General features: G+C 40.3%; 3 protein-coding genes and 1 long non-coding RNA gene across 11 annotated transcripts in view; 2 read left to right on the plus strand and 2 right to left on the minus strand.

Moving 5' to 3' along the window:
* Window positions 1-2,223: 2,223 nt before the first annotated feature.
* RDX (radixin) lies at window positions 2,224-39,170 on the minus strand. Of its 4 annotated transcripts, none has more exons than XM_029961013.1 (14): window positions 39,134-39,170; window positions 30,879-30,950; window positions 22,131-22,214; window positions 17,212-17,307; window positions 15,835-16,109; window positions 13,863-13,946; window positions 13,241-13,387; window positions 11,654-11,750; window positions 10,855-11,018; window positions 10,105-10,235; window positions 7,815-7,975; window positions 6,770-6,862; window positions 5,682-5,924; window positions 2,224-4,678 (listed from the first exon to the last, which is right to left on the minus strand). In XM_029961013.1, exons 2-14 carry the CDS (start codon window positions 30,888-30,890, stop codon window positions 4,514-4,516), a joined length of 1,752 nt encoding a protein of 583 aa, XP_029816873.1. In that variant the 5' UTR covers window positions 30,891-30,950; window positions 39,134-39,170; the 3' UTR covers window positions 2,224-4,513. The 4 variants fall into 4 exon arrangements, with proteins under 4 accessions (XP_029816873.1, XP_029816874.1, XP_017926638.1 ...); XM_029961014.1 differs by having other exon boundaries at window positions 15,835-16,103; window positions 17,206-17,307; XM_018071149.2 differs by lacking the exons at window positions 22,131-22,214; window positions 30,879-30,950; window positions 39,134-39,170 and adding an exon at window positions 18,630-18,982.
* Window positions 39,171-39,983: 813 nt separating this feature from the next.
* Window positions 39,984-52,280, plus strand: LOC108639370. 2 transcript variants are annotated; one of them, XR_001920423.1, is made up of 3 exons: window positions 39,984-40,096; window positions 40,883-40,935; window positions 51,180-52,280. It is a non-coding gene; the product is annotated as an uncharacterized LOC108639370 (long non-coding RNA). The 2 variants fall into 2 exon arrangements; XR_003915917.1 differs by lacking the exon at window positions 51,180-52,280 and adding an exon at window positions 50,877-51,173.
* A 2,745-nt stretch (window positions 52,281-55,025) lies between these two features.
* On the plus strand, window positions 55,026-74,366 carry FDX1 (ferredoxin 1). 2 transcript variants are annotated; one of them, XM_029960848.1, is made up of 4 exons: window positions 55,026-55,087; window positions 64,368-64,492; window positions 67,361-67,490; window positions 71,265-74,366. In XM_029960848.1, the coding sequence occupies exons 1-4, from the start codon at window positions 55,041-55,043 to the stop codon at window positions 71,377-71,379; spliced, it is 417 nt and encodes a 138-aa protein (XP_029816708.1). In that variant the 5' UTR covers window positions 55,026-55,040; the 3' UTR covers window positions 71,380-74,366. The 2 variants fall into 2 exon arrangements, with proteins under 2 accessions (XP_029816708.1, XP_029816709.1); XM_029960849.1 differs by lacking the exon at window positions 55,026-55,087 and adding an exon at window positions 59,358-59,405.
* A 25,271-nt stretch (window positions 74,367-99,637) lies between these two features.
* Window positions 99,638-144,179, minus strand: part of ARHGAP20 (Rho GTPase activating protein 20) — a 51,811-nt gene continuing 7,269 nt past the window's right edge. For all 3 annotated transcript variants that reach the window (XM_008922741.2, XM_018071539.2, XM_018071540.1), the window contains exons 2-14: window positions 130,827-130,997; window positions 125,596-125,745; window positions 123,687-123,728; window positions 122,652-122,736; window positions 119,763-119,840; window positions 115,796-115,862; window positions 113,709-113,891; window positions 109,145-109,323; window positions 106,078-106,239; window positions 104,931-105,040; window positions 103,781-103,970; window positions 103,217-103,328; window positions 99,638-101,705 (exon numbers count right to left, since the gene is read on the minus strand). In XM_008922741.2, coding sequence (XP_008920989.2) covers window positions 100,609-101,705; window positions 103,217-103,328; window positions 103,781-103,970; window positions 104,931-105,040; window positions 106,078-106,239; window positions 109,145-109,323; window positions 113,709-113,891; window positions 115,796-115,862; window positions 119,763-119,840; window positions 122,652-122,736; window positions 123,687-123,728; window positions 125,596-125,745; window positions 130,827-130,997 — 2,626 coding nt within the window. In that variant the 3' untranslated portion in view covers window positions 99,638-100,608. The remainder of the gene's footprint in view (window positions 101,706-103,216; window positions 103,329-103,780; window positions 103,971-104,930; window positions 105,041-106,077; window positions 106,240-109,144; window positions 109,324-113,708; window positions 113,892-115,795; window positions 115,863-119,762; window positions 119,841-122,651; window positions 122,737-123,686; window positions 123,729-125,595; window positions 125,746-130,826; window positions 130,998-144,179) is intronic.

Here is a 144,179-nt window from a genome sequence, read left to right on the forward strand (position 1 = left end):
GGAAGAAAAAGCAAAAAAAGCCAAAGTTTCTCTAAATGCACTCCGAAGCAGCAGTTTATCAACTCAAACAGTAAAATGAACACAAGTGACAAACACCACTAATCAAAACAAAACCAAAAAACTGGCCTATGTCTTTAGATCTAAACTCAGCCCAGTGAAGTGAAAAGTGAAACTCACTCCAGCAAATTGGCTGCTGAATTTGCTAAACAAATTATTGATCACACAGATACTGCAGTAGTACACTGAAAATGAGTCTTTAACACAAGTGAATAAGTGGGCCAGTAAGGGATTATAGCACATAACATTTGTGTTTGTTTCCCTCAGAGCTCTCTACCATTAATGCTGCCCCTTCCAGACCTAAGTTGCTCCTTGCTGCTGACTGGGTCCTCAAACTGGGAAAAGGACCAGTCATATAGAACTCACATGCCTGCAGACCAACTGGCTGGGGAGGAAAGACACTGCTCCATGCTGCTTGGGAATGGAGCAGAGGGACACACTGACTGGCAGGTGTCCACGACAGCCAGCCAGAACCACCTCCTGAGCCACCTGCCCAGCTGGCAGCCAGCACAGCATCTCGGCTGGGAGGCCAGTGCTCTCCATCTCCAAGCACAAACAGCAGAATGTGCTCTGAGGGGGTCAAAGAAATCACCACAGTTTGCATGCTGATCCATTGACACTTACTACATTTTCCAGGAAAATCCTATCACCTAGCCAAGACAAATTATGTGTATGAGAAAACTTCTATTAATAAGGGAACTTTGCTGTTTTGTAAGGAAGCTTTCAATTTTCTTATGGTGATATTTTTACTCAGAAAGTACATTTACGAACTTTAGGATCAACTACACCACTGGGATACCTCACTTTGGTTAAAATCCCTGATTCTTGAAACTAACCTGATGTCTTGGGCAGAACAACTTTTTAGATTATCCACATGTGAACAGACATGGTAAATGCTTGCATAAAAGTTCCTTTTCAAGAGCAAAAGGTTTTAACTAATCATTTTAATCTCTATATTTCCTTTAAAAACTTAGAAAACATATTTGAGGTACTTTGCTCTCAGAGGTTTGAAATATTTCATTTAGAACAAACCTCCTTTATCCCCAGTGGTGCTTAAGGCAGTTAACATGAACAGCCCTAGAGAACATGTTTTCAGAAGCAAAAGCACAATCATGCTTTTCAAACTGGTACAGGCAACAGAAAATACAGGTTTTGATGTGAAGAGGGGACTACTTCAAGAAGACAGAATATCTTCTTTCACAATGAGGTGCTCTGCTCAGTTGTATTAGTCTGGCCTGTAAACAGGAGCACTATTTTGCATCCTTTTCTCTCCACCTCAAGAGCATATTTTTAAAAATATAATCCCTTAAAGCACTTACCTTCCCTTTCAAGCACAATATTCTGAAGCTACATACCTATGCAGAAGTTCTCTAACTAAAGTCACAAACCTCAAATCTAATGCTTCAGCAAGAGAGGCTCCAAGAAGAGAGAAATATCAAACTAGAAATACGCACAGTTAAAAGTATGAAGTAAACATTTTAATTCCTCATAGCAATTCTGCCCTATGGAGTAACAAAAAGGGTCATGTGCTTGTACTGAGTACAAGGCCAAACAAATATAAGAGAGAATAGAATGTCACCTGAGAGGAGGTCTAATTTATGCAAGAACTGCTTAGCAGATAATTTGTACACCTACTTACATGGGACTCTTCCATGTGTATTAGAGAGATGAGAAAGCCCATTAACTTGCTCTTATCTGAAACATACGGCCATACATGTATTTGACAGCACTGTCCACTGTAACGTGCAGTTATCAAAAAAACACTTCAAGGTTTCTCAGTGCTTAAGATATTGACCCATTAAACTAAATTTCACTTATCCTGGGCTAAGCATTACATAGGCAGTGATTGAAAGTTCTTACATTTCCCACAGAGCTCTTATATGGTCAAATTACCCTCTGTTCTCAAGAGAGCAAATTTGCTCTGATGATTCACATCCTATTTTGAATCGACAAACACCAGTGCTTCCTCCCAACTGTATGTGATAATTTCTTAAGCAAAACACCATTCTCTAGGGATACAATAAGATTTTTTTTCCATTCTGACCAGAGTGACAAACAAAAGATAATCAAAATTTGTACACTTCTCTAGAAAACACCACTGGAGTGTGCTCAGTAAAGCTGTCAGAAATAAAGGGCATTAAATAACAACAATGGACCTCAGAGAAATTAACTTTATCTCTTTATTGTTAACCAATGAATGTTATCCAAAATAGTAGATGTAATTGTAGCTTAATTGTACAACACAAAAACATGATGCTAAAGGAAAAAGCATGTGGAAAATTACTTCACCAAGTAATCATTAAATGTATTCTTAGTATTTCTGCACCAGTAAGTGTTCCCAACTGCTGGTGACAGCAGCTATTACCACTTTGTTCATTGTGAAAGTCTGTATTACAAATGGTTGTTCCTGGTTGTTTAGATTTTAAAAAACAAAACAAACAAAAAAAAAAAAACCAAAAAGAATCACACAGCTTTATAAATGGATCTAATTCATTTAGCCCTACCCTATATGTTGTAGATTTATGAACAATAAACTTTACTGGTGTTTCTTCCCAACACTGAAACTGATGTATCAGTGTTAGTGCACACTTTCCAGGGAAAAATGAAAACTCACTGGAAGCACAGTATTTCACCTGCTATGGCAAACTGTTTGAATACTTCAGAAATTTGCTTAAGCTTCGGTGTATGAAGCCTATGAAACAAAAACTGTTCTTACAATGCACTGCAAGTTGAAACACCAACTTCCACCAAGCAGCATTTTGAAGCATGTGCACAGCATCTGCACATCAGTCTTCAAGGTGAAGCAGATATGTTTAGCCCCACAAACCAAAAATATATTAATGTATCTTTATTTAATTTTCATGATGTCACCCCACATAGCCAAACTTTTACTCCACAAAATAAAAAAAACTTAGTTGGACTGTTTGTAAGAAATTTAAACCTATTGTGCATGAAAAAAAAGTTTAATAAAATGGCAAAATTTAATAGATAAGTGTAAATTTATGAGTGCATAATATCAAACAGGAATAAAAGCTGAACCATCCTCAGAGAAAGTTAGGTTCTTCCACTGTAGGTATTTAGTAGAGTTCTCTAACATAAGGGATAACTGCAGTCCACATTAACTGTAAAGTTGTTATTAAAGTTCAATTTATAAGCAAATTTCTCAAAAAAGCAGGTCTCCTTTTCAAGAGGGAAAGGACTTAATGATCTGACATCAGATATGACAATTACAATACTAGCTTCACTGAAAACTGAAGCTACAACACTTCTACTCCAATTCTGGGAACTTTCATTTTGTATTTGGAAACCCAAGCTGACTGACATGCACATTCTACACCCCTCCCAGAAGATAGTATACCAGTGACAGGTTACAGCTTTAAAATACATCAGATGTTTTCACAATTTAAACTCAACAGAAGGCAGTTAGACAGTATTTAGCACTATAAATCCATCCTAAAGTAAAATAAAATCCTAGGAGTAAAGGCTCCTAGCAATTGACTATTCACTGTGTAGCGATAGTCAATTTAAACAGTTTTTTCATGGTGTTTGAAGGACCGGTCATCATGTACATAGTAGTGAGGTAGGATACTGTCCCCTCCCTGGGACTGATGTTTTCATATGCTCCCTTGCCAGAAAGGTCCAGGTCTCCCTACTGCAAATAAAATAATTACAAGCAAATTGCACATTAAGTTTTGTTTATTTTTTTCCCTCTTTGCTGCATTAGAACACTTTACACATCTAAAAGAATTACCTAGGAAATCAATACTTACTCAAGTCTATCAGCAGCCATGTGCTGCCCACAGGTAGTGTTCCATTTAAAAACATTTCCTGGAACTACCACCTGCCATCCAGACCTTTGTGAACAGGTAGGCAAAGAAAACCATCAATGATGACAGGATATGAAACACCAAAGAATTTCACTTGGGAAAAAAAAAACAAAAAAAACAAAACACAAAAACAAAACAAAACAAAAACCAAAACAAGGAAAAAACAACCAAAACTGAAAGTCAGCAAATATCAAACTCTTAATGGTGTAGTTAACATTGAAAACTAATTTCAAAACTTCATACTGAAATAGTACCTATCCAGTTTAGGTTCAGTTCCATTCTTCTTTCTATTTCTTAAAGTTAAGCAATATACACACTTGTCAGTCATTATATGCTTCACATCTGTTTTCAAAGGGGAAAAAAACCAAAAAACAAGCAAAGAAACTGAAAACACAAAGAAGAAAAAAGTGCTATTAACCTCCGCACCCTCCCCCCCAAAACCTAGGGTTGATAGACTGCCTTACTGCGGAATAGCTTCCCTAAAAATTTGTCTTCTAGTCATTGTAGTCAACCTGGTATTAAGTGCTTTGGCAAAGTGGGGTGCAATCCATCAAATCTGCAAAGGCCTGCTTTTTTTTCTCAGTTGGTGGTTCAGCTTTACGAGGAACATATACGCAAAATAACAGCTCTCACATTGCTTCAAACTCATCAATACGCTGCTTTGTATTGCCTTGTCGGATTTGTCGGAGAGTCTTGTACTTATCGCGGCCTGCTTTAACATTCTCAGCATGAAGGACATCATTTTGTGTTTTCTTGGTTTCATCTCTGGCTTGAGCCAACTCAGAACTTAAAGCCTGTTGAATAAAATATTTACATTTAAGTGCTCTGACTAATCTTTTAATGATTCTGGAGTTTCTGGTAATAACTACTCTGCAATTTGGATAAGAATTTCTTGAATGTCAACCTATGAAATGCTTGTGCTGTTCAGTAACTCAAGCTGTGAGCTCTATCAGAAAGAATGCAGAAAGAAAGATAAGGAGAGCATAGGATTCTTTCCTTACTTAAGTGTGAGTATCAAACTAAAAAAAAAAAAAAAATAAAAAACCACCAAAGCCTCATACACCATAACATCCAAGAAGAAAGGGACCAGCAGGATAAAGCAGGGAAATCACCTTATTTTTAAATTTTTGCTTGACTAAAGACAGCTCTTCTATTTCTCCCTGATCCTATTCAGTGACAACCAAGCAGGAAGAACATTACACATACACACTACTAAGATACTGATACCAGAAAAAGTAGCAGCTTTCCATTTCCTCTGTTTTCTTCCCAAATAGACATTTCATAACCAGGAAAAGGGTTACCACTAACATAAAACATTATGCTTCGAGGGGTGTAAGACTTTTTAGGAGGAAACACTCCGTTTCAGGGAAATAAGATTAATCCAAAATGGGTATAATTGAGTTTTGGCATTTGTAACATCTGTGAATGACTGCAAATACACACACAAATAATATTAAGCAAGCTTCTGTTCATACCATTTAATGAGTTTTGGTAGTGAGAAAGGAAAGCATTATAACATTCAATGTCCTGGACATTATATAATTATTAGATACGTTTACTGGCCAATGCAACAACATACCAACACTTTTAAGCTATAAAGCACAACCTTACATACAACCTATCTATTCCACTTCTAGAACTCTATGAATGATATTTGTTGGTAAATTAGTAATAAACCTAGTAAATCTTAAAAAGCCTGTTTCCTTGGCACACCATAACTTCAACGAGACTTTTGACAAAAAAAGAATGAAAACCCAATGCCTGAATTATGTTGATACAACTATGAATCTTCATTACCTGGAGCTGTTTCTTAACACGTTCATTTTTCTGTGTTTCTGTTACCCGTTCTTCTTCACTCCTGTGATTCATAACACCATCAGAAGACAGTTCAGCACTGGCTTCAGCATTGTTCTCATCATGTTCATCATGTTCATTCTCTGTTGGAGGAATAACTGGAGGGGGAGGGGGCGGAGGAGGAGCAGACATCACAGATTTCAATTCTTCTTTGGTCTTTTCCAAGTCCTCTTGGGCTGCAAAAGCCTAAATACAGTAAACAGTACTGAGTATCTTTTAAAATTATTTGTCAATAGAAAAATAAATACTTGAGATGTTCTCAGACACATGGAAATTATTCTTTATAACTAAGATGACTAGCTTACACACTGGAAATTGTCAAATAGAGATACATGTTAAAAAAAAACATGACTCAAAATCAAGCTATTTCCAAAGTCAAGCTATTTCCAGCAGTAGACAAGAAAAGAGTGAAAGAATAGAGTAGTCATACTGATTGTTTTCTAACTTTCTTAGCGTCCTGAAATTTAAGGCTCAGAAATTTCCTAAATCAAAGATGATGTCTCCAAATTTCATACTCAACCAGAACTTAGGAAAATTTTTTTCAATCACTTTTTGAACCTGTGCACACAGTAAATATTCCCATTCCATAACTAACTGCAGATTTTGTGAAGAAATACAATTTTACTTTAAATTATTGTCCAGTTGCATTTCACGTGCCTTTATTATTGTTTTGGTTCATCCTTTCACCACAACTCATGATTTTATACACCTTCCTCCTGAGGTGTTTTCTTCTCTAATACAAAACTCCAATCTATTTCATCACCATACGAAAGAAAACCATTTCTGATCTTTGACCATGCCTTTGTGATGGGAATTACCCCTCCCTTCACAACTATGCAATATCAAGACATGAGTTAAATAGAAGCATAGGCTGTCTTCAGCAGACTGGAGAACAAAAACCTTTAAGAAAGACTTCTCTGAAGCCTAAGGGAAAGAGAGAGATTCAACCACATGAACTTCCAGTGGGACTTCCGCACTCATCTCCCTTAGTTTCTTTGAAGTTCTGACTTCACACAGCATGGGCTCATTACTTTGTGCTGCCATTCTGAAGCTTCCTCTTCTTTCTTTTTCTTGGCCTCCTCCAGAAGTGCAATCTTGGCTGTGAATTCAGCAATTTCTGCTGCCTGAAACAAACAAAAAAAACAAAGTAGAAGTTCACATTTGGTATCGTTTTGGCTTTGCAGTGGAAGAAAGCAGAGCCTTTGCTGTGATCTGGCTTGAAGAGAGTTAGTTACCATCCATCACTTCTCTGCTAAAAATAGAAATTTTAGGCATACATGAGAGAGGGAATGAATCAAGAGTACTCTTGCCTGATGGAAATAAGTCGAGAAAAAAATATTTATCTTCTGCACTTCCAAAGCTTTCCAGGAAACACCAGGCTGCAGTTACAAATTAGCATTTCAGGCTGTTTCAGTCTAATACAACTTAATGGTCCCACCATTAAGATTATGATTCTGGATCATAATCTCAGTACTACTAAACTAAATCTTCCCATCAGAATTGTGTGCTAAATTTGCAGAAGACAAAAAGCTGGTTTATAGTTGAGAAATCATTTCTTCTACTATTTGCATGACTTTCTCGATTATTATGCACAAATTACAAGTAGTCTAGCAAAGAATGTGAGAATATTCTACAAATGCTGGAAATGGGACAGAAAAAACAACAACAACAAACACCCCAACCACAACAAAACACAGGTCACCAACTCTCCACCACCACCAAGCTTCAGAACAGACCTGTCTTAGAGAACAGGCTTCCCAGTGGACTGCAGAAGGAACTACTCTTGTTCTCAGCTGGATAAGCCTGACACTATTAGAAAGAGAATGTAACGAGTGCTGTCAGTCTGAAAGGTCTTCTTCATTTAATCTCCTGCAGCTCCAGAGTTTTATTTTTGTCTTGCAAAGTAGTGGCAAATCTAATGCAGTTTTCTAAAGCAGTTCCCAACAACAATCTGTAATGCTATCTCACATACCTGTTTCAATGCACTTCTTCATTTGACATAAGCAAGAATAAAAGCTAAATTTTCAACTACTTTTTACAATTTTTTTTTTTAAAAATAGGGTTAAAGTCTCTTACTAGTTGCTCTTGGTTCTTCATTTGATCAGCTGCCTGCTTGGCTAGAGCAGCTTTAGCTACTTCAGCTGCTCGACGCTCTTTTTCCAGGCGCTCTGCTTCCTCTTTTGCACGCTTCCGTTCTTGATCCAGTTCTAGAGCTCTTCTAGTCTGTTCCTCTAGCTCTGTCAAGAGGAAAGTTTGCAGACAAAGTATCACTACCAAGCTCTTCCTCATATGTAACACAGATAACAGCTGTAACACGCTCAAAATAAAGTAACCTACAACACTAACAAAGATTTACAAAGCTGCCTCAAGCTAAGAAAAGCTGTTGAGCACATTACCTGGAGCTTTGTTACATGTCTGATTCCCCCCCCCCAACATATTTTGGATATATACTTCATCTCACCTGACATTTCTGACAGCCCAGTGTTTCGGAAAATTGTCACCTCACTGATAAAACTAAACACCAAAATATATGTACATATACATGAACATACACCCTCACTCTTACTAGTGAGGAGATTTTATGTACATTAAATCACACTCTCTTGTAGTAACAAAAATAAAAAACTCTTCCACTGTATTGAATTGCCTGACAGATTCCTTAATTGCAGCTGAATATTTAGGCATGTGCCTTCAGCAAAATGACCCAAGACCAATTGCAAGGGTCAGAAAAATTCTCTATACAAAAGAGGACAACAGTTTTAAATCAAGGGAAGGGTAATAGTTGTGTAGCTGCCTGGTTAGCAAAGTATTGAAATCTAAAGGGCAGAACCATTCATGAAACAGGAGGAAGTAATAATCTATGAGTACTGCAACGTAAGATTTAAACAGACAAATTACGCTCCTACTCTGATGTGAAAAATTAAGTGACTACAAAAAAAGTCTTTCTAAAGCTCTTTGCTGATTTTAATGATAAATTTTCCACTATGTTTTTGGCTAGCCATAGCTGCCATAGACTCCTTCACCAGAAAACCGTAACAATGACTCGTTTTTTGGAACAATCCATTTGCCCTTCACCATATGGTTTAATACTAGAAAAGCATCTTCCCAGGTATGCTGACACATGCTTCATCTTTGCACTTGTAGTTTTAAGTAGGTCTCATGTAACCATTATTCGTCCGTTGTTTTCCCAGTCTTCCTACTACTTCAGTTATAAAATTAAAATGAACAGCATAACAAGTATGTGGGGTTCTACAAATGCAGTACTTAGAAAATTAAATAAAACCTGTTACTATTTGAAAACACTGCTCAAACAAACCTTTCCATGAAGATGGAGAACACTAAACTACCATGTTAACTACAGAACAGACACCATTCATATAAAGACTTTTCCATACGTGAATAGAAGGTCACAAAGACCAGCAATATGTGAACATTATGTATTGCATCAGAAATTAGGCTATATCACTTACAAAAGTTATGAGAAAACATATACTGTCAAACCTCCAGAATCACCCTGACACTCTTGTCCTGGGCCAAACAGCTCTCCCTTAAAACAATTCCAGGGCACAGTTAGTGTGTTACCTGTCTGGATGTGTCTAACCTATGTTGCACTGAAAGACTGAAAAATGCAGCAGAAGAGCTAGAGAGTAGTGGCAGGCATATGTAACTTATTTGTATAGATTTAGTTAGTGATTCTCTCTATCGTGCGTGAAGCCAACAGTTAGGAAAAGAAAGGAGCAACAAAACTTTTATGAATGTGAGCCAAACCTGAAGCAAAAAACCCAAAACAACATGGAGAGGAGGGACTTGGAAGTCATGAAGGCAGGGACTCTACAGGGTGATTAAACACAAAAATTGTCACCGGTGAAACGTGTTTTGTCACTAAAGTCTGACAAGATTTTAATTTTCAATTTCTCAGATCTTACAAGGGAATAGAAAAATGAAGGAAAAAGGAATTTCCAAGTTAGAAGCTAAATTCAGCAAAACCCTAGAGGAAGTACTTTGAATCTTCGTCTCTAATTTCCCTGCTCCCTCCAACTCTAGGTTTTCAGCACTTTAAGCCTTACATAATCCTGAGCTGAAGTGTGTATGCAATTATTTTCTTTTCACTAAACTGGAATTTTTGTTATATTAGAAATTGATTTTATGTTAAAAAGATACACACGAACGTGTGCACACCGTCATCTGAACACTAAAAAAGAATATTTTTTACATCAAATATTGCTATTATTAGAAAAATAAACTTTAAAAAAACCCCATAAAATAATAACCCTCCAACAGACAAAGAGAATTGTGGAACTGAGCTACCCAACTAAACTAAACATCGTCATTAGATTTAAGAAATCCATGACCACCAAGAGCTCACCTTTCTGAGCTTTCATTGTTTGTTCCTCAATTTGTCTTAAGCGTTCCATTAGTTCTTCCTTTTCACGCTCTATTCTTTCCTTCTCCTTTTCTGCTATCTCCCTTTTCTTCTTCTCATTTTCTAATTGTGCCCTGAAAAAAATAGTAAAAAGGGTTTTTTGCTCTCAAGGATATTAAATTCTACTCTTCAGATGCTGGTAGCCTACTTTGCAGTTTACTCGGTTGGAAGAGAAGCATATGACTTTAAATGTTTCAAATTCAGTTTCTGTTTCAAACTACCATACAGAAAAACAATTTACTAACAGAACTGACCAGCAACTTTGGTTATGGTTCAAGCACATAAATCCACAATTATATCTGCATTTTAGGTATGATGTTTAATCTGGCTAGAAATGGCAACAGTATTTTTTAACTACACAAAAGGTAAGCCATGCCATTCTTCACTGAACTTGCTTTAAAGGCTCACCTGTAGAGTATAAAAGTCCCTAAGGATCAAGTAAAAGAGACGTAACACTGTTTCACAAAAAACATAATGAGAAACAACGGTACAGCTACTATTACTGTGCTGAAAGTTAAAAAAAGATACGGCTTTCTATTAGGACAGGTGAGCCATGCCAATCCACACACCCGCTTACACAGCGGTAAAGAAAAGCCGCTCTCTCTTTTCTAGAATTCTAAGATGCCTGATACTTCTGTAACTCCTTAAAAGGGTAGGAGAATTTTTTCTGTTTCATGGAAGTTTTTTAATTACCTTTCCAATTGTTTCTGATGTTTCTCTTCTCTAGCTTGGGCCTTCATCTGTTGCACTTCAATTGTATCAGGTTTCCTCCTCCTCATGTACAATTCATGATTTCCCATACAAAGTGCCAAAATTCGCTTGTTAATTCTCAGACGGGGTGCATAAAAAACAAAATCCTACCAAAAAAATTCCAGTATATCCATTAATCTAAATAAATACATGCATTACTGCATGCTTGCACTGGCTAAGTAAAAACTAGTATTTTGACATTTTGAGCAAGTGAAATCTATAAATCTAGCTACTTGTAAGATAAATTCAAGATTACATCTGGAATACTCTAAGTAGAAATTAGCTGGTTTATATAATTTATTTAAAATTCTAAAAACATTAAACTATTCTCTATTCTATTCTGAAGAGATTTGACCTAGAGACTCCTGAAACATGCTGCTGTAACACACACACACACAAAAAAGAAAAACAAAGGAGGGAGGGGGGCAGAGAATTTAGCATCTTACACTGTGTCTTTTCAACACATTATGAAGTGTAAGTTGACTTAACAAAAGACCAAAAACTTGAGTATCAACAAGAAAAGAGAGAAAATAAACACACCACAGTATCAAACAGAAAAGACATAAAATAAACACACTGTATTTCAAAATCAAAATTTCCTTGTGATTACTGACTATTCCACCAGTAAGAATAATAATTGTCACAAAATATTTACTCATGCCATAATGCCAGACCAAATCCCTGCAGGCTTAAATGTCATTGTATCCATATACAAAGGGATACTATTCTACACACTACTTACAGGGGCCTTTTTGTCAATTGGCTTTATGACAAATTTTTTGTCGTTAAAAGAGATGTTTCTTATTTCGCTCCAAGGAAAACCAATCTTGGGTGTCAGCCTTCAAAGAGAAGAAGCTCTCATTAGAAGCAGCAAGGCTGTGCACTTTATATATATATATCCAATAAGGTTTATTCCCATATCATTTTCACTATTACGCTTAGTTATGTTTAGAATGTTACATTTACAACATTATGTTTACATTAAAACATTAATGACAGTTCAAATATATTTTGGTAGACTTTTTTTTGTAAACACATTATTCCATCAGATTAATTTCATAATGAATAAACTACATGGCACTGTAACAAAAGGAATTTTAATTTGTGACTTCTACTTCTATCAGGTAGATGCTAAGCATCACAATCATGTACTGATTCTGCATAAGCTATTGATGGTTTTATTTTCAGCAAAGAGAGTACCTACTTAAATTTCAGAAATTGACATTTTAAATAGTGAAATGAAAGTAGCTTTCAGCAGTGCTGTACTTCAATTTAGCTCAGATTTAAGATATGTTCTTTTGTTTCCAAAATTTAAAGTTATATTTATTTCCTTCACATCTTAAGCAAAATAAATCATGTTCAGAAACTGTTACAATGTTATGCATTGACTTCAATACCTGTATATATTTTTCTCCTATCTGCACAGAAAGATTTTTCAATTCATGTTATCTTAATTACAAGCAAGAGAAAATATTTAAGTATTTGATTGCTAACTATCAGGAGCTAAAGAATACCGAAAACTGCCTCATCATTCAATCTGATCAGAACATTTTCTGAGCATTTCCTTCCTTCAGGAGTTACATTGCCATCTAATGGTAATTAAGGTTTACAGAATTTTGTTACAGAGTATATACATCAAAAATTGACAGCTGCTATCTGGAGTTTGACACATCACATTTCACTACAAATCACTGTGAATGGACTGTTGACACCAGATACTACTAACAACTTTTTACTTTGTAAAAAAAAGAAAAGAATTAAGTCTGTTGTTCTATTTCCAAATTCTTCAAATTTTGTACATTTCAGTTTTATACCTCTTCGGGTAGGATGGATTATTTGATCTCCTTATCGGGACACGAGATTGACCTATTTCCTTTAATGTCCAAAAGGTTTTACTTTTAGATACCAAAGTTTTTCATGCTCTAACATCTATAATTGTAGTCAGGGCTCTAACAAATGTTTCTCATTAAATATCTTGCTCAGCTTCAAAATGTACTTTTCATCCAGACTGAAGGGGAAGTTTTGAGTGAAAAGTATGGAAAGAAACCATACAAATACGGTCTAGTTGTCATAAATCCATATTAAGCAATGTAAATTTAAGTTTCCACAGAACTGCTCTTCCTTTCCCTTCTTTTGCATCCCTATTTATTCTTTAAAATTCAAATATTCTGGCAGTTAACATCTCTCTTTTTTTATTTTTTACATAGATTAGAAGGTCTTTGAGAGCCTGTTTTGCCAGATCTTATTGAACACACAGTAAGGTGGGGGTTGTATAATCTCAGATACTATCTCCTAGAACAGAACTAGAAAATGAGTATTAGGCACTTACTTATCATCATGCTCATAAATATTCAGACCCAAAGCATCAACTCCCAGCCACAATTCAGTTCCTTTTTTATTCTTTATTTCAAAATAGTTGACTCCATACATTTCCAAGTCTTGTGCTATCTTAAGGTATTCCATCATAGAATCTTCTCTGATGAAAGAAGAAAAATTGGTATAGTGTAGACAACAAATCACGAGTACATTGTATGAATAAGGGAACTGCAGAATAACCAGTTAGTGTAAAATTTACTTATGAACTAAATATCTCTTTGAAGTTCACATGTAGTTTGACTCAGATACTCATTAAGAGCTCTACACCCTAGTATCCATGTAGAGTCCAATCACTGCACTTTGTCTTTCCACCCCATGAGCTAAGGAAACCCTAGATGTATTTTAGAGGCAGGCAACTGTGGACAAAGGCAGTTGACAGCTTTACCAGTAATTATGTAAGTAAACCAATACCTTAACTGGAAATTCAGCTCTTATTGAACTTTCTATGCAAGTTTTTCATAGCCACCTACCCTGGTCAGAATAAAAGAAAGTAGTTTTCCAAACAAATATACCACCTCCTAAAATACATCCTAATAATAATAAAAGGTCTTGGGAACATTTTTTTACATTATTACCTTAACATTCCCCTGTGCTCTTCATGCCAGTTCTGTATTCTTTCTTCCCACTGTTCTTTTGTCAGTTTGTGCTGTTCTAACACCCTGTGAATACAAGTTGTTGTTATTAAATGACACTGACAAACAATTAAACCTTTTAAAGCTACAAAAATAAGTTTAGTTACAAAGCATAACATATGCTTTAATTGAATAAACTTAAAGATGACTTCCTATACACTGCTCATCTTTTTGACACAAACAAGACACAAACTTTGTATTTGAACAAATACACTTTTAAAATAGTGTGAAAGTCAGTTTTTTCCTGGTATTCTGTATTCTTTGCAATATAAAAGTCACACCATGGCATATCTCAGCTAGCAGTAAAGTTGTAAAATGTAACATCTGGAACACTTGAAAATGCAGACCTATAGAATCCTCACACAACAATGCTGCAAATTAATTTCCAGGTATGCAAAGACACTTTTTCTTTCAAACTACAACAGAATGGAAGCCTGAGTGTAACAAACTAGCAGACAAGTTAGCAGACAAGCTTTCTGGGGGTTTTGTGTGTTGGTTTCTTTTATTTAAAAAAAAAAAAAAAAAATCAATAGCAAAGCAGGCTCAGAAAGCTATTTGAGATTTGTCTACAAGACTTATGTAGACATAACTCTTGTAATACAACTCTTCCATAATATGGAATTATATTACCAATTATATACCAAAACTTTCAATGTAGTACTGTGGTAAAAAAATCTAATGCATATGATAACTCTATTATGTTTTTATTCCACACACTCAGCATTTCAAGCATTCCTGGAGAAACTATTTTAAAGGACAATTAAAAAAATCACCTGAACATTTGTCTACTGAAAAGAATCTTAAGTATTTGAATTTCCATTGTACCCAAGCACTCTTGTGTTCACAGACTGTCATCATAACTGAGCAAAAACCAAGATTTGTGAACATACTCAGCAATGACAGTTTTACTGGTTCTACATCTCCCTGCCTTCATAGCAAAAGGCATTTTTCTAGGAAAAGGTATAGACTTCACTGTCATAAGCTGGAAGCAAACAGCCAAACCCAAGGTTTTCATCAGCATTTTTTAAAAACATTTTCAGAAATATTTCTCTCAATACTTCACCACAATCTTTGAAATGCCTACTGGTTTGCTAGAAAATTCTCGAGCTTAGTTATGCTAATAAGTGAGTTTTTAGTTTAGAAAGCATATGACTTAAAGAAACCTCAAATTACTCCATGTCACTCATTTCTTTGACGATTTATGTTACATATTTAGTAACTACACATTTACCCACAATATATCACTATGTATCCATCTACACTAACAAAACTGTCTAACTTGGTACATTTGTGCTGCAATGCTTCTCTTCATGCCAAACACACCAAGAGCACGGTTTCAGCTGCATAAAGAAATAGGACTGTAATCTTGGTGCTTACTTTCCCAAACCAGTTAGGTAAGTGATTGCTACAAAAGAGTTTATATTCAACAGCAACAATTTAGTTTCTAAATTTTCTGTTCAGGCTAGCATTTTCCTGCAATGTATTTTATTTGCAGTACACTTTACAATAACTTTCAGGAAATAATTACCGTTTACATGTACAAAAACATTAAAATGAACAAAAGGAGAGAGTATCAAATGAATCTTAGTTGCTTCTATATTGGAGTATTTTGATTTTAGTTTAGAAGCAGGTCTCCAATAACAGTAACCCATTCTGGAGTATTTTGGGAGTGTGTTCAACTAAATCTCTGCAGGTGTTTGTGGACAGGACAGGAAATACGTCTCAAGAAATCTGTGGCTGTGACACTTCCTTGTTATTTAAAGTCTAAATTAGGATCTCCAAATTTTACTAGCAAAACATGAACTCCTAAGAAAGCCATCATTAAATGCACGTTATCACTTAATATTTTATTTCTAAAAAATGTGCAATAATTAAGTTTATATGCAGCAGGTGGTGCAAAATCAGTCTCACTCACCGCTGGGGGAGAAGTCTGTCACTGGCTAGGTAGCCTAGTTTATGGATCTCCTTACTGTAATCTGCATACTTGGACTGGACAGCATAAGAAGCCAGAAGAACTGCAGTTTCTGGTGGGCAGTATATTTCATCATTTAAGATCGATTCTTTGACTTGCAGGAAGAAAAGTCTCTGAGTTATTTCCTGAATTAATTCTTCAGATACATCCTCTGGAAAAAACTTGGCCCTGAACTTGAACTGCAAAGGATTTTCTTTTCGTACATCTTGCTGAGTTACCTGAGGGAGAGGAACACATAAAAAAATAAAAAGAGCACTAAAAGGTATATTAAATATTATTATGTAGTACTGAACTCTTCAGCTACTCTAAACTGAAACACAGTGCTTCCTAGCAAGCCCACTGTGGAACTCACTAAAGGTTCACATGGAACAATCAAGTACACCAATTTGGATAAACTAGACAGTCTTGAAATACTACTTAAAGGCTGTTTAACAGATTTTTTTTGTAGGCTTGTGTGAAAGCTGTATTTATCATAATAAAGATCTGGAAAAAAAGAAGCTGTAAAAGACATTAAAAAAATAAAAACTATATCCATGGACGATTTTCGGGAAGTAACAAATTGGGGTCTAACAACATTTCTTTAGGAAGAACTACAGCACATTTCATCGATGTCAGTGTAAAGTGGCATTCTTTTAAAAGTCTTTGAACTATCAAACTAAATACACGTGCTTTGTTCCTGTGGAAAAAACATAATTTCTTTAATCACATTATTTTTCTAGAATTGATAAGCTTTATAAATGTGATTTTTGTGAAGAGATGAGATGTGGTCTTTCAAAGATTCACAAATACAGCTTAAAGTAAAATGATCTGGTTCCCAATAGCTAAGAGATACAACGTGCTCAATGCTGTTTGGAAAAAACAAAACAAAACAAAACAAAACAAAAGTTATCCTACAATCTACCTATTAGATACCTGAAGTTTAGAAGCCTGCTGTTCGTGCTTTGTTTAAAAGATCTATACACATACAAATTCCTGGAGCCTAAATTGTTCTGGTACACATGCCCAAACTGTAAAACATTTATTCTGTTTTGCTAAATGAGAACAAGACAACCATATGAATCAGTTTTCCTAATGCATGCATCACCACAGTACTGTAAATACTGAAAACTATCTCCTTCTCAAATTAAATACTGATGCAGCTTTGCATATTCTTTTATAACTAATCAAATTTAACACTGTATTTTGTCATTTAAAGCAAATGAAAAGCAATTTTTTGACTAAATTTGAAGTCAGCTATATCTCACCTACAGCATTAAAGCAGCAAACCTTGTAAAGTATATTTCAAACTGTACACGAGGCTCAATATTAGGGTATTGTTACCTTTTTATTTAGTTTCAGCCAAGTTGAGTAGCCTTTGCTGTCCACATACTGTAGCCCAAAAAACCAGACTTCCCGAAGACCAACAGTTTTCACCACCTAAAGATAAATGAGTCATAATCATCAGTAACCATTACGAATTTTTAAATGGTAATTAACCTACATAAACAAATCTCAAACTGAAATGTAATCAAACCTTACAAGAAGAAAAAAAAAGATAAAATAGTAGCAAAACATCAGGTTGATGGTACCCCAGAGCTCTACATAAATGCAAACACTGTGTTTCAAAACTATCAAGTGGAACATGCAGCTTACTGCTTCCATCAGCACCTGAGGAACAGAAGTTAGTAAACAGGACCCTGAGATTGGAAAGCACGTCTGGGAAGTGATCTGCAGACCTATGGAAAAGTAAGTCCACTTACAGAAGATAACTGGAAAATTGACAATTAAGAATAACATTTGTGGACAAGTATGAGGTACAAAGACGAATCGGTTCCTTCAAATATTTTTACAACCTTCTAAGAGAGTTACTGATAAAAGGGATAAGGATGATCCAGCTAATAAACCATACATGACTTTCCTATAAGATTTCTGATCACGTTTATCACCCAAAGGTACTAAAGAAACAAAATTGTCCTTGAATTGAGGGAAGATTGTGCTATGGATACAATAGTTAAAAAGAAAGAAAAAAACCCTCTGTTTTCATAACAGACTTGTACTGTAACCACTACTGAAGTCCCACAGGACTTCTAAAAAGGATGAAACTGATGTGACAAAATCTGCTGTAGAAAACCTTCCTGTGAATGAACCGTAAAAACACAAGCCTCAATAAAAGATGGTATTTCATAAAAACAAAATACTGTACATAAAAGACAACAATTTAAATTATGTGAATAAAGCTCTAGTTGTAAAGTAAAAAGGCAATAAGGCTGTTACATGACTATACATGTGTATGGTATTCCCAAATCTCTAATGCTACATAAGTTGATGGTCACATCAACTTAAAAAAAGGATGCTGCAGCACTGGAAATGTTTCAGAAGTGTTGAAAAGAATGATCAGTGACTTGGAACATTTTCTGCATAGCTAAGATGAGAACTAGGGCTACTGACAGAGAAACAAGGAAAGGAAAAATATGATACAGATCTTGCATGGCATGTAGAAGGCAAATAGAGAATGATTATTCATTATTTCTCATAATATAAGAATTAAGAGAATCAACAGAAATCATGACATTGCGGGCTCAAAGTAAACAAAAAGAAGTACTTTTACTACAGTGCAATAAAACCGTGGAACTATTTTACAAGTCTTGCATAGCAAAAGCACATATGGATTCAATAAGCAATTAATCAGAAAGGTCCAGCAAAGATTATTAAATGACTGCAAACTCTGGCTCCAAAAGATCCCGCATGGCAGTACTTACGTATGTTCTCAGGTTGGACCATGCTGGCCAGCTGCTTTACTGAAGGCTGTTTTATGGAAGCATTCAGTTGCATGTGAAGTAAATAGAATTTTACACATAGATCCTCCTCCATTTTAAAGTAGTACTATCGGGTTGCAAAATTAAGATTTTGAAAATTAGAAAATGTCATGAGATAGCTGTGCAAACTTACTTCAGCTGCCTTGCATATTTGCATTATCACTTAACAATCATTCAACTGTGCACCTTTTTTCCTCCTCTACCCTTTCACCGTCAAGCTCCAAAGCACAAAGTGGACAATGTTCACGGATCCAACCTGATTGATGTCTTTAGTGAGCACAGTTATTTCCTTTACATCATTTACTTCAGAACATAAACATTAAGAATAAGTGTATGTTACTAGTAACATAGTAACTATGGGTCCTAGTAACATAGGTTAAATTTGGTGTCCCAACACCAAAATTTCAGACCTGCTGCTTCTTTCGACACAGATCTCCTACGTAATGTTGATCAAACTACTTATGGCTTTATCAGCTGACAGAGAATGCTCTTTACTTTGCAGCTGTCCAAGTTGAGCCTCTGTACCTTATCAGCTCTCTGAGCTGCAAAGAGCTGCAGATGCTCAACAGCTCTGCCCATAGGGCATAAGGAGACGTGCTTATGCTCACGTCAAAACATTTTGCTCTCACCCACTAACTACAGCCCTTCACTGAGATGCACTCTGCTTATTATTTATATAGAGGCAACCTGGATACAGCAGTGCAGAGTTACATGTGCTTGCAAATCAACACCAAAAACAGCTTACACATTAGCCTGTTTTACTTCAGACTCCACAAATAAGGGAAAAAGCATTGCCTACACTGCCTCTCAGGCCAAAGAAAAAAGAAAAACTTTCTGAAACTTTGTACCAAGCTAATATATGCACTTATGCACTGCAGTAGCATGATACAATAAGTACAGAATGAGCAACTTAGCAGTTTGATTCTCGCTCAAACATTTCATTAAGTAGCTGAAGATGCAAGTCTTCATCACATCTGTAAAACAGAAATCTACCATCACATCCTACAACCTGACTATTAATAGGCAAAAAAACTTACTGAAGAAAAGCAACCAGAATAATATACATTTTGGCAAATCAAAATATACACAAAAACAACCTAACAAGGATTTAATTCAGTCACCTTCCAAAAGGCTGTAAGGAAGGCTTCTGAGACATCTGGAAAGGACAGCAAGGTATAATTCAAAATAAAAGAGAAAACCCTCCCATTCTTTCTGAATGGCAACTACAGTAAACCAGAGTTACTAAAGCCCAGTGCTAACACAACACAACAACCCCAGTAATACCACCAGTGTCTGGAAACATACCCACCACAGGGTTCTTCCTCTCCTAGGAAAGCTACAGATGCTTAACTGGTTGACTATAGGAGGACAGATCCTCTCTTGCCTATTCTGACTGCTGACAGGACAGACAGAAAGACCAATGATAAAGATGTTAAAACACCTTCTGAAATGCAAGTAATAATAATAATAAAAAAGTTTGTGCAATAAATAAAAAGTATGCTGAGTTTGCAAATGGAAAAGAGAAAGCCACAGATGTTAAACGCTGCATTCTTGTCTGCTAGCAGATGATGCATGCACATGGAATGGGAAACAAATCAACAACTCCAGAAAATACCAATTAAAAGCTTAAAAGAACACTGACTGAAAAAAGGACAAATTGTTCACCAAAAACGTAGAGGAGCACTAAATAACAGCTAAATTCATGGAGAGGTTATTTTCTGCAATCAATAATCAACAATTCTGCTGTCATGTTCACCACTTCTGCATAAGCCAATCCTTTCAATAACAGTGCTATTAAATTCTCTTTCTCCAGAGAAACAGGATAACTTTTGTCTGAAAATTTCATGACAGTTTTGCAATACAGTTCAGGTCTTGATGTTACTCTGTAGAATTCATACATGAATTTAAGATCAAGCTGAAAATGCTTCTCTCTTCACACACAACTGTGGTGGTTGTTCTTTCTTGACCTGACATTTTTTCAATTTAAACTTCCATAGGTAAGAGCTGGTGAGACGTCAAACACCACATAATGAACTGAGGAACAAAGAAGAGAGCATGAAAACAAATTCAGAGCTGTATCTTTGTTCCCAATGCCCCAATTTGGATGAACCTGATTACCTGGACACAAGATTTTAAACAGCAGAATGTCACCCCACCCGATACTGCATGGCAGAAGATAGCAAAGGTTGGCAGAAGACAAGGAACAGCTTGAGCCTTCTACATCACAGAATACCATACTTTTATTTGATGGTGATGTTGGTTAGACAAAAAGCAAGACAACTCCTTTTTTTCCAAGAATTCTTGTAAGAATCATGAAGTCTATTCCTATGTAGAGGCTGAAGACATACTACCACTGACGTTAGAGAAAGGGACAGACAATATAAGAGTCAGACAGTCATTTCAAATGAAAATTGCAAATGAAATTTCATTCATCTAAAAGAAAAAGTTCAGTGTTACATATAATAAACATTCTCCTGTTTTTAAGTTATATACTTGGACATTCTATCGACTCTAAAAGGTCAACTAAAAGTTTAAATGTTCTTAAAGAACTCTTGCAATGTGTTACTTTCTCTTAGTACTCATCAGTACATACTTCAAGCATCAAAAGTGGAGTAGACAGAAACAACAGTTCTAAGAGACATAACTATTCATCTAGTTGAACTGGTTTTGAAGAGTAATTTCAGATATTTCTGCATTTTTTAAACAAAACATATTTATTGGTATATTGGGGAAACAAAACAACACACTGACAAGCTTCTATTCTTAATGTTTTCTACAACACTTCACAACCTAGATCAAAAAATTGTTTCAAGATTCTGATGGCTAGTGTCACATGAGCGCAAGAACAATTCTGTTTTAAGAAATCATTCATTCTGACTGATGTACAGAGACACTATCAAGTGAGAATGTGTAGTTCTGATAGGTCTGTAATCTATAAGCAAATTAATGTCATTATTTTGCCTTATTGGGTTTTTTCCCTTTTTTTTTTAACTTAAATTTCAGACTGGTTCATAGGACAGCATTATTTAGTTCTATCATTTGGGAAGTGAAAAACAATCTACAATTTCCATTGCTGGGGAAAAAAAGTTAGCTTTCATTAATGAACTTACTGTTACATTCAAATTTCTAATATATGTAATTCTAGCAACTATATTGCAGTCGCAACTATAATATTATTAAACATGAGAAATACTATTAATTTCAAAACAGTTCTATACATGATTCAGCTGAAGCCTCACTGGTAACCTATTTACAGAGTTGTCTTTGAATTCAATACATTTCACAAGAAGTAATGAGGAAATTCACACTAACTCAGAGCATAGCCTAGATAACATAAGAAAAACATAATCAGCACTTGGGAACACTTTCGCTTTTTCAAACTATGCCTTAACACACACAATACTTCTATGTGTTTGTACTCATATATACACACAGACAAGTTACCTGATCAAAGAGCTGTTTGCCTGTTGTATTAGGCTGGATGGCAAATTCCAACTCTGCATCCATTGTGGTTACTCTGACATTGACCTACAGAAAATAAGGAAACATTCAAATAATACTGTCACAGTGTAATGCTTCTATATCCTGTGATAAGCCTGTAAGAAACAGCATATGGTAAGTAAATTCAACAATTTTAATGGTCTTGTGAACACACAGAACACAGTAGCTAGAAAAACAGAAAATTTGAATCTGAAAAAATCTCATCTTTTATTTACTATAAAAGCATACTCAGGATAGTATTTACCACTAGGTTTGAAGGTCAAACGAGAGAACAAAGTTCAAAATTAATTTAATGGGACAGCTGACATTACTGAACACTTGAAGAATGTTGGGACATTCAGCTACTGGGCATTACCGTTCAGAGGGCTTCCCAAATGTGTGCAACAGTTTCTAGTAATATACCTATCATTTTAAGGTATGTATTCTTGGCAACATAAAAAGACAAGCAGCTTCCTGCTTGCCATTTCTAGAATCAAGCAGTTCGGCAGTGTTAAAGTATATAGGAGTAGAGCTTTCACACCTCATGACAGAGTAATAGCAAAGTTTTCACCTGTAGTCAAACTACAGAAGCTAACTCCTCTTAATATTGATCCCCTTCCTTTCCCTTAATACAAGACTGAAGAAATGCCACCATTCAATGAACTGCCTTCTTCTCCTGAATGGGAGGAACGTTTTCCAGATGACTCCTGACAACCACTGTTTTTATTTGCTATGAAACAAGAAGTCAAATATTGCAGGAGATATCTGGAAGCCTACCTTACTTGGAAGTACAACAGTCTGTTTCAATTTCTCTGCAACTGGCATACACAGAAGTGAGAATTTTCATGAAATAGAACAAAGTACTGAATACACAGTACTGTCTTATCAGTGTTAGAATGGTCCTCTGTGCCTACTGTCAGGGTATCACATTTTATTTATCTTTAGTGCATAGCAATATAAAGTGTCAGAGGTCAAATATACTTCACTATAAATGCAAAAAAAACAAACTTGAGAAACTTATTTAAGGCACACAGATATATTCTCATTTCTCACTACTGTAAAAAAGGGAACTGGAATAAATTAGGACTTGTATTACCAGTTCTTACAGTACTTGATCTATGCATATGTGAACCATTTCCATTAACTATTTCCCTAATTTTGCCACCAGGTGGAATACTTTGAGAAGTGAGTGTGGGGAAAAGAAGACAAAACAGAACATGAAAGGTGTGAAAAAGAAAACTGGATAACAGTTTGTATTCATGAAAGGATTAAGCTTGTTAACTCCTTCCTTTTACTGTCACGGTAAACAACTTTGGGCATGAGGGGGATACACAAGACAAGAGTAGCAGGAGTCTGGGGACCTCTAGGTTATAGACCTGCAAACAAAGACGATAAAAGGGGCTCAGCAAACTTTTTTGTGTGTGCAAACACGGATAAGGAGTAAGAGTTGAAGGCTTTGGAGTAACTGATAGTAAAGTTTTATTGCCAAAAAAAATTAGAGGGTGTATGTCAGGAAGAGGGAAAAAGAGATGTTTTTTGTAGATTGCCTCACTCTGCCCATTTCAAGAGCAGAAAAAAAAAATCCTCACAGAACAGAATAACTCATTTTAAGTGGCAAGTCTAACTCCCTGCCAGTTGCACTATTTTCAGTGTGAGGGACTGCCCCTTAATTACAAGAACTTAGTTTTTCTAAATCAGTTTTTCAATTTAAAAAATTAAGCCTGTTTCAGGGCAGCTACAAGTAAGCAAGTTACAAAGAATAAGGCCAAAAAGTAACTTTACTAAATGCCAAAGAGCCCTGTTATATAACAGCACCATTGCCAAAATAAGAAGCATCACAGGAGATCTACAAAGCACAGCAAGTTCAACTAATTGCAGCAGCAGGCAGCAGAAACTTCTTATATAAATATCCTTATAACAAGTGTCATCTTCTACAAATGCAGGAATTACTACCTGAGAGTTTATCCTTCACAAGAACTAAAATACTCAAACAATAAAATACTAGATGTAATACAGAGGCAAACTCTGTAGATTCTGTTCGCTTCTGGATGTTACTGCCTCAAAAAATCTGAGTGCTCTAAGAGTACACAGCTTCTGCACCTGCAATAGGTACAAACATACATTAGGATTACCTGGCCACTTACACACATTACAGTAACTGCTTAAGTCTTTAGCAATTCTGTTTTTCTTTGAACTTCCAATTAACAGATCACCTAATTAATATTTAATAATTTGATAATTAACAATAATTAACAATTAATTTAATAATTAATATTTACACTTTCGGTTCTAATAAGAAAGACACAAATTAAACGATGGCAACATTAAAATGTGATATGAATTATTTAAGAAGAGAGGAATTTAACACTACACTTGATTGTTTTCCTTCTGAAGGCATTTGGACCGACTTAGATTTCTGGCATACAAATACCACGGTTTTACAACCTTGTAACATTGTTTCACACTCTCAGTTATTTCTGGGCATGGAAAATAAGAAGGTTACTTTTGTCAAAACCTGTGACTGAGCCCCAAGGGTTTATTTATCTAATTCAAACCTTGATCACACAGCACCCTCTCAACAAAAATCAAATCTCTGGTCAGCTGCATGTCTGTAAAATGAAGCTAATGAACTGCATTAACAGCAGTCATGGGAGGAGTTTCCACATTAGAAATAAGGCAGGGAATTGAGAAAACACAGGTAAGAAGACCTAGGAAGCAATGGATTGTCACTCATATAACCTGCTGTTGGTACCCAGCTACTTGGAAGCAATTCTCTTTATGTGACATTGGTGTCAGGGGGAAATTATCTGAACCACAAATTACGAAGACGGGCACTAATCTGAACCAACTTTACCACAAACACAGGAACAGGAAGGAGCTCTTGTAATGGTGACAAGGGATATATGTAAAGGTTTCCTGTAGCAAGCATTGGGAGGCTACCACTACTCATACCACAAGATCCACTCAACTCCTGCTTTTCAAACTTGCTCTCACCAGGATTGCACATCTTTTTAACAGATTGTGACAGTTCTCTTCTTTACCCTACAGAATCACAGAATAGCTTGGGTTGGAAGGGACCTTTAAAGGCCATCTAGTTCAAACCCTCTGCAATGAGCAGCAACATCTTCAACTGCATCAGCTTGCTCAGAGCCCCATCCAACCTGATCTTTAATGTTTCCAGGGATGGCCTGGGCATCTGCCACCTCTCTGGGCAACTGTTCCAGTGTTTCACCTCCCCCATCATGAAAAATTTCTCCCTTATATCTAGTCTGAATATACATCCTTTAAGTTTAAAACCACTACCACCCTTGTCCTATTGCAACAGGCCCTGCTAAAAAGTTTGTCCCCACCTTTCTTATAAGCCCTCTTTAAGTACTGAAAGGCCACAATAAGGTCTCCATGGGCTTCTTTTCTCCAGGCTGAACAACCCTAACTCTCAGCCTTTCCTCATAGGAGAGATGCTCCATTACAACAACCATTTTTATGATCCTCCTCTGGACCTACTTCAACAGCACCATGTCCTTCTTGTGCTGGGAACCCCAGAGCTGCACACAGCATTCCAGATGGGGTCTCACCAGAGCAGAGTAGAGGAGCAAAATCCCCTCCCTTGACCTTCTGCCCACGCCTCTTTTGATGCAGCCCGGGATACAATTGGCTTTCTGGGTTGCAACCGCACATTGCTGGGTCATGTCCAGTCTCTGATCCACCAGTACCCCCAAGTGCTTCTCACCAGGGCTGCCCTCAATCCCTTCATCCTCCAGCCTGTATTCATACCAGGGGTTGCCCCAACCCAGGTACAGCACTTTGCACTTGGTCTTGTTGAACCTCAAAGTTCAACACTGGCCCACTTCTCAAGCTTGTTCAGGTCCTTGGCATCAGAACTACCAGTCTGAGTTTATCTGTATTTTACCAGACTTGCTTCAGAATGATTAAACACTGCTAAAGGAAAGGAAGAACATATACATAACTATGTACAGATGATTCTTTGGGAAGGGAACAACTGATGTTCTGACAACAAATGTTCCTAATGGGTTAGAAGGACATTTGCTATAGCTCATTAAATAGTATTCATAAAAAACCCAATCTACAGCAAATTATCTATTAAGTAATTTATCAAAACCAATAAAGAGTATAGTCAATGAACATATCTGGAACAACAAACATCCATGTACACTTGATAAAAGCATGCATTTCATGTGGGAATTATGGTTTTGTTATATTCTTTCACTTTTAAGGACTTGAAAAAATATTATTACTCTTCCTTGTACTAACCCTCTACAATGGGATTTTATACCATCACCACACTAACCTTTAAACCTCTCCTCAAACACAGACCCAGTCCGTGGAACATGCACAAAAACTGACTACTAGCTCAATAATCTAATACTTTCTATTACTGTACTTCAGCCCTAGATCGCAGATAGTAGTCATGGCACTTCAGCTTTTATCAGGAAGTCCAAAACTGAGTGGGTACCAATATTCAGTAAGAAAGCCACTTAAAATAACATAAAAAATGTTTCCAAGGCTTTTGCTTTGGTTTAATAAATGCAATATAAATTAGTCATATGTAAAAGCCACAGAAACCAGTCCAATTCATATTCATAAGAAAACCACATATAGCAAAAAAAATTTGTTCAAAGAGTTTCCTCTCACTAGTTCAGTCAATTACTATTTCCAGTTTGCATATTAAATTATTTGTGTTAAGGAGTAGCAGTATATTAGTCCCACTGCTTTACACACTGCACAAATATACACAGCACGCTCTCCATACCAACCTCAAAGCAGACTTAGGAGGAGATGAAAGAAAAAACTTTATGAAGATAAGGTAAGGATTAAACAACATTAGGAACAGAAGGCTACAGAATAATGACAAACAGATTTTACTAACAGACAAATCAAAAGCAAGCAGTCCTCCAAGCTGACATCAGTTGTCTATTTATGTTGCAGAAATAAATCATATATTCAAACCATAATTCAAATACTGCACTACATGGTCTCAAAGATTTTCCTGTAAAACACCACTGTTGTAAAAAAAATAATTTATATACTATTTCAACCATTTTACAAAAATCAACTTGATCTTGTAATTATTAATTCAAATTTTAAACCCCTATCTTATTCCAGATTCTGATATTTATGCCTTCTGAATACACAATATTGTAGAATGTTGAATAAGTCTAAAAAGGAATCCTTTTTAATCTTAGTAACTTTGACATCTGCCTCTGTTACTCCTCAGTGTAATGCTTTCTCTTTCATGCCTTGTATTCTTGTACAAAAGTGTTGCAAACTGCCACCAAAAACACAATAATTTAACTCCTCTTACGCCATATAAATGCAACTAATATTTCAGTCAATTAAACATAATCTTCTCAGCCTATGAAATGATTAACAGTTATGTAACCCATGATGTCTAATTTTAGCTTCTATGTTTCTATTTTCGGTGAAGATCTGTGAGAATGGCATACAGCCGAAAAACATTTTCTATCTCTTCTTTTAGGAAGAAAGCACTGAAAACAACAGTCAACAAATATTCTGTTCTTCAGCATGCAGAGAACTAAGCACACAGAGAACAGGCCTATAACAGCTCAAATTTTGATTACAGCTGCAAAGACCTAATTAAACAAAGAAGTCACCAATTTTTTTAAATGGATCACAACAGATGCTAAACGAAACAATTTCACACTGCTAGGTAGAACTGAGAATATTAAGTCTCAGAACTATTTGGTCTTAAAAGCAGAGGATATGCCGAGTTAAACAGCTTGAAAAGCTGGAAAGTCACTTTGTTACAAACACAGCCAAAGCGAACAAACAGACTTTTCTATGAAGCAGTCAAACAAGAAAATGTTTCAATAATGTATATTTTTCAGACACATTACCTAATAACTCAGGACAATATATTAAAGTCACTTTTACCCTTGCAAAACAGCCTTTTCACTCAAGCTATTTAACCTACTAGCCTCTGAGAGAGAAAATCCCAGACACATAAGAACAATGACCTTATACTACCATGTATAGTGTCATTCACAGTGGCATGAAACTTACTTCAGACTGAGACTTCTAGGAAAAATTAAAGATCTTTGCTATAAAATTCAAATGCATCAAGACCTTTTATTGGTCTTCATTTTCCTAATTTTGTTTGGAATACTACATAACTTTTCAACATGAAAGCAAAAAAAGTGAAACCAACATTTATTTTATTGGTGTGCACTGATTTCATTTAAACTGATCTATGGCTTAATTATTTGTTATTTGCATAACAAAAAAAAAATCATTCCAAAAAACACAGGGAGAATTTACACACAGGTTACAAGACTACTGGACTTGTCTGAAAACTATCAATTGGATCATCAGAACAGAATCTGAAAAAAGAAAATCTAAATAGGTCAAGTAATACAGAAAAAGAGATAAAATAACACTGTCAAAAATCTCATCAGTCATGTTAACTGGGTTTTCTTAGTTCTCACCCATGATTATTTCATTAGTTTTCAGGTTAAAAGATTTCCAACAATAAACCTACAGAACACTGACAGTCTTCTTGCAACAGCTCTCAAAAATAAACAACGAGGAGTTAAAGCAAAAATAGTTTCCTGACTAGAAGTACATTTGGTTATTGTGGATTGTCTGTAAAGACAACTCCCAAGAGCTACAGTAAAATATCCACAGCAGGAGACCTTCTACAGTCCAGTACTATCTAATCCAAGCAGAACAGCAAGAACTCTGCAAAGAACGTCGTCAGATTCCTTAAACATAACCCATGACTAGGCTCTTACAGTCTCCAAAGAAGGCAAAAAAAAAAACCAATAAAAAAAAGGGGAGAGAGCTCTAAAGCATCTACCATTTAAGATGCACTGAGACCAAAATCTGAGGTAAAATCACTTAACCTTTGGCATGTGTGCTACCTCTTCATTCACTGATTACCAATTGTAAGTACAGCAACCTGCAGTTTACAGAAAGACACTGAGAAATGCCATCAATTTATTTTCATTTTTAATGGCTCCTTTCACTTGGCTTCCTTCTGAGATCTCACATGCACCTACACGGTCAAAAGATATATGAGAACTCTTCATAAAAAGTCCCTCATAAAAGAAAAAAATCATCTTTGGCATGAGTCCAGCTTCTTTCCCAAGATCTGGTAATTTCCATTATTAGGGTGGATTGTGTGCTCTTTCAACACCCCTGCAATCTCAATTCTAAGGATACTACTTTCCTTGTGAACAACCCTAAAACTCTATTTCCTTCAATTTTCTCTGGTCCTTAAAATAGAGAGAACCCCGCCTGCCCAAATTTCACGGTTCTAGTCACAGAATTTAAAAAGAAGTTACCTCATTCAGGCTTTTTTTTTTCTAGTCATCACTTCTGTGACTTCATGGCTCTATAGCTGCACGGAGCTGAAGGCCTCAGAAATCACATGAGCTCACAGTGACTTTTTGTCTCATTCTTAAAACACAGTTTTCTAGCTGAGAATCTCCATCAAAGGCACTACTCAATTCTCATAGCCAGCACTCAAACAGATCAGAAAACAGTACGCTGCTAATTCATTTTCCTGCCCTTTATAGTGCAGCCTTCTGTATGAAGTAGGCAACTTCAGCAAGTGCTATGATATTGTCCCTCATCCATTGTGGGGAAAGGAAGAAATTACAGAAACAACAAAGTATGGCCAGCTGGTCAGCAGACCAACCACAAAGCTCAGAACAGAACTTCTAGCCCTTGGACAGTCTCATGTTCACGTTATCCATCAAGCTGGACCAGTTCCAAATAATGGCAAATAATGCAATACAGACTATTAACATAGGTAATTTCTGATTAATAGCAAAAATCTTTTATACATCTATGTATAAATATGTATGTGGTAAACACGTGCACATAGACACATTCATTCTAGTAAAAGATCTGCCTGCTCCCAATCTACTACCAGAATGGAACATCAGTAAACAAAGAAAGCCTGAAGGCTATTACATAAACTAACTGAGTTGAGTAGAAAACAATCTGACAATTCGGTTCCCTTCCTCAGTATTTTGCTCACTGCACAGAAGAGGAAGAGACAACCAAAACTCATTTAACACATGGCAGATGAAATCCTAAGCAACCAGTATTACACTGACAGAAAAAGAATCAAACTGCTCAATAATTATCTCTTCAAAGACTTCTAGAATTATTACGAAAACACAGGTTGGAGATTTTTTTCCCCCTGGATAAAAAGTTGATGAACCCTTATCTCAGCTGAACTGAGAGGAATAGGGGACCACAAACATTGCTTACTTTCTATGTGATCCCCTCTAACATGGTAAAACTACAATCTAACTTAGTGCAGACACTTCACACGTTCTGTCTTCCCTTACCAAATCCTGCAGCAAACCCTTTCACTGATTCTCACAGACACTGAGTCAGGTTTAAATTATGCCTCCATTAACCACTGTATGTTAGCTCATCTCAAAGTCAACAATTCCTGAAAAATCATTCCTCCTGCCAGCCAAATGGGTTCCAAGTACTGCTCCCATTTCCAGGTGTGTTCCCTGCAAACTTGCACCACAAAGCTCTCTTCACCTTTTTTCCACATGTTGGTACTAAACTATCTCAACTTCAATTGTGCATTATCAGATCTTATGAAATCTAGAAAGAGCAGAGTCAAAACAGAAAAAAACCTTATAAGATCACCACTCTGAAATGTGAAAACCCTCTTAGATTTTAGATGGGTAAAAAACAGCTACTTACTGGTTTCGGCATTTTTCTTGTTTTTTGTAGTCTCCTGTCCACTTAAATCTTCTACAAACTCTTTGTCCCCTTCTGCCAAAAACAAAATAAGGGGTACGTTTTTAAATTAATCAAAACTGAGTTCATATATATCACATTCCAAATAGTACACATTCCAAAACAAGTTAAGAAAGTGCTCTAGATGTACAAAATACACTTTTCAGAAGATGACAAATAAAAAGCTACTAAATTGGCCAGTACCAGAATCTACAGGTCTCCAAGCAGCAACATCCTTTTTATTTTCTGTAGAGCATTAATGCAGCAATGTGCAACAGTTCCTCAAGGGTTAGAAATTCTTTTTAAAACTTTCTTTATCAGACATCATCTACTATTAAAAACCTCTAACACTATTTACAAGGAAGTAAAAAGTTTGAAACATCTTGAAGGAAAAGAAAAAACCTAACAATTTTAAAGCATCAAAACTGTATTTCATAAATCACCCATTTTTCTAAGCGAAGGAATGATACAGTCATTTTTCCCGAAATGAAAAGAAATGCAAGTACACCAACACAGTAAAAAAAGGAAAAAAATCTGCTCTGCTTGAAATAGAGCCTTTTTCTTTCTTTTTTTTAAGCAGAAAGGCTGTAAGTTATGTCCACGTAGTAATGAAAGTATTCACTATTGTGTTCTGTTCCAAAAAGCTTCTATGCCTTGAAAAAATATGCTTGCAATACTATTGGTAGACAGCATTCTGCCTCCCTTTCAGTCCATTCTAACTCAAAGAACAAGCAGCTAGTCACCTCCTTGCATAAATTTAAGTAATAACACCTTCTTGCACATATTTACAGTAATGACTTCCATGAATCACACCTGTTGCTGGTTTGCAAAGAGTATCAAAGGCGGCACAGTGCCTTCAAAAATAATATAAACTGGAATTAAACTTATATTAAGAAAAATGAGTGAGACATATTACTCAGAATATATCTGAGATTTCATTATTATAACTCCATGGCTGCAACAGATGAATAAAATTTTCAGAATTGCTAAAAGAAAAAAAAAAAGGATAAAACCAGAACATTTAAGAGTAATCCAGTTATCAAAACCAAACTTTTGTATAAATGATCTTTCATTCATAAATAAAAATTAAAATAGGAAGTATTTTTATATATAAATTACCAAAAAAGTTAATTTTCCTTGTTTCTTGGCAATAAAAAAATTACAGGATTACAGTAAATATTAGAAACATTTGCACAGCAAAGTAAGGTGCCTCAGCACTTCATTTTTTATTTCTTTTTCTAATCTGTAGAGATATGTTTGAAAAAAGGGACTGAAAAGAGAGATAAAGGATAGAAAGAGAATTTAAGAAGCATCAATGCTGTTGGCTGATAAAAGAAAATGAATGTTAAGATTAAGGATTACAGAAAAAGAAATCTAATGGCATAATGCAGCTACAGAGCAAAATTTTGTTTAACAAGAAATCAGTTTGAAAAAAATAAAACAGTATCTTTAAGTTATATTAATTATGATATAACTAATGCAGCCCAACTATAAAGGTATAATACTACATTTGTTTACAATAAACACAATTACATTCCAGTAGCTTTTTTTTTTTGTTTAATTCCAGAAGATATTCTAAAGAACTGGACAGTGTCAGTAATGTCCCAAACGCAGGCTCTCTGCCCAACGTGCAGCACCAGTTTACACGCCGAGATGAGGTATCTCCACTTCTTTATTCTAGTCTGTGCAAAGCAGGGAGCTGGATGCTAACCCACAAAAGGCTGGCACCACAACCATCAAAACTTTACAACATTTATACATTGCAGCAGACAAAGGAATCAGGGTTTATTGGCTTCAAGCTACATAGGTCTTACTGATTAGCATTCTACCTTCTACTGGTTAAATGATTCTCTCTTCTCATGCCCATTAGTCCACATGCTCAGTCACTCTCTCCTGTTGAGTTTGTGACTTGGTGGGCCCCAAGTCCTGGTTGCAATCTCCGTCCTGCCAGAATTACCTTTTTCCCAGTTGGAGCTGATTCCTGCACAGTTGCTGAGTTGGTTTTGTTAAGTTTCTTCCTTATCTTGGGAGTTCTGCCAAATGTCCTTGTGGCTTGTGAATTCTGCATTCCCTGTGCCCACTATCAGTGGTACATCCTTCTCCCCAAGCTTTGTTAACCTTCCCCTGGATCTGAGACCATTGAAGCGTGTCAAGCCCTCAACCTTAACAAGGCAATTCTACCAAGTAATTTATCTTTCTAACACCGAGACATCAGCAGTAAGACTAATATTCCAAGATACTTTTAAATATATCCCTGAAAAATATGAATACACATTTTCCTCAATTCCTTGCCCTCTTTTTTTAAACCACAAAAGCTTTCAGGGAGGGTAAAAAAAAAAAAAAAAAAATCAGGTACTTACAACTCTGGCTTTTGATAAAAATTCAACAGCACGTTTCCATTTCACAGAATAGATTGCCTCCTCTTCTCCCCCCTTTTCCTAATGTACTCCTTGGAAAAATTCAAGGGAGTAATAAAAAGCAAAACAAGCCTAGCTCTTGTATCTGCTAAAGTTCGCTTGGAATCCTTCACCTTTTTGACAGCAGAGGTTCATTGCTTGAAAAACTGAAGGCAGATTGAAGCCCTAGAGTTATACTCAGTTAATTAACTATGCAAAAGCTAAATTAGATTCTCATCCACCATTTTGTAAGCGTGCCAACTCAACAGTACCAAAAGGAATAGAAAGTAGCACACTATTTGTATGCGTCTTTAGTTACACTAGCATTGAAAAGAAGGGGTATGGTAAGATGACTGATAAGGAAGTCCAGTCTCCAGGAGAGGAATGACAGCATATGGCACAAGACTGAGATCTCAAGAACATGTCTATCACTTTCTCCAATGGCTGTCATACCCTCATACATTTTTTTCATTACAAATTCTTCCATGAATATGTCCCAAATTTTTGCTTTGGGTTTTACCCAAAGCTGTTGTTATAATACTAGCAACAAACCATAAATTACTTATTTGAAAACATATTTTAAAACCTTAGGGTAATTTTTAAAATCAGAAACACAACTACAAAGTTTTATAGGTTAATTCTATGTCATCAAACCACAACTGGTAGACACGTTTGCATGCAAGACAACAAAGCTATCAGTAAAAAGCAAGAATCCTCTTGTGCAAAACTCAATACAAATAAAGTCTCACTGTGAGCCCCACAGATTCACAGATCTTATGGGCCTGAGAAATTATCACAGTATATGAGCAACAGGGAAAAAAAAAATCTGTGCAAAACAGATAGCAGCCCAGGTATTTTTGTTGAAATGCTTGCTGCAGCATCTTTCAGTACAGTAAAGAAAAAAAATCCCTATCATTTCTTTAAAAAAAACAAACAAACAAAAGAAAATTAATAAATTTATAGCCAACTATGCAGAACTTGTTTCCATTTTATATATAATGCAAAAAACAGCCTGTGTCTATATGCTTTCATACTCAAAATGTTGTGCAATTTCAAAACATTCCAATCACACAAACACATTGTAACTGTTATATGTATATAAAAATCAAGAAGTTTGCAGATCTGAAAACTGTGCAAAAATCAAAATCAAATAAGCACTGAATAAAACAAAAAGCACCCTATCTATCCCCGTTATTGGCACCAGCTAACATTAAAAACAAAACACATATAAGGAAAACATTTGGCCAAAAGAAACCAAAAATCACAGCCAGGCAAAATATTGTGCATCTCCACTGTTATTACTGGAGTGGGAGATCACTTTTGCTACTAATGCATTTCAGATAACTATATATTTAGCAGATGCAACCATATCAGTTTTACTTAATTTTTAACTTTGAAGCAACTAATTACCTGTAACGCTCATGTTAAATGGCATTGCAAATAGAGGGGAAAAAAATACCAATCAATTGGGATGAGAAATTATAATCCTTTCACCTGCAGGATTCCAAAACCAGCTTGTGACCTACTACACATCAAGGCTCATCTCACTTTGACATTTCAATTCCTAAAAGTGCCTCTTCCAAGTCAGGATTAGCAGGGTTGTGACTTCACAGACTTCCTACCGCTACAACACTGAAGACCTCCAACAACGTATGCACTATCTGGACTCTGGACCAAAAAAAAAACAAAGTATCAGCAGGCTCCACATCACAAATAGACCAAAAAAAAAAATCATCCAGAACATCAAGAATTCTCTTGAAATAAAGAACTGTGATGTCAATTCATTTCACTACAAGAGAGTTAGGATTTTTAAATCAGTATCATCCATGTTTCCAGTTATGCCACAGAAGCCAACAAAAAAAGCAATTGTTAAAGATGACAAAGAAAGCTTTCTTCAGAAAATGATGGTGCATAAAATGCTTGATGCCAAAATTCTGTCAAATAATTTATGCAGCAGCTGTTTTCAAAAGAAACATTCATACACACAGCTATGGGTCCGAGGTCAGGTGAGGATGGGATAGAAGGCTTGAGCAGGATGCTTGGCTGGTGGAGAACCAGCACTTAAAAGCAGAATCCCTATCTGACAGCTTAGGGCCTTCTCCCAGAAGCAGTTCTCCCAGCAGCATCTCTCCTAAACTCAAGCAAAAGGTTCATCATCTGTTTTCCTGAATAGAGATGGCAGAGACCACAGAACTTTAGCCACAGCAATATAACTCATTTATTTACAGGAACTTATTTAAAATTAATATACTTTCACTTTGCAAAGTCTTATACCATTCCATTTTTTGTGGTACCTAAAGGTTTTAGATCTTTCGGGAGGCAGCAATAGGTAACTTAGAGGCCACTGTACCTGACTAACTGGTCTCAGATTTCTACAGAAACACCTCTCCACTCCATAGGAGTCTGTGAATGCCTGCAAGGCAATCATCTTTCACACTAACAGCTCCCTAATGACACACTTGCTGCAGTCCCACAAAGCAGTTCATTTGCCACAGACTTTACTTCTGCATACATCTTTTTCAGACGGACACAGAGATCGCCCACACAGTTGTCTGCAATATAAGCAAACCATGGGGGAACTAAAATAAGACATTCATCTCACAGAGAAAAAAAAAAAGAGAAAAAAAACCCCAAGAAAAATAAAAAGCTGAATTCTATACCTAATATGTAATAATTGAGATTTGGCGAGTGCTAGATATCACATGCAGAGTTTTACATATCAACTTTTTTTTGAGTACTGTATCTTTCCCTTCCTAAAACCACTATTTTCCCCAATCCTCCCTTCCCTGAAATACCCAAGATAGGCTTGCTGTACCTGAAAAATAACTGCAGTATAACTAGTACAACTGTTACACATTCAGCGTATTTATAGGAAAACACATTTTGAAGAGTGAGGTATTTCTTCTAAACTGGAGTTCCTGAGAACCTCAGAAGCACACTTGGCAGTTGCCAACACAGCAGTTCAACTAAAAGCAACACAGACCAGTCAAAGAATATTCATGCAATTCTTGCAGTTTTGCCAGTTAGTAAACTGGTACATTTTAGACATGCCATACAGTTTACATACAGTTAATATTTATTAAGTTTAATCTTATTTATTAAGTATTTAATGTATTATATATTTTAATATATATGTATTATTTTATCATAATATTATATTATTTCGTTCATTTAACCTATTTATTAAGTATTAATCTTCACTTCAAGTACCCGCAACTGCACTATTTGAAACAACCCTAAGATTCTGAAGAGTCCTACAATGACGAGATGGTCAATCTTACCACGTATATCCCATCATGCACCAACAAAAATGGAAATTAAGAATGGAAACTGATGGAAGTACTGTTGTTTCTAAGCAAAATAAGCCTTTCTCTAAAAATACTGTTAGCAGAGAAATACAACATAACTGAAATGCAGGGTATAATGCCATCTCAAGCCATATTTTCTGAATGACACTGTTGAGTCTCTTAGAACTAGTTCCATAACATAAAGGAAACTTATCAATGTGAACTGACCCCTCACATCATTCTTCATATACAGTAACTAGAGTTATTAAACTGAAATGGTCTAGTATAAAGATTATTAACTCCCTTTTTGGGCCAATGTAATATTTCTTCTTCCTTGTACTACATGACTTGAATGTTTCATTTCACAGAGCGATTTATAAATGTCTAAAGCAGAAAGAAAAAAATTTAATTCAAACTACACCCAAAAATTAGCCTACTGCTACAGTTAGCCCACTAATGCAGCTCTTCCTTGTTGAAAGGAAAGAGTTCACCTAGGCCCCCCCTCAGCCCTGGAGTAAACTCGCTGAGCATGCAAGATACACTGAGTGCTGCTTTAATGGGTCAGTATCTTTCAACAATCAGTACTTTCTTCAGAAGTTTGTATAAAGCTTTGTTTACATATACAAACTTGAAAATCCTCCCTTTCCTCTACTCCCACAGACTCCTAATGCAATGCAAAGTGATAGGACAGCTTTGATGTACTTAGCACATCCAACAGAAAGACATAATGCCTTAAACAATTTTCCTCTTCACCTCGGTCAACAGAAGTGCCCCTTCTCAAAAAGCAGAGTGAGACTGTTGGAGAAGAAAGGCCATATACCTATCCTAGCAAAAGTTAAAGGAACTTTCTTTACAAGGAACTGCCTTCTAGTGTCATAACCTCTACACTTTTTACCCCCCCCAATTTTGTTCCTTGTAGGTGGATCCATATCCTCACCCTCTTTACAGCTTCACCCAATGTTCTGTGAAAGTTTTTTTCTGGCAGTTCTACCACCATCAAGCGCTGCAACGCTCTCTACTGCAACGGCAGAAATAGTCAGACCAGAACTCTTTCTATCAACTCTACAAACACTTTTATACTTTTTTTTTTTCAGTCAGCACTCAAGGAAAACTCTCTGGACAGCTCCTGACCTGTCACACCACGTCATTTTCCATGCATTTTCTAAAGCTGTTCGTTATACTTTTGTTCTCCAGTCTCCCAACCTAATAGAAGAGCCGTGCCGCTTCAGGACAAAGCTTGGAAATATGCCACTGCCTTGCAATTGCCATTTGCTGGGATGTTGCTTATCTGGGAACATTGCACTGACTTGCAGTTTATTTTTCTCACGGTCCCTCTCACGCTAAATCAATAGATCAATAGAGGTAAGTCTTACAGTCCAATAAACAGTTACTACTTGTCCCATCTTTAATGATTAAAAAAACTACTCGATCGCAGCAGCCATAACGCTGCTGCGCTCCATCCCCACGTCCTCCCTCGTGGCACACGTTGCCCGGCAGCGCGGAGCCAACGCGCTATCTCGGAGCTGACAGCAACAACGGCAGCTCCACAATCTTCCGAACGCGTCAGGGGCCGTGCACGCAGACGCATCCCCAAAGCACTCCTGTGGCACAAACACAACGGCAGGCACCTCTGATGAAAGCGAAACGAGAGCGAGATGCACGTCTGAAGCCTGACAGAAACCAGTCACAAAGGCAGAATTAATTAAAACTCAGAGCCGCCACTCCCATGACTCAGTTTAAAAAACTGAATCTTTCTAAAAGCCTGTACCAAAAAGAGGAACATGAAATACTTGTCTAGGGTGTTACATAGACTGGAAAAGACAGCTTAATAGCACCTTATAACTGAAGTGATTAGTTGTGTTGGCATAGAGTCCAAAGAGGTTTTCTTTTTCCACGTTCAAATTAAGAAAACTGACAAAAGAGAAGCAAATTCCACCAAGCTGAAACTAAAACCTCTTATCTGCGCTAAACTTTAAGAGACAAAGTTAATTACAAATGCCTACGACTCGTACAACACATTAATCCATTCAAAAAACAATGCACAAAGGCTCATTCAGGGCCGCTGCACCCATTACGTCGGTCAGTACTTAAGGACTCTTAAAAACGCGCATTTGTCGAAAACAATAGACAGCAACAGATGCTCCACAGCACTTGTTTATGAAGTAATTCCTTATTATTCCCCCGCACCGCCGCAGTCAGCCGACCCGACCCGGCTGCCACATGTCTCCTCCGGTGTAACCTCCGCGCCGCGCCGCGCCGCCCGGGGACATCAATAATGCACGGGGGCTGCGCGGGCCGCGGGCGCGCTCCCCGCACAGCCAAGCGAGCCGGGGGTCGCCGCCCGCGCCCCGCTCTCGGCGGAGGCGGCGGGCATCCGCACAACACGGTGCGAAGCCTGCGGAACACTGCCGCTGCAACAGTCGCGCCGGCTGCCCCTCCCCACCAAGAGCTCCTGGGGCGGGCTCCGCTCCCCGCGCCCGCGCTGCCGCCCGCCGCCCCGCCGGCAGCCGCCGCAGCCCTCGCTCCCCACGCTCACCTGGGGCTCCGCTCCTCCGCGGCGCCGGGCGGAGCGGGTGGACGAGCGCCCGCGGGCAGGGGTGCGCGTGGGGCGCGCGCTCCCGCACACGCGGGGGCAGTGTGTCCCGCCCGCCGCCCCCTCACAGCGGGGACAGGAGGCGCCTGCGGGGCCGCCGCCGCGCTGTTCGGCGGGCCGGGGCGCGGAGCGCGCGGGCATGTGGACAGCTCCGACAAATATGGCGTGCGAACCGCCGCCGTTCGGCATTTTACCCCCTATCAGATGTGCTCCTGCCGCCCGCATGCGCACAGCGTGGGCGCGGCCGGGCATGCCGCGGCGGGCGGCACGAAGCTGGCTGCCCGGAGGGGGCGGGGGTGGCGGCGATGAGGGGCTCGGTGCCGCGGACGGGGCCCGGGGCGCGGGCCGCGCTTCTGTGTCGGGGGAGCGGTGAGGGGGGGACAGGGAACTCCCGTGAGGAGACCTCAGCGAGGCGCCACTCTGTGAGGCGGCGTCCTCCGCACCGAAACCTGCGGCGCTCCGGTGGGAGCGGTGCTCGGGGACCCCGCAGAACCCGCCCGATCGCGGCCCTGGCCGTGTGATGTGTGTGCCTGTGCCCGCTGCTCCAGCGGCACAGCTGCCCTCTGGAAACTCCCTGCTCGCCTGAGTGAGGAGGGGGTGAGAAGAAGGGGCTCTCCCGTTAACGCAGGGCGGCGGGAAAGGAAACGTCGGTGAAGCCGAGTCAGGGAGGAGGCAGTCGGCGGCGTGGGTGTTTCCCGTCCGAAGCCCGCCAGAAATAGTGCCGCCTTTTTGGCAGCGTTCGCTCAGGGGGCGCGGTGGGAGGCGGGGTGTGTGGCCAGATGAGAAGGCACGGAGCTGGCGATGCCACCAGTCCCGGGTGCAGCGGGCAGGAGCGGGGCTCGGCGTGTGCTGAGCCAGGGCCTGGGAGGGGTCGAGCTGCGATGACTCGAGAGGGATACCTTCAGGGTAAGAGCATGCAATACAGTTTGAGTGGAGAGCACTGACCCTCTTCCCCTCCTCCATCTCATCGCAGTGATGGGACCCTCTCTCCTTTTTCCATCACTCCCTTGTGTGAAACAGTTGTACTGGGGGATGGGATCACACTTTTTTTTTTTTTCATGCACATATATTCAGTTTTTTTGTACGCAGTCCCAATGGGGATGGAGAAGAAAATAGTAGTAAGGAAAATCCTTCTGAAGGACAGAGAGGTTGAGGCAATCCCAGCCCTCACTGTGCTTTTTCAGTTTATTTTTGTTTTCAAGAAAGTGAAGGTGCTGCTTGAGCTCAGTGGCAACCCAACCAGGGAGGCCAAACAGCAAAGCTCAGTGCAAAGGGATCCACTTGAGCTACCAACTCTGAGTCATGCAGCTGCTATTAATACACCTTGCCCTCTGGCTGTCTGATAAAGAAAGGTTGGGGGAAGAACTATGAGGAATTTTCAATTAAAGACTGCTTCCGAATAAAAAAGAACATTCTAAGATGAATTTGCGGTGGGGGGAAGGGGAAGAAGAGGGGATCAGCCTGGCAAACAAGGAATAATCTCCCAGAGAATCTGTGGGAGCCTCACTGACAAAATTTTTTTAATTATTTGGACAAAACTTAAAGAACATTCCAATAAAGTAGATGACTACATAATACAAACTATGGTGAAATGAAATTGAGTTATATAACCTTGAATTTAATCACTTCTAGAGACATTTAATGAGTTTAATCTATGATGATTTTGTGCATTATATTGTATATTTGAAACAGGCATTTCTCTCACAGTCATCATCACAGAACTTGAACATCTCAGTCTATTAAAGGTATGTTCAATTTCCTGCCATGGACTAAAATTTCATTTCTAACTTTGTTTGTGTCATTTTGCTCCAAGGAAGACGTGACAATGACTAATTCCTCCTTCTTTCTGTTCTTCATTGTGAAGAACATCCTGGCATGAAATAGAATATTTTGCAGTATGTTACTCTTCTAAGTGTAACTTAAGTGTAACTTGCAGCCTCTGCAGTTACACAGTTTCACTGACCAGCCACTATTAGTATGCAACCTACAGTTCAGACGGCCTTTTCTGCAGGTCAGAATAAGGGAAACGAAAAAAACAAACAAATCCCCAGGAAAACAAACCCTGTTTCACTCAGCCACCTAAATAAATTAACTATGATTCACTGCAGTGCACAGATAAAATGTGTTTGCTTTAGTTGACCGAACTAAAGGCTTGCTTTTCTTCTAAAACAGTCTGTTCAAAACTAGCTCAGCTATAGGACTATTCCACTAGGGCCCAGTTTCTTTACTAGTGTTGATAGCATGAGGAATAAAGTTCCTTTCAGTTCCTGCATTATCACCGCAGGATATGCTTTATCTCTTATCCTATTACATGGAGAATATTATTGCTCAAAAATGTCAAGATAAATAATGGCCTTATCTTCCTTGTCAACAGTATAATGTGATTTCCTTCTCACCTTGCTTCCTTAACAAGGTGTAAAATTGCAGTTTGTGTGATAAAAACAGGGCAGTAAAAACAAAAGTGTAGTTAGAGATCGTGTTCTTTGTAGCCATGAAAATGAAACTAAAGAAAGAGCTACAGGCAATAAAAAGAGCTTTCAGATACCCATATCAACTTAAATTACACAGTTCTTTAAGAGGCAGGTTATAAAGATAAAGGTAATGATAAGAATGCCTTAACTGCAAGACATAAAAGTTTATCTTCCAGCAGTAATGCCAAAACACAGCTCTTCATTAAAAACCGAATTTTAAACTTTCATTGCCCAATCTGAGAAATCAATCCTAGAATCCCTTTTGAAAGTAAAGATTTCTGGGCAAATGCTTCTCCAGTGCATCGCAAAAGCATAAAGCAGTCAATAAAGACCTAGTCTTCACTGTGTGTTAGAATCTACTTTCAATAAAGCTAAATGTAGAGTTCAAGGGGCATTTACTAGACAAGGCATTTTGGAAAGGAGAACTAAGAAGAAAAATCACCATCAGGAATTTCTGATTATTTTTTTTTTTAACTTTAAATGGTATGAAAAACACCTTTACTTTATCCGCTAATTCAGTTAAGATTTATGCCATCAGCTAGGATAGAAGTATAGTTCTGCCCCTAACGTGGAAAGCTATATGTGGACTTAGTCTACCAGCCTGGAAGCTAGCCACTCTGGGAATATTTATGTGTATGACTCAACACACATGTACTCAGCTATTAATATGTTTACAGAAACAGACCTTACGTTGTCTAAAATTATTGCAGGGTAATTTTACTATTACTAATTGTATGGTGTAAAACCAAATTGTATTTTTGTTTGTTAATATTTGAATAACAATAAAAGGATATGTTGCCTTAATGGACATTAAGTGTATTTATTTTTCCAACAAGTATGTTACGTTTCCTTTTAAAGTCTGCAGTAGCAACAAAGGGAATTTAAAGAATTTTGCGGTCATTAGATGAATCCAATTCACAGATATTTTAAATATTTGGTGAAGTTAAAACAAATGTCTGAAGTCATAGTTTTATGTCTGTTGTTAAATTCGTCTGTCATTTAAAATTTAATGTATCTAATTCCAAAAATTATTTTTCATGCATGGTATTAAAAGACCAGATTTCAATAAAAATAAAAGGCTTCCAGTAGCAACACTGAGCATTCCAAATTGCCTTTATTGCATGTGTATATACAGTCTCAGCTTTGATCAAGTTCAAAAGGCAAAATATGGTATGACCATGGGGGAGTTGTCTTTTTCCTTTCTGAAAGACCATAGGTGTGGGAAGCTTACCTACGTGTCCTCCAGGGCCATGGTCCTGCACTTTGGCAGCACCTCAACAAGCCTCAGCTCCAGTGAAGAAGTCAGGGAGTCCAAGTCTAGCACTCCTTGGTTCGATAATTAGATAGCACGAGTGTTTTGATGGAGAACAGACCTAGTGTGCAAAAAGAAGGGGGATTCTGCCTCCTCAGTGGAAACATGCAGGAAACAGAAAACACCTGAAAGCCTGACCAAAACACCTGGCAAACAGGGGGCAGGAGAATCTACGGAAGCGCAGTGCTGGCAGCTGGCTCAGTGTCAGGCCATTCTACCTGCTCATTTAATAACCCAGCTGGAGAGGCTTAGGCTCTAACATCGACACTGTAACCTGGCTGGCCAGCAGACACCTTTACGCTTGAAAATATGAACCGTTGTTTGCAAAAGTCTTTTCCTGCTGCCCAATCAGTTCCTGCAGGTGGAAGATTAAAGGGGAACATTGTTTATCTTGATGACTGTGCCCACCAGAAGCCCAGCGTTGGGCTGAGTGAGAAGCCCAAAGGCTTTACCACTGATCATCTCTCACACAGGATGACTTCTTCCAGTGACACATTTTTGTTTTTCTCTTGGGTATTTAGTCTCTGGTACTACAGCAAAGATACCACAGTGGTGTCAGCCTCACTCAGGGCCAAATTTTAATACCTTTTCTGCTCAAGACAGGAAGTAACAGAATCACTTGTAGAAGAGTGTGGTTTTTTAAGTGCCAAATATGGATCTCAGCAGTTCATTCTAAGTGAATCAGTATTTGCATCTCTGTGGTAATAATTTGCTAATTTAATTTTTATACGCAAAGTGTGTGTTACACAGCCCTTATCTTCCATCTATTATTTCTCACAGAATATTCAGAGTTGGAAGGGATTCACAAGGATCATCAAGTCTAAATCTTAAATGAATGGCCCATACAGGGGATTGAACATGTGACCCTGGCATTATGAGCCCCAAGTTTTAACCAACTGAGCTAATCTCAATGACCATTATAATTTTATGATTTGTTTCTGTAACTTGGTAATTGCACAAGAGGCAGGTTAACAAATAAAGCTGCTTGCAATTAAGATTGGGGCAGGCTGTCTGATCACCTGTATCCGAGATGAGACAAATCAGCTCATGTCACCGCTCTTGTGTCATGTCACCCAAACATGCCTCTTCTGATACATAAGGTTGTCATCTAACAGCTGACATTTAGCTGCAGTTCCTGCTTCTGTCCACTTAATGTTTTTATCTTATCATAGTTATAATTATAATGACAAGTACAAGTTGTTCCACAGTGACAACATTGCTTTTTTAGTGACAGCGTTTATTTTGGTTATAATGTGGTAGCTGAGTCCTGCCCATAGCATTGGAAATCAAAGCAATGATGGAGGTATTCCCTTCAGCAATATAAAGTATTTACAACAAAATTCAATAGTATGTAAGATACTAAGCACAGTAAAAGGCACCAATCCAGACAACAACTTTTTTAATTAAACTATTTCTGGGGGAAAAAAAAGAAATATGGTTACCAAGGAATTGGATACAAGTGTTTGAAAACCTGAAAAGCATATACAACTTTTAGAACCAAAGCAAATGCTTTTCAGTGGTTTTGTTGTTGGTTTTGTGTTCTGGGGGGTTTTTTGTTTCTCCTAAGGTGCATGTACACTGTTCTGCAATACAGCCATACAACTTTGTGAATAAGTAAAATAATAATAAAAAGTAAAGCTTTTTACTAGGAATCCATCGCTGAAGTATTTTTAGGTCCTGAACCCTTCTAATTTTATTGCATTTACTTGCTTCTTTATCAACAAGCAGAAATAAGCAAAACTGTAGGAGTGTCTAGAACTTTTCAACTATATTCTTAAGTCTTTGTCATCTCCTAGTTTTACCAAAATGGACATGTCAAAATAGAAGTATATATTTCCCCACAATTCTAGCCTTTTTTTAAGATGTGAATTTCCTGGAATATTTATATATATGGAGGGGAAGGAAAAAAAGAGTGAAATTGATGTAGACCGTTCAGAACTGTGTTTTCTGGATATGGGAAATTTTTGGTGGTATGCCAGTAGCATCACAAAAGATGAAAAAATGCCTGCAGAACTAAAGGAAACACCTCATCACCTCTTTAAGGGGATATTCCAAAAACAGTCTGCCCAACCCATTTTTATGAAGAAAATGTTTTAGTTAGAAGAAAACGGATGGCAATTTTTACCAAAGTTGTTTTCAGCTAAACCTTAATCAGGAAGCTCTGCTTTAAAAAAACCAGCAAAAACTCCAAAATGTCTCATCATTAACCTTACATAAAGAGATAGAGACTAAATACAATTCCTCTCTTTTTTTTTAATGAAATCACTGCCTTATTTCAGAGTTAATCTGTTAGTACTGAGTACAAGTTCTTAAGTCCACAGACATTCTAAACTTCTGAAGGAATTCAGGAACAAAAAGACTGAGCTGATATTAGCGAAAGCATGTGTCATAAAACCCAGATACAGCTCTATTGCTGAAGTGGATACCCCCACAAGTTGATTTTTTTTCTCACCTCACAAGCATAGCAAGTGAGAAATGTATCAAGGCACTTCATTTGCTGAACTAGAATAATATCAAAGCTTTATCATCAGCACACCTACAGAGATGTAATTTGGAGTCTTGAAGGTAATTTAGCCCTAAGAGGGCACATACTCTTGCAGCAGCTATGTTGCAATCAAACCTTATCAGAATAAATCACCCTTAATTGAAGTTCATCAAAGAGAAACAAGGTAGGAAAAGGAGAAAGGCAAGATAATTCTAGGATGCTAAGATCTTCAGTGTGCTGTGTCTCCAAGTATATTTTTAAAAGCTGCTTCTTTTTCATTTTCACTGTGTATGAAGGAAGCCTGAAAGATTTAAGAGTATTTATTTGCTTTAGAAAAAACATTAAAAGACACAGTCTTTGGCTATCCTTAAGGATACCTCAAAGGCAGTTGAAGAACCAGGTGGGCTACAATATTACAAGTACCAAAACAATGACATATGATTAAATTGAAATGGGAAATTAGTCCCCTTAAGGATCTAAATTCTGCTAATGGTTTTCTATTACCTGGTGAACAGAGACTGAGAGGATGGTACATAAGGGCAGATATGATACTTCAGATGCTGCTGAAGTTGAAATTCCAAAATAGTTAAGTTGCTCCATGAAACTAAATTGGCTGAGGTTGTGCGTGCTTGGAAACAGAGCTCTGTGACTGACCAACTTGGTGTAGCTGTTATTCTTTCCTTTGGCTGAGGCAAACTTGAGAGCTCTGCCTGGTGTGGATTCCCCATGGACCAAGAAGTTACGAGATTGCTCAGTCAATCCTTCCCAGCTTCCTTCTCCATCGTCTTTTTCTTCTTCCACATGGCTATTTACATGAAATTTCTAGGACATTAATTTCTTCCAAGGCTCCTACCTTTGTTGTATTTGGTTGAAGTTGGCTAACAGATTTTAAAAGTTATCAAGTAAACTTGCAGAGGAACCTAGTTTGATGACAAAGTAGTTATAAAACTGAGATCCACTATGAAGGCAGAAGAAATACCAATCCCAGTCATTTATCTTGTCAAACAATGAACAAGTTTTTTCTTCTATCCTGAACTACTGTTCAGATTAGACTGTTGATAACACATTATTAATTAGGATATTTGGCATTAAACGCTACTCGCAGCCTATATTGAAACCAGTGGGTTTGTTTACTACCTTTTTCATCTGAAAGTTCAAAATTTTATTACATCTCAAACTTGAATTCTGGCAGTAGGTTGAATGTCTGTCTGCTGCATGCATCTCTATAGCTCAGGTGTTCATCTTTTGAGTTTAATTACATGAGATGAAGCATCCCTCCTGCAAAAACCTCTGATTTTCTCACTCTTTGCTTCTTTTAAACAAAATATGTTCCTTATGCCCACTTAACAGATCAAGAGGAGAGTTTCTCTGGTTGCCCTCTTGATTGCTATAAGGAATTTCTTCTACATGGAGCCAGTCAAAACCGTTGTGGCTTTACATGACAATGAAAGTTTGGTAGCTTGAAGATCTACCTTTTCTTGCTTCTGTACATAATTTCCTATCATTTAAGTACAGTTGAGATTTTTTTTTCCCTCATTGCTTTAGCTGTGCCCAGAAAACTTCTGTTGTCAATCTACAAAAGACTGGGGAAATTTCATCAGTGTTTGTGTACAGGGAGCACAATGGCAAAGTAAGTTTACACAAGGTAGAGAAGATAAAAAAATTAATCGTGCACATTATATGTTCACAATATTTTTACCAGGAAAAGACAGCTATCAATTACACAGTACAGTACGTGGCTATGATCAACAGAATGTTTAAGAAAAAAGCTCTGGTTCTTGCAGTCTAGAAGCCTATAGGATTAGGAGACATTTGGATACTGAGTTAGGAGATATTTGGAGAAAATAAAGGGGCATGGAAAAAGGGCCTCTAACTGAATTAGAACTTTTTGCCTTAGAAATTAAATAAATTAGAAGAGATTCAAATATGCAGGCCTGAGGCTTAGGAGAGGAAAAAAAAACAAACCACTGAACAAACCAAACCAAACCAAACCAAAACCAGCCCTTCTCTGAAGCACTGTAGAAGACTGGAAAACCAAGAGGGGTGTGAGTGCTCCATTGGCATGCTGTGCATAGAACAGGAGCTGAACAGAAATGAGCAGGCTGGAAACCTTCTTCTGAAAGGTTATGCTTTGTTAATAAGACACCGAGAAAAAACATGGTATAAAGTTGAAAATGTGATGTAATTGCATTAATGTGTGAAAAGCCTGGGCAAACTAACTCAGCGTAAATGTGCTCAAGGCTAGCTGTCAACCAAATCTAAAGCCTCTCTTTAAGCCTGGGGTTGCAGCAGCTCCTAGCAGGGAAAGCTCCATAAAAGACAATCTTCCTGGGGCAACAAGTATTATTTGTGTCTTTACATGTGATCTCCTATGAAAAAGCACAAAATCACTAACAAGTGACTAACAAAAATCAGCAGCCAGAAGGATGGTCAGTAGGAAAGGACAGCATAGGACTGGGATCAACTAACCCAAATTACATGGTAAAGCTTCAACATACAACAGCCTAAACTGAGGCAGATGGTCAATCCACTGGACTTGACATTAAGTGCCAATGAACAACATACTACCTAAGGAGGTAAGTAACTGTCACCTGCCCTAAGAAATCAGAGGACAACTCTTAAGTTATGACTACTGTCTTTTAGGGAAAGTGTAATTGCTGTCCCATTTCCCTTCTTTTACTTTCCTCCTTTCTAAGTTCTGTTTTATTAAGCTGTTTGTAGATGGGAGGTACAGTATTATTTAGGCCACTTTTTTGTAAATATTCCCTGTAAATTCTGCATCAAGTTCTAGCAAAAGGATTGTGAACATAAAAATAGCATAGAGAATGTGATTTGTGAGCTTTAATTTTCTTAATCTTGTAGTACAAGAGGAAGCAGACTCTGTAGCTGACAACTCATATATTTGAAACCAAGTGTTGTCTTTTTATCAAAGAACAAAATAGACTGTGAAACTCACTGCTGTAGGATGTTATTAAAGTCAAAATGCACAGCAGGAGTCTAAGAGGAAGAAAAATATTCTCTTGTCCCGAATTACTGTATTTCTGGGTACTCTCATTATTCATACAAGAAGATTTCAAAAAAAAAAAAAAAACAGCTTGAAACATAAAGTTTAAGCAAGTTAGTAATTAGGATGAAACCTCCATCACCCCAATTCTGTCAAAAATATGTTTGGGTTTGTTTGGGTTTTGCATCTTCTCAGAAGCTATGGGAATTGACAACAGTTACAGATACATAACTGGGCTAAATGAACCTAATGCTGTATGGCAAGTAATATGCTTCAGTGAGATCAACATTTTCTTAGAAATAAAACTAGGTTTAGCCTACAGAGAGAGCATGTCAGTGATCAAACTATACATGCCTTGAGGAAAAACAGAAAAAGGAATCTCTAAGGTTTAATTTTGTAAAGCAAAGTTTCAAAGAGACTGCTGAAAAGCAAGTAATTGCTCCAAACTACCTTCTTCTGAAAGGTCAATTTTTAGCTTCCTTTAGGAGAATGTATCCTTTAGGAGAATGAAAGAAATACATGTTACACAACTGTTCTGTTCAGAAAATCCTTAATTACCACAGGAAGTCTGTTCTTTTAGGCAACTTAGGCTTTTGGGAAATTCATGAAATTCACCATGAAAATGATGAATTGTATTCCTGTTTATGGCCCTGCTTAGCAATTAAAATCTCTAACTTAAAAATGCAATCACCAACTATTAAGATATCTTCGAAAGTGCTGACATTCCCTGTGGAAGGGTCTGTCACGGTTCCTCCCAAAATTCTCTATAGTTCACTGTATTTGCGAAGGCTCATTTTGATATTCAATCTCCCACATATCCAAAATTGGATGGCAATAGTCCTGCTATACAAATGAATGGAAGAGGAGAGTCCAGCTCTCACTGTAACCTGCTTATCTTTCAAAGAGTAGCATAGTCACAATAGTATTGCCAATAGTAGCAGAGCAGAACACATTTTTGCTTACGTGTCTTTTTCATTAGCAGTTCTATGATACCACTGAAACACCACATCCTGGAAAATATAGCAAGGGAGGCTATATTATTAAGGTGGTTTTACAAGAAAAATGAAGATACACCCGAAGTCTGCTTAAGGGCTTTTAATCCAGATATTGTGAATAAAACCAGCAGCAGCGCTGTCACCTGCACTGATGTATAGGTGCATTCCGTGCCCACTTCTTCACTTTGTCACATGAGAACAACTGCTGAAATTTCTTCATCAAGACTAAAGCCTTCAGAGCAATGCTTTATAGACGTTTCAGACCGCCTTCAAGATGTTAGGATAACCAGATGTCATTTGCTTCTCATTACATTTTCAAAATCCCCGGAAGAGATTTTTCATTGCTAACCTTTTTTCTTCATCAGTTTAAGATTCTCAACCTGATAATCTGTATCTTAATATATTCAGAAATTGGTTACAAAAATATTTGTGTAGCACCTAAAGTAATCTATTACTCAAAAGCTTACTACATTCTATTGCAGTAAGTTAAAATACAGAGTAAAGTTAATCTCACAAGGCCTATGAGCCTTATTAGTAGGACTGATCATTTTAGTCAAAGCACTGCTATGCATTTTGGTTTGCAGAACTGGTGATCTAAGTTTTTCCAGATTCAGGGAAACCTAAACCACTGGACTGGCATTTTTCCTATGCAGTAGCAAAGCCATAAAGAAATCTGTGGGACAAGAAAGATAATTCAGCAAATCAAGCAAAGATGGATTACGAGATACTTTTTACCCTAAATTAAGTTGTGACCGTTATATTTCTTTACACAAGATGTCAGAGCTCTAGCAAAAATCTGGGAAGAGAATACAGGATTTTCCCCAGATTTTTTTTGCTTGTGAAGCAGAGGCAGAGGCACTTGAGACATTGATACTGCAAAGAAGGATGTGGGTAATTCTGGTTCCATATTCGGTCTGAGTGGGTGTATGTCAGTTGTCTTTTGAGGGATGCTCCACACTCTTCCTGCAGAATAGATGCACCCTGTCAGGCATAAACCCAGCTGTGCAGCGTCAAGCCACCTGCTACAGCATGGGGATCTGAGAGCCTCAAAGAACCTCAGAGGCTGGTTTGCAGTAAGTCGGCTCAGCCTTGGGCACCACTCTGTATCGGTATAGAGACAGGATGCCCATGGGCTGCCCCTGAGCATTTCTGCAGGTGTCACGTGGGCTGACACCCGTGTGAGGGTCAAACACACCTCCATTGTGGTGCTGGAGGGTGGGTGCTGCTCTAACTGCTAACTTCTGTTGTACTTCTATTAAAATATGATACGCTTAAATAAAAGCATGGAACTCTGTGACCTTGTGTTTAAGTTGACTTATTTTTGTTTCAGTAAAATTTGCATGTTGTGTAATAATACAGATGTAAAAATCCAAGTATTTTTCCTTTAGCTGTTGTGTGACATCTTGGTCTTTCATGCAGTAAAACTACTCTTTTGAATACAACTATTCATATGTTCGCTGTGCCAGGAACATCTTTCATACACGCCCTCTAAACTATTAACCCAGGATGGGTAGCCACAAAAGGAAACAAGTTTGGTCTAATTAATTGGATGGCCCAGCTAACAAATGGCAAAGACACAAGGAGGCCTGCAATGACTGCAACAGTGGTGGCCCAGGGAACAGCCCACACATCCCTGCCCTCCCTTAACAAACAAATAGTAACTTCTGGTAAAGTATTTGCTTCTCCATTATATAACTGAAGAGTTCAAATTTCTCCCCCCAGAGCAAGATAGCAGTCTACAGATAAAAGCTGTCAAGTACAACAAACGCCAGTCCTGAAATCCCAACTGCAAGCAAGTCAGTGAGATCAAGATTTTACAAGGCAACTTTAAAAGACATTTGCTTTTAAGGCTACTAAAAGAAGTATTATGATTAATCACAGAGGGCATAAAAGCTGGAGATGGACTTTCATTTACTTGCCTTTGACAGGTCTCTGCATCACGACGGTAAGCCCAGCTCTGAGCCGGTGTAACACAGCAGGACTCAGCTAACTTCACAGCTGTGCTGGTTTAAATCACAGAATTTGGCCTGTTTTAAGACTTGAGAGCTGCGTGATTCTGTTACCCTTGTTTCTATGTAAAAAACAGGAGTATATAAAAGAGCAATAGGGTAGAGCACTACCTCAGCAATTTGGAACGACAGTGGAACCGCTATGGATTACTAACTCGAACCTTGTGCCCACAGCTTGGCTGAGAGTCCTCAGAGCAGAGCAAGAGAAACCTACTATGTGATACATGTACGCCAGCAGAGTGCTCTGCCTTGAAATGAGAGCCGACAGGCAAAGCCAGTGGAATACATTGGGAGCATTGTTTTATTGCTGCTTTACTGCTGAGATTGCTGAACGGTCACGAAAATGCCTGGCGCTGCTGCTGCACTGTTCCAGCAGGACATGACCTGCTGTGGGAGATGGCTGCACGCTGCATCTCTATGGTGTGCAGCAGCAGCTCATGAAAATGCTGAAGAACTGGAAATATCAGATGAGTTCTCTCTATGCAACTGAGTTTACAGCAGTTGGACTATTGCCAGCTAAACTAGCACAATTTAAAAGTAAACCAGAATTTCTACACCAGCAGAAGTGTGTCAGCTGCACTAAACCCACATGGAAGCTGGTCCCAGGGAAGCAGAGCAGGAGGCCATTGGCTCCTCACCCCAGCCCTGCTGGCCCACACTGTGAGCTGGGCCCCACAGCTTTGGGTCACTTTATTCATTTCCCGTGCTTAAAGGTTCTTGACTGCACAAAGCAATCTTGGATTACAAAGGAGCGTAGGCTACATCTCAACTGTTTCAAGTGCTGCCAAGAAAAAAGGGGACTTGGGTCAAGCCCAAGCTAGCCAAGCACAGAATTGTCAAACCAAGGTTTTCAACAAATCGCTTCCCAGAAAGTCATGAGACAAGCATTAAAAAACAAAATTCATGAGGACTTAATAATAGTTTGGTGTTGTCTTTATTTCCTTTCCTTGTTCTTGTATTCAGGTTTCTCTTCAAGCCTGAGAAAAGAAATTCTTCCTTGCTTAGGTTTAGATTTTCAATTGCTAGCTGATTGCCAGATTTTGAAATTACATAAAAGAAGGATTTAAGCACAATATTTTAAAAATTACAAAATGTATCAACTTTAAAAACTACTGTTCACATTCCTGGTGTGCTATACGTGCTCCTGCGGTGTCAGAGAGAAGGATCCTCATTTCTAACTCCAGTTATGCTGGAGAGCAGCATAACTGATAAGCTTACTACAGCCTGGATTCCCACGAAGTCTCAAATATGCAAGTACTTACTTGTAAGCTTCTAGCTGGTTTTGTAATCTCTTTTATATTGTTAAGATATAACAGAAATGATCCCTCACATGCATAAATGTTTGCGGCATCACACGGTATGACTCTTGGGGCGGTCCTGTGCAGGGCCAGAAGCTGGACTTTGATGATCCTTGTGGGTCCCTTCCAACTCAGGATATTCTATGGTTCTATGATTCTATGATTCTAACTTTGTCCTTCTCCACAAGTACACAGAAATATCTCATTTGGTCTCTTACAAAAACATCAGCATATACCTTAAGAAGCTGAGCCCCAGTATTGCTTTATACACTGATTAGTGTTTTTTATCTTTCAGTCATATCAGTTATGACTTCCAATGACTGTGGACAACAGCAACGAAAATTATTTGAAATTATAGCCTTTGACCAGAGAACATTTTGACTTATATGCATTTTATTCAGCCTCTTGCCCATTATCCACATTTTAATTTTTAATTCTAAATATCTCTCCATTTCCTACTTCTGGATGTAAAAATCTGATGAACATTTTTCTTCCCTTCACTGCTGGTATGTGCAGCATGTTCAGGGCTGTGAGCATAGCAAGACGGAAGCCGTGCTTGCTATGCCTCCTGGTGGGCATACAAACTTCCTGCCTCAGTACCTTTGTGTATCACGCATTCTCCAAGAATCTTATACTAAAGCCTTTCTCATGTGTAATTGAGCTGCTTCCCATTACAAACCAATAGTCTACCAGTAAGAGTAAACGCATTCCTTTGTAGACATCTATCCAAAATGTATTTTTCAAAGGTAGTAAAGACCAGCATGCAGGACCTCATACATCACTCGTCCACTCACTACTGACAGCACAGCATGTCTTGCAGCATCTACAGCAATCAACATCTTTGCTCAATGGAGAGATTTTTTTACACTTCATTGCATATGTTCTTACAAAACAACTGTATGGACTTCTGGGAAGAGAGCAAAAATGTGTTACTGATAGTTAATAACAGCATTATTCAGAGAAGAAAATTGGGCATCAGTAGACAAGAGGAATGGATATCAGGCTGTAATTCATTGGCAGCACCAATCTTGTGCAGTTGGAAATGCTTTTTTCTTTCATTGGAGACTCTAATTACTGTTCTTTTTTCTTTCCTTTTTTTTTTCCTGTTAGTTTTTGCGAAAATCACCTCTATGAATCTACACCACACCTGACTCATGAACACTAGAAAAGCAAAAGGGAGGGAGAGGCAGGGAGGAGAAGGACTGTGTCAGCTTCACCTCAGATTTCTATAAATTGTCATGGTACTACACGCTATGGCCTCAACGATTGCAGAATCATGGAATGGTTTGGGTTGGAAGGCACCTTAAAGTTCATGAAGTGCCAGCCTGCCTGCCCTGGGCAGGGACACCTTCTGCTAAACCTGATTTCCCAGGGCCCCATCCAACCTGGCCTTGAACATTCCCAGAGTTGGGGCATCCACAGCTTCTCTGGGAAACCTGTTCCAGTGTCTCACCACCCTCTGACTAAAGAACTTTCTTCCTGACATCCAATCTTAATCTCTCAGTTTGAAGCCATTCCCCCATGCCCTATCACTACATTCCCTTGTCAAAAGTCATTCTCCAGCTCTCTTGTAGCCCCCTTCAGTACTGGAAGGCTGCAATGAGGTCTCCCTGGAGCCTTCTCCAGGGTGAACAACCCCAACACTCAGTCTCTCTTCATAGGAGAGGTGCTCCAGCCTTCTGATCACCAGGCAACTATCAGCAAGACAAGAGGGCATGGTCTTAAGTTGTGCCAGGGGAGGTTTAGGTTAGATTTTAGAAAGAATTTCTTTACAGAGAGGGTAATCAGAAATTGGAATGGGCTGCCCAGGGAATTAGTGGATTCTCCGTCCCTGGAGATTTTTAAGATGAGACTGGATGTGGCACTCATTGCCGTGGTCTAGCAACAGCAGTGGTAGTGGATCAAGGGTTGGACTTGATGATCTCAGAGGTCCCTTCCAACCCAGCTGATTCTATGATTCTATGATCTTCATGGCCTTCCTCTGGACTCATTCCAACAGGTCCAGCTCATGAAGCTCGACAGAAACAGAATGATGAAGCTGAGGACAGAAGGCCATATGAATACCCACGCATTATCTTGCTGAAACTGTTCGCCATCTAGTGGTTTGTTGGCCTCCTACAAGTACAAACTTAAAAATAGTAAAGAATTGGTGGGTATAATTTGGGGGGGGGAGGGGGGAGAAATGTTTGTATTACATCTGTTCCCCAGTGTGCAAGAACCTATAAAAAAATATGAAAAAAGATGAAGTGCCTCCTGCAAAGTGCTCTACCATTAGGATGAACATCCCATGGAGACAAGCAACAAAAACCTGCACACAACCAAGGTGAGATTCAGAGAGAGGTTAGGTACACTGCGTTGGTAATTTTTCTCTCCTTTATTTCACTCTATTCCTCTTATTGTGTCAAGATGTCCCGATCTAGTTTGCTCCACCATTTTCTTCAAGCTTGCCCACCCAAAAACGTACATTATATACAAACTATGAGGGAATTAGGAGGGCCCTGTGTTTGGCGGTGGGAGGTTCCAGGGAGCAGCATGAGATGACTACTCTGCAACAGAAGGTGTGCCAGGAGCTAAGCACAATACTGAGGTGAGTAAAAGCAGTCACTTCACCAACAAGGAGCCAGGGCGCAGAACAGCAACCCCTGGCCAAGACTGGGTTGAGAGACAGTGGTCAGGGTCAGATACAGCCCAGTGGTCACCCAGCAGGGCTGCAGTGGCAAGGCAGGTCCGAGACCAAGCTAGGATGCCAAGTCAGCAAGTCTGGATCATGGCCAGACTCGTGGAGATGCGGGATGGCGCAAACAGAGCTGCTGGCACAGACACGGGCCAGCACAAAGCCTCAGTTTAAAAGTGGCTCTGAAGAGAAAGGAGAGGCAGGCCCTCGCTGTGGCTTTTCTCACAACTGCTCTTATCAGTGGAGGAGCTGACCTTGGATTCTGCCAAGTAAACTTTTGCAAAGGGGTAATGTGCTCAGGGCCATGGCAGTCAGAGGGCTGGAACAGAGCTATGGAACATATCCAACACAGGGGTAAAGCAAGTTGATGGCCTTCTTCATTAAAACAGTATATGGATGAAAATCCCACTTGAAAGCGGATCGAAGAGAAGTTCAAAGAGCTCACGTTGTTCAGTTTGGGCAAATCAAGAACTCTTGCTGTTAATGATGGCTTCATTAATGAGAAGCATCAAAGGACATCTAAATTATTAACTGATCACACTGATTTAAAGCTCACTGATTTGAGGCTACTAATTTAATTTGTACATGAAAAAAGATCAAATACAATCTTGGGATGTATCAGGGCCATACGCTTCTATTAGAGACACTGTACAAGACCTGAATTGAATGTACAAATTATCAGTTAACTTCAGAAAGAAGAAAAACTAAATTCATAAGCAGCCCTGGCCAGGAAAAAATCAGCATAAATAATCCTATACTAAGAACTAAACTAATAAAAGAAATTGCTTGAAAATTGATAAATAATTTGGCATTCTCCACTTCCAAGGAATGAAATTTTGTGACTGTTTTTCAGTGCAATTAATAGCAGCAAGAAAACTTAGGAAAAAGATAAATATTTAGTTAAAAAATTATTTATTTACTTGAGTTGCATGTGACAGCAAAGACGTCACATGCAACATTAGAAGGTACAGAGGGTCCCTTTTAGACTTATTTCCTGCATTAACCATTAATTTGTAACAAGCAGCCTTCTGGTTGAAGTCAAACTAGATTATCTGATGTGCTCTTTGGGCTTTACAATATTAGAAGTCCAGCTAGAGCTGTATGTATTTAGCTACAGGATTATGTATATATGACTCCATGCTGTAGTAAGAGCATTGAAATAAACTGTATTATTTATGGCCACATTCTCTTGTGTTGGAAAAGAAACCAATGAAAAAGAGCTCATTGTGAGAGGATACCAGTAAAGTAGCTGAGGAGCAAGCCCTCAGAGTATTTATTTTGGTGAATTCTCTATGAGATATTCACATATTTTAACTGCATTTATAATAACATATGATTTAATAAACATATTGAGTGCACTGATTTCACTTATATTTTTAAAATATTATTCTATGAGTGGTATATTGAACAAATGCAATTATTTTGCTAGTAATCAAAGAATAACTGAAAGCTATTCTTCCTGTATTGTACACAGTGGCAACCAGAGTAAAGTTACTACAGCCTCTGTGACAGATAAAATTTCTAAGGAAATTACGTAGAAAATGTGGTCAGCCTCATGTCAGCTGAAATGTAGAGATATACCGTGTATGTAGGTAATTGTAAAGCTTTTAAAATCCAATGCTAAATCTAGATGGGGAGAGCCATATATTTGCTTTTGTGGAAAGAATACTGTAAGGTAAAGGATAACGACATGAAACAAATTCGGTTTTACAGCATAGGTGTTGTAAAAGCTACTTTGACATAGCAATAACTGAAATAAAGTGTAAAAGACAAGATGCGGGCTATCTAAAATCTCACATTGGCTCTATCTGTAATGGGTAAAGGGAATCCCTCTAGCAACACTGAGTCTAGCTTCGAGGCTAGCAGCTATATACCTGAAGCAGAGAAAACTTACACATTCAAGTCAATTGGCCAGGCAGTTTGTAGGTTCTCGACATTTCCACTGGGACCTTCTCCTCTCCTTAAAGAAAATGTACTGGTTCAAGTTAGTACAATATCTCCCTCTTTGATCTTACCCCAATGCAACGAAATCATAAGGCATCAGGAACGATCTTAGCAACCTCAAGAGCATCAGAGGTAAACAACATTCCCTTTTCCCCCCCATTTATTTCCACTCCCGTTTGAATTAATTATTTCAAAGTACAGGCTCCATTTCTACTCATTCACCCAGAACTCCCCAGTCTGGGTGTGGTAGAGTGAAGGGTTTCTACATAACCATCTAATCAAAACTGTTAGAGAGACAAATTAAGCCTACATGTGCAGTCTGTAATTACTCAGGATATCTCAAAATTTCCTATTGCACACACTCATCTTTGAGCTATTCACCATGAATGCTCATCTCCTGTTAGATTCTCTGATAGTGCTGCTGTTCCTTTGCTGACATCCGGGTTTTAGGAGTTGGATCTGTTGTCATAAGAAATAGTAATGAGGGACTGGGAATTTCTCTGTGGCCCTATCTGGACAGCCCTGTTGGAGAGCTCAGACTTCCCAGCTGCCAGCTCCACTGCCCTGGGAGTTCCATATTATAAGCTGTTTCAATGGGGTTCCAGGTCTCACCGACCACTTGCCCAGCCTGGAGCTGGAGCCTGGTCCCCTGCAGGTCGGGCCCCCCACAGGGGCATTGGAGATGTGGTGAAGGCTCTTTGGGTGACACCTCCACCGCGTGTGCCACCGACCGCGCAGCGCCCTGTCCTTGACATGACGAGAAACCCCTCATGGACACAACTGGGCAGGGGGCCAGCACACGCCCATGGCACCAATGACGCCACCTTCCCGTGCAGACCAGGGTTAAGGTCTGGAACCGGGAATCACCACAACCCGTGAGGGCTCCCAGCGGGCCGGCGCCGCCCGCACCCTCGCGTGTGCGAAGGGCCCGCCCCGCCCCTGCGCGCTCCCTGCGTAACCCCGCGGGTCACGCGGGCGGGCGCGGCCGCGCGCTCCGTAACGGCTGAGAGCGCGGCCGCAGGGCCGCCGCGGCGCCGAGCGGGGGACTTTGCCCCCGCCCCGCTGCCGCGAGGGGCCAGCGCTCCCCGCTCGCCGCCGAGGGCCCGCGCTCCCCGCTCGCGCGCCATGCGCCGCCCCGGGGCCGGCGCGGCTCCTCCGGACCGCCGCCGCCTCCTCCCGCCGCTGGCTCGTTCTCCTCCAGCTCGCCCGCAGGCGGGATGAGGCCGGGCTGCGGCAGCGCCGCCGCTGCTGTGAGGGCAGCGCGGCCGCCTTCAGCCTCTCTGGGAGGGGGGCGCGGTGGCCAGGTAAAGGGGTCGCGCGTGAGGCAGGGAGCGAGCTCCCCGAGAGCTTTGCGGGCCAGGCCTCGGCGCTGAGGGCACCGGGGCCAGCGGCTGCCCGTGGCACGGGCCGCCCGAGCCGGGCTGTGCGCGGGGTGACCATTCCCGCGGTGACCCGCGGATGCGGCCGCCGGCCCGCGCCCCTCACGCCGCTCCTGCCCTCGCCGTCCGCCGGCGGCTGCGGAGCGGCGGCTCCGGAGCGCTCTCGGAGATCCTTCCTGTGCCCCGCAGGACTGTGCTGGGGCTGCGGGTCGGCCCGGGTGAGGCACGGGGTCGGTGTGACCCGGAACCCCGTTGGAATGGCTTGTGGTGTTATGGGACGGTAAACCAGGCTTCCTGGTGCTCAGGCTACTTCTCTAAAAGGTTGTGACCTTAGCAAAGTTGCTTATTCGTGCAGTGCAGTGCTTGCTTTTTCCCCCCCCATTTTTGGAAGCCTGACTAGGCTTGTGGTAAAAATACAGCGCATATCAGAGAGCCCAATACTGAAGGTCTCTTCAGCCTTTGGTATAGTTTTCCACTGCTGAAGAGCACTTTTGCATCTTTCTCTAAGGAAAGACTGGATGTGGCACTCAGTGCCACGATCTAGTTGACATGGTGGTATTCAGTCACGGGTTGGACTCAATGATCTCAGACGTGTTTACTTGATTCTGTGATCTGAGTATGCAGAACCCCTCCTGTCCTCACCAGTATGTAAGAGTAGGTGTTTCAAAGTGCATTTCATCTGTATGGCTTTAATATTCCACAGTCCTTAACTGTAGTTTTGTGACATGTAGTAAAAAACTGTTTGTGGACAGCCTTCTGGCTTGTGGTTTTTATATTTGAAGACAGATCATAGTCTATAGCAAATTTTCAGTATTTAAAATGCAGAAATTTTAAAAACCTGGTTTAATTGGTTGTCAGAAAAGTTTCCTTGACTCTGAACAGGACCTGCAATCACTTACCCAGCATCAGGGGTGTACCCTGCTCTGTTTCAAGAGGGTTGGGATAGTGCCCTCACCATCAAAGCTGTTTCAATAGTTTGCTTTTAAACTCTCCTGTAGGTGCTTTTTGACTTTGTTCCAGCAGATACTTTTCATATGGAGAGACAAACTTAACATTTTAGTCTAGGACTCCCATATGAGATGGGTAAGTTGCTAGTCACATCTCTTCTCTGAGTGACCCTGCTGATGATCAGTTGATTTTGAAGTCCCCGATTTGCAATTTTTAATAAAAAAAAAAAAGCCTTTGTAAAGTACTGTCAGTTTTTAAAAAGGTATTCAAATTATTGAAAAGGGTAAAAATGGGGGAAAAAGAATACTTAGAAGGGAAAAGATTTCCTTACTTAATAGTAATGTAGCGGTAATAGTAGTAGCTGTAGTAATGTAGACCTGTAATCTCTCAGGTCTTTCACAAACAGGCTGAATACAAATGGAATTTTTTCACACTCATTGTGCAAGCACACCAGCAAAAAAGATTATGCAAGCAAGTATTTCAAATGTGTTGTTTATGTATTCCATATCATAACCTGGCTGAGTGAATCAGAAGAAAAGGAAAATCTTCGGATATTATTGTTTTCTCAATATATGTGAGAGTTATTTTCTCTAGTCCTGCCTTTTCTGGGCATTGTATTATTTGAACCCCAGTTCCTGACCTTTATATAATCAGCCAGTGTTATTCCAGTAAAAAGATACGTCATTGTTTGTATATGTAAAATAAGCTGTATTTGTGTCTAGAGGGTGAAAACATCATACAAAACATTACCTGAAGTGATTCTTGTGAGCAGAGGTTCCTAAGGGTTTCAGTGAAGCATCAGGCATTATGTTTTGATTTCCATTTTCTCTTTTCTTTTGTTCCATTTTTATCTGTTACCCTTCCTTTTCTTTTCAGGGTGAACAGGAGCTATTTTAGAATTCTTTTATACCAGTTTGGATAGCTGTACAATGTTTTTGGTGCACAGCATAATTATTGCATGCTTTAAAGATTAGTTCAGGTTTATAACTTCGTGTTTTAATTGAGACCTGTTTAATAGTTTCATTCGTGAAGCTCTTTAGGTGTTTAGGGCTGTTGGATTTGCTGTTTATTAAAAGATCTGGAAATAACAGAGTTGGTCTTGCCACGTGCAACACTAGGCTACAGTTGTTACCTTTATGTTTTGTTTGGAAGAATGTAAGAGGTGATTCCTAACTTGGAAGTAATATCTGAGATTCAAAAGAATACTTCTTTTAAGGAGGAAGAGGTAGCTGTCAGGATTCTTGCAGTATTTACTCTTTTTATTTACGGGAGAGACAATGAACAGCATTTACAGTTCTCTTGTGCTCTTCTGTGTGTTTGCAGCATGCTCAATATAGAGTATCACAGTGAAGCTTGATAAAAAAGCTGATAGTGCTGTGGGAACCATATGAAGAAATTAATTGTGTTTTTCATCTGGTTTATCTGGGAATGAATTGGAATATTTATGCTTCATGCAGATAACACAAACTATGTTTTGTTCTTCCTGATAATCCTGAGACTGCTCATACTTGCATAGGCCTGACACATGTTTCACATTAACTGCCTGTGACTAGTTCACATCATGTTGGTATTTGCTTGGTTGTTTTTCTTCATGCAAACAATGTCTGGGTAGACAAAAGCTATGTTACTTGAAATTTATAAAGCCTAAGTATTGTTTCATGCAGGTGTGAATTTTATTTTTTTTAATGGTATCCCCCAGTCATTGAAAAGATTTGCTCAGTGTGTTTTGAATGTCTGACTAGTCTGATTATTGCATACACCACTCTTCTGAAAGTATTTTCACCACTCAATAAAGCCTCACTGATTTTTCTAAATTAAACGTTTTGGCTATGTGAGGAGTGGTAAAGGTGGTAATAGCAGAAAACCAGATCTACAGTCCTGCAAGACTGTAGAAGGCTGTATCTAACGTTACACAAATAAATGAAATTTAGCTTCAGTTATCAATCAGGGTGGATTTAGGTCCTGTGGAAAGATTAATTACTGTATCAGTCTTCAACAAATGCCACTGAGTTGTGAAGAACTGATATTTCTGTTTGTCCCCTTGCTGCATGCCACACCCGTCAGGCAAGCACAGCCATGGTGCAGATCCACAACTGGCTGAAGCAAATGTAAGATTGCTCCACTGCTGTTTCCTCATTTTTGCTGTGGGCAGTGGCACTTCTGTCAGTTTTGCTGTCTAGTCCAGCGGGGACTACTTTGTTTTTATGGTTAATTTTCATCCAGATTACCAAAATGAGTTGACTGAAATGGGGATCAGCCAAACCCACATTTTTACACCAGAAGGAGATTGGTTTAATCTGATCGGGAAGCTTGGATTGTGTCATTGCATCATAAAGTTGCAGTAACACGACTGTTCTAAACTGGTGTTAAATTTTGTCTGAGGGTCAGATCTGACTGTGCCAGTTCTGACATCCATGTAGCCATTGACCTATGAGGGTCGACTTTTGGCCAGTTTTCTTTCCAGGCCCAGCTTACCACATGACAGTGTGAGTGCTGGAGAGAGAAGGAACAAAGGAGCGGGGGCAGGACTGTTCTTGTGACACTGTGGTGTTGTACCAGATTAAAGCGTAATCACGAGTGAAGACAGTTTCAAATGTGTTCTGAAAACTGGGAGGGAGTCAACTTGTCATGTACAAAAGTTCCAGTGATCTAATGGACAGACACACATCCTGCTGTTTGGTCCGTGTTATTTGTGATCACCTCATCCTATAAGGGTCTATTTGGGATATTGGAATAAATATTTAGTATTTGCCATTTACTGAGGATGCCCAGAAATGCAAGTACATCTCTCACTGTATCTCCTGTCAGGGTTGTGTTTGTCATCTTAACAGAAATATTTCATCAAAGGAGAGTGTACTTTGACCTCTGGAAGGGCTTTTTGAAGCCATTTTAAATTACACTGTCAGTGGCTTACTTTGGTTCTCAGAATGTGACCCTTTCCAGATGCAGTCGAAACCCACCAGTGTTAAACTCCCACTGGAGGTGGTGAATTTTGTACTAGTTTATCTAAGTGGGTGCTTGTTTCCTTGGTTCTGCTGTGGGAGGTGTTAGCATAGCAGAGGAGCACAACAAAAAGCAGAGTGGTAACTTAAACCCCCACAGAACGGTTTGCTGGAGGTGGTCCGTGGATATCACAGGTGACTGTGCAACATTAATTACATTTTGTAAAGATGTATATTTAAGATGTCTGAATTTTATTATAGTGCGTGCTTCAATTGCATTGCAGATCAACAAGGTCAATCCTTCATTATCAATTATAGTTTTGGAATTAATTTATTGTTAATAATAGCTTGTGGCTGCCTTCTGGAGAATGGACTGAGGTCTGATAGGAAAAGAAGTGAGCATGACATCATAATGAATCATCATGGCACACACTGCTGCCAACTGATCTTACAGTTGTGGCAAATATATAAAGTCTACAGCAACAAACATTTGTTGTTTCTCATAACAACCTAGGGCTCATGTTACTAAAAACACATTTTCTTTTACAGCCAGTTAGTTACGAAAGTAATTTGTTCACTGATGTTTCAGCATGGCCACTTTCAGATTTTTGCTTTAATATTCAGCTCTACAGGTTAGTTTTACAGAGGATGACTTGATTTTCAAGCTTGTGTATTTTGCATATGTTAGATCACTCAAGGCCCACAGTTACTAAAAATGAGTACAGGTAATAAGAAGCATAAGAATAATAAGTGGTTCTTAAGTATGGATTTCACATGGAAACATAAATTTTTGCATTACCTTTTGGTTCTATTTTTATCTCTCATCTCTTGACAGATTTCTTACTGTCCATCCAATAAGTTTTTCTTGTTTTGCTCACTTACTATAGGAAAAAAAATAGTCTGCTTAAAATGGAACAAACTGTATTTCATTAGTATATTTAAAGCCTTCATTTAATTTGCATGTGAAATAATATAATACAGAATGCAAAAAAATCAATTTTTTCATATTAAAAGCTTTAGGTTAAGACATTTTTATGCACACTGCAAGAGAGTTTTTTCTTAAATAATTATCTGAAAAGCAAAGCAGAAAAATACAAAACCTTCTTTCTTTGAAAACATGTAAAAACTTTGAATTTCACTAGAATTAATATTTACAAGTCGAACTCCTAAGAGAATCTGTACTTGAAGACAGCAGAATGTTTTTTGAGTATTTCCTGTTTTGGCAGGAGAGGAGAAGTAAATTTTGTAACTAATAAAGTAAAATATCTAAAACTCTATGCAGAAATGGGGAAAGTTACAATTTATCCTAAATGATAATGATGAGAACAATAAAAATGTCATAAATCCAAAGCAAGAGTCCACAGAAAGGTGGGGAGAGAAACATTTAAAATGAACTCTTTTATTTGTTAAAAATTGTGCTTAAAATAAAATAGCTCTGATCCTCTTTGGTGAAAGGCAAAACATCAGGATCCCTTATAGCTTTTAGTGACAAAACACAAACCAAGGTTTGTTTGGTTTTTTTTTTTATTTTTCATGGTCTTTGTTCAATCGACACCAGTAAATGCCTGTACCTGTAACAGCTTTTAAAAGCCAATAACTTAGATTTCTCAACTCTTAGAGTTGATTGTGATTATTAGTTTAGTAGTATTCAATCAATGCTAAAGCTCTAAAAAGGTCTAGAATCCTTTAATTCTAGTATGTAATTTTCTTTTTCAGCTCAGAAGATAAAATAACTGTTCATTTCATAAATCGCGATGGTGACAAACTGACAGCCAAGGGAAAACCTGGGGATTCACTGCTGGATGTTGTGGTTGATAATAATCTAGACATAGATGGTTTTGGTAAGTAGATGCACTGAAAACTGTATTCAGTGTCTAGAAATTACTTTCCAGTTTATGCCTAAGTGTCTATAGTATCATTTAGGTTGGAAAAGACCATTAAGATCAAGTCCAACCGTAAATGAATATGAATTTATATATAAAACCTACCTGTACTTTACTTGGATTTTCTCCTCTTTTTTTTTCTCCTGCAGGTGCATAGAATATTTTGATTCAAGTTTTAAAAAAAAATATTTGAGGTGATCTTGGCTTGCATATTAAAGGAGGGGAATGTGAACAGAGTGCTGTCAAGGTGGAATCTGAAAGATGCCATCTGCAGACTCTTCTGAGCTGAAAGGTTCTGGAGGCAACACAAAACTGGTGTATTTCTAAAAGTGTCTGGTTACTTCTGTAGTGCCATAATGTCTCCATTTATTATCAGACTTTTTGTAACACAGTTTGCTGTAGTATTTGAGTGCAAAGACAAATAAACAACCAAATCCATGTCAGTTAACAGGGAAGAGCAAGAAGTTTAATTCTTATTAAAGAATTAGAGTAAAAGACACCAAAGCCCTCATGAAATTCTAACTTGGTATGAGTTCTGTTTAAAATCAAAATAGGAGGAAGCTATAACTTCTCCCTATTTCTTCAAACTTTTGTACTTTCCTTAGTTAGCATCATAAAATGGTTTTGGTTGGAAGGGACCTTGAAGTTTGTTTAGTTCCAATCCCCCTCCAATAGACACCCTCCACTAGACCACATTGCTCAAAGATAGTTCCATTTAAGTTGTAGGATTCTGCCCATACAAAGCAGTGGTATTAGGAAATGACAATTAAATACCTCTGGAGAGGTATTTATATGAATATGAGCTGGAGAATTAATAGAACTACAGTAGGAAGTGGAAGTACAATTTTCAGGACTGAATGTGTAATAGGAAGCAACTGGAGGAAAAAAAAGCAGACTTATAGCACAGTTTGAAATCTGAGGTGTGTTAAGTGCAAATAAGTTTTACTGCTAGTAATGAAATCTGTGATATGATTTAAAATCTTACACTTAATATCTGAGACAACTCTTATATCTAGAGCTGCATACATCTGGGGAAGAAGAATTGTCTCTTAAGAGAGACATTTTTAAAAACATCTAATGCACTGGTTTAATTAGCTGTATCTATCACTTACTAAATGACTCATAGGCTTATGGCTGGTCTGCCTGTATCCTACAGTTAATGTTCTCTGTGTAAATATCAACCATGTTAAGACATTATGGTGAAGTGGGAAAAAATAATGCTGTCGATAATCAGAAGCCAAACTGGAAAAAAAAATGTGGAATACTGTAGCAATCTTTAATTACAACATATGCTGGTCCCATTTCAATAACCACTTGCTAATGAAACATCATACTAGGGCAGAGAAATAATGCAGGAAAAATGTATGTTCTGTGTTTAGAGAAAAATTGAGGGAAAAGTGAAACATAAATCTTACCTGTTTGTTTTTATCACTAGGGGGCATCCCATGTGCAGTAATAATAATAAAAATATCTTTGTGTAAAGGCTGATAAAACTCTTGAATGATTTGGCTGCACTCAATTTGTTTATGACTGCTAGCTTTACAGCTGTGGAAAGATCTTGCACTGTCCAAAGAGACTGATCAGTTCTTTCCTTCCCCTCTCGCTCCTTCCCTCACCTTCCCAACGTTCAAGATCCTTAGACTGCTGACAAGACAAATTTTGTATTTGGCACTTTATTTGAACTCTACTTTTTAACGTGTCTTTGAAGATGTGATATATTTTAAAAATCAGATATTCTAGTACAGTGTCGTGCTCACTTTGAATATATGCTGTTGATACTGTTACTGCATGTAACAGCATGGTGCTTTTGTGTGTAATTCTTGTCTGATGATAAATTCCTCTGTTTCTTTCTATAGCAGTGGTTATGCTTACAATCTTGCTTCCCTTATTTCCTTACGAGTACAAAGGTGATGGGGTCACTGTGTTCTCGGTTCTGCCTTCCCTGCAAATGAGTAAATAGATGATAATTGGCTAATGTGTTACCTGCTTCTCTCCTATCAATTTAAATTGGAGCCTGGGGTTTGTATGCCCCAATCCCACTCTCCACAGTATTCAGCCTTTCCTGCCCTGTTAAACTTGCATGTTTCTTTTTCAGCAATGTGAAGAACTTAGTGTTAGCCCAACACAGTGACAAATTTGTTAGTTTCAAACTTTTACTGTCCTGTGGTGACCTCATTGCTGTAGCATGTAGGTGTTGTTGATGCTTGTTCTGCTCAACCCTAGCAAATTATTAGATCCTTGACTTGTACTGGACTGCCTCATAATAATACATGTAGGCCCCTTTAGCACAGATAAAACCATCTCTCTGGCCTGACTACTTTTGTCGCTGTGAATTAGTGTTCTATTAAGTGAGAAGAAGCACCAAGTATAAATTCCCTCCTTCCTGTACTTCTGAGGATTTTTTTTTTGGTGTAGCAGGTATCTTCTGTTAAACTTCTGGAGGAAACCTTCTCAAAACCATGGGAAAAAGAGAGATAAGGATCAGCCTTGGAAATAAATCAAGTAGTGTTGATTGACAGTGTTGTCTGCTTTTACATTCTTATAGTAGAAAATCTTTCTTTAAAAAGTGGAAAGGGAATTAGTTAAATGCTATAAATTAGTTAAAATATTTAAGTAAATCTTAATGCTATAGGAACTGTAGAAATACTATTGACAGTTGAATGCAGAGTAGGTATATGAATGTGAGAATATATAAAACATTAATTTTACTAATCAACGGAGACTTCTTGTATGAGCCAAACACTTATATATGTAGGATTTCTTCTGAAATTCTGCTGCAGTTTGAAACTTGGATTTTCTGTTACCTTGATTTGTTCTGTTGCTTAGGTGCATGTGAAGGAACACTAGCCTGTTCAACTTGTCATTTAATATTTGAAGACCACATATTTGAGAAACTAGATGCAATTACTGATGAAGAGATGGACATGCTGGACCTGGCATATGGCCTCACAGAAACGTAAGGCAACACAGCACTTCGCTACATCAAAGAATGGAGAGAAGGGTTTGCAGATGGGGCAGTCTTATATTCTTGGAGCACCTTAATCAGCTTTTGATGAGTAGCTGGATTCTGTTACACAAAAGGGGACTGCTAAGTTTAGATATTGTCTATCTTAATTCATACTAAAAAGATGTCAGTATTGCTTTTGTAACTGAAAAGTGTCAGTTACCAGTACTTGTCTTCAGAGGTGTCTGGTGCAGAAATGTTATATACTAAAGTATAAGTGAAAACCCCATTCCTTTGACAAAAGCTCTGCTGCTACTGTCCTGTGTGTGAATTTTCTTGTACTTGTTTCTCTTTCCTTCTGTTTACTGTCTCTGTTAGTCTGTAGCTAGTGAATGTGTTAACATTAGTGTTTTAGGTTTTGGTCAGATCTTCTTTTCACAGAATCACAGAAGGGTTGAGGTTGGAGGGGGCCTCTTGAGGTCATCTGACCCAACCCCCTGCTCAAGCAGGGCCACCTAGATCCGATGCCCAGGACCATGTCCAGACGGCTTTTGAATATCTCCAAGGATGGAGACTCTACAACCTCTCTGGTATTTATGTACATTGTTAAGATCCTTCCTCCAAGCCTTCTCTAGCACAAACAGTGTTCCATATATCCGTGTACCTACTTGTCATGCTTTGACTCAGAGTACTCTTGGTGCACACAAGCCAGATTCCCTTTTGGGAGAAACTGATCCTAAACTGTGCTCTTACTGCTGATAGGCATTAGGATTAGACTAGTGGTAGTCTAAAGTAACCCTTGGTTCTGCATCACCCCCACCATCACACATCTTGTAATTAGGGTGTCACATCCTCATCACAGACCCATTCCTAGTGGGCTGTTCTACCTGCTGGTGTACAAGTAGCCTTTATCATAAACCATGCCCCCATGAACAGTAGGCAGCTGTGCCTTACCAGGTTTCTTAAGCGCTTTTCTTCATCCTTCAATGGAACAACTTAATGAAGTTTTTGAGAATCTTTCCAGTGATGATGAGGCTTTATACCTGACCTGTATAGCATAGAGTTTTTTTATGTCTCTGCAAAGAAGCACTCTGAATTAATTCATCTATCTCCTTATATCAGTAATGGGAATCCCATACTCATCATTTCTATATAACAATACACATTCTCACTTCAGACAAATCTGAACTTCTATGGGAGGTTGTAAAGGCAAAGAAGTTAAGCTACGAGATACTTGTTGCAGCTTCTTTTGTTTTATTCTTCTTCCTGTTCACAAAAACCCATTTTTGGTTTTGAAAAGATCATAAACCTATTAAGTGTGAATTTACTTCACCCTTACCATCTACCATAATTTTCCTGAATTTTTAGGTTCAGGACCAAAATAATTCCTAAATAGCTCTGAAGGCAAATGGTCTAATAAAAATCTTTTTTCTTTGGCCATCTTTTAAAGGTTTAAAGCAAGGAGATTTTACTGAAGAACTGAAAAACAGTAGAAAGCCAGAGCTCTTTGTTTAAATGTTTCTATTTTCTCTCTAAGTTCTTCATACCAAATTAAGTTTTAGACTTTCTGAACACGTTTGGTACTTCTATTAGGTGTTCCTAGCATCATGTGTTCTTCCTTTGGCCAGGGACCTTTCAAATGTGTGAGAGGATGACTCTTCTGGAACGTGGAGCTTTAAGTGACTGATATTTACTGCAGGTTACCTGGGCTCCTGTGCTGATACAGATTTGTGTAATGGAGATGCACTTGTATGCTCTGTCATAGGTACAAGGATAAAAGCTTATTTTTATCAGTGACTCTGTATTTGGGAAAGTTTCAGCTAGCAACTGCCATAAAAGTCATGTTTTTTTAAATGAGGAATTAATTAGAATGGTTAAAATTAAATAGTTTTGATTAACTGCAGAACAGTAGAGATGGTTAAAAGTAGTAAGATAAGGGGAATGCAAACCCTGGCAAGTTAAATGTGTAAGAAGAATGCCGAAGCAAAAAATAAGCTGAGAAACAGCTTGTAAAAAGTAGAAAAAATATTTTTGTTTCAAAGCTATCAGAAGCAGGAAGCTTTGTCTACATGAAGAGCTGATGGGTAATGTAGAAGGTGCACTTAGAAAAAGATAACATAAAAGGAAAGTTTCTTTTGTATTGTTGTCTCTAGAGATGTTACGGGATGTCCGTGCACTGAAAGGTTTCTTTGCAAAAGGCTTCCTGGAGTATTCTGTGATCTTGTCTCAAACTGACGTGTCCATGGAAGTATTACAGCAGATAAATAAGTAACAAATGGTAATGGCTAGGTAGCATTCACTCAGGAGTTCTACAGGAAGTCAGTCTGGCATTTCTGAACTGTCTGCAAGGCTTAATTGGTTGGTTTAAAACTACTTCTCCTGCAAAGGTATGGGAAGGCAGCAACCCAACTTTTAAAAGATCATCGAAACTGAAGAATACACCGAAGTTCCATAGTGGACACTTCAGTCAGATGTCTATAGATAGTCTATACTGTCTACCATGGGTAAGGAAAGAATTCAACAGAGCTTTTGTAGAGGAATGAAGCAGGTATGGGAGTTCTTCAGATAACTCACTGAGTGCGAAGAAAGATCTTGCAGTTCATGAAATTTATTTAGGTCTAAAAAAACTTTACTAAGTCTTGAGTTGCAACAGGATAAGAGCAAAGGCCCTGTAAAGGATAAGTAATTCATTAAGAAAAATCATCTTTTAATAAGGTAGAAGCATTAGGCTGTCTGGTAATAATAGGTGATCAACAGTGTGATCTAAAAGTGATAAGTACTAGGTTTTAATTAGCATGTTTGTGGAAAATGTGGGAAAACACAGTGAAGAGTAAGGTTTGTGTATAGTGTGTGTTGCTCTGTGGTAGTATCAAAAACTGTTGGTGAAGACGTATGAGGATCTTGTGCTACTGAGCAATACGAAGTGATGTTTGGACTTAAAAGGTGCAGATAAATGCATATGGAGAGGTGGACAGGAGAGTGGTAACTTTTAGATTTTTGAAATAGGCTGTCAGCTAGCTAGTGTCTTTCCGGGAACTGGTGCTACAGAACACTGCCCATCCTTGCTGATGTTTTCAATATTCTATACTTAAGTACAAAGACATGAACATTGAAATAAAGATATCCTAGCAATAAAAGCGGCTTCCAATGTCTGCAGAATTTTGTTATTGTATTAAATACTTTGATTTTAATTGCTTGCTTGCAACATCTTTTTTTTTGTTCAGAATGAATGGTAGGTAGAAAAAAAAAGGATGGCATCTCCTCGAGTGCCTTGAGTGTTTTATCCTTTTATCCTTCTCCTTCCTGTGTTTCTTGTCTTTTCACTCCTACTTTTCTGGTTTAATGACCCAATCTTGAACTTTTTAATTTGAAAATATTGGACGCTGGATAGGGAGGCTAAGCTGTGCTTTTTCTGAGGCTTTCATTCAGATTTTTTGCCTTCTTCTCTTCAGAGATGCCAAATGCACCTGGCTGACCTGTTAGTGTCCCACTGAAAATGGAAGGGTCACCCTTATTACATATTGTCTCAGTAAGCAGGAAGTACTTGGTGTGTGACTTTCCAGTGTGCTGAGCTCTGATACTGAACATAAATCATTATTATTGCCACACAGACCCTTGTGTTGACGCATGTGGTTTGCTACTGGGCTTGATTAAGACCATGCACAAGAGTGGCTGTTTGTAGTTCATGATGTGTTTGGGGTGGCTGAATGTTGGAGGCATAAGGGGGTAAATGCTGTTAGATGTCTGGTGGGCTAGAACTAACTGCAGTGTCATATTTCCCTACAGATCACGTTTAGGCTGCCAAATCTGCTTGAAGAAATCAATGAATGATATGACTGTTCGAGTACCAGAAGCTGTTGCTGATGCTAGACAATCAGTAGATATGAGTAAAAACTCCTAAAAGAAAATACCTTGGGGGTTTCTAAAGAAGCTTAATTATTTTTATAACTTATTTTTAAATGTGTAATTAAATATGGAAACTTACATAATTGTGAGTTATTTTATATGACTATCAATATTAGATTAATGCTATTTTAATTTTCTTTATAGAACCTCTTATATTTTTACGCTTAAAATGCAATAATACTTCCTGTAAGTAATCATTGGATTATAAACATTATCAAGTGTATTACAGATTTCATATAAAATTATTCTGCCAAAACATTTAATGACATTTGGAAACTGGATCACTTCTACAAGACTTCTCCTAAAAAAACCTCTTAGTATTTCTTGGTTTCAGACCTGGATGTGTAAGAGAACAAAACTTGTGAGACTACATGGGGTCGTTTTGAAGTGTTGTCATTTAAGATGGTATGCTCAGAGTTAATTCACGTTCTCAGTAAACATGATACTTCCTCAGCAAATAGTGGACTTTGAGGGTAGGAGTTTTCCAAACTTTGGAATCTTAATGAGATGTGTCAAATTTTGTCTTGCAAAATACTGCTAAACCCATGAATTCTAGGGGCCATGTTATGGCTCTAACACAGCAAGCACCTAAACACCACTCAGTTGTTTGCTTGCACCCCACCACTGCCTACCCCCCACCCAAAGCAGGGTGGGGGATAGAGTTGGGGGGAAAAAAAAAAAAAAGTAAAATTCATGTGTTGATACAAAGACAGTTTAATAAGACAGAAACAGAAGGGAAAACAACAACAATAATGATAAAAGAGTTACAATATACAAAACAAGTGATGGACAGTGCAATTGCTTACCACCTGCTGACTGATGCCCAGCCAGTTCCTGAGCAGTGACCCCTGTTTCCCCCCAGTTTAATATTTTGAACATGGCACCATCTGGTCTGGGACAACACTCTGATCAGCTGGGGTCAGATGTCCTGTCTCTGTCCCCTCCCCACTCCTTATGCACCCCAGCTCACTCACTGTTGGGGAGGGGTGAGGAGCTGAAAAGTCCCTGATTTAGTTGTTGCTAAGCCATGTTTACACTAAAACATCAGTGTGTTATCAACATTATTTTCATTATAAATCCAAAACACAGCACTGTACCAGCTACTGGGAAGAAATTATTCTGCAGGCTGATGCGGAATGCTGGCACCTGCAGCTTAACTGTTGCCCAAATCAGATGTCAGTAAACCTCAACAGTTTTTACATTTGACTACACCAGAAATAAAAGGATACACAGGGCTTAGAAGAGTGAAGTCTTGGAGGGTGTCTAATGGGAGAACATAACCACTGGATTTGCAAATTTACCCATGATAAATTCTTGCTGTTCTCTGAAGATGTTGGAGGGGGCAATGTTTGTCAATGTAAGATTTATTCTGAAATCATTATCCCTTTCTCAGTTTTGAGCTTATGCAGGAGGCAGTCTGATATTAGCTAGGGTGCTCAGCTTGAAGAGATTTCTAGTTTCTGGGCCTTGCTCTCAGGATCATTTCAGTAATGGCTGATGTGAAATTACCAAGTATATTTATTCCAGAAAAATGGACTTGGTTCCCCAGAAGGTATAGGGAGAACCCATGGTGAGATGACATGTGGACTGATGATGAAGAGCTTTCAGTTGAATATTGTTTTACTCTTTCTAAACTAGCCCAAAATAAAATAATGTCTCTAAGACTATTATTCTCTCCAGCTTTGCGTAAATACTTAAAAGAACAACCAAGAGTTGTTACCCTTATAAGGTAATTTTGATATTTGGGGCATATTTGTATACATTTATATGTAAACAATGTTTATTTACATTTGAATGATCTAATGCAGTCATTATTGCTTTATTTGAACTGATAACAATGATATCTGAACATTTTTCTTGTATTATTACATATATATGGGAGAGGGGGGGAAATTATTTTTACAGTGCGGAATATTGGGATTGTTTTGAGCTTCATAAACAGGAAAAAAGGTCCCTCTTTTTTTAAAAAAAATAATATTTTCTAGAACTGTATTGAAAATATATGTGGGTCAGATTCTTTGATTTCCTCTCTGAGTTACCTTGTTTCCTTGTGTTACCTTTGGGCTTTGCCCTAATTCAAGATGCAGTAACTTGTCTGTTCAGAACTTAATCATGTAGGGTTTTCAGAATACATTTGTGATCTCATCTAAATCAAACTGTGACTTCAGAGGTGAAATTTCCAGGCTTTTTGAAAGGCAGATCAAGGTCAGGGAGAAGCACGGGCATAAATGGAAGAAATGTTCTGAAGATGCTGAAGATGTCTTCCTCTTCAGCTGCTGTGACTCTAACCATAATTTAGAGGTTGCATTCACACAGTCAGGCACTAAGGTAAATCTTACTTTATATTGCCTTTGTACTGAGCTCACTTGTATACAGTAGTCATCATTATTAAATCTCAACTTTTTTTTCTTTCTTTTTACATGAGACACAGCTCATTACATTCCAAGAGAGGGGACTTGGGTCATAACAAGACACACTGTGCGTTCTTAACATCAGAAAGAAATCTGAGGTTTCAGTATAGTTGTGAGTTTTAGGGGTAGATACTACTATTTGGTGAGTTTTAGGGTTGCCTTAGGTTTTGTTTTGGATTTGTGGTGGAATTTTTTATTTGCTTGTTTGAGGTGTTTTTCATACAGCACCAGGCACTTCTTGTGGGAATCTTGAAGTGCTTAACACTGTGTAAAACAAATGTGAAACAGATCTCATGTGACGGTTTTCTTTCTAAGACAAGGTTACTTGTGATAGCTTCTCATTACAAAGACTTTGACTCTCCTGTAGTGTGCCTGTGGAAGGAATTACTCAGCACAGCAAGGCAAAAAAGGATGCTTTGAAGTTTCGTTTTGAAATCCCATATTGCATGCAAATGGAAATCTCAGAGGGCAAAGGAACTGACTTGTAGTCCCCAAAATGCACAGCTCAGAGATACTAGTTTATTGTCAAAATGATTTGCAAATAAATCTTATTTTTGACCTCTTTCTGACACACCTTGTTTGTATGGATTTTTTTCCTTCTTCTCCAAGCCATTGAATGTATTTCTGGGTGAAAAGTGGAACTTAACAGTTAATGGTGCACATTCCAGTGTAAGTATGAATTCTTGTGCAATGACACACAATTATACCATCAAAACTAGTTGAATACATATTTATTTCCTTATCCAAATAAAGATTACAGGTAACTTGCTTTCTAAAACCATTTCCTTTCTCTGTTAAAACATCAAGTCAGTGGGTCTCTTCTGTCTCTTCTCTGTCAAAAATGATGAGCACATCAAAACCTACTTTGTTGCCTTTGCTTCTGTTAGTTTACAACACATGCTCGAAGTCTGGGGCTGAAACACCTTTAGTTCAGAGGCAGTGAATTAGGGGACCAGTGGGCTGCACTGTCTTCTGTTACTTGGGGTTAAAAAGGTCCTTTGGATTTGGTTGGGTTTGTGAGGAAGCCAGGCCAAAACAATCCTTCTGCCTTCCCAAGGGTGGGGTGGAGCTTGTCTGTGGCTCTAGGTCGTGTCCCTTCCCTCCACCCCCTTAAACCACAGTCAGGCACAAGCCAGCAGTCCCCACCTCTGTGACATTTGGTGTTTGTGTGATGTCTGAAGGGGAAAGAAGGGTGTGCCTTGCATTGCCGCATCACTACATCTCGATATGTCGGAAGTTCCCATCATCTGGACTGCAAGCTGTCATGAGAGAGAAAGGCAAGTTCTCCAGGCAGTTTCTGACTTCTCAGACAGAAAAACTAAATCTTAAAAGTTCACCATTTTTGGCTGCAGGCACCAAGAGATACAAGGCATCTGTGTTCAAACTCAAATTACATCCCAGTTAGAGGCAAGCTGAAAAAGCTGTGTCCAAAAAAGATGCAGTGAAAGTGGCAGTGCTTGCCCTGCTCACAGGCTTGGGCTAGGGCAGGGAGGGATTCTCTATAACCTGTGTTTTGCGCTCACGGGGGACAAGGTGGTATACAAAGATAGGGGAGACAAAAGAAAAATCCTCATTGCTCGGGAGAAAAAAGGAGGAGAAGAGATGCTCAAGCTGTCACTGAGATACCAAATAGTAGAAAACATTGGGAAGAGTCTGCAGCTGCTCTAGATGATTTCTCCTCAAATGATCTGAAAAGATGCACAAAGGGAATGGGAATTTCCTGCATCGTGGTGGGGGCTGTTGTCTTTGTGGGTGGCCATGTAGATCCATGTCCTGCTGCGGGCTGCAGTGCCTTGGTGCTCTTTCTCTCCCTGTTGAGCTGCCGGGAGAGCGACAAGAAGCATCGTCTGTCCATAAAAGAACAGGCATTAAAAGGAACCCTGAGGTTTACTTTCTAACCCACTTGCTTTTTTATGAAGTTAAATGTTTTTTTGATGTGAACTAATCCAAATTTAAAAATGTTTTAAAAGTCATTTCTAGCCAGCAGTGATTTAGCATTTGCAAGTGGGGCAAACTCTTCATCTGAAGCTGTTGCCTCACTGTGCTTGGCGAAGCATCTTTGGGACCGCCCTCCACGGTTCTGGAAGCTCCTGTGGCCTCAGCCCAGCCGTAAAAACGTTACTCTGAGCATTTACATGCCCCGTGTGCTCCCGTGTGCCATTCTACTTTAGTCCGGGCAGCGTGATCCCCTCTGTGCCTCCCCCCTTCCATAGCGCGAGGCCTTCTCCCCTGAGCAGCCACTAGAGCGCATCCCTCGCAGCTTCTGGAGATGAGAAAGGATAAAAAGGGGTTTGAACAGGCTTGGTACGACCTTCTTTAGGTCTGCTCAGGTACGGCGGAGCTTTCCCATTTCTGGGAAAGAGCACGTCTGTGCGAGAAATTCTCTGGGCTGGTGCTGATCCCAGGTGGTAAATCCCTGCAGCACAGCGCTCGCGGGAATTAAAATTCGCGTACGGGAGCAGCGCAGCATGTTAAAGCAGCCGTGTGTGTGAGCCCAGCTCAGGTACCACTCTCGACGCAGCTGCTTGCTGCGGAGCCGGCTTGGATGCCTATTGCTGTGAAAGAAACTCGGCTTCGGTGTTACAGCGAAAAAGAGCTATTGCTGCGTCAGGCCGGGCTGCCACGGCTCCGGGTACCCGTGCCCAGCCCGCGACAAGGCTGAGCATGTGGTCCTGCAGACGGACAGATGCACAGACACACAGGCATCGGTGAAATGCAGACAGAAAGCAGGGCTCCAGCCATCTGTCCCGTGAGTTCCCAGCCCTGCAGGCAACACCCTCCATCTGGGAGCTGACAGGGAGCCTCTGTCATTGGCCGTGGGACTACTGGATCCCCATGACAGTCCTGGGAACAGCCCTGTCAGAGGCTCAGCCAGCTCTGGTGAGGTTATGGGGTTTCCTCTGCCTGTCATGGTTCCTCTGTTCGTGGCAATGAGCTGTCAATCATGTAACCTAACACTGTTCAGTATGGGACATTTGTGCTCCTGGTTTCTTCAGCATGGCAGCAGGCAAGAGAGGATGCATTACACATGAGAAGTCATAACAACATGGGATGCTGGTGCCATGTAAGGAAACTCTTCCAGGTACTCCAGGGAAGTCTGCGGGCACCTGTGGCAGCTGTACCTGGGTTGCAGCTGTGGCTGAATCGATTTTCTTCCCACTGTCGGCAAACTGCCACTGGCAGCTGGTAGGCTGAAATCTCTGGGTTTGGAGAAGTGTGTGCCATTATCACTGAAGAAAATGCCAGGCCATAGATGGCGTTCCTCTTTCAGGCTGTGTTTGATCAAAAATGGCTCTCCTCAAGGATCCAGTTTTGGATCAAAGAAACAGCCAGATAAGTCGGGTGTACTTACTCCATCCAAGCGCATCTGAGCAGGTTCAGAGGCGGGTTAGCAGCCTGTTTTCATTTTACCCTTCCTCAACTAACAGCCCTGCTTTGCATAGGTAAGCCAGCATTAGCTTTTGATCTGGTGAGTGCTCACAGCCTTTACTGGTAATGGTTTGGAAGAACCAGGGCATTGCCTTCCTAGAAAACTCTGACTGGAGGGGAGAAAGAGAGAGAGGGAAAGCTGACACAAGATCACAGTGATGCAGCTGCAGTTTCTTGGATCCAGGAGAGAGGCAGACATATACCACCCAGAGAGCAAGCAGTGGGTTTTGGCTGCAGATAAAGGTAGAAGGTGTCATCTCAGAGGAATGTTTAACAATGGATGAAAATAACTGTAAAAGAAAACAAATGGTGTCACAGAGACAAGGCATATGGTAGCTCAGAGTGATGGGGAAGCTCGTTCAGTTCCAGGGACTGATGACTCTCAGGAGGAAGCACAGCAGGGGATGGTTGGAGGAGAGTCTCTGCTTCAAATATCAGCTTTTTTTTTTTCTTCCAACATAATTGTTATGATCATTGCAGCCATTGGATTTTTGTCAGAAAACTAGGAAAAACACATTCTGTCCTGGCATGGGGAAGAAAAAACAATGTCTCTTGCCTTAAAGTTTCCTGCCCTTCAAGGAGAAGGGCAGCACAGGAGTCTCTGAGGCAGAGGTCTGAGGAAGCAGAATAGAGCTGCTCCAAGGGTGAATGTTGTCCTGGTAGGGAAGTTCAGGAGACTGAGATCTCCCTCTGTTGAGTGATGTATACAGAAAATGTATTTCCAACTCTAACAGCCTGTGTCTGAGCACTGAATGCAAGCTTCACATTAAAAATTACCTTATTAAATATCTCATCACTGGTCTTTATTCCCTACTGGTTTGCATTTTATCAAGTATTTGCCTTTGGCTAAGAAGGATGGGAAAGGTCTAGCTTCTGAGTTGCCCATCATAGTACTTACTTTTGGAGGTAAAAATGCTTAAAGGAGGCACAAGGCATCACAGACCTTTCTTTACAGCAGCACACAGAAATAAAGTGGGAAAACCAATTACTGGGGAGCAGGAGTTAATTCTTCGAATAAAAGTACAGAGTTACTGCCAGATATTTGCTATGGTATTTCACTGCTTTAATCAGTACTGCCAACTGCCCAGCACTGGGCTGCTCCTGGTTTACCATAAAGCCACCATGTATAATACATTTAATCCATTTCCACTTCCTTCCAGCTGAACAGCCTCCATAATGGCTCTAGATCATGGGAATTTTGTAACATTAACCTTCCTCTGAGGGTCATGTGCCAGAAATTCTTACTCCCCAGGAAAATAATTTCCCCAAATCTTAGTGAGTGAAAAATCAGGTCCAAGCCTGAGGTGAGCTTGAGCTGCAGTGTAACCAGTGCAAGTGCAGCTGCCCCAGCACCTAACATACTGCCCAATGCAGTAGTTCATGGTTTCTGCAATGAGATGTTATTTCCCAAACCATGTTATTTTTTTGCCCCTTCAAATCTGGAGTGCAATCATAAGGAAGGTCCTTTTGCTGTAAACTTCAAGCTTGGAAGGAGACCTGTGTTATTTAAGGAGTTCAATCCTGGCAGCAAATTTGGGTGGATGCTGCTCTGACAGCAGGTCTGAATCTGTAAACAATTGGCCTGAATCCACTGAGGGAAGAAAAAGACCCTTTAGCCAATCGTTGCCACTTGCTCCTCACTTCTCCAGAGCAAACAGATTGGTATGTTTTGGTTTAGCAAAAATGTTGAAACAAATTATATTTAATACAAGCCACAGTACTATTTCAGAAGTGAAAACCACAATATTCCTTCCAGGGCATGCTGAATATTTAGAAATAAAAATAAACCACTTGGCCAGGCCTCACTGATGCATGCACTGAGCTTCCAGCCCTCTCTGCTGTTACTTCCTACGCTGCTTCTCCCAGAGACCTCCTGATTTATTGACTGTTTCCCTCCCACTCCATTGCCTGCAGCTTCTCATGACTTCCACTCACTCCGTGGGTACATCTGTTCAGGGTTTTTTTGGCTCAGTTTATGTCCTTTTTATGGTGTTTCTTTGTCAGACAGAAATCAGGTGTCCTGCAAAAATATACCACACAAGTCAATATTGCATTGAAAGCAAACTCTGCTCATTTCAGTAATAATGAAATTCTTCAGGTTTCTCTTACTTTTTGAGTAACTATGATGCCTGGAATCCTGGTAGGGTAACCTTCTGGTAGAATACAAGCCCTCCAGAACCTACCAAAGGAAACAGGGAAGGGGTGAAGGAGCAGCTCCTGGCTCCAGCGCTGCATCCTTGTGCTTCAGCACTGCCTCTGGCCCCTCTTCCATTCCCCAGGAGCTGTAGGGGGAACCCAGGGCTTGACCCTGCCATAACTTTGCTTGGTATACAAGGCCATAGAGGAACAACCAAAATGAATTTGTGGATCAGGCATGTTCTGAGAGCCCTGCAACACCTGAAAACCTCACGTTTCTGCTGCATGGCTTTCACCAAAGCTCCTGCTGCAAAGTGCTGGAGCTGTGTTGGACAGCTTAGCACCAAGCAAGGGATAATTTAATTAGTGACTACTGTTACCTAAAAAATTTAGGGAGAAAAAAACTCTGGGGCAATTTAAGGAGGAGGTAAGATAATGGAAGGTTTTAATGAAGATACAAACCACGCACACACCCCCTGACCCAGGCGTTATAATTTTATAATGATGTCCAACCAATCCCCATTTGTCCATCCCCCGGCCTTTGCCCCCTCCCACCCCCGCCCCGCCCCTCGGGAATTGAGTCTGGGGGCGTTTGGGAACCCTCTCTTCCTCATCTTCTTCTTCTTCACAGCACATAAAGTCCTTAGAGGCTTTCCAAAGTCCTGGGTGATATCTTGTTGTCTAGGCCAGGGGGCAGATGTTCTTAACCAGAATGAAGGCCTACCTTGAAAAGAAGACTAAATATGCTACTGGAATTTAGGGGAATTGATATGGAATTGGGGTAATAGGGTTGGGTATATGTGTAACTACTATGCTAAAGGGTAAGGGATGTAATACAGCTACTTCTAAAACTTACATTCACTACATAACTACTTCTAAAACCTATAAAAATTAAAAAATCAAAAACTCCAAAGCAACACTACATACAAAACTCAATACAGGTCTGAACAGCTTCACCCAGGGCTGCATCCTCTGTACGCTGCCTCTGCCAGGCATGGCTCTCTTCCAGTGCTAGTCACTTTGATGTGCTCCTTAAAAACGTTATCATACTTGCTTCTGAAGAGATAAAGCAGCAGAAATCTGGGGCATGCTTCTCCATTTTCTCCCAGGTGTATTCACGGCTCTGATGCCATCTGTAATGTCAAAGTGCTCTTTTTCTAACTTCATAGCCTTGGTATTAGGGCTTTTGGCAAAAATCTCCATTGCTGACAACTTTTCAATGTCCTGGCCAGAAGTTTTTGATTTCCAAATTGAATTTCAGGCTACATTATTTTCACAATTACCACTTTTATTTTCTCATTGAAAATGTGAAATAAACTGCTGAATAAAATAATTCTTTTTTTCTTGGAAAAAAGTGTGAAATTTGAATATTTTTCTTTTTGTATTGCTCTTCATACAGTGAAATCTGTTCATTTAAAAGGCATGTGCAGAAAATCAATTCTGCTGGTTTACACATGATACCATTTAATTCTGGTAAGCTTGTTCATAATGTTTTCCAAATCTGAATACTGAAATTATCTCACTATAGCACAAGCTCTAAAATATCTTTTCTAACATTGTAATGTTTTCCAAAATGACAGACAGATATTTGGCTGGGGAGTCAGACAATCTCAGAATGGTTTGGGTTGAAAGGTGCCTTCAGAGAGTACCCACTTGAGCCCCTTGTGTACTTGATTAGGCGACTGCATAAACTTTGTGCATCTGATAAGATTATTGCATAAAATTTCTAGTGTATCTAGTAAGTTTATTGCCAAACTTGTCCAGATTTTTTGAGGAAATGGATTGTATTGAAAGTTGGTGTGTTTTCAAAGACTTCATTGGTTTAATATGCTAAATAATTCATGATACATTACAAACTAGTTGTCATTAACATCTTTTTTTACTCGAGTATGATACCAGGAGTATTGCGTACATGTGACAATTTCTCAATATGGTCTATAGGGGGAAAAAAATTAAATTTTTTTCCAATTAAAAAAACTAAGAAGTAAACAAGTAAACCAAAAAGAACTGGAGGCGTGGATCCCATCTTCCTGGCCAAGAGCTTATTGTGATTACGAGTCCATGGTAGGTGGCTGGCCACTAGACAATGCTTAACATGTTTGAAGGGTAACAGGGAGAATTAGTGTCATATTGGACATCGTCTTGTTATGGTTTAACCCCAGCCAGCAACTAAGTACCAGCACCCCTGAGGGAATGAGCCACCACGGGGACTTGGTACTCACAGGAAGAGTCCGGATACAAGATGGCTTCAGCAGCTGAGCAGTAAAAAGTACTACAGATGAAAACATTAAGAATGGATTTAAAGAAAGGAGCTGTCAGTCAGAAACCTACCAGGAAAAGTCAGTCAGCATTGGCAATTTGTAGAGAAAAGTCCAATGAAAACTGAGTGCAGATCAAATTGCTGCTTCTCAGCTGTGTTTGCTCATAAAGAGTCAAGTACCAATAAATCTAAAAGTTAACCTATACTACAACCAGTTGCGCTGTCACCAGATCTCTGGAGGATCCTGGGATATAAAAGTGGGTTTGTTTCTCTTTTTTATAAATAAAATCCCAGGAGCAAGGATTCAGTTGAAGAGTTAGTTTAAAGGTTATTTTAAGTGTAGAGCTTCTGGTGTGATATATGTGAACCCAATGTGTCCTTCCCTGACATGAGCGGAGTAGCCACCGCAGGAATATGTTGCTTTAGGAGGCAGAACTGTTCTCCTAGCAAATGAAAAAAAGTCTGAAAAAAGCTCTTCAGGCATCAGGGCTGAGAAGGGGAAATAATAATTAGACACCACCCAGTTGGAAAAATAACCAGGTTCATAGAGTCCATGATATTTAGTGTCTGAAGTAATCATGAATATCTCTTCTAAGTTTTACTTTTTGAAGGTGGCTGTATCCCTTGAGAATCAGAAGCTGAGAGCCAGAACTGGAGTGCTGTGAATTACCATCTCTTGTGGGTAACTGGATACTTCTGGGTCTTTATCAGCTCTCCCAGTTAGTCAGTTTTAGTCACTAATGGTCATTTAGTTTTTACTCAAATAATTTCCACAAAGGCATTTTGATTGAACACAACTATCACCCATGTTTTTTGGTGTTTCTATCACGAGGACACATTGTAGAACTGTATCAGCCTTTTTTGCACGTTCTTTGGCAAGATCTGTCTCCGTTAGGTGTTTGTGGAGCACTAGGTGTCTTGCTTCTGCTGATGAGATTGGAATGGCTGGGAGGTGCCTGGAGGGCGAGAGAGGTTGTGGAGAAAAAAGGTAGTTCTAAGAAAAGTTATTTTAAGGTATGACCCATCAACTAGGTTGTAGTTATTCAACATTTTTCAAGATATACCCAGAAAGAGGAGAAAACGTATGATCCTGGGGGGTAGATGGTCTTATTGTTTCCCTGTCAGTCTGCACGAAGTATGTAAAAACTCAGATGATATCATTTGTCTTGGGAAATTAGGGAAATTGGAGTGGGAGGATTGGAGACATTTTTAATTGGCCCTGGCCCTTCATCCAAGCATTTTTTTTGTGATTCAGCTTCATCATGGGCAAGGAACTTCTATGCTGTACCTTAGAGTGTGCAAACCCTCAGGTCCATTTGCCACTGCTGAAGGGTTGACTTCTAATCTCTCCATTTGTGGATCTGGGGCTGTTTTAGTTGTCTGCATGTAGGGAGCTTGATATGGTGCACCTCTGCCCCCTGGGCCGTGTGCCCCCTCCCTGCCTGCACTGCCCTGCCTTGCCCAGCCCCTCGTGGGAGGCTGCAGCTCAGGGACAGTGCAAGGACAGACACACTGACAGACCTGTGACCACCAAGGTACCTACATAAGATAAGTATATAAGTCTCTCCAAAACCTTCTGACAAAGTGAATATGACAAAGGATGAGGGGTGATCGGAGGAGCTTTATGGTTCACTTCTTTCCCTGTAGTTTCTGGAGGCAGGTGCCTTGTTGGTTTTTTTGTTTTTTGGGGGGGTATTGATGAAGGGTGACAGTCATCTTAGGTCTAGCCAAGTACCTCACAACAGATCTTTCTGCTCACTGGGTGTTTACTATGCCTCTGTTTGTTTTAAGGTGGTTTTATATCTTATATTTGATGGAACTCTATGCTCAAAATATTTACTAATCCCAGTTTTATCACGGACTATAAAACCAAGTGCCTTAATGCATACTCTCTGCTTAATCCTCGTAGTTCAAATGGAATTTGAAGCTCAAATTGACTCATAATCTCTTCTTTTTTACAGTGTGCATTTTCAATCAATTTGTGAGTTGTGTGTGTGCTGTTTTCTTGTTTTCTGGGTTAGGACAGTCCCCTTCACAACAGAGAATCTTTCTATCTTAGGAAATTTGGAAGGTGCCCTGAGTGTATAAATACAACAGTGTTGGAAATAGAAATGTGGCATTTACTTATTGGGCCAAATATCAAGAAGTAAGCAGGGAGTTAAAAGGATAAGACAGCAACTGTGTTATTTAAATGAATTTAGTTGGTAATGCTGATGAGTAGTGAGGACATTATTGGAAAGCTTTTGTTACAGGGAAGGATAAAAATAGAATATCTCCCACAGGCAATTACTTTTAAAAATCACAGCTTGTTCCCTGTGTCAGAAGCTCAGTGGGACAATGGAGCTCTTGTGGGGGAACAGAAAGGACAAATATGATAAAACTTGACCCTTACTTTGTGCCAGGTTTCTACCTGTGAATTTCACTCCACCCTTCCATATTTTGCTCTTACCTCTACAAGACCAAGAGTAGGCCACCCCTAGGCAGCTTGAGGGGTTCAAAGGGCACCTGCACACACAGGAGCCCCCTCAGTAGTCCAAGGCAGGGGTTATGTGGTGGGTGACAGCTGCAGTGCTTTTGCTAAAGGCACCGCTGGCTTCAGGCAGCCTCTGGGATGTGCAATGCACAGACCCCCTAAGTTGCTCTCTGCAGGCACCTGATCTTAGTGTACGGTGAACAGAGAGCAGAAGAGGCTTAAATTTGCTCTGGATTAGGCTTTGGAAACTTTAGTCCCCCCAAGGGAGCCTCAGTGTCCTAGCACCACTTGGCTGAACTTGGAAGTATCTCCATCTACCTGGCAGGCAGGTCAAGGCACTTTTTGGGGGGGTTGAAGAAGGCACTCATTCATCATGAAGAACAGCTCAGAGTGGGAGAAGACACCTCTGGACAATCCTTCAGCTGTAGAGGAAACTCAGCACCAACCCAACACTAATTCTTGGATAGATAAAACCTCACCCAGGCCTTAGGAGAGTGGGTCATCTCCTTCAGTTAGCAGTATCAAATTCAGGCCCAAATAGACATAAGGTTGACACTCAATCTGTGTGTAAATGACCTGGTTCAGCAGTGAGAAGAAAGCAGCAGCTGTGTTTGGAAACTCCCAGCAATGAGCCTATTTTTTTCTCAGATGAAGGCACAGCTAAAGAAAATGCATTTTTTGCTTGCTTACTTATTAAACATTAAGGCCACAACTATCTCTTTGTTGGTAGTCCCTGTGTGTTTGTCCTGAACAAAATAAGTAAACATTATGGAGTTGTAAGCAGCTACTGAGGACTGGGAGTCTGATTAAAGTCTGTTCCTGGGTAAGTCATGCATGTCCTATATCCTCACCATGGTCCCTTGGACTGTCATGTATGGCAGCCCCCTGGTTTACAGCACTTCCCTAGGCAGGATTTTCATTAAAAAATGTGCAGTATGGCTCAGAAGAAAATCTTAGGTGACCATGACCAGAAGGTCTGAAAACTGTGGAAATAACATATGCAAATGTTATCCCACAGTCCTCCTTAGGTCTCCAATGCATGGCACGTTCAGCAGCTTTGGCTCCTTTGTATCCCTCAGTCACTGCACACATCTGAGTCCCAGATTCTCCCATCATCAGTCATGGCTCCTTGTCTTACATGCAAGCATCATCACTGAAGTCTTTTCCCTTTAGTGAATGACTAGTCACCATGGACTATGTTAGAAAAAACCTCTCTGCTACATGGGGGAACATCAACTCTGTCCTACACATGGCAGCTGACTGGTGTCTGCCCAGGTTTAATTTAAAAAGGGGTTTAAGACATTCTGGCAGCCACAAAATCAGCAGAGCTAGGATAGGGGCACCCAAGCTCCCTGCTTGCTGGCCCTGCACCCCTGAGCTGCTTCCCAAGAATTTAATAAGCACAGAAACAATTTGGTCTCCAGAGAGTCCCACAGACAGCCCTTGAGGGTGAAACATGCTCTTGGTCTAAAAGAATAGCAGCTCAATTTTTCTTTAGCTTATGAGATTCCCTCAGTGAACTCTCCAGACAAAAACTAGTGCAGATTTTATGTAGGAAACTTTTGGCAGTTGCAAGGACTGGCAGGCAAAGGAGTAAGTGGTTGTACTTCCACTGCTGGCTGTTTCCTCTGGCACAGCCATACCACATTGGGTAAAGTACCAGTTCTTCCTCCCTTCCCTTCTCTAAAAAGCACATAATACTGGGTGGAAAGCTATTGAGTACAGCTTGCAGCGGAAATGTCTTTCTTGACACCATTCAACAACATCTAAGCAAAGGAGCTTTGAAATAGAATAGTGTACCATCTCAAGAAGGAATTATTAAGAAGCAGCATCCCTATTTCTGAAACATGTTAGCATGAGTTCCCCCTCACTGATGTCCAAGCACAGCCTCACAGCATGAGGAAGTGTTCATTTTTGTCATGTCACACTGGAGTCCAAAACTATGTAATAAACTGCTTTAAAGTAAGTACAGTTTCAGAGAAAAATGCAGGCTGGATCCAGTCCTGCAGATCCTTCAGCTGCAGGGCAGCTTTGCCTTGAGCCAGCTCACAGATTAAGGCAAGGGACACTATTCCTGAGAGCCCCTATGACTCTGTGGGATATGTGTGATTGCTGGGATGGGTGCCTTATGCTCCCAGACCATCACTCTGAGTTGAGCTGTGACCTCTCACATCACTTGCTCTGGAGCAGGAAGTTATTGGGAGCTTGCAGGGTCGCAGGAACAATGGAGGGGCTTGAAAACACCCCAGGAGACAACCATGGGTGCAGTGCACATGTGTGCTCAGTGTGAGATGAGCTACCCCTCCTCCCAAGCTGGGCTATGGTCACTTGTCCCTCATGGTTAATGAGAAAAGACTCCTCCAATAATTATTCCTGAAGCAAGATGCTGAATGTAGAGCTCTGACCTTTGTGTTTCAGAGCATTATGAGATCAGCGTGCTTTGCTCTCCTTGTCTGAGCTAATTTCTCTGACACAGAGAGATTCTCACTCTTCTTGCTCCATTAGATGCTGTTCAGCATGTCACTGGCTCCTGAGGGTGCACACTAATGGTCATTGTAAAAGCATTTTCTCAGTGGCCTAACTAAGGAGGAAGAGTTCATTTGACTAGAGAGAAATAATAAATAAAGCCTGAACCACTGTTCTGGCGAAAAGGTCTCCATAATATCCATGAGAGGGAGAGTAATGATGGTTCTGGGTGCAGAGCAGGTCTCCCTGGCTGAGCCCAGTGGAGCTCTCCTGCTCTGCAAGCACACATGGGCTGGCCAGGACCGATACTCTCTCCTGCTCAAACTTTTCCCAATTCAAACAGCAATAGAAATCTGGAAAAAAACCAAAACACTTCATTCAGAAAAATCTATTGTAAAAAGTACTTCTTGTCTGTCTATTATGCCTCCTCATTATTTTCTTACTCTGAGAATTACCTCACTAAAAGGAGATGAAAGAGGCAGTAGATACTCTCTGTCTTGGGTTTGATGCCAAGCAGCATGACATACTTACAGGGAATAGTGGAAATACGGCATGGACAAACAACCACCTTTTAGTCTTGCTGGAGAATTCTCACCAGCAGATGGAAGGGCCCATGACTGTCTGCATGGGAAGGGGCTCCACAAGGTTCTTTCCTTCCCTGCTTGCCTCTGAACCTCAAGACCATTTAGAGATTTGAACTGAGAAAATGCTTTTACAGACAATGGTAGGATAAAAGGGATGTGAGTCTGGGATTCAGGCTGGGTGGGGGCTCTTCAGGTGTCCACCAAGGATTAGGGGTGTACACACAGGTGTCCACATGTGAGCTAAGTGCAGATTTCCCATGGTAGCTCCTGGGGATATAGTCACTGTGGTCAGAGGAGTCCAGAGAATGAATCCACTCCTCTAAAGCAAGCACCAGGTAAGCATCTGGCTGCCAAACCATAGATGCCTAGTGCCATATTAGAGACTGTAGACCCTATTTGGTCTCCAGGTGCTGTCCCAGGGGCTCAGGGGCCCTGCACGTCCTCTGTGGCATCTTCCATCCCTGTGCAGATTCATCTGCCATCCTAGGACATTTCAAATAAATGATGCTTGGGCAAGGTATCTCACCTGCCAAACCCCTCTACACACTGATAGGAAAATCTAAATTCATAAGGACCTGATAAGACTGGAGATATAACATCAGGAAGCTTCCAAGACATCAGGAAGCTCATGTTCAGCCATGAGGGGCTATAGGACATCCAGGGCAGGATAGCTGTCTGGATCATAGCACAGGAGGACTATCTGACCATCTTGGACTCAGGGCAGGGAGCTAGGTCTTTTTCTCCAAATATATCCTAACCAGATATTTTTTCAGTCAAATGTGGCACTTTACATCCCATGTCCTGCCCCTTGTAAGGGCCCCATCTCCAGATTCAGACTGAGCTGGTTGGTGTAGCATTGTGTGATTGCTTACAGCTCTCTCCCTTGCTTAGCCACCCCACATCCTCTTCCCAGCAGGTTGCTAGGGCTGCAAAGCCTTAGAGGCTTCTCAACAAAAAGAGAAATTGAAGGAAATCACATGGAATCAAATGGTACCTTTAATTCCCCTTATGATATTGATTTTCTAACTTTTTTCTTGACATTTGTAAAAAAGTATGTCATAAATTGAAGTAAGATATGATGTAGAATTTAATTTTTCTTTTTTTCATCTAAAATGTCAGAAGAAAATGCGGATTTTCATGGATAAAGGGAACAGGACTTCAGCACTTCTTGAAGAGAAAAAACGAAAAAAAAATGGATGTGTATTTATGAAATGTTTCAATATAACCAAAGTCCTTGTCTTCCAACAGAAAAATGTTTGGACCAAAAATCTAAATCTCCACCCAGCCTTTTTTTTTGACCTACAGCATCACCCACAAAGGGCATACTGTAACAGCTGAAGACAAGCTCCGTAACCACCCAGCACAAGCCCCCTGTCTCCCTTTCTGCTTGCAAAGGGCATCTCTCTAGTCACTACTGCAGCAGTAATGATAATTGCCAAGAATTTGCATTTCTGCTTATCCTAAAGCTTTATATTTCAAAGCAGAGACTTCAGAGAACTAATTAGCACAGAGGTTCATTAAATCTAAAAAATGTTCTCACTACATAGATGGAGCATCCAGACCCTTAACCCATTTCCCAAAGGAAAATGCCTTTCTGCCTCCCAAGGCTTTACCAAGAGCAATCTGAATCCCTTCAGCAGTTTATACCATATACCAGCTTTTTGCCTCAGCACTGGGAGGCCTGGGTGCTGCCCCAGGGTCATCATGGGGCTGTGAGGCAGCACTAACCCAGTGCTGCAGCGCCGTGGGGCAGGACCCCCAGCACAGCCTGGCCACGAGGGCAAGGGGGCAGTGGGTTCAGTTCATCCCTCCCTGCTGTAATAAGCGACCTGCCTGTGCTCCAACACAGGACGATGCTGCCAAAAATGTCGAAGTGAGCCAAGATCAGCCTGCAGCCAATGGGAGTCTGCAGAGAGAGAGAAAACCAAAGGGACATTATAGCAGCTCTGTGCTCCCATTCTTTCCCAGAACCTAAAGAAATGGCTGTGGTTTTGTGTAGAAGTTAATTAATGGTAGTAAATAATATTCCTTTGTGCTAGGAGTGAATAGCGCTCTTTATGTGGGGATCTCAGTGTGCTTAATGCTCTGTATTTAATCCAGCTTCACAGCAAAAGCTAGCTGAATTATTCATTGCAAATAAATTATCTGAAGAACACAGTCCTTTTTTCACTGTGAGCCTGTGAGCCCAGCCTGCTTTCTTTGATGCCCTTTTCCATAGCCAGCAGTGTCTTTACAACAATTTGGGCAACCGACCCACAGTGCACAGCTCGTTGTGCTGTCTGCTAATTGTCAGAGTGTGTGTGCACATGTCAGGGAGGCAGCAGGAGGAGGGAGACAGCCTCCAGGTCCTGCTAGTGGTCTGAGTAAACCTTTGAATGGGAAAGAAAGCAATAAGCAATGCTGAGCATGTTCCTCATCTGCCCACATAGATGAATACACACACATGCATATGCATATAGAGCTTTTCATACGCACCATGCTTGTGGTTCACACAGTGCCCAGACCTCAGTTAGGACCAATTGCATATAGTAAATCCACAAATAAGGAACTGAGATGACATCCTTCTGAACTCATTTTGGTATGAGGCTCAATGTTACATATAGAACACATCCACTTCCTGATATTTAGACAAATTAAAACCTGTCCCCAATACTCTCAACTAGCAAAAAGCTCTGTACTGAAAAGTGGAGAGATGTGGTCACTCAAAGTGAGTGTGAACTCCATTGCTTCAGGAAAGCAATAGATGGGATGTGACTCAGCTGCTTGAGGAGGACAAGGTCCTGCAGTACATAGGCTCAGACCTATCAGCATCTTGATCCCAGGGCTTTTTTGATGCCCTGGGCCTGGGGACACTTTGGTTGTGATTTTAGCCGGTCCTTCATCAACACTTTGTTGCAGGTGGCAGATCTGACACAAAGCCCCAGGATGCCTTTTTTATGCAGGCAGAGCTCAGCCATGAACTCGCTGCTACCAGCAGGTTTGAGATGCCAAAAGCTGACGTGTGCCTAAAAAGCTTTTTACCTAATTCATTTACACAGAAAAGTGCAGGCATCACTGTGCAAGGAGGCAGAGATGGCCCTCCTCTCCCATGTACCCACTAACTGCCCTCAAGGAGGGAAAAGGGAGGCAGAGTCAAAGCTGCAGGGAAGTTCTTCCCATATGAATGGTCCCATCACCGAACAGATGCATGGGACAGCCCTGTCCTCACCTTCTCACCTCCAGAAAGAGTTGCTGGTCTGGGCAATTTTGTCAAGAGTATTGGTTACTTGAGTATTTGGTGCTGTCTGTGTTCTTGAGCAATGAACCATTCAGATCTGAGAACCACCGGGGAGCCTCTCAAGGACAGCTCTCAGCGGGGAATGTTAGGAGCTGGACTGGAAACGGATATTCCCCAATAAAGAGCTGAAATGCTGCACACATGGCAAGGTGTCACTAAAGCCCTAGGTTAAGTCTCATGGTAAATGAGTGCATGACTAAAAATTATCTTTTTAGCATAAAAATTTTTACTTGTTGTTTTTTGTTGTTGTTTTGTCTGTTTATTGCTTTTAAACAGTAAACTCACCTTTGTAAGAAGGGCTTGGTATTTTGTTTAAAAAGATCATTCTCTGCAATTTTTTTACCTTTGGAAATAGCTAAACTGACAGAAAAAGAAATCTTAGGTGCATGTTTTTGTCAGTTCCTTTTCATCAATAACACCCCTGTAAAAAAAGCCAAAATCAGTAAGGAAACAGGCTGAATTCATAACAGTTGGGCTGATATTTTGTAATAACATTTGTCAAGAAGAAAATAAATGAAAGCAAACCAGCCTCCTGTGTCAAACCTGATGTGTTATCTGCCCTCCAAGGACCTAGCAAGAAAAGCACACAGACACCTTGGCTAGGTTCAGTGAGGATGTGATACTCAAGAGATGACAATAGCAAGATTTCTCCATCCCAGGAATGAACTTCTGTGGTGGGATGGAGAAGCAGATCAGTGTTTGTTCTGGACCCGAATCCAGGTTCCAAGTGTCCCTGACCACCTCTGTCCCAATCCTACTCTAGAGGACTGTCCTTTCCCTGTCCCTCCTCAGGAGGTATTTGATATCCCAGCTGATGATACAGACCTGAAGAGCAGAGAGGTGTTGTCCCCTGCATTTGAAAGTCTGGCAGCCATTCCCGCCTTCTCCCATTCATTGCAAAATACTCCAATAAAATAATTTTTTTTTAGAATAAATAGGTCTCAGGGCCTGATTCTGCATCAGTCACAGAAGAAAATCAGATTTGACAGCACCCGTCGTTTCATGAGAGCCTAAGCATTCCCAAGAGAAAGCTAAGTATGGGGACTGTATTAAGGCTGTAAATACCTTGGAGTGATGAGCCTGGACTAACAACCTGTTTTACAATGGGACCCACTCTGCACCTGCATTGTGTGGGTCTCCTCACCCCGAGGCAGGGATGAAATTTTATTCACAGAGATGTGTTTTCAGAATTATGGCTTTTATGAGCTTTATGAATGTGAGAAAAGTGAAGAATTTACATAGTAAAAATTCTTGGTAAAGTTGGAACCTCCAGTTTCTGTGTAATAAACCAATTACTATGCTGTTGAATTTACACACTTCAGACAAGTGGACTGTAAACTCATATCCCAAGATAAAAAAAATGCAAGAAATTCAGACTTTGGCTTTGCCAAACATTTTATTGGACAAATTCTTCTTTTTTTATTATTTTTTTAAATTAAAACTAGGCAAAATGCATAAATATTGAATACTTTTTATTATTTCTTACACAATGAAAGAGTACTTTTGAAGTCTCTACTTTATAAAATAATAGATAGATCTCTGTAATGTAAGTTAAATTGTAAATGGAAACTTCATAGGAATCTTTTTTTTTTCAGCAATGCAGGAACACCTAGTATAGTTTTTAATTTATTTAGAAAATAGGCACATGGGCTCCAGTCCAGTAAGGAATTTAAGTGCAGAAGCACTCTTATTTCACTCCTCTGGGACTATTTACACATTTAAGCTAAAACCAAGCCCACACACTCTGCTGAAGGTGACCTGCCAGACTCCTCATTCTATCTCTGTATGAAAAGTATGATATCATTTAGATGCTGCACATTTCTGCAAGTATTTAGATATTTAGTAGAGGAATAGCAATGCCACAGAAGTATTCAGATGGGCCTGAGCAATGAAGAGCATATTTCAATGACAACCATCTGTGGAAATCAAGTCCTGCTTGGAAAGGTGACTTTGGAGCATGAACTTCCTTGGCTGCCTGGGCACCTCAGGTTCCTCAAGTCAAAGGCACTTGTGGGCATGGTGTCAGACATGCCTTTCCCAATCAGATGTGCCAATAAAGCATCTAAGCACAGCCCCGCCTCCTTCCTGCCACCCCCACCAAGTCAGGCCCCCAGCTCTGCTAGGGGAACTTTCAGTGGTGCTTTCAGTGGTGCTTTAGATAAAACATTTTGTTCAGATAAAAATATTTAAGTAGTAGCATTAACAAAGCTGCTATTGCTTACTGTGAGGTCAGGGTCCATCTGACCTGCTGCCGGTAGTGACTGATCCCTTGGCGACTTTGACTGGATCTGTGGAGATCATCCCCCTCCTGTACTAAGTCCTTTCAAAGCATTTTATACTACATCCCCTGTGCAAGCTATCCATGGGGCATTTGACTTTTAAAAACACCCTTCTTGATCAAAACTGTTCACTGACTCTGTTGTAAAGCAGTCCCTTGCACACAGTGCTTGCACAGTGAACAAACACAGGTGACAGACACTGCTCCTCTCCAGCTCTGCAGGATTGGTGTCTGCTAGTGAAATCTGTACTGACACATGGAAAATGGGGCTCTGCTACCTGGCATTAGCTACTCAGTCGGCCCCAGAACTGGCCTCCCTAAGGCCCCAGTTTCCCCAGGTGCTGGCAGTGGCACCCTCCAGCCTCTGAGGTTTGGGATTCCATTCCAGTTGCCAGCACTGGGCTCAAGTGCTGCTGTCCACTCATCCAGCTTGAAGGTTGCTGGTGGTCTCTCACAGGTGCTCAGAATAGAGTGTGTGCCCACACAGAAGGTTAACTGAGAGAATGTAAGAGTAATTATTAGTAGTAATAAGTAATTAATTGTGTTATTACATACAAATATTTAGTAAGACTGTAGGGCAGGCTGTGGTGATGTGGTACAGGGCTCAGTTAGAGAAGTGTGTACTGACCAGCTGTCACTTGTCACCCAGACCAGTCCCTTTTTATCCCCTTTTTCCTGTTTTCTCATGTGGGTTCCTCCCCAGTCCACCTTGATCCCTCCTTTTCCCTGCCTTTGATCCTTACCCTAAACATCCCATAACAAGTCCTGTACATTCCTACAGCCCCCTTAAAACACCTTCTAAGAGGTTGTCCAATGCCCTCAAATACTTCCCCCCCAGCCCCCTGAGTCTTGTGCCCCTGCAAGCACTGATCCCTGCCATTCTGCAGGGTCTTCTGGGGAGGGGCAGCCCCACTAGTGCCTTGGTGGGGGAACCCCTAGCTGACCTCATTTCTCTGGCAGTCCAAGGGAATGAGCTGGGGCTCCCTGGAGCAGGTGGGGTGACTGGGATCTCACAGGCAGCATCACACTCTGATCCCTGGGGATCAAGCTTTAACCACCAGCAGGTCACAGGTCACTCTTCCTTCATCAGCCCTTACTGTCAGGGCTCATTGTCTAAACTCTCAGCCGGGATTGCGTAGCCTCAGCTGTGCACGTTGGCAGCACAGTCCTGTCCCTTCCCTTCCTGGTTGACATCGGGACTGGTAGACCACCCAGCCCCCTCTGCTCATCCCAGTCCTCAGGGCAGCAGGGAATCCTATGGATGTTCTCCAAACCCAGGAGGAGGAGAAGGAGGAACTTGCCTTCAATGGTCACATCAGAATTACTTCTGCGCCTAAGAGTAGGCTTGTAGCATGTTGATGGAAATAGTTTGTGATAGGAGAATCAAGTGCAGAGAAACAATTTCTGTACTGAAAACACCTCTCCAATGTAGGGTCACAGAATGGCTAAATTCTGAAATATTTAACTTAATGCAACTGGCAGCAGCTACCGAGTACTTGTCCTCAAGGAACTGCTGACATTTGCAGTGAAGCCACAATGAAACCGACAAAATAGGGCCTGGAGCAAACCCAGTGTCGAGGAAAAATCATTGCAGACTGCATTGTACATATTTATAAGACATAAATGATGTCCAAAACCTTTAGGTCCTGTGTGGCAACCATGTCCTAACAGAAATATTCAACACCTTTAACCAAAGGGTCTCCCCCTTTGGACACCAGTGGGTCAATTAGTTTAGCTTGACAGTGGCCTCAATACAGAGACATCAGTAACTAATCTTGAGAGTAAGTGAAATCATGCAAGCACATCTGTGAATGAGAAAGCTGGCTCCCTTCCCGTGATGTTTATGTAGGGCTCTGCTTAGCTGGCAGACATCAGGCTCCACTGCCTCTTACACTTGGTAGGAGCAAAGGACTCTTCCATGGGGAAGTGGGCTTGCACAAATGCCAAGGAGGAGGCTCAATGCAGCTGCAGCTGCTTGCTCAGGTTCTTGCCATATTAGCCCTTGATGAAGGAAAAGCACCTAGTGTAGGTGATGCCTTGAGTCTCCCTCTAGATGATTCCTCGAAACACTGTGAGTGCATGAGGATGTCCAGTGGTGTCACTGAGCCTAGTTCCTTATGCATACTCAGGTTTTCTGGACATGGGAGACGGGGAGATGTTAAATAATGAGAAAAAACATGTATCATAGCCTCTGTTCCTAATATATAAGCTTATTGGATAACCTGAAGATTGGGGGTAAGACTATAGCTTTTCTGGTTTCTCAGACGTTGTCTGGGTTATCATTATAATCTGTCCCAAAACATTTTATTTATTTGTCTGACTTAGCTACTTTTAGCAAAATTTTCTGGCTTTGATGAACATTGCTATCTCTCCTCTGGACATGAGCTACATGTCTTTGACAGAAGCCTTTGACACTGTCTCCTGAAGCATTCTCCTGGAGCAAAGTGGCTTCTCATGGCTTGGACAGGTGAATTCTTCACAGAATGAAAAACTGGCTGGATGTCTGAGCCAAGATAGTGGAGGGGAATAGAGTTAAATCCAACTGGTGGCCAGTTACAAGTGATGCACCACAGAGGAATGTAGCTGGAAAGCTGCCCAGCAGAAATGGACCTGGGGAATGCTGGTGGACAGTGTCTGAACATGAGCCAGCAGGATGCCCAGGTGTCCAAGAAGGTATCCTGGATTGTATCGGCACAGTTGTCCATTTCTCCCCCCTCCAGTACCCAACCCTTTGTTGGGTGCTGCGCAAACACCAGCAACCACTAGCCTGTCCCAGCAAACCAGAGAGAAAAGACTAGTGATGCAAAACAGGGAACAGAGGAGACAAATAACTTTGCCAAATGTCATACAGCAGATCAGAAACAGAGCTGGAAATGAGATGTAGACCACCAGGTCCTGGGACCACATATGTCCCTAGAACAAAAAAGGAGCTGGAACATTAGGTCTTAACAGAAATCCAGTGATTTAGAGTCATAGGTAGAGAGACACTTTCAGTTTAAAGGTCATGCTTCATTACCCAGACCTATAATCTATTTCACTTGAACTCTACAAACTAGCTTAAACAAGAATTAGATGGTACATGTCTTTCCACTTCCTGGATTGGGCTGTTCTGGAGAGAGAAAATTTACGGGGATGAAGAAATAGCATTTATGAGCTCGATGAAGAAGATTGGAAAAGCACACAAAAAACCCCCTGACAAACACAAACAGTGATATTTCAGGCACAGAAGTCTTTTACCAGGGCTAAAAAAAGACAAAGACTTTCAATGCAGGTTGAGAATAAATTGCTCTAAATTTATATTATAATTATCTCTGAAGTTATCTGAAAGGAATGATGGTTAGTACTTGTGAAACAGAGGCAGGATGATCATTAGCAATGCGGACATGAACACCTGTGGGACAGAATGTCTGAACGAGCAAGGTAATTTTTCAGTTTGCTTCATTTTGTGTCCTTGACAGCAGTGGATGAGGAGTCACTGCCATGTTTCTTCCTTAACTCAGTCATCTTTTTATTCTATTGTTTTCTGCAAGGTTTTGCTACTTCATGAAAGAAGAAAATATTTGGGAAACATCTCACCTACCATTTGTCACTAAAACTTGGGCACTTCCTCCAAAGCAGCCACTGCAGTTCATGGAGGCAGACATAAACTGGGCCCATTTGCTGACAGGACTTGTGACCCTGCAAGGGACCTACCCAGCCTGTTCCTGAAGGATTGCAACCCATGGAAGGGACCCACTCTGGAGCAGTTAATGAAGAACTGGAGCCTGTGGGAAGGACTCACATTGGAGAAGTCTGTGGAGAACTGTCTCCCATGAGAGGGACCACAGGCAGAAGCAGGGGAAGAGTGTGAGGAGCCTCCTTCTGAGGCGGAAGGAGCAGCACAGAAAACATGTGATGAACTGACCACAGCTCCCATTCCCTGTCCCCATGTGCCACTGGCAGGAAGGAGGCAGAGAAAATTTGAAGTTGAGCCCAGCAAAAAGGGAGGGATGGGAGGAAGGTGTTTTAAGAACTGGGTTTTCATTGATCATTACCCTACTCTGATTTGTTTGGTAGTAAACTAATTTCCCCAAGCTGAGTCTGTTTTGCCCATGGCAGTACTTGCTGAGTGATCTCTCCCTGGTGTTATCTCAACCCACGAGCCTTTTGTTGTAATTTCTCTCCCCTGCCCAGTTGAGGAGGGGAGTGCTAGAACAGCTTTGGTGGGCATCCAGAAAGGGTAACCCACCACAGAGGCCATCAGCAAAGACATAAAAAAGTTACAAAACTTTATTTTTAATATTACTTGGACCCAAGATTCCATTCCAGCCCACCAGGCTGCCCAGGGGAGGAGAGCAGCTGGGACCCCTGTACACTAAATTGTTGGCTTCCCAACGATAACATACCTAAAGCTGCTGCTTACTGCAGTGTTGAGAGTCGCATCTGACACTCTGAAAACATTCACTACAATTCATTTTGGATCTTAACAGCATTTAATTCCTTCACTGAGGCATTGCAGACAGTGATCTTCTCCATTAGTGCTCTTTTTTGTGCTCATCACAGAACATGCCTCATGCAGCAGCAGGGTGTATGTCTTGTAAGAAGAAGTGCATTTTAAATTGTACTGGGTCTACATCCAACTTGTTTGCCATATATTTAAAGCTGAAAGCACTCTAGCATTAGCTACAGCTCAAAAGCAGACACATAATTCGTTTCACATCGAAGCACACTTGGATATACTCTTACCTCAGACTAGCAGAGATAAATGACTTGCTGGAAGATACAATTTGTAGGACAGAACATTTATTTTGCAGAGACTGGAGATTTTCTAAAGCTTTATTATTGTTGCAATGAATCAGTATTTGCTACTTGATGTAATCTTGGCAGCTCAGCAATATGCTTTTTACGGTTTCAAAAAGAAATGCAGAGTAGTTGTTTTATTTCAAAATAGCATCTTTTTTGTTTGTTTTGAAGGAGGTGCATATGTAGGGCTACTAGATGACAGGTCTCAAAATGCATACGAAGTATTTTACCTTCAGAAGGTGACTATTACAGATCAGATTCTGCATAGTAGTGTTTTCATTAAAATAGCTGAATGTGAAAAAGAAGAACAAATTGCAGTCAAGTCTTTGAGCCTGCACACAATTATACGTGCTGGTATTGTTCTAAGCGCATGATGGCTTATTGCATTACAGGGGTCTCCACTAATGCAGCTCTGCTTACAACATTTGCAGGACTAGAGCCCAAAATAATAGCCTTCTGATTCTGTATTTTCAAGCAAAGGTATTTCTAACCTTGTTAACAGACTTTCCTCCCTCTTCTGCATCAACTGGAGAGTATCCATTCTGTTTCATATAGAGCTAAAAGCCTGTTATGTTGATAATACTTGGAAGCAGCTTAGTGCACTGGACAGTGTTTACATTTTTCAGACATGTGAGTGACTTAGGAACATCAGCACCTTTAGGACAGCACAGTTAAGCAGAACAGGATCTGAAACTCCAGTACCGGCCAGTATTAATTTTAGCTGGGGAGGGCTTTTGAAAACAGAAAGCTAAGGAAACAATCAATGCAATTTTAGAAGCGCTGTATGCATGCACACACATTCAGATGTGTTTAGTTTATCCCTGCCATTCTTGCTTTCTCTATAACGCTGCTAAATTTAAAGAATAAATCTTGATTTCATCCAGTGACTTGCTCCCCTCCTTTCCTTGCTCCCGACTGTAATATCTATTATCCAAAAAAATCTCTCTTCACCTCCATACTGTTAACTGCATCCCTTAGTTAAAGCTGAAAGCACCCTCCTACCTCTAGATGAAGAAAAAAAGGATAGGAATTCTTGCTTGACTGTTACTATAATTTACAAAAGTCCACAGGCTGATGGCATGCAGTATCCATTATGCCACCCAAAGCAGAAGAAAAATGCTTCAGTCTCTCCTCACGCAAGATTTGCAGTGGCATCACTGGGACTTTTGCTTCAGCAATAGCTTGTAGAACTGGCAGATAAAAAAAATTACACAGAATATAAATTGAATTTATGACATAACAAATAATATTTAATAGATAGCATTGAATGCATATACATATCAATACCAGTGCTGTAACAACAAAACAGAACTTGTAAAATTAGCAGCAGTTTTTTGCAAGTACAAAAATACACATTTTATTCAGAACATATATAATAGCAAAATTTAACAGGATATATTATACAAACTCAAAGCATTTAGATAATGCATCACTTTAATATATTATATGATGTATGACACAGACAGTGAGATCATCAAGTGCAACCTCAGCAATATTGCAGATGACATGATGCTGAGAGGTGCAGTTGACACAACAGAAGGACGGGGATGCCACCCAGAGGGACCTACACACAAGCTCAAGAAGTGGATCCATTGGAATCTCATCAGGTTCAACAAGTCTAAGTGCAAGGTGCTGCACCTTGCCCTGGGTTGGGACAATCCCAGATATGGGCACAGACTGGGAGAAGAACTCCTGAGAGCAGTCCTGTGGAGAAGACCCTGGGGGTGCTGGTGGATGAAAGGCTGGACATGAGGTGACGATGTGCACTCTCAGCCCAGAAAGCCAGTTATATCCTGGGCTGCATCAAAAGCAGTGTGGCCAGCAGGGCAAGGGAGGGGATTCTGCCTCTACTTTGCTCTGGTGAGACTCCAGCTGGAGTGCTGCATCCAACTCTGGGGTCCCCAGCACGGGAAAGACATGGACCAGTTAGAGGTGTCCACAAGAGGGCCACAAAGAACCTCAGAGGAAAGGAACACCTCTTCTATGAGGAAATGCTGAGAGAGTTGGGGTTGTTAAGCCTGAAGAACAGGCGGCTTCAGAAGACCTCACTTCAGCCTTCCAGCACCTTAAGGGGGCTTATAAAAAAGAGGGAGATTATTTTTTTTATATGGGAAGACAGTGACAGGACACGGGGCAATGGTTTTAAATTGAAAGAGGGCAGGTTTAGATTAGATCTTAGGAAAAAATTCTTTCCTATGAGGGTGGGGAAGCACTGGAACAGGTTGTCCCAAGAAGCTGTGGATGCCCCATCCCTGGAAGTATTAAAGGCCAGGTTGGATGGGGCTTTGAGAAACCTGATCCAGTGGAAGGTGTTCCTGCCCATGGCAGCAGGGTTGGAACTAGATGATCTTTAGGGTCTCTTCCAACCCAAACCATTCTATGATTCTATGTTTTAGATGCTGCATAATAAAATTACGTGTGTTCTGCTTGCAATAATACATAATGCCATTTACAGCAATGTTAAGAAAATATCCACAACTTAAACATGAACAGAACAGCCAACAAAGCACAATAAATGAAACACACAGAGTTGCAGGGTGTTAGTTACAAGCTTCTGCATTTCCCTTTACATATTTTTGAGCTTACTTTTGTCTTTCTTTTGCAGTGTGAAAGGAATAACTACACCTATCAAACATACCACATAAACATACAGAAAACAATACACTTACTCCTGGGAGGACAATGAAGGGAATATTTATCAGTTTCAGAACAGTAGTATAATACCACAGTTATGGAATCTATGCTGACTTTGCACACTACATCAAAAGCACAAAGGACTGGGACTCACATCTTCAAGGCTCAACACTCGAGTGGTCAAGGGGAGAGGCCCAGCAGGCACCCTGCTGCCCTGGCAGGGTCAGAGAACAGGGCACTGGCCTTGGTTACCTCCTGGGTCCCTTCCGGATTTTCAGGAGACTTCTGTTTGCTTGCGTTTTAGCAATTTTTATTATTCTTACAATGTTCTTGCAAAGCTTTATGTCGGAACATTACTCAAACAGTTTCCTAAAAAAAAGAAAACTTGTGAGTCTGGGGACTGCTCAATTAAATTTGAACAACCTGGATGTTAAACTTAAAATGAACACACATTAACACCAAAGGCATTTTCTTTATGGTGTTTATTTTAAGCATCAATATTCCTCTGCAAAAAAGCTTTGGTCAGTCTCTTTAAACTTTGGATTGCTGTAATGTTTTTCTAGACTTCCTCTTTGATCGTGAAGACTGTCTCTTCCTGTGACTTTCAGAGGCAATGCCTGAATTTTAGGCTTAATCAAATAGCCATCAACTCCATCAGTAGGTTTCAGGGGGGCTGGCCTGCTGTTGGGCTCTACCAAGCCCCTTTCAGCCACAGCGTCAGTAGGTTGTGGAGATGGTGGCACCTTGGTGGGTGTAACCAAATAGTCACCAGCCACAGCAGCAGCAGCAGTAGCGTCTTCGTGTTTCTTTAGCAATTGAAAAGTGCTGTCGAAAGGGCAGGAGGCTTCACTTAGGGTAAACAGAGTCTGGTCTGAAAACTGTGAGAAAGCACTGTCCAGAGAGCAAATTGATGACACAGATGGAGATGTCCCAGAAGAAGACTGGCTAGAACAGCTAAATCCTGAGCAAATATTTAATCCCTCTGGTGTTGGAGGCAGGAGACAATGGGACAGGTCTTTCCTTTCAACGTTTTGATTTGTGTTGTCACTTTTACCAACATTAATCCCCATAATCAAGCTCCGATTGCTAAGCTTTTGCCTTTCCATCTGCAACGACCGAAGCTGACAGAGATAGTCTTCATCTTCATGAGATAGGACAACATCACAGCTGGCTTTGCGTGTTGCCTTCTCATGACCATCATCAGTGTGGACAAAACTGGAGGCAAGGAGGGCAACTGCAGGCTCGGAGGAGCGTCTGTGTCTCCTGGAAGTTTTGAGAGCACCTGAGGTAGCGGCTGAGGAGAAACCCAGTGCGCCGGAGCGCAGAGATTCATTCTGTGAGTTTTCTTGTGATGAAAACTTCAGGTGCATGCCAACAGAAATTGCCAACTGCTTTGATCGGGTCTCGCTTTGGATTTCATCCACCTCTGTCTGCTCCGAATCACCATCACTCAGAGTGAAGACAGACTCCCTGCTCCGGTTATCTTGATCGCGGGTTTTAATCCAGTCACTAGAAGAAGAGTCAGCTTCATCATTCGCCTCATTTTCCAGGCTGTCATAGGAAGAATCATTCTGATGGAGAGAAGCAACATCTGCAAGGACAAAATCTAGAGTTAACACATCAGTGACTGAACCACCCTATTGACAAGCAGCTTCCTTTTTTTTATTTTTTTTGGCAAGTATCCTTTACTTTCAGGAGTATTTGCCCTTTAAAGATTCTTCAAGCAGAAATACCAATAATTTCAGAAAAAATTACTATCTGACTTTGAAATGGAAAAGATCAAGTGAGTGCTAAGCTGCAGTTCAGTCAAGAAATACAGGATAATGGCACAATTAAAGGTTAGGGTTTTTTTTTTGTTGTGGTTTCCTTGGTTTGTTTTGGTTTGGTTTTTTTAAGTGGTGAACTTTAGTAGTAGATAATCTAGGTGTAAACAATTATTTACATACATACATGTATTTAACGGGTAATTATTGAATTTTTCTTTTCATTATTGAATATTGAAAATAACATTTAACCTTTCTTTCCTTCTTTTAGACAAATGAAGAAAACAGGGCATACTTCATATTTCCATGGTCTTCCAGAAAATAATTTTCCTTCCAGAAAATATATTTTTAAGAGCAACATAGTGAGTTTTAGTCTCAGTTTAAACAGGCACCTCATTTCCACTCAGCAGTGCACAGCTGGGTCCTAATCTGTATTTGCGATAATTGGAATTACATTAAATCTCTTTTGCTCCGGGCCACTCTAAGCTGACTTATCTCACATTTGCAGCAGACGCAGTTCCCATGTGCTTCACTCCTGCGGAGGGGGTAGGCCAAATTTCACTGGATTTCATCAAATCTCACCTGGAGCATGAGGAGTTCAGAACAGGCACACTGAGTCAGTCTGGCATAGCAATGCAAGTGCCATTACCACTTTGAGTATAGGCCAGCTGGGACAAAATCTATTTTACAAAAAATGCTGCTTTAGAAACACTTTAAGGAGAGACACAAAACTCCAGTCAAATTTAATGCTATCACAAAGTTGGAGAGAAAAAGAGCACTAAGAATAATCTGGAGAGTTCTGTCAACTAGTCTGTCAGACTAGTTTCAGTCACCAGTTCCGTCATTTTTCTGTGCTAGTAGCAAAATCTGGATGTCCCATTGAAATTATGGATATCTCTCTCTTTTGATAGTGAAGAATAGACACTTTCAATCCTAATATAATGGTGTGACATGACAGCTGCATTATAACCATCGCTGATCACTGACTTCATGACATTCTGGAGGCTGAGGCAAAAATTCTAGACTTAAGATGAAGCTTTCTCCAGATTTTTTTCCTCTTTTTTTTTTTCTTTGTTTCCCCTTCCTCTTTTATACCACAGTGGCTCAAATGACTGGTGTAGGAGCAAGAGATTCTTTGCAAGAGCATTCTGTGATATGGCTCAGGTCTTTGGTAAGTTGAATCAGTTCTTATGACCAATAGTTTGGGCAGAGGAAAGAGAACAGCATTATCTGGAAACACTGCATGAAAAGGGAACAGCATTTTTTCTCGGAATAGACTGATCTTTTGTATGGATAAGTTTAGCTGTCTTAAGGAGATCAAAACATCAATCTGTATTACCTGAGCTGTTCTCTCTACTGCATGTCATCAGTATTTCTCCAAAGAGGGAGGTAATTTCATCTCCAAAAATCCTGCAGCAATTCTCAATGAGGAACTGTACCAGACTGGAAATCTGCAACAAAGCAACGGGAGAGAGATGTCTTGTCAGATCTTCTATTATTGCACTCAGGGCAAGCTCACCATACATATGAGGAACAGGAGCAAACTGTATTCCATGATGGCAGCCAGGAACTACTTTCTCAATCTGCTGGGCCCAGATAAAATATCCTGGTATACATCCTTGTATGCATCTTCTCCATTTCTACTCTGTCCTGTTCAGAGGTCACCGCAACACAGAGCTTCTTGATGAGAGAAGCACTTCACTAATACACTGCGTATTGCTTTATGATCTCCCTCCCCCTCTTCCAGATTATGAGAATGGATAGATGAATGTTTCTAGAGCCCTGACAAGAGGACAAGTCCTGATCTGAAGAGGTATTGACTGTTTTCATGTTTGTAACCAACAGCGTGGTTGAACAGGAAGAAGGTTGGTTTGTTTTTTAACTACACTTAAGTGTCTCTTACCTTTTTTATAAATTCACTTTCTATATCAGGAGTGGAGGAAACAGGAGGCCAGAGCAAGCTAGGTGCAATGCAGATAGCCAGATTAAATGCATTCATCTGGTTCTCTTCAGATCTCATTTCTATACCATGCAGCACTCCAAAGATGTAACGTAGGAGAACAACATTAGCTCTGGGGAGCTGCTCTAATAACCTGAAAAAACACACAAATGTAATTCTTCAAGTTAATGACCATTTTCCATAGATACGCACAAGTCAAGGTAATGGAATTACAGAAACAGGGTAACATGGTCCACTAATTAAAGCCAGGAGCGTGTCAAAGAGATGTTGTTGCTCAGCTGCTTTCCCTCACTGTGTCTCTGAACAGTTTTCTGGAACAACAGAAAACATCATAACACATAATTAAAATAATGCTCTGTCAAACTAATGAACCAGTACAACATATGTCATGAAACTGTACTTCACCTGAGCTCCCTGATAATTCACTATTCACTTAACCAAAAAGTTCAGCTGTCTCTCCATGCCATCTAGTTGCCTTGAGTATATATGTGTGTAAGTATGTGTGAGGTCAGCTAGCGTACCAAGCTCTGCTTCCCGTGACATAAACTTTGCCTACTTTCTGTTTTATACCACCTGCAAGAGTAGAGGCTTCCCTTGTCACTCTACTCCAGCATTTACACACAATTCCATCTTGGCTTCAGAATGGTCACTAAAATTTGAGATGAATCAGGGGAAATATATGAGGAACTGATTTCAGCTTCCCTTTCATCCAGGACTCCAAAGTTCCCTGCAGGTGGTTTTGGATTTGATATCAGGAAGAAATTCAGGTCCTGGACAGCATATTTCCAAATCATATAAGTTTGTTTTCTTCATGAAACGATTAATTTATTTACTGGTATCCACAAAAGGCAAAAAAGTGGGACAAAAGAGTCATAAAACTGTCTCATACAGACAACCATTTAAGTATATATAAGTATATAAGTTTGAATGTTCTGTCATATACACGGAGACTTTTAGCATCTATTTTTAAAAAATTAATTGTAAGTTGAATATTTGCGATTCCGCATTCTGGGATATAAATTTATAGGAAAAGAATGCAGAGAATGTAAGTATATATTATAAGAGTATTATATAGTATATAATATAAGCATACCTTTGTATGCTTTTTATCTTCTCTTCAGTATTTCCTTGATCCAGCACAGAGACCCACTTATCACACAGCTGGGATGACAAAATGCTGCCTGGGATGTTGCGAAGAAAATCCTTATCAAGAGAAAAGAATAACAAAACACGTGAACAGCTGTTCTGGAGCATGTGAGGGAGAAGGAGTAAGACATGCAGATAGAAGAGGATGTATCTGTGCAACAGTGCTCGCTGACAAGCATATTGTAACACACAGCAACTAAAACCAGAAGAAAATCATCTGAGATATGGAAGTACTTTAGATTATGCTTAAAGTGAATATTTTCTTGCCCTTTCCTTAGCCTTTCCTGTCAAAATAGAGGTATTTGGAAGTTTCATCTGATATTGCTGAACTAAAAAATCTGCAGTGAGACCAGTTATTTTGATGTTGTATAATGTCTGTCTTCACTTATCCCTTAACTTCATTCATAGACCCTGTTTCTTCTCCTTAGCTGACAAGCTCAAATACGTCCAGATTATAAGCACTGCAAGACATCTCTGCTTTCTCTCCCCTAATCAATTCCTTTTGGTAATGGAGTACTTAAACTAGTCATGAATAGTCATACTACTCCTCTTTCCTAATACCTCAACCACTGGCAGCAAAACTGTTGCAGCTTAGGAAGAAGTCCAAATCATAGCTTTCCAAACAAGCTAGGGTAAGGGAAGCTATGATGCTTTTTTGCACAAGGAATATTGGTTTTTACATAAAAGATTGTGAGAAAAGATAGTGCATTAAAAAAAATCCAAATATTTATGGCAACGCTATAAGCTCACCAGGGTTTGTAGTGTAGGGTATTACTGACATGTAAGGAAACAGGTCTGCAAACATGCCTTTTTAGTATTTCATATGCAGAGATAAAGAGAGTAGCAGAACCAAGTTGTAACAGAGACCTCAGAAAAACTGGCAGGAAAACAAGCTGGCTAGTCCTTTTCCTCACCCTAATTCAGTGGTAAATGCATTTGGAGATTCTCACAACATTATTGTGCCAGCCCATTCTTCTTAATTCCGTCCACCAATTCCTCTTTAGGCCTATCCCTGGAGAAAAGCCCTACTTGCTTGTGCATGGGATCTGTGCTGCTCTCACCCAAAAAGGGAGAAAGGAACATTCTTCACATACCTTAAACAAAGATGCTGTCACAAATATGGATTCACAGGCTAGGTCCACTTCAGAGCCTGAATCAAGCTTCTCCTTGAGCTCTTTGAAGGTTTTTGCACTTCCAGAGCGTCTGAAAATACCCTTGGTGGAAGGGCCCTCTTGGTAAAGGAGAGAAAGCATGTCCTAAAAAAAATTAAAAGGCAGACAGGATTTCTTATAAATATATTTTATTGTCCAGTGCCATGAAAATGTAGTTTTGCCACTTCTGCCCCAGCTGAAAACCTATGAGTCCTGAAAAAGTTCAGAAATAAAACACAAGTCAAGGCTAACCCTCCAAACCATGCCAAACTGCACAGCAAAGCTGTGATCTGGGGTTCTCATTTTAGAAAATCTTATAAATACTGTGCTGCCACTGCTGAGCTCTAGCTTCCTGCATGATCTTCCAGGACCCGTGCAAGTTTCAGCCAAGTCATTTAAATATACAAACATTGTGGTATGGGAAAAGGAGAGGGGTCTACCTAATTCAAAGCTCTGCATCTGATGGTGGCCTCAGACAGACACCACTTTGCATGAAGATATCAGACCCTCACTGCTCATCATTGTAGTCAATATTATCACTGACCAGAGATAGACTTCTGTTCCATTACTGATGTCTGAAAGGAATTAGATTTTTATCTAAGTTGAAAAGCACTTTGTTAATATCTATCTGCACTTCTTCAGCAGATCAGAGTCAGGTTTTTACTCTCTTTGCTGCTTGTGAGTGGTATCATACTTTGCAAGCAGCTCAGGGCTGTCAGAGGGATCACCTCTGGGGCAAGGTGTTCCCTCCTGGGAGGTCACCCAGAGAGGGCTAAAGCTCAGCCTCACAGCTATCCTAAAGCCAATGAGGCTGCAAAGGATTAAACAAGTGGGCAGCTTACTACATGGGATACTTAAAAGGAAAGGGAAAACAAGCAGATTCCTGCCTAGGACTGATTTCTTCTGCTAAATAAGAGAGGAAAACAAGAAGAAAAGGAAATGCTGAAACTTCTTCTGAGGTAATATGTTCATGATATTTGCCAGATGCTTAGTTCTCTGCGGTCTCCTGTAGGTCATCTCCCTGACATGCTGCTCACCTCTTGCAGGCCTGCTCCAAGTGATACAGAATTTGTCATGTTTCTTTCTTCCAAAGGAGAAACACATGCAGACAGCCTCTGGGATTATGTGTATACACACAGTGGTCTGAGGACCAAGTTATCAAAAGAGACAGCAAGCAAAGGGACACTGGGGAGAGCCCATCATCATAAAACTGAATTATAGAACAGTAATGGCTAAGAAGTGGGGTTTGGGGACTTTCCTAGTCTGGGCTGTAAGGTAGGTCTTCCTGACACACAGCAGTGCAAATAAGTCTCATGGAAACTATTATTTTTATTTTTCCTCTTTAATGTTTCTTTCTCACTCTTGCAGATATTGAAGGCCGAGAATTCATCTAAGTGCAGATGCTTTGGAGAAGCACCTTCATGTCAGCAGGACTCATGTCAGCATTTTCATTTTCTTTGCAGGAATTTAGAACTCTGCCAACAAAACAGGCTGAGTTCCACACCACAGGATATTAGCACATGAACAAATGCTTTGAAAATATATTTTGATCAAAATATCCACAAGATAAAAATCGGAAGCCCCTGTTAAACTAGCAAACCCAGACAAAATTACATGAATGAAGCTAATGGTGTAAGACAATTCAGCGTGGCCATGGCTAAAAGAGAGCCCTTCAGCTGTGAAAGCAAGCTCTGAAGAAGATATTAAACACGCCTGCTGAATTCATCCCTGGTATTTTCCTTCTCTTGTAGGTAAATCCCACACAGTTCCCCAGTATTCCATTCTCCAGAGATGCTGTATGAATTCAGAAGTAAGTTATATTTTGTGGCATAAACACAATGTTTAAGATTCAAAGCATGAAGTTTACCAAGCTATGATTCTATTCTTAGTAACTCTGGGGATTTTTTCAGATAAAAGTTTACTAATATTTATGTTTTGGAGAAATTTCTGATATGCAGCATTGGCTCATCTCTTAAACAGAGAGCATGAGGGGTCAGGTGATCATATTCTTACAGAGTCTGTCTCTGGAGGGCTTATTTAAATAATCTAAATTATGAAAATACACACTTCTCCTTCTAAACAAAATAACAAACCCACACTATTAAAAGACTTGAAAAGTCCTAGTATGATTCACTATTCAGGCAATGATAAAGCAGCACATCAAGCACAAGCTTAGGAGACAAAACATCTCTTCCTGTAAACTGGTGTAACCCCACTGATTTCAGTGGGGTTCTGGCAAATTCTTCCAGCCAAAAGTCAGGCTATTAGGATGAAGGGGGCTCGCTCCTACTCTGTAAATACTTAAACTGCTGCATCGACAACAGGGCAGCCCTCAGTCCTGGCCAAAAATGCCACATATCTACCTTAATTATGCCTAGGAATGGGCTCTAGGAAACCCTTTTTCATGTTGTTAGGATGATTTTGAGAGCACCCACAGCACTAGAGCTCTCTCAAGACAGAAGGAAAAGATGCTTCTGCAGCCTCCAAATTCCCACCTATTTTTGCAGTGGTGTTATTGGATCAAAAACGAGGATTCAGAGTGCTTGCCTGTCCTGGAATGCCTTCAAGAAAGGCTCTGAAACTGTCTAGTTACAGGCAGGTGGCATTTTTATGCATGCGTGGGCTGTCTATATGGGACAGTAGATGACATATTTATGGATTTGGGAATTTTATAGAGCTCTTGGGAGTGGTTTAAAAAGTATGTGAACGTGGCATTTATTTACACTGCGTAAGTGAGGATTAGGGAACCAGCCTTACAGCATGGCTTATAAAGAAGAAATAGCCCAGAGCAGCAGGCTGATCACATACGTTTCTCAAGCTGTTATTAACTAAGCCTGACCACAGCACATGTTAAAAACTGAAGTTCTTGCTGAGAACCACAAATGAGGTTTCCTTCTGGAAACCTTTCTGGTTTCTTTGCTTGGGTACTGTCCCATAAACAATCATGTTCTCATTTACTACACAAAGAAATTCCACCACTCTAATACCCAATTCTGAGCCTGGGACTCACCAACAGGGGTTTGGGCAGGTTGTCATCCTCACAGATGGTTGTTAGCAAGAGGCCAAAGAGTTTCCCAGGAGCAGCAGATGTTGTGGAGAGGGGTGCATTGTCCAAATGAGTGCCTGGGCCACGCCAAAAAGCCCAATTTATGATAGATCTTTTCCTTTTAAATGACTTTTGGCTTAAGTCTGGGGAAAGAGAAAGGTGTTTATTAGAAGAAATGCATTTCAGTTCTAGTTCCAGTATTTGGTTTTTGGTGGTTGCTATGGTTTCAAAGGAAAAAATGTCATGAACTCAACCAATTCCTTGGCATCCAGCTAAGCCTAATCCACCATGAATATATCTGTGTGTGCATGTGTGTGTGTGGAGAATGTGTTGCCTTACTCACGTCCTGAAGAGGATACAGGATCTGCACTGCGCTGCTGGACCACAACATCAGCACTTACCACTAAGTGCAGGAGGGCAAACCTCAGTTTGCTGACATCACACAGAGCTGGACTCTGCTAAATAACTCATTTTCCACCCACATGAGCAAAACCAAAGACCTTCTTCAGAAAAGAAGGTTTCCATCCTGGCTTGCTGACCAGAGGCATCCTAGTGTCCCTGGCAATGCAGGAGAGCACCCACTCCCCCTACAAGTAACACAAGAGAATCAGCTGATGTGGTGAGATGTTTTCAGACCATGAAAAGCCACTGCCTTTGCTCTCTTATCTGCAATGCAAGAGTATCATTAGTCTTCTCACTCCAAGCATTTGCTGACCATGGCCCAAGGACAGTGCCTGCCCTTTAATCAACGCCTTCCAGATGGCATTTCAGCGTGCTGCCCACACACTGATGGGCTCTGTTTGTCCTAATTTTAGCATATTTCATGAGATATCGAAAGACCACCACTAATTGAAGCTCTTATTCTCTTATTTGCTGCATATAGAGAAGGAAAATCTGGTATTGGGATACAAAAAGGGTTTTTTCATATGACCTTTCTCAACAACAGACAGTGTAAACTCTTCTTAACAGCATGGGCTACTGCTAAGTGGGGAGGAGGTGGGGACTGTTTATGATAGAAATGCTAACTGGGAAAGACTTATTCTGATATTATTTTTCCTTTTCAAGATGTTTTCAAAGCCAATCAGCATTGATTTAGTTGCTTGCCTACCCTACACACTTTTCTATTAGCTGGTTCTTCCACCTGGTCAAACATTTTACTTTCTGCTGTTGTGGAGGGCAGAAACAAGGCTTGCAGAATTAAGGATTGTGGTATAATACCAGGTTTTTCTCTCCAATACTTTATTCTCTCCTACACTTTACTTCAACTGTTTTTTGAGCTCAAAGAGTAATTTTCATTATACGTCATTCCATTCCAGATCATGCTCCTTTTGGGAATGGGTGGAAATCTTTTCATTAGACACTATAGGATGAAAAGTTACAGTTTAATTCAAAATGTGAACATATGAATGTGAAAGCCTGATGAAAAATTCTTTTCATAAAAAATAACAAGGATATACATTTTAAGCAGCCCAAAGCTTCAAGAAATGTAAGTCTGGCAGTATCTAAGGCTTTACTTGACACATCATGTTCTGGAGAACATAACTAACCTGTAACTTTCAAAATTACTTTTTTTTCTTTCAGATGAGCTGGATATTAGCACACAAATAAGGTTTTCTTCACTTGGAGTTCTAGTCACACAGCAAATACATACTGGTGTTTTTTTCTGTCAGTCCTGTAGGTCTCAGTGGAAGTAAAAATTAAGAAAAGATGCTATTTTGGATAACAAGGAAAAGTAGAAGTGAATAAAAAAGGAGTCTTAAAATTAGGAACTCTTTTTAGTCTCTTACTGTTTGCTCCCCTCTTAAAAGCCATGTCTCAAACTGACAGTGTGAGCAAGGGGTAATTGTAACTAACTGCAGCTCTCTCCAGGGACAGGAAGGAAATCTTAACCAGTGCTCTTCAACATACCAGGGCAGAAACCAAAAACTGATGTACAGCAATGAAATGCCATGTCACTTAAAAAAATAACATTCACTGAACAACAGGAAAACTCATCCTTTTAATATCCCCTTTTTAAAAGGTTTGAGAAGTCTTAAGCTACAGAGCAGATGAGAAGGCGTGGATGTACACTTCCTTTCCTTGAACCTGTGCAAAGCTGCAATACAAGGAGAAGCCCAGGCTTCTCTCAGCCAAGACAGTCACCAATTATTGCTCTGCAGAAGTACTTCCATACAAAAACCTCAGGACACTGCTCTGGTGGATTATTCCAGGCCAGAATCAGAAAAAAATCAACACTACTTTGATGGAAAACTTTGCTCAGAGCTCACAGCAGCCATCTCTTCTGCTCATATTTTACATGAAGGGAATTTCCATTCATAGGTAGTGTCCCAGTCATGGAAGTGGCATTTCCTCTTCTTGAAACTAATCAGAAACTTCTAAACAAAACTTAAGATCTGTCTAACAGCGTAGCATCCTTTCTGATCAAACCCCTAACTGTCAACAGTTTTCAAAGACCTCCTTTCTGTACTGAGACTAATTGATTGAATCTTTGCTTTCTAACAAACAATTAAATAATAATTTGGATTACAGAGTAGCCACTGGCAGCAGTCAGTTCTTTCAATACTTTAGACATGTGCTCATGAGCATTACTTAATTGCTATGTTTAACTGGTAGGTGACCATTCCTGTTACATGCTGAAAGGCCACACAGGAGAGGTGACAGAAACACTCCAGTTCTTCCACACATTAAATTCTCTGTACTTTTTTTAACCATCCTGCCAGGACAGCTGATGTAACTACACTACCACACAGCTACTTATTTGACATGACAGCCTAGTGTCAGTCATGTCTGCCTGTCAACACCAACACTGCTGCCTAACCCTGGTGCATACTGGTGCAGCTGGTCAGCTGCTCCTTGCTGCCTCCAGAAGGCATAGCATGTCCAGCATAGTGGTATCGATGCAGGGAAGTGATGGGAGGGAGGATAGCACAGCATGTGGCAGAGAAATGTGGGATTACAAATGCCATTCTCTGTAAACTTGCCCTGTATGTGGCAGTGTGTCTAGTGGTTAATCAAAAACAAACACACAGATTTTGGCTTGCTGATCTGAAGACGAGCCCAAAGTCAGATCATAGCCTTGGTTTGCATACAGGTACCTTTTGCCATTTTCCAAAACCAAAATAGGTGAGAAGGAGTTAGGAGGAGCACAACAAACAGCGCTGTATGTGAGACAGCCTGCTTTGCAAGCAGTCAGACTATACACCGCTTTAAGAGGTTCTGTCTGATGAAAGAAGGAAAGGTGAAGGGACTAAAAGCCTTCCTCCCATTTAGACCAATCCCTGTGCATGACATGCAGGCTGCCCCCGGCTTCTGCTGCCCCAAGCTAGCCTCACTGCCCCTCTGCACCTTGCACAGCACCGATGACAACACATCTGCATTAGAACACTACAGGCCTGATTTGCATTTCTATTTTCTCTTGCCAGTCAACATCAGCTGCCAAAGCAGGGTCTGTAAACCTAATTACACCCCTTTGCTAGATTGCCTCATTCTTGAAACATGCCATGAAGTAATATGTGATACAAATTACTGTGAAGGGGGGGATGAAGGCATGCAGAAAGGAAATTAATATATATAAAATGTAATCAATTTTCAGAATAATTTATAATAGACACTAGTATAGTTTACTATATTTAATTTCTAAAAACATTACAAATGGATTCTATTCATATATTGTGGGAGATCTTAGCTACTGGGGAGTGCACAGGGTAACAGTGTACATGTTATTTTTTTATGATACAGTCATCAGTGGTGAAGTAGGGCAGAGTTCCTAATTGAGCTGCGTATGCCAGTGTGGTAAGCACAATTAAAACACACCATGGGATGTATCCCTGCCCGAGACGTAATGTCTCAATCCTGTAAAGATCTCCTTATTTCTTTTATCATGAGCAGTGCTCAGTCATTGTGTCGTTGACAACAGAGTGCAAAACAGAGAGCAGGTGCTCATATTTTTGCAGCATCAAGGCCAAAGGCAGAAGGAAATACTACTTTCTTCAATTTGTTCAGAGTACTGAAATAAAGAAGTTCTATTTGCTCACCTCATCTAAGTACTCAAGGACATGTCTAGACTGCCACTTGAGGGTCCCAGTGAAGTAGGTGTACAGCCCTAAGTACCGTATTGAGATAAAGGATGCTGCCAAATGTTGCACGGGAATTCTGTGCCGAAGTCAAGCCCTGACACTGGAATCGTAAAACCACTCAGCCTTGCTACAGAGCACAGCAAGGGCTGCAGAGAGAAGAGACTTACAAAAAATTGCAGGTAAGAGATTTTGTCTTTCTTTTGCTTGTTTTAGAAGAATCATTTGACAGGCAGCTTGTCAAAATGTAACTTACAAGGATGACACATATACAACAGCACACTGAAATCAGGGAGAGCTACATTGCAGAATCCCTTGTGCAGCTGGAAGGTACAACTGCACACTCCTCTTCACTTTTCACTACCCCCAGTGCTGGTACATTTGCTTTCTGTAGCAGAGCCAGGGAGGAAGCCAGGCTATGAGTGAATGTTGCTGGGGTGAGCGGGGCAACGTACCGTTCAGCTGCTGGCACACGGCCACTTGGCTTGGCTTCAGCACAAACTGGCACTGCAGCTCCTGGGGCAGCTGCTCCGTCAGGAAAGACTCCTGAAGCTGCCTGGGGCAGGCACAGTGCTTTGATCCATGGGGCATAGCGTCGCGAATGTGGCTCATTTTAATTCCAAAGGGATATTCATGTCCTGTTCAAAGAGAAATCATAATAATCTGTGTTGGATTGACTGGAGACTTGCAAAACTCCATCTGCCCTGGATGGAGCAGATTTTGCTTGCTGGCCTGCAGCACTTTCTCTCTCCATAATCTAAGAATTGACACTTTTCTCTATATTTACACAGACACAAGTCATACACTGGCAGATAGGGAGTTACCGTGTTTGGTGTAGTTAAGCAGATGTAAAAGTAAAATCAGACCTATTGCAGCTGTATCACATAAAAGCCCATCAGAAAATACAGATGTTTACTATTTCTACTGATTTCCTTGTAGCACTGAAAGCTTAGGTATTGATTGCTTGTATCATTCTGGAGAGAAATGAGACTTTGGGAGCAGTCATTTTTGCTAAGCATGCAAAACGCAAAAAAAATCCAGTGTGAAAGTGATCTTCCTTCCTTCTCCGTGTTAAGTGCAACAGCCACCAAGTCAGTCAAACGAGATACAATTATGGTTCTCATCTGAGGCTGAAACAGGAAGGAAACGTTAATCACAAGGCTAATGCAAATGAGCTACGCTTGGCTTTAACCAGCATCTTTGGGGACTACACAGACACAATTCATTTCTGGAGGAGCTTTCAAAAATGCCACTGGAAAGATGTTTTTCAGACTTCTCTAAAGACCGGGCAGATGAAATATATTAAATATGGACACAGTGCTAAGATGTTTTAGTTAGCAGTTAGACTTGAGCACTGAGATTGGAAGAGACGTTATTTGAGATTACAGGTAGGATGAAGCTTTGGCACAGTCAAAACTCTGCTTCTGATGCCTACCTATGATAAAAGCTGGCCTTATCTAGTAAACCTTTGCACAAATATCAAGAACAGCATCACTTTCATACTCCAAGGATTCTTCTTTTGTAATTGTAATTTGAATTTGCAGTGAAAGTCAGTCGATTAGAAAGGCTTTACCATTTCTGAATTCTCTGGCTCTATGTTTAGAGCTGTGGCTGTGATTTGTTCTGAAGAAGATACACAATAATGGTCAGAAAGCCAAAGTCTGGTATGTTTCAAAGGCTAAACAGTTTGCACTACCTATAAGGTACATCAGGTAGACCTTTTATAAATATTCATGTTGTCTGACTCCAGCGAAGCATTTGTAACTAAGGCTGCTTTGAGAAGGAATGCTAAGATTTACTGGGGTTAGATCTGCAAGAGGTAAAACCAGAAAATTCATAAGTTTTTCTTGTTAGAATCATCTGCAAACTCATATAGCACAAGTAAAGCTGGGCTTCTACAGGGAAAGGTTCTTAATAATGGGAAGGGATTTCTTCTTAGTGAATCAATGGCCAAAATCAAATCACTCCATCCAAACACTTTTGAGCTTTGGGTTGGTTCCTGAAGACAAAATGTTTTGAAAACCATTTTAGAAAGAGAATAAGCACTGATTCACTCCTAATCAGAGGGAAGCTGTCAGCCAGTACGAAAAACAGAGGATTGAAAAGGACTTCTTGAATCAGTTAATTTGAGTTAACAACAGAACATTTCTCAAAACTCTGCTGAGTTTTACTGAGGAGGGAAGTAAACAATGCTATGGAGGTGTAGGAAGAAGTATGGTAAAGCTGGACAGCCTGGAGGATGATGGCCCCAGGAGGGGGTGAGTGGAGAGGCCAACTCTGCAGAAAGACTGGGGCTCATGCAGCAAAACTGGGGCAGAAATAAATGACCTTTTCCAACCTCTTAGTGACACAAGCCCTTCAAAACAAAGGATCAGCATCTGACTAGCTCCCCAAATAGGCAAACTTGTGTGACAGGGAAGTAAGAGAAAAAACAGGAAAAACAAAAGAGGAAACTGCATTTCAGTCTTCTCTGTATTTCTTGCTTCCTTCAGCACTAAAAGCTGAGTGAATACTGAAAAACAAAACAACGTCAAGAACTTACCAATAAGAGGGTAAGGAGCATGTTCTCTTCCTGAAATCACCCACAGCTTGTAATCTTTTTCAGAGCCCTTTAAAACCAAAATTAAGAATAAGTTTGCCAGCCATTAAGGACAGGTTCATGTAAGGTTTCTCACAATATAAGGATAATCTGCACCTTGTCAGCAGCATTTACTTTGCAGTGCCTAAGTTGGCCACCAACCAGCAAAGTTTCTGAATTGTGTCTGTCCTGAGCAATCTGGTTATGTGACCAGGACTCAGCTCTGAGCATTGAGAGGTGCTGGAGCCCATCATTTCTGAGGGTAAAGGGGGAGGTTTTCCCCAATTCTTTCAGTGCTCCTGGAAGCAGAGGGATGGATGTCTCAGCCCACTCTGCCCTGCAGCACTTAGCAGCATCCAGCGCTGAGGAGAGACAAGTCTGATTCCCCAGAAGGATTACAGCTAAGCAGCACAAGGAGGAGGAGGAGGAGGCCCTGCTGCAGGGCATGGGGCAGACAGCAGGCAGTTCCTGTGAGCTGAGGTCACCCTTCAGCTCCGTCCTGAGTACCAGGGAAATCACACTCTCTGGGATGTGCTCTGCCACACAGGGACCCCCAGGCCTCACATCTGAGAACTCTGCTCCACCATCTCCCCAGCTTCTCTACATCCCCCTCAAGCAGGAGGAGCTCAGGTTTGTGAGCCTGTGACCCATGCTTAAAGGCAGGGCAGGAGAACCTTCACCCAAGTCCTGAGCCCACTCTGATGATGCCAAGGCAAGGATGGCACCCATGGGGCTCCTGGCATTCAACATTGCCCCAAAATCTCCCTGTAGGGCTGCTGTCAGCCCTTTTGAGCAGCCCTTTTCTGTGGAAGGGCTTGGAAGCACTGGAAGGTGTTTTCAGACTGCCAAGCCCTCTTTAAAATGTACAGTGGAGAGAATAAATTTACATCAAAGGAGACAATTTTCAAAAGACTGAAGAATGTGATCATCTTTGTGAAAAGCTGTGTAAAACCTCTGATTTGAAAGCAAATTCAAAATATTGCCTTTAGCATAAATATAGAAGTCAGTGTTGCAGTTTAATTGAAGAAAGAGAATAATACCTATTTCAGATATGATGGTGAGACAACAGAAGTAAAAGAATGACATTTAATATAAACCACACTCAGGACAAAAGGAAATAGCAAGTGGATAAATGCACTGCATTAAAAGTGATCTATTTTACCTTAAATTACTTTTCAGTGATACTGCTAAATCAGAATAATTAAAATCTAAAAGTTTTCTGGCTACAAAGGTGGTAAATACCTCATGACAGTATCTATTTAGCTCTATTTACCTCCTTTTAAACAATTTGCCTACTATCCTGCATTGTCTGGACCTTCACCCAGTGTCCCCAAGGCTCTTGAGACTCTTCCTACTTGCTGCACGTACCTGGTGTAATGCTGATACATCCAATAAAGCCTTTGCAGTTTGCTCTCTGACTGACAGAGCTTTTTGGCCCATATTAGCACTGCTGTTAAGTCAGCTAGCAGGGGGCAGAAGGAAAATAAATAGGCTTTGGAGACATCTCTGATGCCTCAGGGCAAGCAGCCAGGAGCAAATAAATACAGCTGAGGAGGACAGGAAAGGGTATTTGCTTTTCCTTTTACACATATATGTGAAAGGGATTGTTGCCATCAAGGGGAAGCAGGGGAAGGGAAAGAGCTAATAAGTATGGCTTTCAGGAGGCAAACTGTTCATATCCCGACTGCAAATCCTGTCCTTTATGGGCTTTATGAGGCCATTTGTCAGTATAAATATGACTGTCCCAGAAAAGTCAAAGTGTAATTACAGAGCTGGGAAACCCAAGGCCCTTCTTTCTGCCCCACTTGATAATTTGGAACAGATGATCAATGCCATTTTGCATGAGCTAGTTGTCATTTTACCAGAGAAACCACAGACGAAAAAACCCTGATGTGTTAAACCAGAGTGAACTCAGCCAAAGTAATAGCCTCATTAATCACATAATATGTGAAATGTAGTTTTTATAATTGCCATTGAAAAGTCATAAAGCTTCTTTCAAGTGGTCCTTTCTGGACATAAATAAAAAACCTCACATAAGGCAAAGCTTCCTCCCAGTCAGAACAATCCTACGAGGGGTTTGGGTGTTTGATTGATATCCAGGCTACAGCTTAATTTATTTAGCTTGTTTGATTTTATTGCTAATCTTATGATATGCCTATAATGAAAAAAGGTCTTATGCTCTAAAGAAGCAGTGAAAAAATGTAGTACATTACTTGGGCAAATAATTCTGCAGGCAAGATTTTACATCTTTCAAATGGCTTTCCTTCTTTTTCCACTTGAAATAAAAATGTAGAGAAGGAAAGGATTGATTGTAATACATACAAAAGAACACAATGCTGAAACCTAACCAGCTCCTCCTCCTGCTCATCTCAAAGTATTGTCTTTGAATACTACCATTTTCCTGTTTTTTCTGTACACAAAATGAGGAAGTGCAAATGACACCCATAAAATGGGTAAAAATGAAGCACATCACAATAAAGACTTGCAGTTGTAATATAGCATAGTCTCCTGATTTTTCTTGCAGACAATCTGCAATTAAAATCCTAATTTTTACTCACATCTTATCCTTTTCACCTTGCAACCCCCTCCATGAACTCCAGCTTCCTTAATTGAATAGACTACTGGATTCTAAGCTCAGGCCAGAGCCCCAGCCCTGGTGGAAATGGGATGTCTGAGAAATAACAAGGTGGGTAGACAGAAATTGCTGTGCCTGAGAAATGCCAAGCTAGCAGAATAGATCCCTGTATTAAAAGCCTGTATAAATTAGGGATAATGGATGTTAGTGAATACTAATTCTGAGGTTACTCCAACTTTTGCTGTGAATGTCCAGAAGCCGCAGGGAAGCACAAGAGTGGCACTTTGCTCATATTTAACTCTTCACACCCAAGGCTGTGGTAAGGAAAGACTTGACAGATTCTATGCAATGAGATCAACACGTGCATCAGGAGTAAGACATTTAAAAAACTCTTATTACCCAAACAGCAGACTGGCAGGCCAGTTAAAAAGCTGTCATCCAGGATCTTCTATGTGATCACTGGTGTTGGTTGGAGCCACATTGTGAAACAGAATAAGGGAGCCAGAATTCTGCCCTTGGCATTGATTCACTGTTACAGCTGAGGCACTACCTGGTCTGATTTAGAGCAAAGGAAGCCAGCTGAGGCAGTACTTGATATCATAGGAATCGCTGCATTTATTTGGTACTACCCTGCATTACCATAAGTCCTGTAAAAGCCTTCTTCCAAAACAGTTTCAGGACATTGCTTGAATTGGGTGCGTTCAGATCTTATGCATTCAGATTCAGAGTGGGTGCATTCAGACTCTGTGCATTCAGATTCCCTGCATCACTGTAAATCCTGTAAAAGCCTTTTTCCAAAACAGTTTCAGGACATTGCTTAAATTGGGTGCATTCAGATTTCGTGCAATCGCTTAGTTACATTCTTGTCTTACATAACTCTAAAGGTCCATGGGTATTTAAAGTACCTGATTCAGACACTTGAGAGCAGTGCTTGTACTTGCTATCTGGGGACACAGCTGATGATGCATGTTTGCACATTTTGAAACCAACTAACAGACAAGTCAGTAGGTTTCCTGTTCACACTGAAGCATGCAAAAGGAGCTCTACCAAACTCTCAGTTCTTGTGTCTAGATGTCTCCTCCTAGGCTTCAGCAAAGCAGATTTAAAAGCAACTTGAAACATGACTGATCCCTTACAGGGACGAGAGACCTACTCAAAACTTTTAAAGCACTTGTTAATCTCTGGAGGTCTATATATTAAGAAGGCACTTCTGCTGCACTTCAATAACTCTGAATTGCTATCTTAAAGGCTTTAATTAATGTTCATATCCTAAAACTTGGAAATAGTGCAAGGCAAGATCTGACTGTTATAAGAGACTGCAAAAAAAGACTCGTTAAAACTGGTGCAAGGACTTACATTAATTCCCAGCTGCTGCAGGGCCATCAGAATTACATCGTTTGCTGTATCAACATTGGTTACACTTAGGGTTTTTGACTGTGAACAGAAAAAAGGAGAAGGGGAAAGTGTCATTAAAAATTTGGATTTGCAAAGAGTATCTGAGGTGCAGTAGTTCTGCATAATTCATTGTTGGAAAAATTGAGAATATCCTGTTAAAATTTTACTTATTAAATAAATTATACTACATAGATAAAGGTTCAGCTGTTTGAGATCAAGGTTTGATTTCCTCTGCTTTGTCACATACTTTCTGTATTTGCTCCCTGCTTCCCTAGCAGCTCCATCAGAAGAGAGAGTGCCATGATTACTGGGGACATGACTTCCACATTAAAATATTCAAAAAGACAGGACTACTAACTGCACTTTAGACACTGCATAAGGGGAACCCAATGGTTTGATTAATTTAAAAGCACACAAGTTTCCTTTGAAAAAAAATTAAACATTTCAGTGAGTTTTTTCAGTGAAATATCAATTGTCAATAATTTCTGTCCTTTTCAACTGAAGTTCTCCCTGGCAAGAAAATATTGTAAACAGGCCATTCATCTCTAGTACCTTTGCTACATTCTATATAGATTTCTCAGAGCTAGATCTGGCTCAGTACCAGAAGCACTTCCTCTTGGTAATCTTTCATCCAATTAAAATGGTACCTCTGCAGCAGCCTCCAGAATCTGCTGATGGGCAGTATGGAAACACATGGAGCAGCAGAGATACCATTTTCAAAATAGTTATGGTGACCAGCATGGAGTGCCAAGCTTTGGTTGGTGAAAGTGCTGCTTTCCACAGGGCAGTCTTTCCAGAGTGAGATTTCAGCATCTGCTGCCTGGAACCAGTATTCCTCCAGTACTGCTGTGCAATGCTCTGTACCTCAGCTCCATGGATTGCTCTTATGCATCGAACACACCAGGATTAATGACTCTATCCTCAGCCCTGCTGGAATGTGGCAGCACCACTGCCTTTTGCAGAGGCAAAAACAAATGCTGAACATGTGTCAGAGTGGTTTTTGCTTGCAGCATCATACCCATGCTGGTCTCACTTCCAAGCTAACAGGTAACTCCCACACACCAAGCACAAGTTACTAAGCCCTCTTTAGAGGCTTGGCTCCACCAACAGCACTACACAGCTTTTGGATTGCAGCTGGTTCCTGGCCAGACTAAAGTCTTGGCAGAACAAAGGCATGCCCACTGCAACAAACCACCAGGCATATCTGATGGCCCAAACAAGGGAAGGTGGCAGAGCTACGATGTAGATGTTCACTCCAGTCCCAAGATAGTTTGCAATACACTGATACCTTCTGTAGTATATCAATTTTATGCTGGCCATAAGGTGTTCAGGTGAAACAACCCCCTGACATTTTGCATTTAGAAAAGATCTGAGCTGTACATTTGTGTAGGTTCCTGACGGTTACAAGCTGCCATGGCAATGAAAGGAAAGTAGTGAGAATACTGTATATCTTGCTTCAGGACATATCTGAATGCTCATACCATAAAAAATTTAACATTTGCCTGAAGCAATGACATCTGGCTCTCAGGAGTAGGTCAGCACATTTGCATAAGTTTTGCTCTTGGCTAGAATATAATAAAATGGTTTGTGCCTTGTGTTCAGCCTTCCTTACTGTCCAAAACCAAAATAATTCTTAGGCATCTCCAGCCGCTATAGCAGGAACCACAGTGCAATAAGAACTGTTTGCATCACAGAATTTCTATCTGTTCCTCCTCTGTTTTATTACTGATAATATCCAGACTATAGTGTGTCGTTTCTAGGACTGTCAGGATCAGGGGACCATATCTGGCATATGAGCTAATTACAGCTAAGGAGAAAAGGCATTTAAAAAAACCCCAACAAACTCTGGTACAAGACTGCAATCCGAGAGCATGTATGATTTATAGACTTTTACACCTGAGCAGACCTTGATCTGCAGTCTTGCATTTGAACTTCACAATTTTTGGTATTGTTTATTAATTTTTATCTTAGCCACCTCACAATTATATTATTGTTTAATTATTATTTTCTGATAAAAAGGCAGACTCCTTTATGCTTTCATCTATGCAAATACAGAATTCTAAGTGGAGATTGACCGTTGGGCAAAGACCTCCAATGAAATCTAACTTCTGTCAAAATTTCTCATTCCCTTGCACATGCTCCTTGGAGTTCTGAGCTTGAAATACAGATGTTACAAGAAAGAAAAGAAAAATGTAGAAGAAGTAAAGGAATGGATGGATTATCACTGAATGCTAGGGTATCCCTATGGAATTGGCTACATGCAAGAATTTATTTTAATTTGGTTAATAATTGCTTAGTCAAAAAGGTGCAAATCACCCTGTGAATGACCTTTTTTACTATTTATACTTTGCCTATAAATTTACCAGCATCAATTAGTTGATAAAAAACATGCTTAAGGCAATCTCAGGGTGTTCTTACACACTGCTTTCCTGACTTAAGATCGCTATGAACAATAACAGATGCTGCAGCTTCGCAGAATTGAATGAAGGCAGTTGTGGGTTTAGATAAGATTTACAAGCAAAAAAAGGGTATATTGTTCTGGTATTTCTGAAGATGCTTATTCATAAGTTCCACTAGAGGTGTTTCTTGGGACTTCACACTGTACAGTCTTTAGTTTGTATGCCAGGACCATTATTTCTTACCAAGCACACTGTCTTTAAAACGGAAGTCATGTATTAAACACAGGGCACAAACATTTCAGGGCTGCATATGCCAAGTCTTTTCAAGGGACTGAATTCTTAAAGGAGATTGCAAACCAAAGGAACCCTTTCAATATCCAAAGGATTTGCAGGTCACTAGCACTCATAGGTGATTTGGATTTAGACCCCTATTTAACTCAAGAGCACTTACATATACACAAGTTCCCACGTCTTTTGCAATTATCGTCACAGGAATCCTTTTAGGATTGTCTTTTTCCTTCTCTTCTCTTATTCGACTGACAAAACAAGTACAAAACAAGTAAATTTTTAATATTGCAAATATAAATAGCAAGACATATTTAAATAGCAATCAAGCAGTAACTGGATAAAAAGCAGGCTGTTTGCAGATGTACTGCAGTAGAAAGATCTCTAAAGAAAAGACAGCATCCAGCAGCAGCATCTGGAAGGGATGCCAGTTGTCGTCCCCAGTAATGCCCTGCTGTATCGAAGTTCATTGTAGAAATCAGAGTAGTCAGCAGAGAAAGTGAACAGAAAAAAAAATCAAGCTAAAACTACCCATCATTGTGATGCCTCAGTCCACACTAAAAGCTCCTACTGGAATCAGTTACCTCAGTATAGACTAGTTCAAAGGACTGAACAGGAGAAGAGTGAACTGGAAATCATCCCAGTAAGAATGATTTAAACAATCCAGGAACTCTGAAGAATCAGATCAAGACAGAAACCTCAACCAGAAGAACTGGTGACCAGAAAACAGAACTATCACTAATAGCTTTCTGTCCAGACACCGAATGACGTAAGACAGCTCTATTTAGACAAACCCCCCCACCACACTCTCTAGCTTGGGGTATGTTCTGTAAGACCAAAATATAACTGGCCATGAGCAGCAGACAGGTTAGAGCAGAGGTCCTGAGCTGGGCTTGCTTAGCTGCCATCACCATGGAAAGAGCTCCAGGCTCAACTAGAGCAACAGTGGCATTGGGAAGGAGCAATGTGTATTAGGAATTGCTCTGGTTTTGTGCTGAGCAAGGAAAGCAATTCCCTCCTTGCACAGTGATGGATGCATAAAAGGCATGCACCATCTTCTGCAGGGAGAAGACAAGATTTTTCCTTAATAGCACTTGGAAAGAGCTCATCTATCATGATGGCATAGGCACCACAGCTTGGGAACCACTGGTCTAGACTGGGACTCTTTTCAATGTCTTTAAAGAACATACAAAAAAAGTACCTTTGCAAAAAAGAGAGCCATGTTTCCTTTTGTTCTGCAGACCTGAAAATTAAAACAAAGCAGGGACAAATCAACCATCATTCTAATACCAAAATAGTCCTCATACAAACCACAGTGGAATGGACTGTTTCTTGGCTGGAATTTTATAAATACCTACAAAACCTAAAAGATTTATCCAGATTTGAATGAAAAGTCTGCTTCTCTGCAAAGTCAACTGAAAAGCCTGCCCACGGAGACCAAAAGCCCCAGTTACCAGTTTTTGTCACAGAATTCAAAGCTTTACCAATGAATTCAGCAGGAAAAGCATTGACTTCTTAAACTAGTGTCCAAAGAGAAGAGGAAGGCACTTTAAAATAAGAGGTTAATTCAAAAGTTTAAAGGTATTTCCTCAAGTACACAAACTTCTTTCCACTTTCACTATTCTAATTATCTTCTTATTTATTAGTTGTTTTGTCAGCACATCACAAAGTACACATAAGCCCATTGTGCTTAGTAGGGTTTAACTTTGGACATTTTAAGGCTTATCTCATTTATCTTTATCTCATTTATACCCTTTCAAGGATATAAAGCTGTCCAGTTAAATGTAGCTAATAATAGGACTGTTCAAGGAATCTTACCTAATTTTGCTTCAACTTTCTTGATTTAAATCCTGTCCCAGATGGAGTAACTGCTATTCCCACTGCTGATTTTGTAAATCAAGTTCTTCAAATTTTCAGAGAAGGCATTTAGGGAACTACAAACCTTCTGAATGATGCTGTGAGGGGAATGCTACAAATGTAAATGCTACAAATATGACTCTGCTTTGGCTGTTTCAGTTATGTTGGACAGGCATCTATGGACTCACCCATGGCATTTTAGATTTTTTGGTGTACCTCCAGACATGAAATAATTTTACTGCTATAAAATCTCTGACTCTTTCTTGATTGAGGCTATTGCTTTCCTATTCAACTACTTTCTGATATCTATAAAGGATCACATACTGTCTCTAGATCAAAGCTCATGTTTATTGGCAAGAGTTCAACTGAAAATCAATAGAAAATTTCATCTTTGTTTCAGGGCTATTAAGTGTAAAAAACATAAACAGCACAACCATCTCAATAGAGTGCAGTTTGTACACACATTCTCTTTGGCTAAGGACAATGTGACATAGAAATTAAGCTGGATACTTCAGCTTTTGCTCTCTGTTAATAAAGAAGAAAATGCATTTTCCAAGACTCAGGCAAATTACCGTGGCTAAGCAGCTGGGATTTCAGGGGGATGTGCCCTCCCTCCTCCAAAGTGACGACAGAGCCCTCCTGCTGAGACTAAAATTAGCCTAATCACTGAAATTATGTGTACTACAGTCAATGCTGCAAAGACAGATGAAAAATCTTTCTATTAAAATTCAGAGATTCTGCCTTAAGAGTAATTTTGACATTTTCTCTGGCACAATTAAATTGAACAGATAAATAGGACAAGGTCAGTATTTCACTGTATGTTTCCTGCTATTTCTGATACATGCTCTCCTGTTTAAAACTGTCTTATGAGAGTCTCTTTGATCCTTTCATTAGCTTGTCTCATATTTGTAGTTCATCTTATTAATTAGCCAAGGTGTTCATCAAGTTATACCAAAAAAAAAAAAAGATAATTTCCACTAAGCAAGTTTGCAGCACAGACAGTGCTTTGCCAAGTTACATATTTTCTCAATTTTTAAAATTATAAGAAAGTACCATTGTCCCATTTGCAGGGAGACAGAAGATGAGGTGTGGAGGGTGACTTGCTCACAGTAGTAGAAGGAATTGGTTTAACAATCAGCAAGTTGCTGCGCCCCACATTCACTGGTGTTGAAATGAATCTGTGATGGTCTCATTACCTGCCAGCCTAAAAACATTTAAGTAACTTGGTAAATAAAACATATCTCAATTCTTACCTGAAATTTGCCACACAGTTTGTGGTGGGCCAGCCCAAAACAAAGGATCTCTCTGGGTCTGTGCTGCCTTCACAGACTTCTTCTGTACAAAATGCTGTCCACATCTCACAGAGACGTGCTTGGCACTTTAGTTTGAAATGAGAGTGTGACCTGCAGGCAGAAAATCATAGGTAAGTCACACACATGAAAACATAGCACGACAGATTAAACAACTAGAGATTTTTCTTCCTTCAGGCACATGTAAAGCTTGCATTGGAGCTGATAGAAGAAACTCTTCTGCTTCAGTTAAAGAAAACAATGTTTTATTGGGTTACATGTAAAAACATATCAATTTCTTATTTGAATGGGATCAACAGACCTCTTATTTGTGGAATAAACAGATTGGTTGTGGCATCCCTGGGAATCACCCTTCTTGGGGGAAAACTTCCGTTCATATCTAGAGTTCTTCTCCAAATCTCACCATGAGGCAAAGATTGCCACTTGTACTTGAGTCTCCTTTCAGTGACTAATGCTATTGAGGAGTTTATAATACAGTTCTATTGCTTAGCCCCAGGGTCAAAAACTATGATGAGTTTAAGTAGTGACAACTAGGTCAGGGCAAATGAAGCAATCCTGAAGAAAGAACAAGCAGAAAACTGTCATCTGTGTTAACTACAGCACAGGTCACCATACAGCCTCCACGAACCAGCTGCATAGTAGCTTTAGGTCCACATCACTTGGAGAACGAGCCAGAACTTTGTGCATTCTCAAACTATTCACTCATCTATAAGGAAGATACAAAATTTCCTCAATTTTTAAAAATTTGCCCCTTCCTGTGTTTTATCCTACTAAACAATAAAGGTCAAATTTACACAATTTCATATTTTAATTTCAACTCTTTCTTCCACCTAATTTCTCATTATAAGTCTCCTTCCTTTGTAGGATTGGTGAGTGCTAGTGCTATGTGAGAAACAAGTAAAAACTCAAAGTCAATGCAGCTCTGTAGCACTGCAAAAGCTGCTCACTTCAAGCCTTGCAGTCGGAATTACCTGAGCTATGGTTCTCCTGGGCCAGCAGGGAAAGGCTGGAGGAAGTGTTCCCTACCTGAAACCGAGGGGACATGCAAGCAAGAGCATATCAGCTCACCACTGTGTTGCAAACATGATGGGGACAGTGCCAGGCACCGCGGCGATTAGGGCTCTATAAATAAATATGCCACGTAAGCAGTTTCCTAGAGCTTTGATACACATGGGCTACCTTCTCTGAGATTAGTCTCATTTACAAGGTATTTGACTTAGAACAGACTGAACTAATACACTCGGAAACACAAAAGTACTTGAACCTTGTGGCTTTCAAGAGGACATAGGTGAACTTGCAGTCAGCTGAATCCTGACTGTCTGAGGTTTCCAGCTGACATTGTACTAACATGGGTGGCGAGATGGTGTGCAGCAATGCTCGCAGTGTTGGGCAAGAAAGGACTGTCAGTGTATATCAAATCTGGTAAAAAGATACATTTCAATTTGATTGTCATAAAATACTGTAAAATACCATCTGAAGTTCCTGTATTTTTTAAACTAAAAGCTAAACACTATGTTCAGCTAAACTAAGATCATAGTGTTTCCTGATCAGCTGAACATTTCACCTCTCTTCACTATATTATGTTCTGCTACCCAATCAAAGACAAACTTAAAGTACAGGAGAATGTTTCAGCATGCTTGTTAAAAATTAGTTTATGATGCAACAAGTAAGGTCTGTCAAGAATACAAAACTAACTGTATTCTGACTGACCACAGGATGAACTGTGAAAACGTAGATTTACAAAAAATACAGCTGTGAATTCTAATGTAGATGTTAATAAATGGATGTCTGGTCTTACACCACCGAATCAATCTGTTGACCCTCCCTAACTTTTTTTTCCCATTACCCAGTACAGTGAACACTCTACATGCTGTTTCACTTTTTTAATATTTACAGTTCGTAAAGCCAGATCCCTACAGTGCCAGTAGCAGGTGTCAGCAGGGTGTTGGCAGAAGCACAAGGATGTTCTCCAATCATGCTTGATGTATGTTCTTACCCTTTTTGCCATGCCTAGTCACAGCTTTCAGCTATTATCAGTATTCAAGTGGCCTGGTTTCCAGAGGCACTGAAGCAGTAGCCTTCATTAACATCTAAAGAGCCTGAAGTATATTTTTATCCCTATCTGCCATGTCCTTTATGCAATCCATGGGTTCTCAGTATTTGTGAAAAGTGGGCCTTCTACTTAAGTGCCAGAGCATTACCTCTAAAAATGAATATATCATTGCTGACTAAGGAAGCAGCATGACTGAATGTTTTAAAAATGGCCAGACTAAAATCTAATTAATATTGTATATATTTTTAAGGAAGTCCCCTAGCAAACGTTACTGTAAACATCAGGCAGATCTCAAGTCCACTGAAATCAACAGAAAAATCATGAACATCAATGGTGTTGGTATTGATGCACTCCATGCAGGGCACTTGCAGTTCCTTTTGCTTGTAACTGGACACTTTGCAACCAATAACAGATGGAAGATTAACTTCTCACTGGATTTGCTAATCTCCTTAATAGGACCCTCCGACAAAAGCATTAATGGATCTACTGTGAGACTGCTACCATAATTCCATGTATGCACTCAACCATTAATTTCTATGTCCAGACATGTTGGGAAAATAACCTTAAAAGGTATGTGTATATACACAGGTGCATATTACAAAGGAGAAAGAGGAAATCATTTCTCTGTGCCTTCCACACAAAAATTTACATAAGAAACCTTCATAATTGAATTGACAGATCCTTGAAGTATTTACTCTGCCAAATAAAAACACATGCTCTCTGTAAGAAATCTAATCAATATATAGAAAAGAGTATATAATATTTTACATACATAACTTTGATTTAGTGAGAAAAACTCTTTCAATCAATTCATTTGTGACTTAATCCCCATGTGAAGGCAGTGAAGGACAGGGCAGCAGAGGAGCACAACATGTGAGTATTATTCTTATTTTTTATAAGCTGGTATAATGCACGATCAGAAAACATAACAGTCTACATTTCAGAAATTATTAGAAAGTAGCAAAAAATGAACCTAGAGGCCCCTTGTCCAAAGTCATACATGGACCGGTTGTGGAGAGGATTTATTCCTCACGAATTTCCATGGGAGCAATGCCAACTGGCTGCCTTTAAGGAGGAGCTCAGTGCTATACAGTACTTTACTCAGCAAGCTCAGAGGACACAAGATACTTGTTGCTCTCTTTAGGAAAAACTTGTTTGCTGATCATACGAAGACTAATTACACATGAGCTCCCTTTGTACAGTTACTGGCTACCTGCAGCTGAGCTGACACGAGCACAGCACTGAGCTGTACTGAAGATAATGTAGGGGTTCATATGCCTCAAGCCAAAAAACTACTTAAGACAAAAAGAGTATTACAAATTTTTAGCACTTTCACAAGGAATAATTCTGTAGTTAAGTCAGATTCAACTGCATCATTAACTCTGTCCTGGTCTGACTGCTTTGACTCTGCACCAGGCTATTAAAAAGTCAATAGCAATCAACAGTCACGGCCACATAGCAATACACACGCTCAGGTCTTCCTTCTAGGAACCAACACTGGTAAGACAGCTTTAAAAATGCTGTAAGTAGTATTCATTAGTGACAGCTCTGATGCATTAATTGCTGACAGAGCAGCTGTAAAGAGAACATCCCAATTAGATCTTCAAAATACATGAAGTAATATCACTTAAAATACTATTTTTACCATTTCTAGCAAAGACTTGCCCCCCTTCCTTTTTCACATGCAAAAGCACAATTTGTTCTCTTCCACCTTTCTCAAACATTGCAGTCCCTGCTCCACATTAAATCACATGCTGTAAGAGCTGTTATTACTCCCTGGGGACCAGGGTTTTGTGCAGTTACACTGAGTAGTGCTTTCCTATGCAAATAGTCCCATTGGGACCCAGTCAAACCTGCAGTAATGTGCAGCTCAGCTTGGGGCTGTAACATAGCTTCTGCTCAGCATGCTGACCAGGGTGGGAGGGATTTACCCCTTCTGACTTCAGTCGTCTACAATTTAGGAGCTACGCTATGCTGGATAGCCAGTGTATGGAGTGAGAGACCCCCAAGAACCTGACTCTCCTCACCCACTATCGACACTCTTTCAGCTCCAGGTGAGTTTGCTGCATTAAGGTGCTGGTTTTGCCTCAGTGACTGTAAGAGGGGCCTAGAAACCTGGGTAAGTTGCAAATAGTTCACGTTTTAAAGCTGAAATCAGGTGAGGTGAATTCCACTCTAAACAAGCAACAAACATAAGTCAATACAGTAACAATGTTGTTATTGCTACTGCTGGTAGAATAGCAAGATTTCCCCTAAATATCCTTACGTTCACCACCCACCCATAGTGGAACATGTTTTGTGTAAAACATCCTCTGTGTTGTCACACCACATCAAGTGAGGGAGTTCAGCTGGGAGGGTTATGTTTACCATGTGTGATTCAAACAGACACGGCTCAGATTTCTACAGAAAACACAGATTTCTTCTGGCTTTTCCCAGAAGCCCCTGAAACAATTGCTTAAGCGAAATGACACATTGCAAAAGCCCAGGATTCATACTGAGATTGCCCACCCTGTGAAACCACAACACAGTGCCTTACAGAGAGTGAAGCTACATCAGGATTTTTTATTATTTCCCCATAACCCATAACAACAAGTGAAAGCACCCTCTAAAACTGCCTTAAACCACAAATGCTGCATGAAGCTGGCATGCTAGACACAGCTTGTAAATGTGATTTAATTGTGAATGGTAGAGTGAATAATCAGAGCTCAGCAGCAAGCCTGATTACACATGAACACTACCCAGACTGCCCAGCATCGCTTCCCCTTCCCCATGCACAGGACAAACTGCAGAGACATACACCGTAATGCCATCTGCAATCTCTATTTTCATACAGCTGCTCATCACTGATGTGTATCCAAAGCAGCTTCCAGGTAAGGGTTAAGACCTCTAACCCCACAAGTGGTGTTATGCACATCCCATGGGACTGAAGATGCCCTGTCTAAAACATGACAAGTTGAAGGTAGCACAACAGACATAGCCGAGCACCAGTGAGTCTCTTCTGTGACACTGCACTCCCAGAGCAGAGAAGACTACACAATGCAAGCAATACATCAAAGAACATCTGATACTTCCTTAAAATGTTGCATCCTGGAATTCCTCTATGGCTACGGGCCATACTCACTTGGACTTGGCAACAACCAGAATGTCTGTGAAGAGAAAAAGGTGTCGCTCCTGGGTTTGCAGACTTGTCTTCAGCTGCACATGGCCATCCAGGATGAACGTTCGGTTGTGGCATATGAAAGACTGCACAAGAGGCCATGCCTCTGGGCTGATGGGGGACAAGCAGCCTTCCCTGAAAAAGGAAATAAAATAAATGGGATAAAGAAAATCAAATCAGCCAGTTGCCTGTAAACTGAGAACCAGGCAGTGAATTCCCATATCTGCTGTCAAAAAGCAATTTATTTGACCACATTTCAGTGAAAGGTGAAAGGGACTAAGAGGATAATTCAGCAGTCAGATTCTGACAGAAAATCTATTAGGGACTGTCTTCACTGAATCTTTTACAGCCTAACCACATCTAGCATTTAGCAAAGGACAATAATTTAGACATTTTATCTTTTTTTATTCGCTTCCCTTTGTATTTAAGTCTTAGACAAAATACTTCACCTTCTGTAGGCTCTCCAAAAAGAGAGGAGACATATGCATGATGAACAGATAACTGCACAAACACCTTGCTCAGAATAGGACTCATATTCAGGGTTAAAAGTGATTTATAGAAAGTGTTCCAACCAAGGACAAACATAAGGTGTAACCGAACCTTGCTAGAGACAGACCATGTACTAGATGCAACGTGAGACAAGGCTGCTCGGCCTTTCTCTCTCCCAGCATACAATCCACAAACATTGAAGTAAGCTCCTGTTCCACGTTTTGGTTGTGTGACCAGAGCTATGCTTGTCTAAGTCTGCTGGGTAATCCAAACCCAGGTCTATAGGGAAAAAAATCAGACTGTCTCCTGGAAGACACTGATCTTTTCTAAGGAGGTATTGCAGAGTTTATAGCCCAAGGTGGTGACATGATTCTCTCAACCCCTCCTGTTCTCCATAAAGTAGTGGAATAGTTACTGAAGCAGAAATAGAGTTTCCCTAGCATGATGGTCAGCTCACTCACCCAAACAGGATATCCTTCATTTCTGAGTCTTGCTCTAACAAATGACTATTTATATGGAGCCGAACCGAATGACTGTGAGGGTCTGAGAGGATGACACTCCTTCTCTAGGGCTCACTAGATGCTTGTTGCAGGTCAGGCTCTCCCTTTGAAAGCCAGAGACGTGGCTTCCAATTCTTACAGGAAAGTGTGAGAACTGAACCTGGGTCTCTTAAACTCTGGTGGACCTTAAATAATGAATTTCTGGATTAAAACCAGGACCCATCAGTATCTTTACTCATGATTTTAAAATACAGCTTTCTAGTTATTTGCTTTCCCTAAAGATGCCTCCAAGTGAACCACTTCCCTTTGGTAAAATGGGTCAGTTCAATTTTTATTAAAATGTATTATTTTTTCTTCTTAAAAAAAAAAATTAAGCTAACACTTGGCGGGATCAGCTTGGCAAGGACAGGCTGAAGTGAACAGCTTTGCAATTCTAGTTTATTCCTGGCCCCACTGGAATGAATGACAAACACCTAATGACTTTGTTGGGAGAAGAAATGGAACTCATACAGTGAAAGTCACAAAACGAATTAGGAAGGAAATGAAAGAAAACAAGAGTGAGCAGAGAAAACCTTCAAAGAAGGTCATAAACCTTCTTGTGCCTCTCTTAGAGCCTAGATGACCCACAACCCTCCTCTCCTTGATACTTGTGGCTGGATTATGAAGGAAATTATTTAGGAAATCCTGACAGCTGGGAGAGAAAGGATAAGCTCTGAGATTGGCCTACATTAGCAGGACACATTTTCATTGATGTGTAAGGAGCCGGTGAGGATCTCTGCCTGCTGGGAAGAGCCTTGTTTGGCCTTGCATTCCCCTTTCTGGATGGGAATCTGAATTTTTGAAAGAATTCCTCAACTTATTTTGTCTTAAACTATGTCTTAATCATGTCTTTCATTACATACCCCTTCAGGGGAGAGAGAAAGAAGCAGAAGGGGTGTTTAGGAGTGTGGAGGTTAAAGCAGAGAAAGGAGTTTTGGAAAGGATCATGTATCACTGTACAACAGTGATACATGCTGTGTGGCCAGCAACAGGAATTAGGGGAACAACGAGCACCTCTTCTACCCTTCCACTTCAATGGGATGGGAATTCACCAATTCACCAGTTCAATGGTGAGTGTTAGGCAACCAGGACTCCATTTCTTTAACTCCTTAGCAGTGCTCAGCACAGAAACTTAAGCAGAAATCAGGAATGATGATGAATTGACCTGCGTGAAAGCCATCCATGGTCCTTACCTCAAAGATTAAGTCAGTGATATAGTCACTTGTATTTGAACCCAGTACCAACAACAGCCAGGAAAGCCCTCTCCATGTTACACTGCTGTAACTAAGTTAGCAGAAGCATTCTTAAAATCATAGGGTCAGGCTTTGCTGTCTCCATATAGGCTACTCTGTTTCATTATTCCTGTTTGTGTATTTTCTACATCCTGATTTGTAAGCCCAGGAACCCCTCAAATTAAACTAAGCAAAATCTTTTTCATATAGGTATGCAAATGAAGGTGTAGTAGGTTTAGTAATGCCAGTAGGGTCAAGCAAATTGAACTGTGTTTTGACCCAGTGCCTTTCAAGCACATCTGTCATCTGAACTCTAAAGCACTCTTACATACTCTAATATTAGGGTTTACCTGATAAGCCTTATTAAAAAAAAAAAAAAAAAGAAAAATATTTTCTTCCTTAGAAACAAAGGGGAAAAAAAAATCAAAGTCATTAATTCATCCAGAATCTTTTAAGGCCTCAGGAACAAGAAACATGGAGGAAATTCATGTCAGCAGTGCCAAAAATGTTGTTTGGAAAGCATGCTTTTGATCCTCTCAATTAATGTTCCATTGTTACAAGACATGAATGAAACCAAGTGTTGTTACATTGAACAAAATGCAGATCAGCAATATCCTTGGGCATAGGGATTCATGTGAGAGAGGAATTTCTGCAGTTCAGTTTTTACTGGCTCAATGATTTTTCTGGCCACTAAACGAGTCTAGTTTTGAAAAAGTGCTAAGTACACAAATACTGATTCTCTGAAAATTCCTTTTAACAGAGTTAGGCAAAACTCTGTACTTAACTCAATGTGATTTCTGATATAATTTAAAAATAAGTCAGCAATATAGGGCTCTCTCTGCCTTCGCTATATTTCCCTAAAAGTCACTTTATGATTAACACATGTAAAAATCCCACAAAGCAACATCTTTCCAGTTTGGCAGGAAAAAAAGCCATCACTCAGGTTTGTTAAGAAGGAACTGTGAACTGATTCCTGAATAATGGGGATAGACGGGGATCCTGCACAGCCAGCAATCAGTCATGTTCCATTTTGTGTAGAGGCAAGGCTGACACTGATGTTTTGATGGCATTGCCATTGTAAAATGCTAGTCTTAAGTGGACAGTTTTTCCTAAAATACTATTTCGGAAGACTGACATTGCTATGTGGGATTTTAACTAAGGAGAAACTCTTGTAGTTTGACGATATCTACAAAATATTCTTGACTTATTCAGAAAAAAACTCAAATCACTGTACTGGCTAAAATTAGTGTAAAGATAATTGAAGATTTCTCTCCTGGCTTTTTCAGAAGGTAAATTTTTGCACCTGTTATTTTTCAAATTAATCAAAATAGGCATTTAGTGCCTATTCAAAAGACACTATGATTTAAAAGAACTCTTCAGTTTTGTAGGTGAAATATATGAAATTGAATTCCACACTAGTCAGCCAAACACTGAAAAACACATTCCAGCTGCATTCAGTGTGAAAGCAAACACATCAATGCTCACTTCATCGATCCTGTATTTACCAAAAGCCATAAAGAACAAAAATTACTTCTTTTTTCCCCTGCAGAGCTTCCTTGGGGTTTCCAATAAAACTGATACCTAAACAGCATGACCTACAAAATGTTTATTCTTGGTGTTAATGGAGATGTCAGCTTTATTTTCTGTTTGTAGTGAAAACAATGAAAGAAATCATACTTTCCTAAGGAGAGTTTAACAGCCCACATTAAGCGGTTACTAAATCCGTGATCCAAATGTCATTTATGCCAATGGGAAGCTTTCCCCTGATTTCAGTTGATGATTACTTCAGCCTATCTATGATTTAGATTAAGCTATAAGATGCCTCAAGGGAACAATCTGTTCCGAGGTGGCTCAGCTGGAATGAGCTATTGCAGGTATCTCGGCTGTAAGACATCCCTCTCAGAGACTGCTCATGCTCCATCATAAACCTCACTCCCTTGGTTTATTTATTGTTCTCTACCAGAACTTCTCTCCGCTGATGATATCGTTGCAGTCGCAGAAGTCGATTTCCTCTTATGATGCAGCACCAACACTCTCCACATGACTGATACCTATTGAAATAAAATGCCATTTTCCTTTTTAACCTCTGAAGTCCTTCACAAGAGGTAGGTGAGAAATCCACCTTTTCAGTAGCAGAATAGTAAAATGGCAGCTATTCAAAAGGCTGAAACCTGAGTCAGCCCAGCCACGTGAGAGGCTGCACTGTCAAACGCACATACGTAATACCTTTCCAAATTCCTCTTACAGTGAACAACATAGCCTTTATTAATTTCACACATGTGTTCTGTAAGCAAAACTACTGCGTGCCTCCAGCAGTGCTGAAGCCTGAGTAAGGGTAGAAGCTCTTTCCAATTTTCATAGAATCAATCATAGAATCATAGAATATCCTGAGTTGAAAGGGACTCAGGAGGATAATCAAATCATAGAGTCATAGAATAGTTTGGGTTGGAATTGACCTTTAAAGGCCATCTAGTCCCATCCCCCTACAATGAGCAGGGACATCTTCAAGCACATCAGATTGCTCAGAACACTGACCAACCTGACCTTGAATCTTTCCAGGCATGGGGCTCTTAACACCTCTCAAGGCAACCTTTCTTACAGGCCACCTTTAGGTACTGCTCTAAGGTCTTCCTGGAGCTTTCTCTTCTCCATGCTGAACAGTTCCAATTCTCTCAGCCTTTCCTCACAGGAGAGGTGTTTCAGTCTAATCATCTTCATGGCTCTCCTCTGGACCCAGTCCAACAGGTTTATGTCCTTTCCGTACAGAGGACCCCAGAGCTGGACACAGAACTTCATGTGGAATCTCACCAGAGGAGAGCAGAGGGGCAGAATCACCTCCCTCGACATGCTGGCCACACTACTTTTGATGTCCCACAGGACACGGTCCCAGGGCACTGCTGACTCATATTCAACATATCCTGCCATCAACCAGGACCCCCAAGTCCCTTTCCACAGTGTTGCTCTCCAGCCCCTCATTCCCCAGTCTGTACATACATCTGGGGTTGCCCCATCCCAGGTGCAGAATCCAGCACTTTCCCTCATTGAACTTTATGTGGTTGGTGATTGCCCAGTCCTTGCAGGCCTCCCTGCCTTCAAGGGAGTCAACAGCTTCTCCTAATTTAGTGTCATTGGCAAACTTAGTGTACCTTCAAGTCCTGCATCCAACTCATTTGTGATGATGTTGAAGCGAATGTGCCTACACACAGAGCTTGCAGCATAAATCTAACCTTTTCTTGGCTAAAGGCTAGAAAAGCCACCAAGCAGAACCTCTGCCAACCCTCCTCACCGTGTTCAGAGACAACAGAACTTATTTTCTATATCTCCAAGGCCAGTTTTGAATGGCTCTAAAAAATGTGCAATGTATCTTTTAGGAATAATAAAGTCAATGAATATTCAACCTCAGTGTCTCTCAGTAAAGCATTTACTTTACCATCACTGAGTCGCAGCTTTGGGCTAGAGCAACCCACTGAGAGAAGCAGGAGCTACTCACATCCTTTCAAGGCTAGTGAAACAGCAGCTATCTGCACAGTAAGAAATGTCTACAGTTAAGCCCACGTTATGGATTTTTGCCAAAATGGATTATCAGTCAGGGACAACATGTGATTTGTGACCATTAGAGACATCCCCAAAAGCAAGCCAGATCTAGAAGGTAAGTTCCTCCATTTTCTTAATAGAGCTTATATTGGAAATCGAGTAACAATATTTGCACTTTTTTCCTGTGCCTCCTACTCAGATCCTTAAGCTCCTAAAAGTCCTGTGAGAAGGAACTTCAATAACAGCTTAATAGATGCTTGCTAATGGGGCAGGTCCTGCTAACTGGAGCTTGGGAGCCAAGATGGTTTACAGCTGGAAATCCTTTAACACATATTACCCATATTGCACAGCTAGAGGGTGTTTTGCATTCAAGATACTTAACTAAATAAAGTACTGAGAACAATTCCTCAACTAACCAAAAGCAAAGAGCTCCAATGTGGTGTGCAAGAGCTCACCAAAAAAGATGAGATAAGATGAAAAAAAAAACCCAAACTTCTAACACAGCAGTGAGTACTGATCTGCCTTGAAGAGCTACTTATAGTGCACCACAGTGCAATGTTAAGATTGTCAGGACTTTGACATATATCAAACTTCATTATAAATGATAACTTGGATGTGACTTGCACTATATTCTAGCCAACTTGACTAAATCACCACAGATTTTGACAAAATCATCACATAGAACATCATATTCTGTATGCAAAAAGAAGAGTGAAAAACAAAATGAAAGAAGAGCTTTTCTTGTACACTGAAAAGAACTGTCCGTGCTTGGGACTGAACACAAGACAATGGAGATGGTCCTCTTCAAGCTCCCAATTAATTTAGCCTCTATCATGTTGCCAGCTTACTAAAGCATATGGCTTGAAGATTCAGTCTCCATGCTAGAAGGGCTGTGAAGAGAAAGGAGGCTACAACTGCATTACACACAGCAGACCTACCTCCAAAGTTTATCAGCAAGGGACTTCATCTTTGAAAAACAGCTGAGGAACAAGCAAAGCCCTGTGTAGGTTCTTAATCATTTGCTCAAACAAGTTGTAGATGGAAAAGGGCAGAAACATAGATACTACATGTTTCTGCACATTAATGCTATCTAGCTCGAGATGTTCTTGTGACATGGCTTCTGGCTTGGCACAAACTCACAAACCATCTATAGACGGAGTAAGGAGCTGAAAACAGGAATGCCAACAGTCATGTCCATTTCCCATGACTTGCTCAGTCCAGCCTGCTCCATTCCCACTACCTGTTCAGCATGACCATGCAAAGCCCCATTGGCTTCATGGACAGGCATTCACAGCTCCTTTCACCATAAACTAGACAACACGCAGACAAGGATCACCCACACAGAGCAATCTGCAGCTCAGAGCCCTACTTAGACTGGCAGATATTTATATATATACATATATATAAAGATCTTGTGCATTTTTAAAGGTGCTAACTACTCCTTTCTGTCACTGCCTCCCAAACATGGCCAGTGAGTGCCCTCAGTGAGTCACCCACATGCTCAGGATCTGCCCATTTCAAGTCCTCATCATCCAGAATATGCATTTAATCTAAGTTTATATGGCACTTTATTGTAATAAATAATAATTATACCTAGAGGGTGGAAGTAAGCAAAAAAAGTATAAGCTTGGAGTATAGGAGCGTGTTCCAGGAAGGTGGTAGGTAAGATATGGGCCAACACAAAGTTAGTATGCAATTGTAAACTTATACTGACTATTTATAGAGGAGACTTGAATAGACAAGCATAAAACTGTCTTAATCACATGGGCTGCCAACCTGTTTCTGAAAATCTGCTGTCAATTGATCCCTGCTATGCCAAGGGAGCTTCGTTCTGAGGATGCTGGGCATGTTTGCTTGCTGTTATCTATGGTAAATCTTATGCAGTTGAAGCAGCACTTTGTGAAAACAGTGCAGCATTCCAGAAATAGCAAGTCTATTTTCTGCAGCACTCTGTTAAAGTCCCCTAGGCCATCACTGTTGTGGGTACAGTAGCTTTTGTACCATGAGGTAAGTGAGATAATGCTTGGTTTTTCAAAGAGCATTAGTTACTAACTTTTAAAATGCCTGCTTCTACTTTATAAGTGTTCTTTACCGGTTGCAACTTCTTTTTTCCAAGCAATGTATTTGAACAAATCCAAGGCAGTCACCCCTTACCCCTACATTTTAACTTGTGGTTAGTGTATCTCACAGAGACCCCTCTGCCCTGGAGCATGCGTTGGCTTCAGTTCACAGCCTCTAGTGCAGGGCTGTCCTCACTTTCTCTGTGCAAGTAGCTGCACCTCAGAAAGATACAGCGGAAAATACTGCACCCAAGACCAAGCAGTGAGTCCCAGTAGGGTCACAGAGACTGCAGACCAAAATGTGCTGCAACCCTCTCTACAGCACTAGCAAGGCAAGCAGAAGCCTGGACAATGGAAGGAAGATGAATATTAATTAGGAGCAAGTTTTACTCAGATAAATAGACAAATTTACATTTTAGGGCAGAAATCAGTTTATCTATATTTTATGTATCATATTTCAGAAATTGAATACCACTCCTCTGCTCCTAAAACCCGATGTACTCATTTTAATACAATACACATTGAAAAAAATATTCCAATGCAGATTATAATAGGATTCTAAAAATTGTTTTGTATAATCTCTGCATGATATCAAAATCTTATTAAACATAATAAAAATTATTATGATGAATAACATGATTAAATGTTCCAGGTGTTGAGGCATGTAACTGTATTACTTTTCTGTAGTCTGGCAGTAAAATACCACATAGCTGTAGGGTAAAATGCATCGTTAAAACAAAATCCTTGCACATTTCAGGATGGAAGCTTGGCAGCTTAACTGAAAACAAGCTCCACTTAAATAATTTTTACATAGCCAAAAGGACAATATTCTCCGCAGAGCAAATATGCACTACAGTGTGGAGGCTGGAGACAGGAAACACGCTTGTGGTTTGGTTTGCTTCCAAGGCTTTTTGTTTTATTTTAACAAACAGCTGCAAGGTGTTTACTCTGAAAATTTAGCATGAGGGCAAAATTCTCTATTGGTATAAATTAGCACCACACATTTTGGTCATATTTTGCCTGTTCCCACCAGAAAATAAATTAGTGCAAGTTATTTAAATCCTATTGAAAAGCTCTTGCAGTGTGGGTGTCCTCCAGTTCTGCTATATAGCTCTTACAGCAATCAACAAGTTCAAGGGGTTTTGGTTCAAGTCCCCTTGAGCAGGGGGGAGGTTTAGGAGATGACATATGCACATGCAGAAGTCAATAAAAGTTTTTTGGCCTTTGGAATAATTGTTCCCCTGTTCACCACTGCAGCCCCCCCTCATTTTTACTGACTGACATAGTAGCAACACCTTGAGTTACTCAGTTTCCCAGTTGCACCAGGGAAATGCAATCCAGGCACTGTCTATCCAAACAGAGATTTCATTGTTCAGGCAAACAGAAAAACTCAAAAAAAATGATTAACCAAAAAAGTGACCTTTGGGGGGAAAAAAAGCAAAATAATTTAAAAAAAAAAAAAAAGGAAAAAGGTAGGATAAACAAAGGACAAAGAAAAGCCCCAAACTTAACACCCCAGCCCTGCAGTTCCTCACTCTTGTTGTCTGGACTTTTTTGAGCTTCTCATGGCCTACAAGAAGTCTGGAGGCACAGGCTACTTTTGCTACTTTCAACACAGCTTCTTCCTACCCATTCTGAGGAGGGATACAGGGAAGCACTCTGGGATCTCAGGTTCACTCATGTCCCATTAGAAGGATCAAGTATTATTTTAGTAGGCTGAAGGGATAAGGTTTCTGTTCTACCTTAATTTTTTTGAGAAGCAGTAATTGCAACTGAGACATTTAATCCCAGTTAATTACAATCGGGACATTTAAAAGCCGAGCTCAACTCCATTGTTTTTGACTTACCTCAAGGATGAAGCTAACCTTTTAGTCAAAAGGGGTTTACATATATCTTCTTGCAAACTGTATTACAAGAGTTCAGCATAGGTCATATAATAAGCCAGGAATTCTGGGCTACCAAAAATAGCTAGGACATGCTGCAGATCTCTACAGAAACAAGTTATTTCAAGCTGATGTGCACATGAACTGAAAAGATTGGTGTGAGCATCTTTAGAAATCCCTTGGGACCATCGTGTATGGCTGTTAATGAGCCTGCATGTATCTGCCTGTCCTATTGTCTGCAGCTACCTGTCTTCACCATGCTTTATCCTTCCACAAAGTACAGCTGTCATTGGAGCCACTGCTGACCAGCACTGCCTGTATCCCCAAAACATAACAGCAACTTGGGAAGAGTATAGAGAGGAAGTTCACTTGTGTAGGAATGGTGTGAGGAAGGCCAAGGCGAAGCTGGAACTGGACCTGGCAAGGGACACAAAGAATAACAAGAAGGGCTTGTACAGGTATGTCAGCCAGGAAAGGAACCAAAGAAGGGGTTCCCCCCTGTCCTAGTTAGGACAGCTGAGACCAGTTCATCATGGTATGGGTGTAAGCCAAAACTGTGTATTCTATAGCCTTCCATGCCATTTCCCAGAAATCGTTAGCAATAGAGGCCTGCGAGATAGGAAGATGTTCCTGTCCTCATACCCTTTTATGGAATTCCCCACTCTGAGGGAAGGACTGAGCATCCTCATACCCTTTTATGCAATTCCCCGCTCTGAGGGAAGGACTGAGCATTCCTGCCTGAACTGGAGAATATATAAACTTGGAGTTTTGGAAACTTTTTACCACTTGTGGGATCCAGAGGAAGACTGCAGATCACCGCTCTCAACCAGACTGAGACCACCATCCTCAACCAGACTGCAATCACCACTTTTGACCAGACTGCAATCACCACTCTTGACCAGACTGCAACAGCACTCTCACCAACAGGTTTTCCCCTCACTTTTTCCTTTGGACTCAAGGGGCCCAAAGAACACCACTCTGTTCATGCCCCAAGGTGCTGGGTTATATATTTGGGTTTTGTGGGTTAAAACCAATTGTTTGTCTGTATAATTGTACTTATTGTATTATTTTATTAAACTGTTATTCTGACTTATAATCTCTCTTTTGAGTTGAGTTCATTTCCCCTGCTGGTTTACCTTTAAACCAGCACACCCCTGATAAACAATGCTGATAAACTGGTAACAGCAGATGAGGAGAAGGCTCATCTGCCTTTTGCCTCAGTCTTCAATGGCAGTCTTCAGTGGTTCTCTTCCCACACCTCTCAAGTGGATGGACAGCAAGATGGGAACTGAGGGAGAAGAGATTCTCACTCTAAGAGAAGATCAGGCTTATGACCACCTGAGGAATCTGGATGTACATAAATCTATGAAACCCGATGAGATGCATTCGAGAGTCCTGAGGGAATTGGCTGATGTAGTTTCCAAGCCACTCACCATGACATTCAAAAAGTCATGGCAGTCAGGTGAAGTCCCAGGTGAGTGGAAGAAGGGAAATATTGCACCCATCTTTAAAAAGAGTAGAAAAGAGGACTCTGGGAACTAAGAACTTGTCAAACTGACCTCTGTGCCTGGGAAGATCAGGGAACAGATCCTCCTGGAAGCTATTCTAAGGCACATTGAGAACATGGTGGTGATTTGAGACAGGCAACATGACTTCACCAAGGGCAAGTCCTGCCTGACCAACGTAGTGGCCTTCTACGATGGAGTGATTACAGCAGCAGACAAGGGAAGAGCTAAGGATATAATCTAACTGAAAGGACAGATCACAGAATATTCTGAGTTGGAAGGAACCCACAAGGATCATCAAGTCCAACTCTTAAGTGAATGGCCCATATGGGGATCAAACCCACAACCTCACTGTTATTGGCACCATGCTCTAACCAACTGAGCTAATCTCAGGGTCAGTGGACTTCTGTAAAGCCTTTGACATGGTCCTCCACAACATCCTTCTCTGTAAATTGCAGTGATGGATTTGATGGGTGGACTGTCAGATGGATTAGAAATTGGATGGTCGCATCCAGAAGGTAGTGGTCAATGGCTCAGTCACAATGGACATCAGCGACAAGTGGTGTCCCTCGGGGGTCTGTATTGGAACCAGCATTATTTAATATTTTCATTAATGACACAGACAAAGGGATCAAGTGCACCCTCAGCAAATTTGCAGATGACACCAAGCTGAGTGGTTCAGTTGACAAACCTGAAGGAGGGGATGCCATCCAGAGGGACCTGGACAAGGTTGAGAAGTGGGCCCACGGGAATCTCATGGGATTTAACAAGGCCAAGTGCAAGGTGCTGCATCTGGGTCAGGGCAACCCACAGTATATCAATACAGGCTGAGGGATGAAGCACTGAGAGCAGCCCTGGGGAGAAGGACTTGGGGGATCTCATGGATGAAAGACTGACACGAGCCAGCAATGTATACTCAGCTCAGAAAGCCAATTGTATCCTGGGCTGCATCAAAAGCAGTATGGCCAGCAGGGCAAGGGAGGGGATTCTGCCCCTCTACCCTGCTCTTATGAGACCCCACTTGGAGTACTGCATCCAGTTCTGAGGTCCTCTGCACAGGAAGGACATGGACCAGTTGGAGCAAGTCCATAGGAGGGATACCAAGATGATTAGAGGGATGGAGCACCTATCCTACAAGAGAGAATTGGAATAGTTCATCCTAGAAAAGAGAAGGCTGTGGGGTGACCTAATTGCAGCCTTCCAGTACCTGAAGGGAGCCTACAAGAAAGATGAAGAGAGACTATTTACAAGGTCATGTAGTGACAGGACAAAGGGTAATGGCTTCCAACTGGAAGAGGGTAGGTTTCAATTAGTTGAAATTATTAGTTGAATAATTAGTTGAAATTATTTCCTAGGCACTGGAACAGGTTGCCCAGAGAACTTGTGGATGCCCCACCCCTAGAAGCACTCAAGGCTGGGTTGGATTGGGGCTGGTCTAGTGGAAGGTGTCCCTGTCCACAGCAGGAAGGTTAGAACTAGATGATCATCAAGGGCCCTTCCGACACAAGCCATCCTATGATTCTGTGTTTCTATGAACTGTGGGACACTGTGGGATGAACTTCACAAAGCCCCACCACAGACGGGAAGAGAGAATCTGCCCAGCCCTTGTACTGGCTTAAGTTTTTAAGGATCACTTCTTTAAGAGGGATGACCAATATGGGTGCCATATGGAAGACAGGACTGTCACTTCACCTGTCCCAGCTGTAACAGGAACAAATCTGGCTTTGGTTTGCCTCAAGGGCTTTAAACTATATTTTAATACTAATACTACAACACAGGAATTATCCTATTACAGAGAAGAGATTACTTGATATACCTGCTGTTGCCAGCTATTGCAAGCATAATGACCCAGATTCCTTATGAATAGCTGTGCAGCCACACGCACCTGTTTCACACTCTGAACTATCTGCCTACCTATTCAACAAGTTTTTTACATAGCTACTCAGGTATGTTAGTCAGAGGTTCCTGTGCTGCCAGTGATCTGAGCTGTGGAAAAAAGCTATTAAAGGATTTCCAATATCCCTACACCTTATGATGGTAGTTACCTGTTCAGTGCTGCCAGCAATCATGCTGTA

Source organism: Manacus vitellinus, unplaced genomic scaffold (assembly GCF_001715985.3).
Source record: "Manacus vitellinus isolate BGI_N305 unplaced genomic scaffold, ASM171598v3 scaffold_2_pilon, whole genome shotgun sequence".
NCBI lineage: Eukaryota > Metazoa > Chordata > Aves > Passeriformes > Pipridae > Manacus > Manacus vitellinus.

What these genes read in the sequence shown, in the direction of transcription:
- RDX (XM_029961013.1), bottom strand. An exon ending in AACAATGAAAGCTCAGAAAG is followed by an intron (nt 7,976 to 10,104) that starts GTGAGCTCTTGG and finishes TCCTCTTGACAG; the next exon opens with AGCTAGAGGAACAGACTAGA. An exon ending in TGAAGAACCAAGAGCAACTA is followed by an intron (nt 6,863 to 7,814) that starts GTAAGAGACTTT and finishes TGTTTGTTTCAG; the next exon opens with GCAGCAGAAATTGCTGAATT.
- FDX1 (XM_029960848.1), top strand. Translation starts at nt 55,041, where the DNA reads ATGAACATCCCATGGAGACAAGCAACAAAAACCTGCACACAACCAAG. An exon ending in AAAACCTGCACACAACCAAG is followed by an intron (nt 55,088 to 64,367) that starts GTGAGATTCAGA and finishes TTTCTTTTTCAG; the next exon opens with CTCAGAAGATAAAATAACTG. An exon ending in GCATATGGCCTCACAGAAAC is followed by an intron (nt 67,491 to 71,264) that starts GTAAGGCAACAC and finishes ATTTCCCTACAG; the next exon opens with ATCACGTTTAGGCTGCCAAA.